This window comes from Stegostoma tigrinum, chromosome 36, assembly GCF_030684315.1.
Source record: "Stegostoma tigrinum isolate sSteTig4 chromosome 36, sSteTig4.hap1, whole genome shotgun sequence".
NCBI classification, from domain to species: Eukaryota; Metazoa; Chordata; class Chondrichthyes; order Orectolobiformes; family Stegostomatidae; genus Stegostoma; species Stegostoma tigrinum.
The window spans coordinates 13,301,352-13,445,530 of record NC_081389.1 but is presented as its reverse complement, the minus strand read 5'-3'; the positions used below and the strand labels follow the sequence as shown (position 1 = coordinate 13,445,530).

The window sequence follows — 144,179 nt, the reverse complement described above, 5'->3', positions numbered from 1 at the left end:
CACATAGTCCACACACATGTGCACACATACACAGACAAATGTACACACACAAGCAAATCCATGCACGCACACACACATACCAAAAATGCAAGCACACAGAAAAATGTATACATGCACACATATACGCACATGCACACTGGGATAAACATATCACACATATCACTCGTGCCTTTGTAGCCAGTTCTGAAACACAAATCAACATTTCCTGAGAAGTCTGTGCTAATTTAGCTGATTGCCTCAAAGTATATCATCCATATCGTTGAACATGTCAAGAGATTTCATAGTTTGCTATGATCAAAACTAATCATTCTCAAATAATTAAGATGGGACCACTCATTAAGCTAGTATTTTCAACACCAAACTGTTGCCTGCTATTGCCTTGAGATAGCGCCTGAGAAATAGGATTTTTTAAAAATTTGGCTGATCAGATGAACGGTCAATATTAATGTTCCCCACTTTGTAAGGAATGCAGTGAACTTTTGTGTTTATGTACTTTCCATTACGTAGTTACAGTGTCATTCTTTCAGCTCCAGGAGGCATTAAACCTTGGTTGACTGGTCACTGGAATGCCAGATTGGCTATCGACAGACTTGAAGACTGATGGAGTCATGGAAGGAATGCTGTTTTAGACACGCCACACTGGTAACTTGTGCAGAACCAAAGTACATGAAAATCTTTCACGTTAAAGTAAGAAGCACATTTTTCTGATTTTTCTTTTTCAAAGTCATCTTAGGGAGCACAAGCAAAATTAATTTATATCTACAGAAACAGCTCAAAGTGCTATGCAATTAAATTTAAGTGTAGTCACTGTAGCAATGTAAGAAAAGATGATACCCAATCTGCACATAGTATGGTCCTAAAACAGTAATCAGTCTTAATGGTATTGGTTGATACATAAAAATCATCCAGAATTTCACAGAGAAATTGTTTCAGAGATAGTACGAAGCACAGAGAAATTACCTGCTCTTCAAAATTGTTTCCTTGCTAAACCATGTTAAATCCATGTTAAACATCCAGCTGAGGCGTTGGATAGGGCCTTGTATTAATATTCCAATGAGAATCCACACACTTGACAGCGCTTCACCCCTTCATGTAGTGGCATGTTTTTGATGATAAATGTTATCCTGTAGACATGACAAATTGTTCGGAGATTGGACATTCATGATTGAACAACATGAATTTCAAAGTTATTTAATTGCAGAATAGCTGTGGCATCTGAAATTAAGAGTGTATAAGTGGATTTTGTTCTGGTTTTCAAACATAGTAATTTATTGGTGTGAAAATTCACATTTTGTCAAAGCTATTTGTTTTGAACTCATTAGGACATTTTGCAAGAATACTAATTCAAGGGCAAAACCAATACTCATGTTTCACAGAAGGAAGTCCTGATTGATTGTCAAGTGGACTTTTATTGGTGGACATGTTGCCATGGGGAATGCAATCACTAATGCTAGCCAACAGTTAACAGCCAGGCCTGTTCAATTTTAAACTGGATAGGTGTACTGGCACATTTCTAATCCAAGTTATTAAACTATATTGTGAATAATTGCAGCCTCAGCACTGGTCCTTGTGACACTCTACTAGTTACAGATTGCGATTATGAAAATACTACCTTTTTTTCACCTCTTGGTCTTCTATTAGTTAACCAATCCTCTATCCGTGCTAATATACCTCCTCCAACACAATTGGATCTTTGTCTATTAAGTAGCCTAATGTGTTGTGCCTTACGAAAGACTTCTGGAAATCCAAATATGTGACATCTTTTCCCCAATGTAGGGAGGGCCAAATTAGAGGGCATAGGTTTAAAGTGAAGGAGTAAAGACTTAAAAAGGGCAATGTTTTTGTGCAGAGGGTGGTGCGAGCATGGAATGAGCTGCCAGAAGAGGTGTTGGAGGCTGGCACAATTACAACATTTAAAAGACATCCGGATGGGTATGCTGTCTTCCATGCTGCCTGCAATGGAGACCAACCGGCAGCTCTCAGGGCAAAAGATGGCCTTGACATCACTGGGGTCCTTGATCGCAGAGATGGCCAGTGGCTGACCATCTAAATGCCTGAAAGTTACTCTATATGTGGGTCACTTCTAAAAGAACCGAGATTAAACTCCCTAGTCGTCTTACCAATTGATGAAATGCCAGTGACCGAGATTAAATTCTACTCCACAGTTCAGTGAAAAAAAAATTTCTAATTTTTGAATTTATCTGCTGGTTTAAATTTTCTTTGCATCTTTTCTTGGCTTTATAGAGGCTTATAAAATCATGAGGGGTATAGATAAGGTGAATGCCAGGTTTCTTTTCCCTAGGATGGGGATTTCAAGACTAGGAAGCATATTTTTAAGGTGAGAGGAGAAAGAGATTTAAAAAAGATATGAGGGTCAACTCTGTTACACAGAGAGTGGTTCGTATGTGGAATGAGCTTCCAGAGGAAGCGATGGATTCGGGTGCAATTACAACATTCAAAAGCCATTTGGATAGGTGCATGAATAGGAAAGGTTTGGAGGGATATGGGCCTAGTGCAGGCAAGTGGGACCCATTTAATTTGGGATTATGACATGGACAGGTTGGGCTGAAGCATCTGTTTCTGTGCTGATGTCTTTACAAATCTGTAAATACACATTTCTGGTATAGATACCTGAACTGGGCATGAGAGAAGACACATCTCTATGTGCAAAGGGACAAAGGGTTACATTAGGGGTTAAATAGGACTATTTTTAAGGCTATTCTTCCATAAAATATAGACTTTGCTGGCTAGGCAAGCATTTACTGTCCATTCCAGAAGAGATGTTGGAGGCTGGTACAATTATAACATTTAAAAGGCAGCTGGATGGGTATGCTGTCTTCCATGCTGCCAAAAGCATTTATTTTCCATCCCTAACAAAATCAGAAATTGCTGGAAAAAGTTAGCAGATCTGGCAGCATCTGTGGTGAGAAAGCAGAGTTAATGTTTTGGGTCAGAAAGGTCCCTGGACCTGAAATGTTAACTCTGCTTTCTCTGCACGGATGCTGCCTGACATGCTAAGTTCTTTCAGCAATTTCTGATTTTGCTTCTGATTTCCAGCATCCGCAGGTCTTTGTTTGTTTTGTTTTGCATCCGGAACATTGCTTGGGCATGGAGTCATATTTGATAGGTTAATTACCTTCGTGAAAGAGCATCGTGAACCAGACAAATTTTAAAAAGTTTAACAGTGATTACATCAAGCCAGCTGTTAATTCCAGACATTTTCCTCATTGAATTCAAATTTCATTCGTCATGATGAGATTCAAACCCTTAACCCTAAAATATTAGCCTGGAATTTGAATTGACAATGTCATTAAGCCAATTCTTTTTGTTATATACGTTAACAACTGATGAACTGAAGTGCAACAGGGCTGCCATAATTGTAAAATCAGTCCATTTCTGCTTTATTCAGATTTCCTCAGTCCATTCAGTAAGACTTTGGGTGGCCTTACATTCGCTGAAAGCAAAGTTCATCAGTAGATAAGACCCAACTCAAATGGTGAATTGATTTGAAGACAGGACACCGGAAGATGGCATGGGTAAGTGGGTAAGAAGAGTTCCTTTTTGTGATTGTAAAGGGCATTTCAAAAACTCACTTGCTTCTGTTTTGTGGGCTGGCCCAATCATATTTTTACGTTCGGATAGAGTATGGCCCATAAGAATGTATAATAAAAATAATTTGATGAGACAGACAAAATAGATTATCGATCAGAACAGCAGCCTACATGCCCTGGTGGAATTGTCTACAAAAACATGTACAACTGGGTCTGTCTCGACAGGCTCTGCCTTGCAAACTTGGGTGAAATCAACCCTTACACATCCAAAAGTAATTGCCAGACAAACAATTCATAATAAAGCCGTGAGGCATACCTTAATCTGCCTTGTATCGAGATACAGCTGAAAGAAAGTGAAAGCTTTCTCATGCCATTTTAATTTTAGACAATCATGTTTCCTTGCCTCATTGTATTTTTTTAAAAATTCATTTAGAGGATAGGGACATTCACTAGCATTGATGAAATCGTTGAAGATGGTCGGCCAAGGACACGATCCCGAAGGACTCCTGCAGGGATGTGCTGGAGCTGAGATGACTGACTTCCAACTGCAATCATCTTCCTTTGTGCCAGGTGTGACTCCAGTTCAATGTCACCATCCAAACAACTATATCGACAAGCTAGAAAGATATCGACAACAGGCACATGGGATCACCGCACTTGCACTGTACTAATTTAGGAAATATATTGTTCTTTCAATGTCACAAGGTCAAAACTGACATCCTTCATTAACATCTGGCTCAGAGGCAGAATCCACCATAACACCTACTCCATAGCACCTCTTTAGGGTGGCACAGTAGCTCAGTGGTTAAGCACTGCTGCCTCCCAGCACAAGGTACCTGGTTTCAATTTCAGCCTCGGGTGACTGGCTGTGTAGAGTTTGCACATTGTCGGGTTTCCTCTGGGTGCTCCAGATTCCTCCCACAGTCCAAAGATATGCAGGTTAGGTAGGTGGGCCATGCTAAATTGCCCCGTGGTGTTCAGGGTTGTGCAGAGGTTAGGTGGATTAGCCATCAAAAGATGCAGGGTTACAGTGTTGGGGCAGGGTGGGTCTGGATGACATGTGTGGACTTGATGGGATGAATGACCTGCTTTCACATTGTAGGGATTCTGTACCCATAGGCCGGACAATCAGGAAGCTCAGAGAAGTGGGCAACAATAGTTTAAGAAGGCAGATCACCACCACTTTATCAAGGGGAATCGGCAATAAGTGATGACCACTAGTTTGGTTATGTTTGGGTTGCTGACTGAAGATGGTCAACACCCATGTCAGTGAACACCAACAACCTTTCTGCATGACAATGATGTACAGGAGATAATTAGTGAGGATACCTCTGAACCCTGCACACTCAGGTTCCAATGCCATATGATCTTCCATCACCAATGACACGCCTCCTATGCAAATGTTCAGTCACAATTATTAGAGCGCAGGAAAAGTTAACCCATTACTTCCTAACAACATCCTTCTCACAGATTTCAAAAAAAGTCTCGGTGCTGAGAGAGCAGAATAAAAACAGGGAGAGTTATCTCTGTCTTTACTTTTACACTGATAAAAATTAAGAGCCCTAACTATAGTTAAAAGTTGCAGAAGATGTTGAATGATAAAATGATAGAAGAAAGACCTCGCGTGCCCAAGTTGCAGTTCCATTGTCTTCCAGTGAATCCAGTCAAATGTTAGACATCTTTTGACACAGCAGGGTGTTATAGTTTACAATGATCTGAGTAAGGCAATTTGCCTTTATGAAAGCGCGATAACACGATACATGAAATTCTTGAGTATAAGAGACTTCTATTTCACTCGTCGTATGTTCAGCCAGTTAGTTCATTAGTAAGAAACTAGCCAGCTTTTTAGTCAGGCAGTTAGCTAGTATGTAATTTAGTATAAGTGCTTTCATAAGATTTACAATTCTGATGGTGCAGTGGAAAGCTCCTGACCTCTAGACCAGAACATCTAAGTTCAAGTCCTGCTTACCCTATGGAGGAATATCACAACCAATCTGAACAAAGTGGATTAGAAATATTTACCTCTGCTACAAACCATTTGGGAAAGTGAGCTGACTCTTGGGCTGCAATAGACCCTGGTCACCACAAAAGTGAATGAGTTAAAGTTTGCAAAGTTCTCAAATTGCCAACCTGATAGAATGAGGTTATCAGAAATCACTGACCAGGTTCCCTGTACTTGACAACCATTGTTTTTAAACAAATAAGAACATTATAAACATAAGAAAACATATATAAACGATAAACATATGACTCTCCCTTTAAAACCATTGCAGCCATATAAAGGTGGTCAATGAGAAAGAAAAAAAAAATTGGTGTTATGGTTGGAGGAACAAAGCTGGGAAACACAGTTCAATTGCACCACTCCATAGAGTTCAATGAGATAATTCTTTCACTTCAAGACCTTGTTTTCTTTGATACATTTTTTCCACATTCCTTTACTTGTTCACAAGACACACAGGGTGATTGATATTTTGTTCCTGGTTAAGAGAAATGACTTACAATAAATTATGGGAGCAAATAACTGGCTTTCTTCAGGTTTCAGGCATTTTTTGCTGCAGACAGATAGAGATACAGAACCTACTCTTTCTGCACCTAAAAGGCTTCTTCTACTTGTTCACTTGCCCAAGAACCAATCAGGGAGTTTTCATCAGGATGGTGACCTCTGGCTTGCCCAACAGATCACAAATGTACAAATCAATCAGCATTTTGTTGCTGACCAATTCTCACTCTGCACTCTGGTGCCATAGAATCTTATCTCTCCTCTCTTGCAAAACAACAGTGTAAACATAACTCCCAGATGAGTTCTAGCGCCTTTCCTCCACCCCCCCAAAGTACAGCTACTCCTTCAAGTTTTTGATTTTAAAACAGTTTATTTCCCATTGTAGCCCACGATGAAATATATTTTAAAAATGTGGTTTTTACATAACCCAGACAGTATATGTACACCTCAGATGTTGTACTGGTATAGATATTTGGTTGTTAATAAACTTCCAGGTATGTGTCTCAATAAGAGATGGCTAAAATTCTGTGTCATGGATATGTTAGGTAGATTAACCTATAGTGAAGCACATCCTATCAGCAGGTAGTGACCCTGCCTATGAGTTGAAGCTCTGAGTTCAAGTCCAACTCCAGGTACTTGATAGCCAAGAAAGGTATCCATAATGACTAAACAAGTTAATTATCAATATGTAAATCTTTTCAATATGTGCTAGTTGGTGAGAGCGTGCAAGACTATTGTTTAACCATGTGGTAGAAAGAATATTGGAACCTCAACCATTATTGATAGCTTCAGACTGCACCATGTAGCTATAAAATGCATATCTCTGATAACCGAGTGAATTGTCGTAATCCACTGCCTGCTCACAAAGGCACAGCTGCTGGGTACAAATTAAAGTAAATCCGAAATAGTTTTCTTCCCTCTAAAGGATAAATTAAACAGATAGGCTTTTAAAACCACAGTTAATGTTGACTTCATAGTTTTCAATTCCAGATCTCTTAAGTAATTGACATGAAATTGCATCAGCTGCTGCCATGTGATTTGAACGCAAGCTACTAGAGCTTAGCTTGGATGTACTGTTTACTGGTTCAGTGACCATAAGACCATAAGACATAAGAGTGGAAGTAAGGCCATTCAGCCCATCAAGTCCACTCCGCCATTTAAATCATGGCTGATGGGCATTTCAACTCCACTTTCCTGCACTCTCCCCATAGCACTTGATTCCTTCTGAGATCAAGAATTTGTTGATTTGTTGGTCTCTGCCTTGAAGGCATCCAACGTCCCGAGTGACATTATCACTCTTCCACTGTCTGGAGGCTTCAAAGCAAAGTACAAGGGTGACCTGAGGGAATGGGACACATGAAGGAAGATGGGCGTGGAACTGAGGAGAAAGACAGAGAAGGACAAGTGCCAGACATTGGCACGCGATGGTGTTTATGTAGTGTTGGTAATAAGGTCAGCCAGGTGGACCTCATAGAAGATGAGTTCCCTGTTTGGAGCTGTTAAGCTGGTCCAATCAGGGAGGCCTGGCTGACTGATAAGAAGAGTAACGTCAGACTTGCTGTGCACTTTGAGATCTGGCTCTGAGGGAGCTGATCAGTGTTAAAGGCTCTCCATGCCTAAATATAGAGTGGCTCAGTGAAGGAATATCGGCCTCTGTGGTGTTATTTTCATTTACACTGAAGTGGAACAGGCAAAAGTAAACTGTGTAGGTGGCAGAATGAGAAGAATATTAATGTGTACTGGAGAAAAGAGCCAATGGAAACTGAAAGGAACGTGCATGCAATCAGGGAGCATGATTTGAATGCAGTGACATATCTTTAATTTACATTAAAAGGTGCTTTCAAAAGGTCAGCCTTTTATAAGTTGCTCAACTTTTTGCATCATCCCAGCTGTCCAACCCGTGTATATCATTATACCATAAGACATAGGAGCAGAATTATGTGTCCTCAGGTCCTAATCTCTCCTACCAGCCACTGAGAGTGTATGGAGGCCTAGAAGTAAGTAGCAGGCCTTAAGCCAGACCAGAGATTACGTTGGGTCAGTAGGATAGATTGAAATGGGGAAAGTGGAGAAAAAAATAACGCCGATTTCATTCCAAACAAATATTAGAAATCCAAAGGCTGTCTTGCAAAAATAGCCATAAAATAATTCTGGGAATGTATCTAGCGTTTATTGTCCATCCCCAGTTTTCTTAAATAGCACACTGGGCTATCTTTATTTATGTGTGATTAACTTACCAGGTTAATAGAACACAGTTAAAACTGAACAACATTGATTTGGTACTGCACTTATATTTTTGGTCAGACTGGCGAGGTTATCAATGAATCAATTCACTTTTTGCAACAATTCAAATGCCTTTTGATCACTTTTCCCGATCACCAGGCCTTTTTTCCTTTAATCTCCCAGTTGTTGAACCGACTTGGTTAAGGTTCTTAGAATTTGCAGGCACGTCTACTTTATTACAAATGTCAAGTCAGCTTCAGACTGTAATCCAGTAAGGTTCCTCTGGCACATTCTGTTGCCTGCAGCTGTTTTGTGTTTGCTCACTAATCACAACTAGTTAGGGCTGGCCGGGGCAAAAGGAGTTCTTTCTCCGTAACTTGAATCAGGGAAACCCACCAATGATTGCTGAAATATTATCCACACTGTTAGAGAAAGGGAGAGAGGAAACATAACAAGTGGCAAAGACAGAATTGTATCAACTGGTCAACACAGGAGCACCACTGGGGTATAAAGAATGTTAGAGGTCTCAGTGTCTCCCACTACAGCTAACCCCCATCCCATCAGAAGTAATGAAATATCAGTATGGGGGGTCTTAATTTTAGTTCCCTCATTGTCTGAAGTCTCTTCATCATTGCTAGCCGTTAAGATGTTAGTTTAGCTGGCTTTTAATGCAAATGATGCTGTTATGGGCAGCATGGTGGCTCAGTGGTTAGCACTGCTGGCTTCAGTACCAGGGACCAGAGTTCGATTCCAGATTAGGGCAATTGGCTGCATGGAGCTTGCATGTTCTCCCTGTGTCTGTGTGGGGTCCCTCCAAAGATGTGCAGATTGGATGGATTGGCCAAGTTAAAACAAAACATTATCACATAGTGTCCAGGCATCTGGGGGTAATCCAGGGTGAAAACTCCATGGGATGGGGCTAAGGCATGCGCTTTCAAGGGTTGGCACAGATGCAATGGGCCGACAGCCTTGGTGTGCACTGTGGGGATTCTGTGACAGCATGTATTTAATTCCAACAGCAGCGTTACCGTTAGGCCCCAGCTCCTCCAGCTTGCCTAATAAGTACTGACCCTCAGATTAAACTCACCATCAGTTGTCTCTCTCCAATGAGAGAGTGGGACTGTGGCAACTTGACCTTTTAGCACAAGTGTTATTTGCCAATACTTTTCAAAACTGTCATTTACCAGCCCATATAGTAATAACTATGAAGCTATTTGGCTTTAGAGAAGCATCACAGTTAACCCAAACCTCATCTGCACTGCATAAGTGTTTTTTCATTTATGGGATGAGGGCCTCACTGTCTGTACCATTTATTGCCAATCCCTAACTGCCGAGTGAACAGTTGAGAGTCAACTACTTTGCTGTGGGTCTGGAATCACAAATAGGCCAGACCTGATAAAGGACATTAGTGAACCAGATGGGTTATCCTCTACCCCCATCCCTGAGAATTGGCTGTAGCTTTGAGGTTATTACTAAACATTGAATTCAAATTTGCCATGGTGGGATTTGAACACAGATCTCCAGAGTGTACCTGGGTGTCTGGTTTAATAGTCTAGCGATAACACCACGAGGCCATTGCCTTCCATTAATGCAACTGATTCTTTCATATGTCTGTGGGAAGTAGCTCGGTATGGTTTTTTCAAATTTGAGGGTGCCACATAAGTATAAGCTCTTGACGATTTGATATTGTTATGTTGAGCAGAAGACGCTAGCATTGGCTTTTGGAAACATGGTTCCTACCTTGCTGATTAATCGAGTCATTTGAAAGGGGGTCCAATGTGGTGGATGCAATTTTGCACTTCAAAATAAAGCTTTTGACAATGTATCAGAAAATTCCAAATATTTGGAAAAAGGGATTCTTATAAAATCCCTGCAGTGTGGAAGCAGGCCATTCAGCTCATCAAGTCCACACTGACCCTATCTTTGTAACCCAGCATTTACCAAGGCTAACCTACCCAGCCTGCACATCCCTGGACATTATGGGCAATTTAGCACGGTCAATCCATCTAGCCTGCATATCTTTGGACCATGGGAGGAAACCCACACAAGCATCGGGAGAACGTACAAACTTTACACATTCAGTCGCTCAAGGCTAGAAATCAATCCCAGGTTCCTGGTGCCCATGAGGCAGCAGTGCTAACCACTGACCCACCATGCTGCCCCATAGGTCAGATAAGTTGGTTAAGATCATAAAATCAGAAGGCAATAATGTGAGTGAAGGTGGGTGACACCACACAGCATTTCACAGACCATAAAGTATTTTTCATGGCATTACTCACAGCAGACAATATTACATGACAACGATCCAATTATCTGTCTTACTGGCATTAGTTGAGGCATAAATATTGGCCAGGACGCCAGAAAGCTAACAAGAGAAGGTGATCATGCACTAATATTCCTTCAATTTTGCTTGAGATACCATCATTTTATCATAGCTGACCACAATTGTATTCTTTTTCCAACCAAGTATTTTCAGCTCTTTCCCCATATTTACTCTGCTGTGTATGATCGGTGGTGTACGACCAGAGGAAACAATTTTCAAACACCAGGAGGCTGAAGACCATAGTAAGTGGCAGGAAAATACCATTGAGTAAACGTTGGTGACAAATCTATTTCTGTTTGTGGGGAAACATTTGACCTCTACTTGGAACGTTCCTCCCTTCCTGATGAAACCAAGATATCAAACTTTTTTTAAAAGCACTGGCTGGGCCATCGTTTCTGCCTGTCTCTAATCGCCCTTGTGAGGTCAGGGCTGAGCTGCCTTTTTTTGTTCTGCATTTATTGGATGTTGGATGTGGATGTGACTCACTAGCCAGCGTTCATTGGGAATGATGATATATTTCTAAGTCAGGATAGTGACTGGCTTGGAGGGAACTTAAATGTGGTGGATTTCTCATTTCCCAATCCTTGGGGTGTTCACAGGACATATCAGGAAGGGAGTTCCAGGATATTGAACAGGCCACAGTGCAGAACAGCAACATATTTCTAAGTTAGGATGGTCTGTGGCTTGGAGGGAAACTTGCAGGAGGTGGCAGTCCCATGCATCTGATGCCCTTGTCCTTCTGGATGGTAGAGGTTGCAAGTTTGGAAGGTGCTGTTGAAGCAAGTAGATGATACACACTGCTTCCACTGAGCGTCAATGGTGAAGGGAGTGAATGTTGAAGGTGGTAGTCAGGTTGCTTTGTCCTGGATGATATCAACTTTGTGAAGTTGTTGGAGTTGCACTCATTTGGGATCACACTTCTGGTTTGTGCCTTGCAACTGTTGGACAGACTTTGGTGAAAAGGTAGGTTACTCACTGCATAATAATGCTTTGCCTCAGACCTGTTGAAACACTTCACCTGTCAAGTGAAGAATTGTAAATTTGAATTACTTTAATTAAACACCATTATCGACAATCCCTTGAGGATACTTTCTGAAAAACTGCAATTTCAGTCGCTACTAAATGGATGACCTCTTGGGGTTTTATTGCAGGAATATATTGGGATAAAGTTGCATTATTGATGGAGTGGATCGAATTGTGTATCCTTTGTGAATCTTAGTCTGAACAGTCATCCTATTTCATCTCAATTGTGCCATTATCCAAATTGGATTTGGTGCTAACATAGTGAAGGGAGCAAAGGGGATATCACTTTTGCCCATTTTCAGAAAATGTAAGTTCATGCTGGTTAAAACGTTCCATGAATTCACAGGAACACAACAGACCTCACGAGAGTTGGATCTGACGAGGCTCAGTTACTTCCAGTACAATACTCTTCGCTGCAAAACATAACTCCTGTGGAATATCTAGATGAGGCTGCCAATTATAAAATACAGTTGCGAAACATATGGAAGAAAATAGAAAATACCTTGGCAAAATCTGTCCTACAGTTTGTATTCCGGCTCTGATTGTTTTTCACCTGTGTTGACAAAAGATGTGTTCTGTTCTATTTGTTGGTTTTTTATTTCAGCTTTAGATGGTAATGTTTAATGTGCAGGGCATCCCCAATTTGCGAGTGTCTGACTTATGAATGCTGGTACTGATGATTGTGAGCCGATACAGGGGTGTAACTTTAAAGATCCAACGCATGAACATTTCCTGTACTTACAAATAGCTCCTTTATTTTGTCCTAAATTTGGTTCTGATTTGTAAACAACAAACAGAACCCAGAGATTGTTTGTAGGGAAGATTTTCCTTTCCTCTATTTTTAGTAGAGTCACAGAATCATTCAGCACGGAACAGACGTTTTGGTCCAACCAGTCAATACTGAACATAATCCCAACCTAAGCTATCACACCTGCTTATTCCTGGCCCATATCCCTCCAAACCTTTCTATTTTATGTACTTATCCAAATGTTGTAGCTGTGCCCACATCCAACACTTCCTCAAGACATTCATTCCACACATGAGCCATTCTTTGTGTATAAAAATCGCCACTCATCTCTCTTTTTATATTTATCAACTCTCACCTTAAAAATGTGACCCCTAATCTTGAAATTCCCCATCCCAGGGAAAGACACCTATATTAACACTATCTGTACCCTCTATGATTTAAAAGTGGGAACCACTGTGGATATAATGGTTGCAAATTCCCATTAAACAAGGGAAGATGATAGTTCCAATCTGTTAAAATTTAACAAATAATTTTGATCTGAATATTATCTTTATTACACTATTTCATGTAAAAGGCTGTGTGTCACTTGAGACACAGAGTAGCAGAGACAGGGCAATGTCATATAATGTCCTGATTTTCAATTTAAAAAATCATTCTGAGGATATGTGCATCAGCAGAAAAGCTGATTTTATTGCACATTCCTATTTACTTTCAAGGATCTTCTTGAATCACTGCAGTCTCTGTGATGACACCGCAGCCCAGTTAGGCAGGGAGTTCCAGAATTTTGATTAAGCAACTAAGGAACTGTAATATGTGGCCAGTGTCAGAATGCAGTGGGATACTTATCAGAGATTCTGTTTTTTCATGCTGTTCTAGAATGAAGTTAGGAAACTGTTGGTCACATAAACAATCAATGGATCAGATTGAAGCTCTGAAGTGGAAGCCAAGTCATTAAATATGTTCAAGGAAGAAATTGATACATGTTTATAATTAAAGACGTCAAGGGATTTGGGGATAACGAATGAATAAGTATTAAGGTAGAAGATCAGTCATGATAATACTGAATGGCAGAGCAAGATCAAAGGGCTGAATGACCCACACCTACTACTGGTTTTGATGTACATCTTGCCAATTTCAGAACTGAATGCCCAGATCATGAAATCAATAAAATAAAAATAATATTTGGAAAAGTTGTACTGGTCATACATGAGCTCCACTTTGATGTATTCAAAATGAGTCAGACCAACAGGTCATAGAGATTGGAAACAGACCCTTCAGTCCACCTCGTCCATGCCGACCAGATATCCTAAATTAATCTAGTCCCATTTGCCAGCAATTGGCCCATATCCCTCTCTTCCTATTCATGTACCCATCCAGAAGCCTACTAAATGTTGTAATTGTATCAGCCAATGCAAACTTGACTTTTTAAAAATCTTCTGAGTAGTTTCAGACAAAGAAACAACACACCAGAGGATGAGATTCCACAAACCAAAGATCCTCGGACAGCACCTTCCAAACACACAACCATTTCCACCTAGAAGGACAAGCGCAGCAGATACATGGGAACACCACCACCTCCTAGTTCCGCTCTAAATCACTCGCCATCCTGACTAAGAAATACATCGCCAATCCTTCACTATTGCTGGGTCAAAATCCTGGAATTCCCTCTGGGTCAACCCACAGCAGGAGGACTGCAGCAGTTCAAGAAGGCAGCTCAATACCACCTTCTCAAGGGCAACTAGGGATGGGCAATAAATTCTGGCCCAGCCGGCGATGCCCACATCCCACAAAATGAATAGAATAAAAAACATCCTCATCCCTAGTAACGGCAGAGCCCGGCACATCAGCGTAAAATGGCAAGATGGAAATCTTTTCATTCGTCTTCAGCCAGAAGTGTTGAGTGGGTGATACATCTTGGACTCCTTCTGTGTCCCCAGCATCTCAAATTCCAGCCTTCAGTTAATATGATTTCTCTCCATGTGATATCGAGAAATGGTAGACTGGAAATATAGAATCTGAGACTCAACAATATTCCAGCAATGGTACTGAAGACTTATGCTCCTTAACTACCTATGACCCTAATCAAGCTGTTCCAGTACAGTGACCACAGTGGCATCTATCCGACAACATGGAAAATTGCCCAGTATTCCAGATCCACAAAACGCAGGTTAAATATAGCCTGGCCAATTACTGCCCTATCAGTCTACTGTCCATCATCAGCAAAGTGATAGAAGGTATCATCAATAGTGATATCAAGCAGCACTTGCAAAGGGAATAAGCTGTTCATTGACACGCAGTCTGAGTACCCCCAAGGCCACTCATCTCCTGACCTCACTACAGCCTCAGTGCAACTGCAAGCAAAGAACTGAACTCAGAGGTGAGTTGAGAGTGACAGCCCTTGACTTCAAGGCCACATTTTGATTAATTGCTGAAGAGCTGCAAAATTGGAGGTAGGAGGAAAGCTCTCCACTAGTGACAGTCATACCTGAATCATGGGAAGATGGTAATAGAGTCATAGAGATGTACAGCATGGAAGCAGACCCTTCCGTCCAACTTGTCTATGCTGACCAGATACCCTGAATAAATCAAGTCCTATTTGCCAGCATTTGGCCAATATCCCTGTAAACCCTTCCTATTCATGTATCCATCCAGATGCCTTTAAATATTATAATTGTACCAGCTTCCGCCATTTCCTCTGGCAGCGCATGTTATACACATATCATCCTCTGTGAGAAAATATTGCTCCTTTGCTCTCTTTTAAATCTTTCCCCACTCACTTTAACCCTATGCCTTCTAGTTTTAAACTCCTCTACCCTGGGAAAAAAAAACACTGACTATTCAACCTGTTCACATCTCACATGGTTTTATAAACTTTTATAAGATCAACCCTCAGCCTCTGACATTCCACAGAAAATAGCCTCAGCCTATTCAGCCTCTCCTTATAACTCTAACCCTCCAACTCTGGCAGCATGTTTGGAAATCTTTTCTGAGCCCCTTCAAGTTTAATTACATCTGTCGTCTAGCAAAGGGACCAGAATTAAATTGTATTCCAATTCGGCCCAATCAATGTCCTGTACAACTGCAACATGACATCCCAATTCCTATACTCTGTGCACTGACCAACAAAGCCAAGTATATCAAATGTTTTCTTCACTATTCTGTCTCCCTGGGGCTCCACTTTCAAAGAACTGTAAACTTACACTCCAAGATCTCTTTGTTCAGCAACACTCCCCAGGACCTTATCATTAAGAGGATAAGTACTGCCCTGATTTGCCTTTCCAAAATGCAGCAACTCATATTTATCTAAACTAAACTCCATCTGCCACTCCTTGGCCCATTGGCGCATCTGATCAAGATCCCATTGTACTCTAAGGTCACCTTCTTTGCTGTCCACTACACCTCCAATTTTGGTGTCTTCTGCAAACTTACTAACCATGCATCCTATGTTCACATCCAAATCATTTATATAAATGATAAAAAGTGGTGGATCCAGCATCCATCCTTTTGGCACACTGCTGGTCAAAGGCCTTCAGTCTGAAAGGTAACCGTCCTCCACCACCCTGTCTTCTTCCTTGATTCCAGCTTGGTATCCAGTTGGCTAGTTCTGCATGTATTTCATGTGATCTGACCTTACTGCCCAGTCTCTCCCACGGAATCTTGTTGAACGTCTATCTAGACCATGTCCACCACTCTGCCTTCATCAATCCTTTTTGTTACTTGTTCAAAAAACTCAATCAACCTTGAGACACACGACTTCCTAATCACAAAGCCATGTTGACTATCCCTAATCAGCCCTTGCCTTCCCAAATACATGTAAATCCTGTCTGTGAGGATTCCTTCCAACAACTTGCCCATCACCGATGTCAGCCTCACTGAGTGGCACCACATTCTCCAACCTCCAGTCTTCCAGAACCCTGCTTGTGGCTATTGATGATACAAATGTCTCAGAAAATGGCCTAGCAATCACGTCACTAGCTTTCCACAGGGTTCTAGGGCACACTTGATCAGATCTTGGGGATTTATCCACCTTTATGCGCTTTAAGACATCCATGACGTCCTCCTTCATATGATGAACATTTTTCAAGATGTTGCTATTTATTTCCCCACATCCTCTATCTTCCATATCCTTCTCCACAATAAACACTGATGCTAAATGCTCATTTAGTATCTCCCCTATCTCCTGCAATTCCACACATAGCTGGTCCTTATGGAGATAACAAGGTGTGAAGCTGGATGAACACAGCAGGCCAAGCAGCATCTTAGGAGCACAAAAAATTGAGGAGCACAAAAAGCTGACGTTTCGGGCCGAGACCCTTCATCAAGGGTCTGCACTGAAACGTCGGCTTTTGCAATCCTAAGATGCTGCTTGGCCAGCTGTGTTCGTCTAGCTCTACACTTTCTTTTCTTGGGTTCGCCAGCATCTGCAGTTTCCATTATCTCTGATCTTTAAGGAGCCCTAGTTTCTCTCTAATTATCCTTTTGTCCTTAATGTATTTGTAGAATCCTTTTGGATTCTCCTTAACCCTATTTGCCATATCATCTCATATCCTCTGTTTGCCCTCCTGATTTCCGTCTTTAGTATACGCCTACTGCCTTCACACTCTTCTAGGGATTCACTTGACCTCTGCAGTCTATACCTGACATATGTTTCCTTCTTATTTTTGACAAAAACCTCAATTATTCTAGTCATCCAGCAGTCCCTACACTTACCAGCCGTACCCTTCTTCACACGAACAGGAACATACTGTCTCTGGACTCTCGTTATGTCATTTTTGAAGGCTTCTCATTTTCTAGTCGCTCCATTGCCTGGAAACATCCTCCCTCAATCAACTTGTGAAAGTTCTGGCCTAATGCTGTCAAAATTGGCCTTCCTCTCATTCAGATCTGGTTTATCCTTTTCCATCACTATTTTAAAGCTAAACAAATTATGGTCACCCGTGCCAAAGTTCTCCCACCCCCAACACCTCAGAAACCTACCCTGCTTTATTTCCCAATGGTAGGTCAAGTTTTGCAATTCTCTAGTAGGTAGATTCAAATACTGAATCAGAAAATTTTCTTGTACAGTCTTAACAAATTCCTCTCCATACAAGCCCTTAATGCTATGACAGTCCCAGTCTGTCTGGAAAATTAAAATCCTGTACCATAACCATTGTATTATTCTTAAAGATAACTGAAAGCTCCTTACAAATTTGTTCCTCAACTTCCTGCTGACTGTTGGGTTACAACAAATGGAACAATCACAATAAGGTAATCACCCCTTTCTTATTTCTCAGTTGCACGTTAACAGCTTCCCCGAAAGTATTCCCAGGAATATCCTCCCTCAGTATAGCTGTAATATTATTTCTAATCAAAATCACCACTCCTCTTTTTTTCTTGCTCCTGTTTCTTTCCTTCCTATAGCATCTATACCCTGGAACATTAAGCTGCCAGTCCTGTCCATCTCTGAGCCACATCTCTGTAGTTGCCATGATATCCTCTTTGTGATTGTGGGAATCATTTTGGTTCCAGAACATCTCTGCAGAAGTTTTTTAGGGTGGTTATCCTAGGCCCTAACATCTTCACTTGCTTCATCAATGACCTTCCCTTTATGAAGTCAGAAGATGGGATGTTCACTGATGATTACACAATGTTTAATACCATAGGTGACTCCTTGGATACTGAAGCAGTTCATGTCCATAGGCTGCAAGACTGGATAATATCTAGAGTCCAGCTTATGAATGGCAAGTAACATACATTGCACACCAATGTCAGGCAATGACAATCTCAAACAAGACAGAGAAATTGAATCATCACCTCCTTGGTGTTCAATTGCATTACTATTGCTGAATCCTTCACTATCAAGATCTTGGGAGTTACCATTGACCAGAACTAAACTGGACCAATGTCTCAATACAGTGGCGACAAGAGCAAGTCAGAAGCTTTTGTAAGTAACTCACCTTTTGTCTCAGCAGCACCTTCTACCATCTACAAGGTACAAATCAGGACTGTGATAGAATCTGGACAAATGTCATTAGACTCGAAACATTAACTCTACTTTCTTCCCACAGATGCTGAGTTTCTAATAGCAATTTCTGTTTATTTTTCAGATCTTCAGCATCCACAGTATGTTGTTTGTTTATGGACTAATATCCACCTGCCAAAACCTGGAAATGCCTTCTAAACAGCATGGTGATGTCCCAAAGTTGGGATCAGGCTCCTCCCTATCCACCATTTCATCTGACCCCCTCTGTCCCCTGAATCCTGCTCTCATAGGTCTTCATAACCCCCAGCCAGCTCTCACAGAACGGTGGTGACAATTTTCAAGCCTCAAAATGGAGTGACAGTGGGGAAAGGCTTTGGAAGCATTGCCCAACACCTCAAGAACTTTCATGGGTCAAGATAACAGATCACCACTACCTGCTCCTGGTCAATTAGAGATGTACTGATAAGATGTGGTGAGTTGTGAATTAAAGTTAAGATCATGGGACCCAAGTGGTGAAACTGGACACCAGAAACCTGCGCCTGATCATGTCGACATTGTTGAGATCACGATAAAATCTTGTCAACTACAGCCATTTCAGAACTGAAAGCAGGAAAACTAGATCAACCCATGATTGAGCAGATTGGGCCAATTCCAAATGCATAGTTGAATTACTGTTTCCATTTCTGGTCAATCTGTTATAGGAAGGGTAGTACTAAACTGTAGAAAGGTCAGAAAAGATTTCTCAGGGTGTTGCCAGGAATGGAAGGTTTGAGATATCAAAATAGGCGGGATAGGCTGGCACCTTCTTCACAGGAGTGTACGGGGTTGAGAGGTGACCTTACGGAGGTTTATCAAATCATGAGGAGTATCGATAAGGTGAATGGCAGGTGAGTTTTCTCACGGGTTGGGGATTTCAAGACTAGGGAGCACAATTTAAAGGTGAAAGGAGAATATTTTAAAAAGATTTGAGGGGCAATTTTGTTTTCCACAAAGAGTATTTTGTGTGTGGAATGGCCTCCAGAGGAAGTGATGGATGTGGGTACAGTTACAATGTTTAAAAGACATTTAGATAACTATATGAATAAGAAATATTTAGAGGCATATGGGGCAATTACAGGCAGGTAAGTGAGATTAGTTTAGTCTGGGATTATGGTCAGCATGACCCAAGGATTTGTTTTTCCATGTGGTGTGTCCCTATGACTCTATGATGTATCAACATTGAAGACCAATTTATAATTTACTGTGTTTGTTCGATTGACATAAAACAAAGAGTCACTGAGATACAGAACATAGAACAGTACGGCACAGGAGAGGCCCTTTGGCCCACGAAGTTGTGCCGACCTATTATTCTACTAAGATCAATCTTCCCTGCATTCCCTGCATTTTACTATCCTCCATGTGCCTATCCAAGAGTTGCTTAAAGTATCTGACTCCACTCCCACTGCCGGCAGCCCATTCCACACCCACCACTCTGTGTCAAGAACGTACTTCTGACATCTCCCCTATACCTTTCTCCAATCACTTTAAATTTATACCCTCTCGTAATAGTCATTTCCTGGGATTAGCCTAGCCATTAGCCTGGGAAAAGAAGTGTTTGACTATCCACTCTATCTATCCCTCTCATCATCTTGCAAACCTCTATCAAATCACCTCTCATCCTTCTTCGATGCAATAAAAGAAGCTCTGGATCCCTCAAACCTTCTTCATAAGATATGACCTCCAGTTCAGGCAGGATCCAGGTAAATTTCCTGTGCACCCACTCTAAAGCTTCCACGTCTTTCCTATAATAAGGTGAACAGAACTGAACACAATATTCCAAGTGTGGTCTAACCAGAGTTTTATGTAAGGGCACAAAATAAAGCTGTTCAGCCCAGTGAGTTCATTCAGCTTTTGTTTAGAATAATCTAGTCAGTCCCACTACCCTGGTCAATCCTTGTAACCCTGTTAATTTAATATTAAGTGCATTTTCTTCAAGTGCCCCTAGAATTTCCTTTTGCAATCATTGATTATAATGTAAAAGCTGTGGTAGCCAACTTACACACAGCAAGAGGAGAAGGTGACATTATTGCAATGTCACTGGATGAATAATCAGGACCTCAGCGTATCATTCTGGGCAACTTGAGTTCAAATCTCATACATGGCATATGGTGAAATGTGATTTCAATAAAGTCTATAGCCAAATGGCAACAATGCAACTACATTTGATTGTTATTAAAAATCTGTTTGGTTCTTGAGTGACCTTCAAGGAAGGAAGTCTGCCATCCTTATATAGTCTGATGTAAATGTGACTCCAGACCCAATACAATGTGATTGATTCTTAACTACCCTGTGAAATAGCTCAGCAAGACATTCAGTTCAATGCCAACTAGGCAGGGTAACAAATGCTAGCCTTGCCAGTGATGCCCACATCCCATGAAAGAAAAAAAACTCTTAAAAACTCTAATGACAAGGTAATTTGTTTTAGATGTCTTTTGAGTGTCAAATCACTTGGAAGAGCTTCCCTGTTCTTCCCTCAAAATGGTGCCATGGTACATCTCAAGATACCTGAGAGGGAAGGTGGGGCCTTGGTTTAATGACTGATCAAAAATATAGTTCGCCTGAAATTCCAGTGTAAAGCTTCATCAATTAAGGACAGGCTTAGAGCAACCCTTTAGGTTTAGGTCTAATTTCTAGGCGGCAGATTCCTATTTCCTCTTGCATGCCCTCTGTTTGCTAGTCAGCCATCTTTCCCTGTTCAGTAGTTTTACCGTGCGTTGCTGATGCTGTCTGCTGTCGGTGGCCTTGCTTACTTCCATTACATTGCAGTTCAAGCTCTTGTAGCACACTGAGAGAAAATGAAGAGCCAAACAGGGTACTCTACTGCTTTATCTTCAAATGTGATTCACACAGTACGATACCTCAGTGGTGGCAAGATTGAGATTACTCCTAATCACTGTCAGACACAAACTGGTGTCTTTCTTCAAGCTAAATTCATAAGCATTCAGGCGCAAGATCAACTCAGATGGATTGAATACTCTATTCATATGCCAACAGTCATCTCCAGCCCCCATCAAGTCCTGTTTGGCAAGACCCAAATGACTGACGTTTGGAGCATGGGTTGGTGGCTGGCAATTGGTGCAATTTGAATTCAATATAAAGCTAGGTCAACGGTGACTATATCAGCATTGTTGATTATCCGACGTCAGTGATGTCAGTTGTGGGTAAGTTGCCGGAGGCGATTCTGGGAGATAGGATTTATATGCTTTTGAAAAGACTAAGGCTGATTAGAGATAGCTAGTGTGGCTTTGCATGTGGGAAATCACGTCTCATGATTGAGTTTTTAGAAGAAATGGCCAAGAAGATAGATGAAGGCAGAATGGTAAATGTTAACTACATGGACTTTAGCAAGGTCTTTGATAAAGTTAGATTACATGGGATCCAGGGAGTGTTAGCAAATTGGATACAACATTGGCTTGATGGTAAGAGACAAAAGGTGGTGGTAGAGAGTTATTGTTCAGACTGGAGTCCTGTGACCAGCGGTGTTCCGCAATGATCAGTGCTTGTTCCATTGTTGCTCGTCATTTATATAAATAATTTGGATGAGAATACTAGAAGCATAGCTTGTAAGTTTGTGGATAACACCAAAATTGGTGGTATAGTGGACAGTGAAGAAGGTTATCTAACAGTACAACAGGATCTTGCTCAACTGGGCCAGTGGGCTGAGGAATGGCAGATGGAATTTAGATAGATGCAAGGTGTTGCATTTTGGTAAGACAAACCAGGACAGGACTTGTACAGTTTGTGGTAGATCCCAGGGAGTAATGAGACCGAGGAATGCAGGTACATACTTCCTTGAAAGTGGCATCATAGGTAGACAGGATGGTGAGGAAGGTTTTTGGCACACTTGCCTTCATTGGTCAGAGCAGTGAGTACAGGAGTAGGGATATCATGTTACAGCTGTACAAGGCATTGGTGAGGCCAGATTTGGAGTACTGCATTCAATGCTGTAGTCCTGCTACAGAAAGGATGTTATTAAATGGGGAAAGGGTGCAAATGAAATTTACAAAGATGTTACTGAGTCTGGAGAGATAAACTTATAAGGAGAGGCTGCAATGTGCTGGGGAGTTTTTCTCTGGAACATAGGAGGCCGAGAGGTGACCGTATAGAGGTTTATAAAATCATGATTGGCTTGCATAAAGTGAATAGCCAAGGCTTTTCTTCAGGGTAGGGGGGTTCAAAACTGGAGGGCATAAGTTTAAGGTGAGAGGGAAAGATTTAAAAGGGAATTAAAGGGACACCTTTTTCACACAAGAGAGTAGTGCATGTATAGAATGAGCTGCCACAGAAGGTGGTAGAGGCGGGTGCAATTACATTATTCAAAAGACATTTGGACAGGTGCATGGATAGGAAAGGTTTAAAGAGACATGGGCCAAATACAGGCAAATGGAACCAGTTAAGTTGAGAAAATCTTGTCGGCATGAACAAGTTGGGCCAAAGGGCCTGTTTCTGTGCTGTATGACTCGATGACTGTATCACAACAAACAATTTGGTTCCCTGATAACAAAGTGTGGAGCTGGATGAACACAGCAGGACAAGCAGCATCTCAGGAGCACAGAAGCTGACGTTTTGGGCCTAGACCCTTCATTAGAAAAGGGGGATGGGGGGAGGGAACTGGAATAAATAGGGACAGAGGGGGAGGCGGACCGAAGATGGATAGAGGAGAAGATAGGAGAGTATAGGTGGGGAGGTAGGGAGGGGATAGGTCAGTCCGGGGAGGGTGGACAGGTCAAGGAGGCAGGATGAGGTTAGTAGGTAGGGAATGGAGGTGCGGCTTGAGGTGGGAGTAGGGGATAGGTGAGAGGAAGAACAGGTTACGGAGGCGGGGACGAGCTGGGCTGGTTTTGGGATGCAGTGGGGGGAGGGGAGATTTTGAAGCTGGTGAAATCCACATTGATACCATTGGGCTGCAGGGTTCCCAAGTGGAATATGAGTTGAATGTCCTTCAGGGAAGGAAATTGCTATCCTTGCTGGTCTGCCCTGCAAATGACTCCAGACCCACAGCAATGTGGTTGACCCTCAAATGCCCTCTGGGAAATTACGGAGCAGCCAGAATGCTGGCCTAGCCAAGCAACACTCACCTTCTACGAACAAATACAACAAGAAACTTCTACAAAGACAGGCTGAAGCTGTCCTTGAGGTGCAGTTGCCTTGATGTTAATGAGTATAAGGAGCTTGCTATCAGTCATTTAAAATGCTGGCAACCTGTCCATCAAGCTGGGAGCACCAGACCCTGCAAGACCTCCTCCAAGCCACTCACCATCATGACTCTGAGATAACAAAGTGTGGGGCTGGATGAACACAGCAGGCCAAGCAGCATCTTAGGAGCACAAAAGCTGACTTTTCGGGCCTAGACACTTCATCAGAAAAGGGGGAGGGGGAGAGGGTTCTGAAATAAATAGGGAGAGAGGGGGAGGCAGACCGAAGATGGATAGAGGAGAAAATAGGTGGAGAGGAGACAGGCAAGTTAAAGGGGTGGGGATAGAGCCAGTAGATGTGAGTGTAGGTGGGGAGGTAGGGAGGGGATAGGTCAGTCCGGGGAGGACGGACAGGTCAAGGAGGTGGGAATGAGGTTAGTAGGTAGGGAATGGAGGTGTGACTTGAGGTGGGAGGAGGGAATAGGTGGGAGGAAGAACTGGTCAGGGAGGCGGGAACGAGCTGGGCTGGTTTTCGGAAGCAGTGGGGGACGGGGAGATTTTGAAGCTTGTGAAATGCACGAGTTGCTGTTCCTGCAACCTTCGGGTGGCATCATTGTGGCACTGCAGGAGGCCCATGATGGACATGTCATCTGAGGAATGGAAGGGGGAGTTGAAACGGTTCGTGACTGGGAGGTGCAGTTGTTTATTGCGAACGGAGCACATGCTTGTAACTTTATCACTATCCTTTTGGTGTCGTTGGGTCAAAATCCTGGCATTCCTTCCCTCAGGACACTTTGGAACTACCTACAACACATAAGAGTCATACAGCGCGGAAACAAACATTTTGGTTCAACCAGTCCATGCTGAGCATAATCCTAAACTAAACTATTCCCACCGACCTGCTTCTGGCCCATTTCCCTCCAAACCTTCCTATTCATGTATTTATCCAAATGTCTTTTAAATGTTGTAACTGTATGTATGTCCACCACTTCTTCAGGAAGTTCACTGCACCTGTGAAACACCCTGTGTGTAAAAAAATTGCCGCACATGTCTTTTTTAAATCTTTCTCCTCTTACCTTAAAAAATGTGTCCTCTCATCTCGAAATCCCCCATCCTAGGGAAAAGACACCTACTGTTAGCTTATGGACGTACATGGAATAGTGTAGGTTAGATGGGCTTGAGATCGGTATGACAGGTCGGCAAAACATCGAGGGCTGAAGGGCCTGTAGTGTGCTATAATGTTCTATGTTAACCCTTTCTATACCCCTCACGATTTTATGAACTTCTATAAAGTTACCGTTCAATGTCCTATGCTCCACATGAGCTACAACAATTCAAGAAAGCAGTTTACCACCACGTTCTCAAGGGTATGTTAGGGAAGACCAATAAATGCTGATCCAGCCAGTGACGCTCACATGCTACAAAAGAATCAAGGAAAAAGCTGTATCAACCTTTGAGTCCAAATACTGTAACAATGAATGAGAATTCAAATTAGGTTTTATTGTAATGTCTATTCAAGCACAGGGATGCAGGAGTACTGTGAAACATTTACAATGTCACTGTTCACCATCTTGGGTAAAAAATCTCAGATAAAAGTAGAAAAATAGAGAAATAAGTCAAACATTCAATAATACAGTTCTTGTCAGAATAGAGTAGGAATTAAGAAATAAAGTTAAAAGTTCCATACTGTATCAGTGTGATGGCAGAGAAGTAAGTTATTCGGTGTCCCATTACCTCGTGCTCAAAGATCTGTAAGTCATGAGTTCTTTCAATCATATGAAGGCTGACGACGGAAATCTGTGACCTGAGTAGATGTCACCCTCTCATCAAGGGGCAGATTATGCTGAATTACTGCTAATTAACTACTCCAGGGCTAGAGTGGAAAGCCACAGCTCAACTGGTAACGATTTCAAGTTGTAGGCTCAAGTGCCACTCTGGAAACTAGCGAGCAAAAATCAGGTTTGTGTTGCAGTGTCGATGGAATGCTGTGCTGTCTTGCAGATGAGGTGTTAAATTCAGAACCTATTGACCCTCCAAATTGGAAGTAAACAATCTGATGGCACAATGTTGTGGAACTGCAGGGGAGTTCTTCCTAATGTATTGGTTGAATTTATCCTCCAGTCAGTACTTGCTTAAGATACTTGTTCATCAACACATTGCGGGAGCTTGCTGTGTGCAAATTGAGTTCTTTTTTATTCATTCATGGGATGAGAGTATCACTTGCCAGGCAGCACTTATTGCCTAGAGGGCAGTTAAGAGTTAACCACATTGCTGTGGGTCTGGAGTCACATTTAGGCCAGACCAGGTAAGGATGGCAGTTTCCTTCCCTGAAGGATATCAGTGAATCATTCCTTACACTTACAACAAGACTGTACTTCAAAATGTACTCCAATGGTTGTGAAACACTTTGGGAGGTTGTGAGCTCTTGAAAGGTGCCATGCAAATACAACTTTAAAAAAAATTCTGAATGTGGTTTATCGCTGTTAACCAACAAAAACAAAAAAAATCTAAAACAGAACATGTTCTTCACGCTCCCTATGAATTGCCAAGTGGAAACTGATTTGTAATGACACTGGTCAGATGCTAAGGTCGACCCATCTGCCTCGCGGGGACAGCAATTCAGTTCGCACCCAGAGTGTATCGGTGTTCACTCTGCGAAGTCGCAATGGTCTCTGGAGAGCTAAACTTTCCGATAGGGCTTCCCAAAATGGACGGTCAGGACCCGAAACATAGGGGTCAAGGTCTCGGCGGCAGCAGTGTTGTCGGGTGGCTCTGTAACCCCCTGCTTTGTGCATTCACAGAGGGCTTGCACCAATTTTCGAGCCTCAAAATATGGTCACAGTTGTCGCAGTGGGGTGGCGGGGGGCAAGAGGAGCTTTTAGGTGTACTGTTCAATGACAGTTAAGGATCTAAGTGTATGGCTATGAGGAAGTCACACATTAATGGAGAAAGTATAGCAAGTTGAGAAACTTCCCCGATGCGGTAAGGACATGAAGCCGCTTGGGGACTAAAAAGCAAAATTAATAATATTGACATTTACTAAATGATAACAATAAAAAGCGTTAGTAAAACAGGTCAGTGGGGCATACTGATAGAAGTCATGGAGTCATAAAGCATGGAAACAGACCCTTCAGTCCAACTCGTCCATACCAGCCAGGTTTCCAAACGTAACGAGCCCCATTTGGTCCATATCCCTCTAAGCTTTTCCTATTCATGTACCTGTCCAAGGGTCTTTTGTGCATTTTGTAAATTTCAAAATAAACCCCCCCCCAAGTGAGTTCATAGGCAAGAATCTCCTTTTTGACGTTACTGTTTTTTTTCCCTTCTGATCCTCAAACTTCTTGCAACGACAGAAATGAAAGTTCTCTGTGTATTGGGCAGAGACTTTTCAGTTCCACTGCAGTTCGGGAATGTTAACTTCAAGCCTGGATTGGGGAGGGGCAAAGAACTCGGCTTGGGGCTGATCTGTTTGGTTGCCCGGGGAAAGAAAATTGCAGGGGAATCTCTTTTTTTGGTGTGTGGAAGTCCGCTGGCGGTCGAGATTTTCAGGGAATGCCTGAGAGAGAGAGGCAAACCTACAAGGGGGAACCGGTAGATCCCGCAGTGAACAGAGAGAGAGAGAGACAGGAACAGTAGCAAGAATTTTTTAAAAAAAAGGCGGTGCAAAGTGAGTTGATGCATTTTAAGTGTCACGGCAGAAACGTTGGGAATATTTGAAGGGAAGAGTTGATTTCTCTCTCCCTCTGTCTTTCACTATCACTGTGACCCAACATGTCCAGTCCGGGGCTGTGCGTAGAACAGTAACACCGGGAAATCTAGATTGGGGGGGAGAGAGAGAGAGTGTGTCTTTATGCAGAGAGGTGGCACATTTGCAAAGTTTTCCAGGCGAGCAGAGAGGATTGGTACACCGTACGAGATGCATGGGGCCAGAGAGAGGCGTCTTCTGCTGTGGCTCAGTTGCTGGTCAGTTTCTTCGTTAATTTCCTTGCGGTTCCAGCCGGGGTCGGCGCAGCGGTCAGCGGCCACAGAGGACAACTGGAGGCAGATGATTCGCTGGGAGAACAACGGCCGTGTCTACAGCCTGCTGCACAGCGGCTCTGAGTACCTCCCTGCCGGTCAGCACCCAGCCCGGAGCAGCCCCAGGGTATGGCTGGGAGGTGCCAGCGGCCGGGATCCCAACAGGAGGCAGCTCCAACGCCCCGGAGCCAATCACGGGCGTCGCCAGGCTCCAGCACAGACGGGCAGAGTGGCCTCGGAGACGGTGAGAGGTCAGACCAGGCACCCTTTCGGTTTCGGGCAGGTGCCCGACAACTGGAGGCAAGGCACTTTCGGGGACCCCAGCAACACCCACCGGTATGTGCCCCCCTCCACCAGGCAGGAAACCAGGTCCAGGCAACACCAGCCGGTCAGCTCCTTTGCGGATAGCCCTTATGCTCAGCCTCCTTACCAACGTTACCCATTGGCCCACCAACCATCCTATCCCAGCTCCTATGACTCCGGCTATGAGCACGGGTCACCCAGAGTCTTTGATGCTATGGATGAAAGTGTGCCCTATCGGAGAGTGCCCAGCGGTTTACCCCCTGAAGGTAGGGGGTATGCCTTAATGCCCAGGACAAGATATGATGAGTACAGAGAAAATGTCTACCCGTACAGGTCCCAGGGCCAATTCCCCAGCCAGGAGAGGTACCACCTTCCCCAGCAACCCCCGGCCTTGGACGGGCTCGATCGGAGATACATGCACAGCCTTTATGACGAGAGCAGGGGACAGAGTCTCCCAGCGGCCGAGTCTCCGTCCTCCCTTTCACCATCTGATGGAAACCCTAGCCTTCAATCGCCAGGCCCATCCTCAGAGGTTGGCCACTTGGGCCCAAGAGTCATCACCGACAGAGCCGGTGCCGGAAGCTACCCGTTCAACCGCAATGTGCCGGTGGACCCATACGCCTCGTCCCGGTATAGTGAGCCGAATGCCCCCTCCACCGGTTTGGACCAATACACACTGCGGCGAGTGGATCCCAATGGAGGGGCCGAGCAGCTGAGACGCCATGTTCCCCTACCGCGTATGGCCCTGGGGAGTGTGTATAGACCAGACCAAAGCAGCAGAGGTAATAGTGTTTAAAATGTGCAGTGGGTTGTCAAGTGGTGCTCGGTTTGGCTGTTGAAACAGAATCCAACACAAAATTACTATTTTCTCTAAGCATTGTTGAAATTCTTCAAATGCTTGCCTGTCACAACTGCATTATTGCCCTCTTCAAACTCTCTCCACCAGTGCACACATTAATGAGACATTTTATAAGACACGAATGTGCATTGCATGCTTCTTGAATGAATGTGCCCCAGTGGGTGAGCATTAAAGCATGTTATTCAGGTCTTCAGGCTTGTCGTATGCAAATCAATATTGGAAATTATTTCTTATAAGCACGGCTCACGTTTGACCAGTGATGTACATGTTGAACGTTGCAATGTTTTGGTCCCCACAGCCATTGGCTTTCTGTTCTCACTCTTGATTGGGAAAAGACGTGCAATTATTTGCAATTTTGATAGCCTCAGGACCAATGTTTTTCAGCTAATGCAACCACTGTCATAATATAGGAAACAAGGCAAGTAATCCGCACATAGAAAGCTTGCAGCAACCAGCGATTAATGACAAAATGTTCTGTTTTTGGTCATATTGGTATTTGGGAACTATGTTCAACAGGACTCAGGAGAACTTACCCGAGGGTGACACAGTGGTTAGCACTACCACTTCACCATGCCAGGGCCGATTCCAGCCTCAGGTGACTGTCTGTGTGGAGTTTGCACATTCTCCCCGTGTCTGTGTGGGTTTCCTCCTGGTGCTCCAGTTTCCTCCCACGGTCCAAAGATGTGCAGGATAGGTGGGTTGACCATGTTAATCACCCAAGGTGTCCAGGGAAGTGCAAGCTAGGTGGGTTAGCCATGGGAAATGCAGGGTTAAGGGATAGGGATGGCGGCTTGGGTCTGGGTGAGCTGCTGTTTGGAGGGTTGGCGTGGACTCACTGGGCCGCATAGCCTGTTTCCATGCTGCAGGGATTCTGTGAAGCCTTCTTTGTATTTTCATGAGGTGTGGGTTCCTTTGACATTTGTTGCCTATTCTTGAGTGGTTTGCTGGGCCATTTCAGAGGACAGTCAAGAGTTGGCCACATTGTTGTTTGCCTGGAGCCACAAGGAGGCCAGACCAAGTCAGGAACACATCTTTCCTTCCCTGAGAAACATTAGTTAGCCAGATGAGTTTTTACAACAACTGATGATAGTTTCAGAGTCACCATGACTGGGATTAGCTTTCAATTCCAAATTTATGAATTGAATTTAATTTCCAACAGCTGCCGTGCTGAGAACTGAGTCCACATTCCCAGAGTGTTATTCAGGGCTAAATATAAAATTCTGCGGATGTTGGAAATCTGAAACAAACAGAGAGAATGCTGAAGGAACTCAGCAGGTCTGGCAGCTGGACTGCAGAGAAACAGAGTTAGCAATTCAAGTCTGGTGTGACTCTTCAGAACTGGAATTCTTCTGCAGAGGAGTCATATTGAACCTGAAAGGTAAACTTTGTTTCTCTGTCCACAGATAATACCAGACCTGCTGCGTTTCTCCAGCAATCACTGTGTATTGATCTGTGATTGTGAGTCGTCTATTCCCACAATTCCCACCATCTTCCCCATATTGTCATGTTGTATTTTAAACCTAGGCAAGAAAGGCCATTCAAGATTTGTTTTAACATGAATAACTCTCAGTAAAGCATTGGACTATCAGTGTGTTTGAGTCTCTGGAGTAAGACTTGAACACAGCCTCTGAGCTCTTAAGACAAAGATGTTAGCCTTCAGTTCAGCTGCACTGTTGCAGTCAAAAAAAAAGTTTCCCAGTTATTATTAAAACTACTGCAAGGCATTTTCCTCAGCCTTTTCATGCAGTTTAATTTTCGTGATATGTTTGTTTTTTACATATTTCTAATTACTCATTATATATCTGTTTCTTTATGAAGTCAGAATGATCTAATTATGCAAGCATGCCATCCAAGATAAAGTTGACATTCTACAGAGTAACAAAAATCAGGAGGTTCAAAGACCTGAATCTATTTGCTCAGTGTTAAGAATGTTTATACAATGCAATTCTCCAGGGGTGGGCGTTAGGACCATTGCTTTTATTATACAAGAGTGACTTGGCTGGTGTGTATAAGGGAGTAAAAATCCCAAACTTGCAAATGATACACAATTTGGCAGTGTATGGTGAACACGAGAGTAGCAGAAAATGGGGATATAGACACAATTAATGTGCTACGTATGAAGTGGTGTAATTTCGATGGAACAACATGGAGAGGCAGTATAATCTAAATAGTTAGAATTTGAGGAGGGGGTGATGCAAAAAAGGAGGAATTGTGGAGAATGTGTTCACAGTTTTTTGTAACGGGATAGGCAAGTTGATAAGGGTGAGGAGCAAATTACTGCAGATGCTGGAATCTGAACTGAAAGCAAAAAGTGCTGCAGATTACAGTGGGTCAGGCAGTCTCCATGGATAGAAAGCAAGCTAATATTATGAGTCTAGATGACTCCTCATCCATCATATAAGATGCCTTGCTTTGTAATCAGAAATATTGAATAGCTAGAAAGAAGCTGTTCCCATTGTGGAAAGGATAGAGAACCAAAGGATTTAAGGTAATTGGCAACAAGGAACAATGGCGATATGCAGAAAGACATTTTTATACAGTGAGTGGTTAGGATCTGATGAAGGTTCTAGGCCCAAAACATCAGCTTTTATGGTCCTGAGATGCTGCTTGGCCTTCTGCGTTCATCCAGCTCCACACTTTGTTATCTAGGATCTGGAATGTGCTGCCTCAGACGCATATTGAGGCTGATTCAATTATGACATTCGGAATTGGATCATTATCTGTTAAGGAAAATCGTGCAGGGCCATTTTATAAAGGCAGGGTAGTGGAACTAAATGAATTGCTCTTACACAAAGCTGGCACAGACACAATGGCTTGAATGCCTTCTTCTGTGCTGAAAATTCTCTAAATTCAAAAACATAAAAGTCATGCCAAATCTTTACAATTTTTACCTGGCTCCTATCTACAGTCTTAGACTTTACTTTCTGTGACTATCAGTCAGTCAGAAGTTAAATGTTTTTGGTGCAGGGTATTTACGTCTAACTCTTCACACCCAGCTTAAAAGAAATCAGCCAGATCTTTAAAAATTATCTTTTTTTTCTTCAAGTCTGTGGTAGACATGGGCATATATTTCCTTCCTGTGCTAAGTTGTTGGTTACAATCAAGTGCCAACTTTTCCCATTGCAAATGTTTAAGCCTGGATCTCCAATCACTTTTTCCTATGTCAGCTTGTGTTGTCGCAGTGAAATAATTAAATCACTTAGTGATTTTATAATGTAATGCCAAATTTTTTCCAGGGAGATCTTTTAAGTTCAAAGTTTTAAATAAAATGCCTCAAAAATGTTGCAAATATGATTTAATGGATCAATCAAATTACTTCTGTGCCTTTGCATGCTTTTATTGGAGCCCAGACTTAAAGGCAGGAGTCTCCGCTAAGCTTCTGTGCTAGAACCTGTTTGAGCAAGATTTTAACTTGTTCAGAACCCTTCCACTTGCATTGAGATAAAATTAGCTCAATATAAGGTAGCATGGTGGCACAGTGGTTAGCACTGCTGCTTCACAGTGCAAGGCACCCGATTCCATCCTCAGGCGGCTGTCCGTGTGAAGTTTTCACATTCTTCCTTTGTCTGCGTGTGTTCCCTCCGGGTGCTCCGATTTCCTCCCACAGTCCGAAGATATAAGAACATAAGAACCAGGAGCAGAAGTAGGCCATCTGGCCCTTCGAGCCTGCCCTGCCATTTAATAAGATCATGGCTGATCGTTTTGATACTCAGCTCCACTTACCCGCCCACTCACCATAACCCTTAATTCCTTTAATGTTCAAAAATTTATCTTGCCTTGCCTTAAAAACATTCAGAAGTAGTTTCAATCACCTCACTGTGCAGGGAATTCCACAGATTCACAACCCTTTGGGTGAAGAAGTTCCTCCTGACCTCAGTACTGCATCCACTTCCCTTTATTTTGAGGCAATGCCCTCTATCCTAGTTCACCTGCTAGTGGAAACAACCTCCCTGCCTCCACCTTATCTATTCCCTTCCTAATCTTATATGTTTCTATAAGATCTCCCCTCATTCTTCTGAATTCCAAAGGGTATAATCCCAGTCTACTCTGTCTCTCCTCATAATCCAACCCTCTCAACTCTGGAGTCAACCAAGTGAATCACCTCTGCACCCCCTCCAGTGCTAGTGTATCTCTTTTCAAGTAAGGAGACCAAAACTGCACACAGTACTCCAGGTGTGGCCTCACCAGGACCCTATACAGCTGCAGCATAGCCTCCCGGTTTTTAAACTCCATCCCTTGAGCAATGGCAGACAAAATTCCATTTGCCTTTTTAATTACCTGCTGCACCTGCAATCCTACTTTTAGTGATTTATACACATGTGCACCCAGCTTGGGTGGATTGGCCATGCTAAATTGTCCATTCTTCCAGGCAAGTACAGGCTGGGTTGGTTAGCCATTGGAAATTCAGGGTTGGAATAGGAGGTGGGTCTGGGTGGGATGCTCTTTGGAGGGTCGGTGTGGACTCGTTGGGCTGAATGGCCTGCATCCACGTTGTGGGGGATTCTATGATTCCTTATCACACTCTTGTCACAGACTCGTAGAATTGTTACAGTGCAAATGGAGGCCTTCAGCCTGTTGTGCCCACTGGTTCTTCGTTTGAGCAATCCATCCAACTGATGTTGTAAGTCAGAGCATGTGTAGTGAGGGGGGTGTTTGTATTCTAGTCATCTGGATTGCGACTTGAAGCTGAAGCCTATTGAACCCTAAGGTAAAGATGCTAGCCTTCAGTCCAGCTGCAGTGGATCATTTAGAAAAAAATTTCTCAGAGATGATTGCAAGTCTCATGGGGATTTCTCCTGACAATTTACACAGTTTCATTTTCTGTGATGGAACTGCTTTTGTACATCTCCATTAGTTCACTAAATATCAATATCTTTATGAAGGCAGAATGATCTAAAACTGCAATTACGGTCTGCGAAACAACAATGAAACTAAAAATTCCAAGGACCCGAATTTAGCTGGTGTTCAGAATGTTTATCTAACTGGATGTAGTGGGGCTTCCCAGCAGTCGGTGTTAAGGCATACTGTATTTATTATGCATAATTGCGGGTATGACAGAATAGTAATTCCAAGAATAATTTCACCAGGTCGGCGAGTCAGTCAAATAGTTAGCTCAGTTTGCTGGTTTGCAGTGCAGAGTGACAACAACAGCGTGGGTTCAGTTCCTACACCAGCTTAGGTTACCATGAGTTAGAATTAGAATTAGGTTTATTGTCACATCTACTCAAGTTACAAAAGAACAGGAGTACAGAAATGTGTACAACGTCACCAACACATGACACCATCTTAAGTACAAAGTACCCAGGTACAACCCTTAGCTGCAAAAAAATAGAGAACATATAGAAGGACAGCCACACTACATTACGGATATACGTGGTATAAGTAAGGAAAATAAGAAATAAAGTTAAAAAGATAGACATGATAGTCGTTCTGTAAGAGCTTCCAAGTGGTCTGACTGGTCTCAACTGGTTACCAACCTGGGCTGCTGGCTGCTGTAGGACTCTCCTTAATCTCATGCCTTGCCTGAGGTGTAGTGACCTTCGGGTAAAACCCCACCAGTTGAATCTGTCATGCTCTGTTTAATGAGAGAGCCGCCTTGTATACTACATAGCCAGCTACCTTTCTCACATCCTCTGTTAAAATCAATGGACAGGCAGTCCCAGATTGTGAATGGCGCCTGTCCTCATGTCCATTTGCAAGTCGATTTATATGCAAGGCAACACAATGCAGGTCTCTGCAACATAGAGATTCAGGAAGTACAGGTAATTTTCATGTATAGGATCTTTGTATGTCCACCCGTGCATGGAATCCCGTTGGAGCATTCCTGAGTCAGATGTTCGTAGTTCAGAGACCCCAGTATTGGTTTCCCAAAATTATTTCAAGAAAAGTAAGAGACTATATTTAATTCAGAGACAGTAGGAACTGCAGATGCTGGAGAATCTGAGACAACAAGATGTGGAGCTGGATGAACACAGCAGGTCAAGCAGCATCTCAGGAGCAGGAAATCTGACGTTTCAGGCCTAGACCCTTCTTCAGAAATGGGGGAGAGGAAGGGGGTTCTGAAATAAATGGGGAGAGAGGGGGAGGCGGATAGAAGATGGATCCACCTCCCCCTCTCTCCCTAATTATTTCAGAACCTCCTTCCCCTCCCCCATTTCTGAAGAAGGGTCTAGGCCCGAAACATCAGCCTTCTTTCTCCTCTGATGCTGCTTGGCCTGCTGTGTTCATCCAGCTCTACGCCTTGTTATCTCAGACTATATTTAATTGTTTGTTTAATTCAGAGAATATTTATATTGACTTTTTTAAACAAGGCGATCCTGTGTTTGTCTGTCTGGAAGAGCAAATGAGTAAAACAAATACAACAAATTACTAATTACATACCTGGTGTAGATTTATTTGATACTCGGATTATTCTTTCTAACCATCAAATGGCATGTTAAGCTGAGGAAAAAAAAACTGAGGCCTTGTCATCCACAAAAGGAATAATTTTCTCCAAAAAATAACATGTAATTTTGAAAGCAACAGAAAATCTTTTAATTGTCACTTCAATACCATGTATGTGTCAATAATAAGATGTGTGGGGAGCCTCATGTAAATGACATAAGCTGTAAAATGAGTTTTCCTGTCAATTTGTGACAATGGTTGAGACTTTATAAGTTTTACACACTTTGCTTTCAAATGGATCCCAAGCAAGATGGTGGAATCTAAAACTGGACAAAAATCCTTTCCTTGATAGTAAGTTTACTTAAGAGTGTAGCATTATTATATGCGTGCCTTCTAACATTGGGTGTCCCAGAAATATTTCTTTATGCACTTGTAATAATTTAGAGAGGGTTGAACAAAGTTGAAAATTATGTGTCACTTTTAAAAGAGATGCTTTGATGTTACTACACCAGGAGGAACATGCAGGGTTACTGGGAGGATGGCGCTGGATATATTACTCACTCACAGGTTTGACGGGCCACTTTTGGAATACTGCATTCAGTTCTGGTCTCCCTGCTCTTGAATGTATGTTTTGAAACTTGAAAGGGTTTAGAAAATATTTACTACAATGTTGCCAGGTTTGGAGGGTTTGAGCTATAGGGAGAGGCTGAATAGGCTGGGGTTAATTTCCCTGGAGTGACGGAGGCTGAGGGGTGACCTTATAGAGATTGATAAAATCATGAGGGACATAGATAGGGTAAATAGCCAAAGGCTTTCCTCCAGGATAGGGGAGTCCAAAACCAGAGGGAATAGATTTAAAGTGAGAAGGGAGAGATTTAAAAGGAACCTAACGGGGCAACTTTTTCACACAGAGGGTAGTGCATGTATGGAATGAGCTAACAGAGGAAGTGGTCGAGGCTGATACAGTTACAACATTTAAAAGACATCTGGATGGGTTTATGAGCAGGAAGCATTTAGAGGGTTGTGGGCCAAATGCTGTCAAATGGGACTAGATTAATGTGGAATATCTGGTTGGCATGGATGAGTTGGACCAAAGGGTCTGTTTCTGTGTTGTATGACGCTATGACTCTGTATCACATTAAAGTAACATGCTGGATTGTGGAAGGCCTCAAATATGCTAGTGGAATTATTGTTCCTGAACATCTCAGTGTAACTGTGAAAAGAGATAGAGCCAGGATGAACGATCCCTCAAACAGGCTGCTAGCTGGACCTGTTTATAGTCATCTAATTAGACAGGTTCTGTTCTGCTTGATACTTGTCTCAGAAACTAAAGAAAACAAATTAATTAATTTAACGGAACATTAAAGGAGCACTGTAACAGAAAAGTTGAAACTTTGTAGGATGTTTAAAAACTTTAAAATATCATACTTGGCCTTTTGAGGGACTATGTTTCATTTTGGTGGTATAGACTCGATGGGCTGAAAGGCCTCTCCTATGCTGTATGATTCTGTGACTCTCCGAGTGGACTTAACCAGGCAGTCAGATCTATTGAACTCTTCCACAGCCCGCTATCTGAATCTCTCAGTGATCCTTTTGGCCAGAAGATCCCTTCTGAGCAAAATCAATAATCAAATTAACAAACAGAAAGCTTTCTCAAACAAAAACAGGAGTTGCTGGAGAAACTCAGCAGGTCTGGCAGCATCAGTGGAGAGAGAAGCAGAGTTAATGTTTCGGGTCTAGTGAGCCTTCAGATATTGCATGAATGCCCTTTGTTGGCATATCCTTAACCTTGCTAGTAATATTAATGTTACATCAGTATTTGCTGCCATATACAGTCATAAAGATGTATGGTATAGAATCAGACCCTTTGGTCCAACTCATTCATGCTGATCAGATATCCTGAATTATCCTCATCCCATCTGCCAGCATTAGGCCCAAATATCTCTAAACCCTTCCTATTCATCCATCCACCCTGATGGGTATACAATGTGATATTTGGCCAACATTTGCTTTGCCTTCATTTTTTTATTAGATTAGATTAGATTCCATACAGTGTGGAAACAGGCCCTTTGGCCCAACAAGTCCACACCACCCTTTGGAGCATCCCATCCAGGCCCACCCCCATCCCCCTATAACCCACACACCCCTGAACGCTACGGGCAATTTAGCATGACCAATCCACCTAGCCTGCGCATCTTTTGGACTGAAGCAAGGTTACTGTAATTTCATTGAATGTTGAATTCTAGTTCGTTGGTATTTTGTTAGTTGGTGTCTCTATTTACAGTGAGAGCACACATGATATCTGGTGGCTCATTGGACTGGCTTGCAAATAGGCACAATGTTTTGTTGTTTTCCCAGGAATACTGCCCTTGTTTAGACATTCAGGTTTTAACTGCAACAAGATCTGTTGCAATTTAAAAACCGTCTGTTGTGGTTTGATGATTATTAGCATCAGGCATGTGTTTTGTTTAAAATAAAGATGTGGGCTCTGTTTCTGTTTTTCTTCAAAAAAAAACATGTAGTTTGGATGGTGTGAAACAGGAACACAGTGAAGAGTACTACTGGCTGCTTTCTTGTTTGCTCAGTAAACAGTATAGGCATGTGTGAAGCTACAAAGAGCTCCAGCGTGGGGTCAGGCCCAAAGCATCTGATTCGTGAAATAATCAACAGGAAAGCAGCATATCCAGGAGGAAACCTGGGAGGAACTTCCTAGTGTAGAGTGTGGTTAGAATGTGAGCATGTGACCACTGGGAGATGGATGGCATTGATGCTTTCACGGGGAAGCCAGTTATGTGTGTGAGAGAAGAAGAAATAAAAGGATACACTGGTGGAGGTGGTTGAAGAAGTTTGTGTGGGGCATTAACCCCAGTACAGACTCTATGGGCCAAATGTACTCACAATTCTTGACAATCATATGACAGTTTTTGAGTTTTTCTTCTTGTCAGTCTTTCATGGGGTGGCAAGAAACAACTCCGCTTTAATGTCGATCTGGAGCCCCATGCAGGGTCAGACTGGGTAAGGAATTCTCCTCCTGCAGGACCTGAGTGAACTAGGTGAGTTTATATGGGCGGCATGGTGGCTCATGGGTGGCACAGTTGCCTTACAGTGCCAGGGACCCAGGTTTGATTCCACCTGCAGGTCACTGCCTGTGTGGAGTTTGCACATTCACCCTGTATCCGTGTGGGTTTCCTCCAGATATCCCGGTTTCCTCCCACAGTCCAGTGATGTTCAGGTTCGGAGGACTGGCCATGCTAAATTGCCCATAGTGTCCAGGGACGTGGAGGCTAAGTGGGTTAGCCATGCAGGGATAGGAAAGGGGTGTGGGTCTGGATGGGATGCTCTTCAGAGGGTCAGGTGTGGACTCGATGGACCAAATGCCCTCCTTCTGCTCTATAGGGATTGTAATACAAAGATACAAGACCTGTTGTAGCTGTCCTGGCCGTCATCACTGAAACTAGCTTTATTCAGTAAATTTGAATTCTGTCAGCTCTTTTGGTGGAGTTTGATCTCATGTCCCCAGGACGTTAGCCTGTTCCTTTTGATTAGTAGGCCAGCACACCATCCTCTCCCCCTAAAGGAGTGGCTTCAAGATGCTTTCAGTGAGATTAGTTCTCTATGTCCGGTAACTATCATAGAATCATTGAATCATATACTACAGAAAAGGCCCATTGCGTCTCTACCAACAGAAGCTACTTTAATTCTTCACTCGTCCTACTTTTCCACACTTGCCTTCCATCTTTCTAAGGTTCAATAATTAAAGTGCTCATCCAAAAACCTTTTAAATGTGGTGTTTCCCACTTTAACTACTCTCTGAGGCAATGTATTCTAGATTCCTAATGCCCTTCAGGTGAAAAATATTTTCCTCAGATCCCCTTTAAATCTCCGACCTTTTACTTTAAAATGATGGACCCTAGCTGTTGATCCTTCATCGAAGGGGAACAGCTGCTTTCTATCACCCTGTCCATGCCCCTCCAGTTCAATTGCATTCCCTAGTGTAGTGACCAAAACTGCAGACACTACTTCAGCTGTGGCCTAATGAAAGTTTTGTACTGCTCCGACAGACTTCCCTGCTGATGTAATCAATGTCTTGACTGATAAAAGCAAGTGTCCCGTTTGCCGCCTTAACTATCCTATTAACCTGTCCTGCCACCTTCAGGAATCTGTGGACAAGCAATCCCAAGATCTCTCCTGAACTTCCTAGTGTGAGCCATTTATTGAGTACTCGCTTGCCTTGTTACATTTTCCAAAGTGCATCACCTCGTACTTGTGATATTTCTACCACTGATCTGCTCATCTGATCAACCCTTCTGTATCCTCGTATACATAAAACTGTCTTCCTCACGGTTAGTAAAATGTGAGGCTGGATGAACACAGCAGGCCAAGTAGCATCTCAGGAGCACATTTAATGTCGTCCACAAACCTGCTACCTATCCTCTCCACGTTTTCTTCTATAACTATATTGTATATAAGGGACGGAGCGCTGACTCCTGTGGTATACCAGTGGACACTGGCCTCCAGTCATTCAAACAACATCTTATCATTGCCCTCTGTCTCCTAGCACTTAACCAATTTTGGATCCAATTTGCCAAGTTGCTCTGCATTCTCTGTGCTTTTACCTTCTTTACTGATCTCCTGTGTGGAACCTTGCTGAAAGCTTTGCTTAAATCTGTATAAACTAAGTCATTGACATTACCCTCAGCAACACATCTGGTCACCTCCTTGGAAAGTTCCACCAGATTTGTTAGGTGTGACCTCTGTCTGACAGAGCCATGCTGTGGACCGTTCCTGGTGAAACCTTGCCTTTCCAATTGGACAGTAATTCTCTCCTTCAGAATATTCTCCAATAATTTCTCTACCACTGATGTGAGATTCACTGGTCTATAATTCTCTGTTGTATCTCTACCACTTTTCTTCAAAAGTTGAACCATATTAGGTGTCATCCAGCACCTGCCCTGTGTGAACCTATCCTCATAGATAAGATGCCTGGTTCTGCCACTATTAACTTTTCCATCAGACCCCAGTTCTGTTTCTCCCGTTACGTTGCTGTTTGAACCTAGATAGATTTGGGAGGATCAGATGCCTGGAAAATGCCTTCTTTCATTTGTAACTAGATACTGCGAGACTCCAGCTCCACGAGAACCCCTATAGTTTCGAAAGAGCCCATTGAATCTACATTGACCTTCGAAGGAGCATCCCACCCAGAACCAACACCACCACCCCACTTTTTCATACCCCTGCATTTCCCATGGCTAACCCGTAAAGCCTGCACATCCATAGACAATATGGGGCAATTAAAAGTGGCCGGTCAATCTAACTGGTACACCTTCAGATCGTAAGAGGAAACCAGAGCCCCCAGTGGAAACCCGTGCAGACACGGTGAGTCACCCGAGGCTGGAGTCACATCAGGTCCTTGGAGTCGTGAGGACAAGTGCCACCCCCGTGCCACCATGCCACCCACTAGACCGGATTTGGCGTTGTTTAGATACCAGGTGTTGAACTTATGGTTGAGACTGAGGTGATGGATGGGTGAGTGAGTGAGACTATCATTAGCTGTGCTGAGGAATTTCAAGATTTTGAAGAACCTGAACTGGACCAATCATATTAACACTGCGGCTACAACAGTAGGTCAGAGGCTGGGAGCTCCACAGGAAATAACTCACTTCCTCCTCCCAGAACTATCCACAGTCTACAATTTTATTTCCTTTAACCATTCATGGGATGAGGGCATTGCTGGCCAGGCAGCATCTATGCCCATCCCTAATTGCCCAGAGGGTAGTTAAGAGTCAACCACATTGCTGTTGGTCTAGAGTCACATGTAGGCCAGACCAGGTAAGGATAGCAGTTTCTTTCCCTAAAGGACATTAGTGAACCAGATGGGTTTTCCCCTAACAATCGACAATGGATACACGGTCATCATTAGATCCTTAATTTCAGATATTTTATTGAATTCAAATTCCACCATCTGCCATGGTGGGATTTGAACCCAGATCATTATCTGGTCTCTGGATTAACAGTCCAGCAATAATCCACAAGACCATCACCTCCGGTGAGGTGATTGATAGTGTGGTGAACTTTTGCCTGGACGGGTGTGGCTCCAACAGCAACCAAGAAGCTTAATGATGAAACGGCCCCCTTGATCGGCAGTCTGGCCACTATATTCAATATTCCGCCACCATCTGTGCCCCCCTCCACTACTGACAAAGTGGCTGTGGTGTGAAACATTTACAAGATGCACTGCAGTACCTCATCAAGGCTTTTTAGAGAGCACCTTCCAAATGCATGACCTCTCCCATTGAGAAGGACAAGGCCAACAGATACATGGGGCCACCACCATCTACAAGTTCCCCTGTAAGACACTTGGCATCTGAATTTGGAAATATTACATTATTCTTTCACTTGTTACCACTAAAACCCTGGCAACTCCTTCCTATAACCGCTGTGGGTATGCCTGCACTGCATGAATTACAGTTGATCGCAAAGTTGACTCAAGATTTAAGGATAATTTGTGATGACAAACAAACACTGGCCTTGCCAATAATGGCCACATCATTGAGAAAAAAAGAATCAGGTGGATTGAATCGCTACTGTGTTTTCTTTCTTGTCAGTTGGAGTATGTGTTTACATTTCCTGCAGGGATAAACTAGGTTACAGCTGGTAAACAAGATTTAGAAACTAGAAGAGGGGCGTGGCTTCCCAATACTATGAACAGGTCAGTAGGGAATAGCACTGATACGTGGGAATGTTCAAAGGATATGCTCTCTCACACTCTAATCACATTGAAACTTCTAAAATAAAAAGTTATATAATTCTTAGAGGGCTTATAAGGATAGATAGTGAGAGGTTGGTTACTGTTCAGGATTAAAAAAAAATCACTTCTGGCATTGAAGTGAGAGATTTTTTCACTCAGTGGATTGTGAATCTTTAGCATTCAGAGAACTGTGCATGCTATGGTCCTTGAGCACAATCCAGACTGAGACTGATAACGTTGAAGTATCAAGGGGAACAACCTAGGCGAGGCGGGATTGAGGGAGATGGTGAGCCATGGTAGAAAAGGCTCAGAGTAACCTACAGTGAATCCCTGCTTCTAAGTTTTCATATTTCCTCAGTTGAACCAGTTGCAAAGTATGGGCGATGAGCAGAACCAGGTCAGATGGAGAACCTCAGCAATTACCAGCCACTGATTCCTATCCATTCACTGTAGAGAGCAGGATGTCCCAGTGTGTACAGAAAATTGAACAGTAACATTATGGTGTTCCTTTCAAACTGTTTTAAAGAACAGGCCCCATAAGTGTTTAGTGCTGTTTTTTCTAATCAAAGAACCGGATACTTGACAGTGGGGATCCTGCAGCCTTCTGGACTCAATATTGAGTCCAATAACTTGAACGCTCCCATGTCCTTACCCCAGTCCCCCACACATCAAGACTTGTTGTTGCATAATCTGCTATGACACACAACCCAATGTTAGCCACTAACAACCCTCATAGCCAGATCATTATCAATTCTTTCGTCTATCCGACTGCTATTCTGTCTGTTTTGGAGCTATCCCCACCTAACACTTAATCCTTATACCGTCCTGTCTTCTCCATATAAACTGACATTTTCCTAGTTGCCATCAGCTCTGAGGAAGGGCCACTAGATCCGAAACATTAACTCTGACTTCTCTTCATGGGTGCTGAGCTTTTCCAGCAATTTCTATTTTTGAACTTGACACTGGAGTTGAACTTCATCAAATGTTAATGCTTCTTTCCTTCAAACTTCTCCCACTCCTCGTAGCTGACAAATACAATCGCTTTGGAGAGGAAGCAGACTTGTTGGTTTCAACTCATTGAAGAGTGCCTCATAAACCTTTGGAAGATTTCTCAATGTCCCTTGCAGTCTCTGATGAGTACCTTCCACAGTTTACTTCTGGTGTTTTACCTTCCTTACCTGCTTCTCTCCTGAGATTGGCTATGTCCACCCTTCACTATTTCAAGCCTGTCTTCTGTCTGAATCATTGACTAGTTGCATCTCAGAAGGAGCCCATTTGATGTCTGTGCCAGCATAAGAGTGATTCAGTCTGTTCCATTCCCCCACCTATTCCCTGTAGCCCTGCAAATATTCCTGTTTCACACAGTTATCAAAGTCCCTTTCAAAGCCATGATGGGAACTGCCACTAACGCAGTGTGTTCAGATCCTTAAGCACTTATATCACTCTGATTCCTCTGTCAGTCACTTTCATTTCTCATCCTCTGTTTTCCAACCCTTTCACCAAATGCAACAGATTGGCTAGGACCACCCCCTCTCCCCTGTGGTTTTTGCAAGCCCCCACCCTTAACCTCACCCCCCCCCGTAGACTTTCTGAGGAGCTTTTGACCAATCTGTCGCCAACAAAAGGAAATCTCCTGAGAAAGCACCACCTTTGTTCTTTCAAATCTCCAATCTCAATGTTCTGCATGGACTTTCTCTGCACTATAGTCCTGATTCTGGTAAATTGAGACAACAGAAATCTTCCAAGAGTGAGAAATTTTCTTAAGATGTGCAAATGTTATAAATGCTTACTTCCATTACTCTTTCCAAGCACCCCAGAACCCCAACTCTTTACACATTGCACAACTGTGATTAGCTCTGTTGTTTTTAAACTTCATAAACCCATTCTATACAGCTTATAGCCTTACTTATGGGAGATTGGTTAGTTTAGTTGACGGGCAATTCGTTTGAGATATCATCTCATTTAGCAGTCCCTCTCTGATGAGGATGACTCTGTTCCACTCTCAGGGTGAGTCTGTAGGTGGCTGTACAGATCAATGCAGCTACCACAGGCTCTGTTACACCTGGGGCAGGAGGTGGACATTGCAAGCGGTGGTTGGGACATTGTTGTGACAGCGCACCCCTTTCATTGTTTTCGTCCGGCTTCTGCTTTTTCCCAACGGCCCGTCTCGAAGTGCTTGACACCTTCCTAGAGGCTCCTCCTCCTCCTCCTCCACTTTGAATGTTCTTGGGGCCAGTGATTCCCAGATGTCTGTGGGAATGCTGCACTCCGCCAGTGAGGCCTTGAGGGTATCATAAACCGCTTGCTCTGTCCACCTGGGACTTACCTGCTGTTTCGAAGCTGTGAGTAGAGCAGACTTGCGATGTAAATTGATGCTAAAACCATGCGTTCAGTCCCCACACTGGCTGAAGTTATCCCAAAGAACCTTCTCTCTCAACCTCTCCCCTCACCTGAAGCATCGTGACGCTCACATTAAATTGCCATGATTGTCTATCTCTAATGAGACAATAGGCCTGTAGCAACTTCACCTGTAATCTTGCTCAAGTTTATACTAAAAGACTTCAACGACTCTATTTGTACTTGCTGATGGAGCCATGTCTCCTTTTATTCATACTGCAGTACATAACTGGCACATTTTGGATCCTGGTTCATGGCTTGTAGATTGTATCTATCTAAATTAATGAAAAGCAATGAATTTTCCACACATGTTTTCAACTAAAAGATCTAACATGTAATTTTGTGACTGAACTCTAGTCCTTGAGGAGTTCCATTGTACTCAACGTTTTGTTTGGCCCTTCAGATTGTTAGTAAATAGGAAACCTGGTCAGGAGCACATGATCGGATAATTTGACTATTAATAGCATATTATTTCAAAAAGATAGGGGAGATGCTTATAACCCATAAATCTGACCAAACCTTTCAGATACTGTTCCTGTCTCCTCCCACCCTGAATGTGTCCTATTACTGAGACAGTGAGAAGCATTACTGTTATGTGTTTCACAAACTGACCTTTTAAAAAAAGGGAACTTATTTAGCTCAACACTTAATTTTGAAAAGGCAAGCCAGCCAAATGTTATGAATGCAAAAGAAGCAGTCTCCAAAATATTAAGAGGAACAAATGTACTAGATTCATAGACAGAGCACAGAAGGAGACCAATCAGCCCATCATGTCCATGCTGGCTACCATACACTTGGCTACATTGATCCCATTTCCATAGGTTGGTCTGTGGCCCTGAAGGTGATGACAGAGCAATAAAGACCGAAATTCTGCTTACATTTTCTGAGAGTTTCTGACTCAATCATCTTTTCAGGCAGTGAGTTTCAGGCTTGCTCTGCCCTCTGTGTGAAAAAATATTCTCCTCTACCCTCCTCTTAACCTTCTGTCTCTTAATTTAAATCAATGCCCTCTGGCTGTTGGCTCATTTACTAACTCAAGAAGTGGCTTCCAAGTCACTATTATCTGTACCTGATATAATTTTATACGCCTCTGTCAGGTCCGTTCTGTACATCTGCTGCTCCATGGAAAATGACCCTAGCCTATCCAGTCTTCCCTCACAGCTCAGATCCTCCAGTCCAGGCACCAATCTGGGAAATCTCCTGTGCATTCTCTCTCATGCAATTGCATCCTAAAGTGTGAAATCTAGGACTGCACACAGTCCTCCAATTGTGACTTATGCAGAGTTTCTTACAGCTCCAGTATCATCTCCCTGATCTAGTATTCTATGTGTTGAGCTAATAACGAAAGTACCCCAAATGCATTCTCAATCATCTTATCCACTTTGGTCCTGCTGCCTTCATAAAGCTGTGGGTATGCACACTCAGGAGCCTTTGATCTTCAGTTCTTTTGAAGGTCCTAGCATTTGTTATGTAATTCCTTGCATTGTTAGCCTTCCTAAGTGCGTAACCTCACACTTTTCGGAGAATCCCTACAGTGTGGGAACAGGCCCTTCAGTCTAACAAGTCCACACTGACCCTCAGCGCATCCCACCCGGACCCATCCCCCCCACAACCCACCTAATCTACACATCCCTGAACACTAGATGCAATTTAGCATGGCCAATCCACCTAACCTGCACATCTTTGGACTGTGGGAGGAAACCGGAGCACCTGGAGGAAACCCATACAGACACGGGGAGAATGTGCAAGCTCCACACAGACAGTCGCCTGAGAGTGGAACCGAACCTGGGTCCCTGACACTATGAGGCAGCAGTGCCAACCACTGGATTTTCTGGATTGAACTTCATTTGCCACTGCTCTGCCTAGCTGACTCAGTCCATTGATATTCTCCTGCAGTTTACAACTAACCTGCTCACTACTTACCACCCGTTTTCCGGTCACTGGTGAAATTCGTGATCGTACCCCTTACATTTCAATCCAGATCATGACCTAACACTGCAAACAGCAAAAGTCCCAGCACTAAGCGCAGTGGTGCCCCATCAGAAATAGGTTTCCAGTCACAGAAATAGCTGTCCACCATCATTCTCTGGTTCCTGCCTCTTGGCCAATTATAGGTTCAATGTACCATTTTACTTTGGATGCCATGGGCTCTTACTTTCTTCAATAATTTTCTATATCAAAAGCTTTGCTAAAGTCCAAGTTGACCAGATCAAATACACCAAACCCCTCCCTAGTTACCTCAACAAATTTGATCGAATTTGTCAAACACAACCTCACTTAACAAACCCATGCTTACTGTCCCTGAATAGCCCATGGCTCTCCAAGTGCAGTTTTATTGTGTCGCTTAACCTTCTGGGAGAAACTTGGTGAGCTAAAGTTGAGGGAGCATTGCCAGAGAATTAAAACCTAAATGTTTCAGGAGTGAAATTAAGAAATTCACACAAAGAATGGAACTGTTTTGATGTGACAAATCATGAATTGATTGTAGTTCCAATCTTACAATTAATAATCTCTTTTTTTGTCTAAGCTATTATGAAGTTTGTGACTAGGCTAGTCTATGAATTGGGATAAAGCCCTGAACAATCAAAGGCCACTATTCCCAGAATCATCACAAAATTTGAAAGTTTAATAAAAGTGAGTAAATTCCTCAATTTACCTGTCTTTTTGTACCCAAGTTGACAGAAATCACAGACCCTGCTCCACATCATCCTTATATTGAATTAATGTAGATTGCAAAATCTTCCATAGGACTAATGAAACTGTGGGAGTTCTTCTCTCTGCCCTATTGAGCTATATCTCACAGCCAGTATGACCATGTACATTTGAGAGACATGCTCATGATATCATCACTGCATTATAGTGTGAGATCTGAGGGTGGAAAGGTCTCGGACTCTCTCGTAACCTGGGTCACTTCAAGCATGACATTCTACTGGAAACATATCTCTGTTGGACTTTAAGAGCTTCACATTAGCTCAGATACTAATGTACCTGAGGAATGTAATATCACATAATAGTTAGTGTAATAGATGTCTGTTGGATTCTTCAATACCACAATTTCTACATCCAGTTTATTATGTTACGGGAGATAGTATAAAGATTACTAAATCAGACAAATCAAACTGTTGAAGGCCAACCTTGGTACTGATAATTTATTTTTTTCTTAATTTATTCTGATGCTGCTATGTCTGGTGTAGCCAAATCCTGCAAATTAGCCTTGGTGCTGCAGCTTGGTTGAAAATCATCTTTGCATGACTGCATGTGGAGAGAGAAATGGAGTTAATATTTCGAGTCCATCATGACTCTTATTTGAAGTTGTACAGGAAGCTCCTTTCTCAAAATTGTACATCTGACTCTAGTAGAAAGTAGATATTTGAGATTGTTTTGTTTCAGCCTTGCATTAGGTTGCCAAGCATCCAGGATTGCAGCAGAGTTTCCAGGAATTCTGAAACCAGGCTCCAAGAGACTGCTGTGAGAAACACAAGGCTAAAATCACTAGGGCAACCACATGTTGTACATCGGGTTTTGTTGAGAAAAGAGACATGCTAGTTTAAAATGTTCATCTTGTGCTCATCAGGACAGATGCAAGAATGCCAGATTTCAGAGGGAGCAGCAATTCACAATGCACCTTATAAAGGCGCAAAATAATTGACTAATTCAATCTGGGTGAATTCTGGTTGAGGGTGTTTCCACGGAGAATTGAACTATTGCCCTGAAGACTTCAGTTTAATTCAAACGCCTTTCAGCATTGAAGCCGACTTGAAAATAAATTGAATACCGGGGATATTCAGACACAGGATTCATTCAATATTTCTGAGCAATATTTAGGGCGGATGGTATTGACAATAGTGCCTCAATCTTTTATGGGCTGTGGAAGCTTTCTCGGTGGCCCTCGCTATAGAATGCGGTAATGTACCCTTTAGCACTTGTGGCCATAGTCATACAGCGTGGAAACAGGCCATTTGGTCCAACCAGTCCATAGCAAACATAATTCCAAACTAAGCTAGTCCCACCTGCCTACACCTGGCCCACATCCCTCTAAACTGTTCCTTTCCTTGTGCTTATCTAAGTGCCTTTGAAGCATTTTAACTACGCTTACATCCACCATTTATCCTACATGTGAACTACCATTTTTGAAAAAGTAATGCCACTCTTGCCTATTTTAAATCTCCCCTTTCTCATGTTAAAAACATGCCCCCAATGTTGAAATCCCCCATTATAGGTAAAAGACACCCATCATTAACAGTGGCTCAGTAATTAGCACTGCTGCCTCACAGCGACTGTCTGTGCGGAGTTTGCACATTCTTCCCATGTGTGCCTGGGTTTCCTCCTGGTGCTTCGGCTTCCTCCCACAGTCCAAAGATGTGCAGGCTAGCTGGATTGGCTATGCTAAATTGCCCGTAGTGTTCAGGGATGTGTCAGTAAGGTGAGTTATAGGGGATGGGTCTGGGTGGGATGCTCTGATGGTTGTCGTGGACTAGTTGGGCTGAAGAGTCTGTTTCCACACTGTAGGAATTCTATGTAAAATAATTTGACGTCTGCAAGTCAGAAATGTAGCCTTCCTGCCAAGGAACTACAGCGATCGATGTTCACTGTTGTTCCAATGTGTCTCCTGAGATCCGCTCATAGGTTAACAGCCTAGAGTGAGACAAAAGTAGTCTGTCGGACTTTTCTGCCCTGACTCAGGATGGAATGCTATCTGGGCAGTGGGCCTGGGTTTTCACAGGTCCCCAGCCAATGATATTCCCAAGGACACACAGAAAAGGCATGTGGTTACATGAAGTTTTCCTTCTGACCCCATGAGATGTTTCTGGGGGTTGAGAGCAGCGGTCAGAGTCCTCATAAGCTGATGAGCTCCAATGTGGTTGGAGGAGGAGTGGCCTTGCTGAAACCAGCTTCCAATTCTCCATTTGCCTCTCACCATTTTGAAGGTGAAGGTCCTCTTGCTGGGTTGAGACTATGCAGAGAATACAGTCATGAGCAATGGCTGATATTTCGAGTCAGATCTCAGACTGTTTCCCTGGTGCTCCATATCTGTTCCTACCTTTCACCAACGAAGCTGTTCGGAGGGTCAGTGTGGACGCGAAGGACCAAATGGACTGATTCTGCTCTGTTGGGATTCTATGAATGTTAACCCCTTCAGGAATCTGTACAACCGTCGTAGATTTTAAAAATTCATTTATGGAATGTGGGCGACGCTGGTTTATCCTTACTTGTCCTTGAGAAGGTGATGGTGAGCTAACTTCTTGGAATTCTGCAATCCATATGCTGTCGGTGGACCTCAGGGAGAGGATTCCAGGATTTTGACCCACAGACAGCAAGGCATCCGCTGTATATTTTCAATTGGATGTTGAGTGGCTTTGAGGGAACTTGTAGGTTATGGTGTTCCCATGTATCCGCTGCCCTTGACCTTCTTAACATATGAGGAATTTTTGAGCACTCTGGGCCTATACTGATCGGAGTTTAGAAGGAAGAGAGGGGATCTAATTGAAACTTACAGAATACTGAATAGCCTGGACAGAGTGGATGTTGGGAAGATGCTTCCATTGGTAGGAAAGATTAGGACCCGAGGGCACAGCCTTACAGTAAAGGGAAGACCTTTTAGAACGGAGATAAGTAGAAACTTCTTCAGCCAGAGGGTGGTGAATCACTGCCACAGAAGGCTGTAGGGGCCAGGTCATTGAGTACATTTAAGACTGGGATAGATAGGTTCTTAATTGGCAAGGGGATCAAGGGTTACAGGCAGAAAGCGGGAGAATGGGGTTGAAGAACTTACCAGCCATGCTTGAATGGCAGAGCAGACTCAATGGGCCGAATGGCCTAATTTCTGCTCCTATTTCTTATGGTCTTATGGTCTTCTAGATGGAGGTGGTTGTGGGCTTGGAAGGCGCTGCCTAAGGATCTTTGGTGAATTTATGGTGGTCATCTTGTAGATTGTATACACTGCTGCTACTGAGCATTAGTGATAGAGGGATTGGATGTTTGTGGATATGGTGCTTATTAAGTGGGCTGCTTTGTCCTGGATGTGGTCAAGGTTTTTGAGCGTTGTTGTTGTTGTAATATGGGTGAACTTTACAACCATTGTCTGACATAAAATCTGTTTGGTTTGCTAATTTCTTTTAGGGAAAGACATTTGCTGTCCTTATCTAGAGTCATAGGCCCACAGCGATATGGGTAACACTTTCCTGCCCTCTGAAATGCCTTAGCAAGCCACATTATTTGAAGGGCAGTTGTGGATAGCAACAAGTGCTGTCTTCACTTGTGATTGCCCACATCCCCATGAAAGAATAAAGCCCTGGCTCAGTGATATCAACCATGTTGTTTTCACAGTGTAGCGTGGTATTCTGGAATGTTCCCCAGCAGGAGACGTGGAGATATTTGCGGAAATCATACTGTACCACTCATTGCCTGAAGGTGTCTGGAGAGTGTTATGTTATTACCTCACAGTAGATCTGTTAAACATTTGTAGCTGCCAGAACGGAGATGTCACAGATCTGCACTTTCATTGACCTATGTGGCAGTGAAGAGCAGAGGCATTCTACCCCTTGTTCCATGTAACAACCTTTGTGTGTTAACTGCATTAAGGACCTTTCAGCTAGGTATTTGGAAAGGCCTTTTATCCATAAATCTCTCCTCACAGATCTAAACCCTTCCCATGAACCCTACCCAACACATCTAATCTTAAGTTCTGCAAATGTTTCTCCAGGACCCCTGACAGTAGTTGGGCAAAATGCCAGGATATCTTCTTAACCTTTCAACATCTTATTATCCCACACTAGCTGGTTGCTTTCCACAGATGGCATTTGCATTGTTATAGAAATATGAAGATTGTAACAGGCCCTGGAGTATTTAATCATCTGCCTGTATTTAACCAAGTAACCTTCAATTACATTTGCAATCAGATATTTATCCAGCTGTTTTTACAAGTTGTGGTAATCATCATGGCATTAACCTTTGCTGAAAGTCTAATCTTCTAATTCAGTCCCTGGTCTTGCAGTTCACAATTAAGTGTAAATATGGGGTAAATTGTGTTTGATCCCAAATAGAAAGCTTCCCGATAATGGGAGTGGACTTCAGAAATTTTGGATCAGAGGCATTGGTTTTGTGAGGTGCACCATCTCCCCTCTTTACAGAGCAAGTCAGCTCCAGCAGTGTGTTAGAATAGTTGCAAATGTTAAAGGTATTTTATCAATGCAGTTTGTTGTTGAGTACTGTCCCTCTAAATTAAAATTGCCGTCAAAGCTTAATTCCCAGAAAGTAGCTTTTAAACATCAAGATTCAAACGCCTTGGTTCAGTAACTGGGACAGAGCTGGGCTGCTGGAAGTATGTTTATCGTACTCATAGACCCTGGCATGAGATGATTTCAAAATATCCCGTGGTTTCATTTTGAGGAGAAGTTTTTCTTCCAGTATTCTGACCATCACTTATGGAATCTTAAAGTTGCACAGCATGGAAATAGACCCTTCTGGCCGATTAGTCCATGCTGACCATAATCCCAAACTAAACTAGCTCCACCTGCCTGCACTTGGCCCATTTCCCCACAAACATTTCTTATTCATGTACTTGTCCAAATGTCTTTTAAATGTTGATCACTTCCTCTGGAAGTTCATTCCATAGATGAACACTCCGTGTTTAAAAAAAACGCTTGCCCAGCATGTCCTTTTTAATTATTTTTTTCCACCTTAAGAATATGCCCCATAGTCTTGAAATCGTCCACCTCCCCCTCTCTCCCTATTTATTCCAGAACCCTCACCCCATCCCCCCTCTGCTGAAGGGTCTAGGCCCGAAACGTCAGCTTTTGTGCTCCTGAGATGCTGTTGGGCCTGCTGTGTTCATCCAGCCTCACATTTTATTATCTAATAACAGCTGCTGTTCACTTTATCCTCACTCCTCATTATTTTGTAAGCCTCTACAAGGTCCCCCTCCACCTCCAATGCTCCAGTTGAAAAGGTCCCAGCCAATGCAGCCTCTCTTTATAATTCAAACCTGCCATTTCTGACAACCTCCTGCTCAAAGCACATGATCTGGCCGTTTTTCCCTTGGTTATTTATGGGAAGCTTGCTGTACATCAGTTATTTTTATTTATTACATATGAAAATATACGTTGATGGTCAGGAGTAGGCTATTCGGCCCCCGAAGACTGCTCTGCCATTCTTTTGGCCCATGACTGATCTGACAGCGCCCTTCTATTTGGTTTCTCCAACAGGGCAGCACAGCCACTCAGTGGTTAGCACTGCTGCCTCACAATGCCAGTGACATGGGGTTCAATTCCAGCCTCAGGCGACTGTGTAAATTCTACACAGACATTCTCCCGTATCTGTGTGGGTTTCCTTCCACAGTCCAATGCAGGTTACATGGATTGGCAGGCAAGGATTAGCCATGGGGTACGGGGATTTCTGGGGGGACGGGTTGGGTGGGTCTTGTTGGGATTCTGTTCAGATGGTTGCTGCAGATCCATGAGAATTAGGAGGAGCAGCAGACCATTGAGCCTGCTCTGCCATTCAATAAGATCATGGCTAATCTTTTTGTGGACTCATCTCCAATTATCCATCTGCTCATCACTACCTTTTGTTCCTTTATTGTTCAAAAATCTATCTGTCTTTGCCTTAAGAACATTCAATGAGGAAGCCTCACCTGCTTCATTGGGCAGGGAATTCTACAGATTCATAACCCATTGGGTGAAGAACTTCTTCCTCAACTCAGTCCTAAATTTGCTGTCCCTCATTTTGAGGCTATGCCCCCAGTCTTAGTTTCTCCCACCAGTGGAAACAACCTCCCTGCTTCTATCTTATTTATTCCCTTTGTAATTTTATATATTTTAGTAAATCCTCTCATTCTTTTAAATTCCCGTGAGTACGTCCCAGTCTCCTCAATCTCCCCTTATAAACCAACCCTCCTAACTCTGGAATCAACCTAGTGAACCTCCTCTGCACCGCCTCCAGTGCCAGTACACCCTTTCTGAAGTAAGGAGACCAAAACTGTACATAATACTCCAGGTGTAGCCTCACCAGACCCTATACAGCTGTGGCATAACCACCCTATTTTTAGACTCCATCCCTCTAACAATGAAGGACAATATTCCATTTGCCTTCTTAATTACCTGCAAACCAACCTTCTGTGATTCATGCACAAGGCCACCCAGGTCCCTCTGCACAACAGCGTGCAACCATTTTTTACCTTTAAATAATGGCCCTTTTTGCTGTCATTCCTACCAAAATGGATGACGTCACATTTGCCAACATTGTACTCCAAGTGCCAGAACCTTGCCCACTCACTTAATTTATCTATATTCCTCTGCAGACTTACAGTGTCCACTGCACACTTTGCTCTACCACTCATCTTAGTATTATATCTGAACTTTGACACGTTATACTTGGTCCCAACTCTAAATCATCTGTGTAAATTGTGAACAGTTGCAGCCCCAATACTGATCCCTGAGGCACACCTCTGGCCGCTAATCAACAGTCAGAAAAGTACTTATTTATCCCCACTCTATGCTTTCTCTTAGTTAACTAATCTTCTTTCCATTCAAATGCATTACCCAGAATGCCATGCACCGTTACCTTATGCAGGAGACTTTTGAAACAGCACCTTGTCAAATTCCTTTTGGAAATGAATTGGATGGCCTCTTTCTGCCCTGTGGAGATTCTGTGATTCAATACTCTTTGACTTCCTTGCTCGTTAAGAAAGCTCCTTGCATAAGATGTGGGCAAAACAAGCATTTGTTGCCCATCCCTTGGTATTTGATTGAAATGCTAGGCCATTTCAGCAACTAGTTAAGAGTCAATCACAGAGCTGTAGATCAGGAGGCATATGTAGGCCAGACTAGGTAAGGATGGCAGATTTCCTTCCCTGTTAGTGAAGCAGATGGGTTTTTCTGGCAACCAACTATAGTTTTGCGGTAATTATTACTCAGATTAGCTTTCTGCTAATCACCATTATAGTGATTAGCTTGCAACTTGGCAAGCAATGCCAAAATTCACTATACACTATAATGGTCGCCTGTCCCCAGAGCATTATCCTGATCCTGCACCAGTTAACTTTACATTATAACAGTGAATTAAGTTGAAATTAATTTAACTGTGGGGTGCCACAGAAATGTAAGATCATTCTTTCAATTACAACTCAAGCTAAAAATAAGAATGAAGTTGCTTGGGACTTCCTCCACTGTTTGTTTGACAGTGAAACCCCTGCAGTATTTTCTGGATACCTTTCCATCAACATTTAGGAGAACCTTTAGGCAATGTATCTGAGTCTACATATCCCCTGTAATCTGAAAATCATTCTTTCAAATTCATGGTTAGAATGCAAACAAATCTCCTTCTGTTAAATCTTGCAACGGAACAGAGTTTGTTTGCAGTTTAATTTCCAGTAGGCTTGGAGGAATTTGCAACGATGGTAATTGTCTTGCTGATGGAACACATTATCCTGACCTGGCAACCAGCTTCAGCCAGATTAAGTATCCGACTCTTTGTATTCTTGGAATGTGGACAGTAGTGTTAAGGCTAGTTGTTGTGATCTGCTGTCTGGTGACTCTGAAGATATTAAGGATGAAGCATAGTTGCAGACAGGTGGATTATTAGAGCCCCGAAAGTGAAGGACATTAGTGAATCAGTTGTGCTTTTGTAATAATCTGGTAGTGTTCACAATTTTCAGGTATTCAGATTTATTCAGTGCAGTTTCATTACTTACCCTGGTTGGATTTGAATACATGCTAATGGTTCCTCTACCATAGTTAATGAGGCCTGTATTCTGAGTGTTATAGTGTTATGAATTGCTTGCCTCACCACTTTAGATACAACCTGGTAAAAGAAAACAGGAAGAGTGTAAAGAGGGCTTACTTTGCCATGGCACCAGTGGCTTCATGAATTTTTAGGCTCATCTTTCAGGAGAGAATTGGAGACAAGAAGAGACCTTGGGGTGAAGGTTCATAGTTCCTTGAAAGTGCACTCACAGGTAGACAAGTTAGTGAACAATTGGCGATTGGTACGCTTGCCTTTTTTGATCAATGCGTTGAGTTTAGAAGTTGGGATGTCATGTTGCGGCTGTACAGGCTATTGGTTAGGCCACTTTTGGAATATAACATTCAGTTCTGGTCTCCCTGCTATAGGAAGGATGCCATGAAACTTGAAAGGGTTCAGAGAAGATTTACAAGAATGTTGCCAGGGTTGGAGTGTTAAGCTGTAGGGGGAGGTTGAATAGACTGGGGCCTTAGGTAGCCTTATAGATGTTTAAAAAATTCATGGGTGACATGAATAGGGTGAGTAGCCACGGTCTTTTTCCCAGTATAGGGGAGTCTAAAGCTAGATAGTGTAGGTGTAACGTGAAAGGGGAAAGGTTTGAAAGTGGCCTAAGTGGCAACTTTTTCATCCAGACAGTGGTGCATGTATGGAATAAGCTGCCAGAGGAGGTGCTGGAGGCTGGTGCAATTACAATGTTTAAAAGACATCTGGATAGGTACATGTTAGGAAGGGTTTAGAGGGATAAGGGCCAAATGATGGCAAATGGAACTAGATTAATTTAGAATATCTGGTTGACATGAGCAGATTGGACTGAAGGGTCTGTTTCTGTACTGTACAGTTCATCATCGTCATCATCATCATAGAATCCCTACAGTGTGGAAACAGGCCCTTCAGCCCAACAAGTTCACACTGACCCTCCCTCCTCTCATTCCCATATCTCCTTTGAGGGCGTAGGACACAGGATGTACCACTGGCTGTGAGTGACTTCGGTTTGTGCTTTCTCTTGGTGTTCCAGCGTTTTGTTTTAATCCTCTTGTAGGATCTGGTGCCAGGTTTTTTTTGCCTCATCTTGAATTGCCCTTTAACTGAGTGGTTTTCACAGTTACTTCTGAAGGGAGGGAGTAGTCAACTGCTTTGCAGTGGGACTGGAGTCACATGTAAGCCAGACCAGGTAAGGTTGGCAGGTATCCTTCCTTGAAGGACATTAATGAGCCAGATGGTTTTTACAACGATCAATGATAAATTCATTATCACCATTACTGAGACTAGGTTTGTACTCCAGACTTATGAAACAAATTTAAATTCGACCTATTGCCAAGGTGGAATTTGAATCCATTAGCCTGTGACCGTAGATTACTAGTGCATTAAGGCTGAGATCTTGGTTATTGGTAAAAATGCAACAAAGTGAGAGGCAGTGGTAGTTTTTTTTTACCATTCATTCATTCATTGTAGTGTCACTTGTAATAAGCTGTTCCATGGAAAAGACCTTGTCATTCTTGCAGGTTAGTGAATGAACTCCCTCTGTAAAGTTTTCCTTTAAGTGTTTCGGCCATTTCAGAACTTGGAAACTATTTCATGGCCAAACTGTTTATTTAAGAAGGAAAAACACACAACTAGGGCCATGAAACACTAACAAAGTGACAGAAATTACATCCTCCTTGCTTGCTTTCTTTGTTGTAGTGTAAATACTTTGAAAGATATGCAAATATTTGGGCCATTCTTGTTTTTTACATCAATAGTTCTCAATTCCTGTTTGCATAAACACTGGGCATCCACTTCAATTTCTGAAAATATAAACCTGGTTTGAGTTCATTTGGGTGAGTATTCATGAAGGGTTGGACCAATCAAATTCTCGTTCCTTGGCCCATCTCTAATACCGGTGCTCGGAGAAATTACTGAATTTCACATAAATCCATTCTGGATTTTGAGCTCATAGCCCAAGTGAATAATCCAGGGTTCTGTTCAGCAGATGTCCTCTGAGATGTTAAAACCACTACTGTCCCAATGACTCGTTGTACTTCAAAGATCCCACGGTCACAATGCCTGATAGCATAGCCAGTCTTCCGCCCCCCGCAACGTTTGCACTCTGCTGTATGTGGAATCGTGCTGCATTGCATCACATTGAAAAGGACGTATGGCTCAGAAACAGGCCTTTTACCCAACGAGCACATCCTGGGGTTTATGAGCCACTTAGAGGCATGGAGATATGCAGTGTGGAAACAGATACTTTGGTCCAACTTGTCCATGCTGACCAGATACCCTAAATTAATCTAGTCCCATTTGCCAGCATTTGGCCCCTTCTTATTCATATATTCATCCAGATGTCTTTTAAATGTTGTCATTGTACCAGCCGCCACCTCTTCCCCTGGAAGCTAGTTCCAGATACGCAACACCCTCTGCATGAAAAAGCTTATTTTTCTTCTTTATTCATTCAGGGGATGATGACATTGTTGGCTGGGGAGCATTTATTGCCCACCCCTAATTGCCCAGAGGGCAGTTGAGAGTCAGCCACATTGCTGTGGGCCTAGACTCCCATGTAGGCCAGACCAGGTAAGGATGACAGTTTCCTTCCCTAAAGGACATTAGTGACCCTTAGGCCTCTTTTAAACCATCCACCTCTCACCTTAAACCTCTGCCCTCTTGTTTTAGGCTGCCTCCAATCTTTTCTCATCTAAATTTACCATTGCAACCCTTTACTCCCATCTCCATCCAACAATTGTTTAACATCGCCAATCTCCCTCGATCTCGGGAACCACTCCCTGTGGCAGCAAGCTGTATGTTCTCACCAGCCCTTGAGAGAAGAATTTTCCTCTGAATTCCTTGTGGTTTTCTCAATACTACCTTAAATTGATAGCAAATGTACTCGTGGTAATTTTCCAAAATTTGCTGGACTCTGGGGCAGTTCCAGCAGACTGGAAAATGACCAATGTGACGCCACTGTTCACAGAAGGAGGTTGACAAAAGATGGGGAATTATAGGCCGTTTAGCTTAACTTCAGAAGTGCGAAAAATGCTTGAATCTATTATCAAGGAAGAAATAGCAAGACATCGAGATAGAAATTGTCCCATTGGGCAGACGCAGCATGGGTTCATGAAAAGCAGGTTATACTTGACTAATTTGCTATGAAGCAAATGAATTCTATAGAGACATTACGAGCACGGTGGATAACGGGGACTCAGTAGATGTGGTGTATCTGAATTTCGAAAAGTCATTTGACAAGGTGCCACACAAAAGTCTGCTGTGTAAGATAAAGGTGCATGGTATTCTGAGTAATGTATTAGCATGGATAGAGGATTGGTTAACTAACAGGAAGCAAAGAGTGGGGATAAGTGAGTGATTTTCTGGTTAGTGATCAGTGACTAGTGGTATGTGTCTGGGATCAGTGTTGGGACTTCAATACTTTACATAGAATTTACTAGATGATTTGGAGTTGGGGACCACATGTAGGAGCAAAGTGTGCAGAGGACTCTGAAAATTTGCAGGGGTATAAAGATAGTTTAAGTGAGTGGGTGACGATCTGGCAGATGGCATTCAATGTAGATCTATGTGAAGTCATCCATTTTAGTAAGAATAACAGTAAAAAGGACTATTATTTGACTGGTTAAAAAATGGCAGCATGCTCCTGTGAAGAGGAACCTGGGTGTCCTTGTGCATGAATTGCAGAAGGTCCGTTTACAGATACAACAGGTAATTAAGAAGGCAAATAGAAAATTGTCCTTCAGTGTGAGAGGGATGGAGTTTAAAAACAGGGAGATTATGTGACCGGGATAGTAGGAACTGCAGATGCTGGAGAATCTGAGATAGCAAGTTGTAGAGCTGGATGAATACAGCAGGCCAAGCAGCATCAGAGGAGCAGGAAAGCTGATGTTTCAGGCCTTGAAGAAGAGCCTAGGCCCCGATTTTCTGCTCCTCTGATGCTGCTTGGCCTGCTGTGTTCATCCAGCTCTACACCTTGTTATCTCAGATTATGTTACAGCCACTTAGGGTGTTGGTGAGGCCACACCTGGAGCATTATGTACAGTCTTGGTCTCCTTACTTGAGAAAGAATGTACTGGCACTGGAGGGGGTGTAGAGGAGGTTCACTAGGTTGATTCCAGAGTTAAGACAGCTTATGAGGAGAGGTTAAAAGACCTGGATTATATTCATTGAAATTTAGAAAAATCTGAGGGATCTTGTAGAAATGTATAAAATTATGAAGGGAATAGATAAGATAGAAGCAGGGAGGTTGGTTCCACTGGTGGGAGAAACTGGGACTGGGGGCATAACCCCAAAATATGGGAGAGCAGATTTACGACTGAGTTTAGGAGGAAGTTCTTCACCCAAAGGGTTGTGAATCTGTGGAATTCTCTGCCCAGTGAAGCAGGTGAGGCTTCCTCATTGAATGTTCTTAAAGCAAAGATAGATCATTTTTTGAGCAGTAGAGGAATTCAGGATTATGGTGAGAAGGTGCATCAGTGGATCTGAGGCCATGAAAAGATTAGCCATGATCTGATTGAAAGGCAGAGTAGGCTCAAAGGGCCTACTCCTGCTCCTGGTTCTTATGTTTCCACATGTGAAAAAGACAGGCCAAGAGGGACATAAATAAAAATACAATCTCCAAAATATCCATAATAGAAGTCAGGAGAAACCCAGACAGTGGTTTGAATGAGAAACTCCCTACCATGTAGTTGAGGTGAATAGCATAGATTAAGGGGGAGCCAGATGAACACATGTATGGCACAGGAACATGCCAATCTTGTGAGATGAAGAAGAAAGGGAGGAAACTTGCTCGCAATATGAACAGTAGCATGGAATTATGGGCTGAATGGCTTGTTTCAACACTGTAATACTGCAACAAAGCAGGGAGGGCTAGTTCAGCCTTCGACTGGCCTACAAACCAAACGAGCGCCTGTCCATGAAGACACCAACCTACTCTGACAGAAAAAAAACAGAAGGAAGCTCAGCAGGGGCACTGTCTGTGTAGAGAGAAGCAGTAGGCTTTTTCTCACAACCTATTTTGACAGCTAAGGCAATACAGCTGACTTTTTTTTGATGTGTGTATTTTTTGTTTATTTGTTTGAGTGAATGCCCCTGACGCGGACGGTGTTTAGTGCCCATCCCTAGTTGCCCTGAACAGTTGGTAGTGAGCCACCAATCAAAGAGTGGCTTGCTTGGCTGTTCGAGGGCAGTTAAGAGTCAACCATATTGCGATGGATTTAGACTCAGAGACCAAATTGGGCAAAGGTTTCTGCCCGTGAGGTGAGACAGGTTTTTTTTTAAATTGATGGTTCTGTAATTATTTTATCAGACCAGTATTTTACATCAGAGCTCATTAATCAACGGAATTTAAATTTCCCCAAACTCTTACGATGGGAATTGAACCGGTAACTCCAACGTATTGATTGTAGCTTCTCGATTCTTTAGTTGATATTACATGATAGCGCTTAGAGTCATGGAGCCACACAGCATGGAAACAGATCCTTCGCTCCAACTCGCGCACGCTGACCAAGCTTCCCAAACTAAATTAGCCCCACTTACCTGTGCATTGAAAAGGCAGATATACTCAAATCAAAGCCAATTGATGAATTGAGTCCAGTTCCTACCTCGCTGCTGATGAAGATCATTGACACAGAAATGCAGGATTGTTATAGAACAACAGGAGACCATTCAGCCGATCATGTCTGTACTGGCTGCCTGAGCATTCTAACTTTTGCATCTCTCCTGCCTTTTCCCTCGTAACACTGAGCGTTGATTCTATTTAAATAACTAATTAAAACCCTCTCGAAAGCCTGAATTGAGCTTTCCTTCACACATTTCCAGGCAGTGCATGACATATTCTCTATCGCTCACTGCATGTAAAAGTGTTTTTGCTCTTTGCAGTTCCCTGTTTGCACCCTCTGGCTCTTGATCCTTTTCATAAGCGGGAACAGTTTCTCCCTAGCTACTCTATGCTGACCCAGGCATCACTAAATTGACTCGAGAAGACATTAAGAATTTGTTGGTGGTGTCTGTGATATCACATGAAGCAGGAGAAGGAAGAGGAGATGGTGGTTTTCGGAATGTACAGATGGCAGGATAAGGGAGTTTGAAGTGATGGGTGCTTGATGGATAACGGTAGTTATTTTGGGTTGAGATTTCCCAGCACCATTTTATAGAACTAGCCTTGTTTCAGTACTATCTCTCTCACTAGTTATAGGAATAAGCAGCGAGGAAATATTCATCAGCCATTTTTTTTATTTGGTACAGGTAGAGATTCACAGTATACACTTTGATGTATTTTGAGATACAGCCACTGCTCCCACCCCACTTTATTGGCATAATTATGGGCAAATGTTGGTGCATTCCTAAGACAGCCGTTGCCTATAATCAGCATATTCTAGACTTCCCCCTTCTCTGGTGTAGTTGCATTCCTGTGGACCCAGTTTGTTTATGTTAGCTCGCTCTTGAGAATTTGTTCCCTCCAGTGTGTTTTGGCACAGTCTCTGAGAATTGTCCTTGGTCATACTTTGGCAAGACCCTTGGACTCTGTAAATATTGGGGTGTTCTTTCGGACCTCCCTTTCCTGACATAGGAAAGCTTATATGAGCCACCTGAAAGGATAACTGTGCGATCAAATGTGGAGAAAACATTTATGAGGAGAAAAGAATAACGCGTTGATAAGACAAGGGAAGAACTGAAGAAGAGTTGCGTTGCCCTCAAAAAATATTAACTTCTGTTTCCTTATGGGTGACATGAGATCTGTTGAGTTTCTCAGCACTTTATATGTCTACATACACAGAAATTCCACTCCCTGTTGAAAATAGTTGTGCCCTAGGCCTCCAGTGTGCAAAGCCACATGTTGGCCACGAAGATTAACTTTGTTCAGTGATTCATAACAGGTTTTTTTTTCTCCTTCTTTTCCTTCCCCATTTTCCTTTAGGTTTGCCTGACTTGGTACCAGACCCATATTACGTCCAAGCATCCACATACGTGCAGAGGTCTCATTTGTATTCCCTACGGTGTGCAGCAGAAGAGAAGTGTTTGGCAAGGTATGCAGCTCTGTTTTGGACTTGCTTCACTCACCCACCAGACTTCTGTTCATTTATCAAAGTCAAAGAGCCTGAAGACGTTTCCAAAGCCAGTTTGTAAGGAGGACGTCTCTTTGCGGGGACTTGTCCCAACTCCTGGACTTAGATCAAACGTTTACACTGAGTCTGCAATGGGATAGAATTTTTCTTTGAGTTGTGATGTTTCTGCATTCCAATTGGCAACAGGACGAAAGGCAGTTATGACAATTATAAATCCAGTTTAGTTGATGCGAGCCTCTTCCTTCAAATAGTAAAATAATCCCTGCATTTTTAGAACACTTGTCATGACCAGTGATCATCTCAAAAGTGCTTAACAGCAAATGAAGTACCACCATTATTGTAATGAGCAATTGAGTCGATAGGCTGAGGAGTGGCATTTGAATATATGTGGGGTCTTGCATTTTGGTAAAATAAGCGATGATAGGACTTATACAATTAATGGTGTTGCTGTAGAACAGAGAGACGCAGGATTTCTAGTACAGAATTCTTTGAAATTTGTGTCATGCGTAGATACGGTGGTTAAGAAGATGTTTTGCCTTCATTGCTCAGACCTTTGAGAATAGGAGTTGGGATGTCATGCTGAGGTTGTACAGGACATAGATGAGGCCTCTTCTGGATTACTGTGTTACCCTATTATAGGAAGGATGTTATTGAACTGGAGAGGGTTCAGAAATGATATACCAGAATGTTGCCAGAAGTGGAGGGCTTGACATATTAACATAGACTGGAAAGACTGGAACTTCGTTTCACTGGAATGTAAGAGGTTAGGGGTGACCTTATAGAGGTTTATAAAATCATGAGAGGCATAGATAAGGTGAATGGCAGAGGTCTTTTCCCTAAGTTAGGGAAGTTCAAAACTAGAGGGCATATTTATATGGCGAGAGGAAAAAAATTTAAAATTTTAAATTTAAAGAACATGAGGGGTAATTTTCTTTTACATTGAGTGATTTGACAGTGAAATTAACTGTCAAAGGAAGTGGTGGATGGGAGTGCAGTTACAACATTTTAAAGAAACGTGGATAAGTACATGAATAAGAAAGGTTTGGAGGACTATCGGCCAGGAGGAGGCTGCTGGGACTAGGTTAGTTTGGGATTATGGGCGGCATGGACTGGTTGGACCGAAGGGTTTGTTTCTGTGCTGTACGACTCTATGGCAATAACCAAGTAATCTGTACTTGTGCCATTGATTGAGAGGTAGAGGTGGGCTAGGATATACCATGCGGTACAGGAGCAGAATTACACCATTTGGCCTGTGTCCCATCTGGTTTTCTCTGAAGTAGAGCAATAGGATCTTTAACACCTAGGTTCTGAGGGGCAGCATCTTAAACACTGCAGTACCTCACTCATTAATGCACTGAAATATCTGCCTTGCCTTTTGTTCTGAGTCGCTAGAATGGGATGTGAATGCAGGAAGATTATGACTCAGATGGGAATGCTACCAACTGGCTGGTACTGAACAATGCAAAGACATATTGTTAAATGTGCAACAAAACAACACCCTGAACTGTTCCCTCTTGCTTGTTGATCTTGTTTCCAAAGCAGGTTGGCAGATCAGTGGGTGCATGTCATTTCTGTTAGTCACGCTGATCATGTTTGAGAGCTGAATGCAGCATTTTTCTGAGGCATCCCTGTTAATGGTACATTCATTGTATCATCAAGGATGCACAGTTAAATGGCATTGATTAATGCCTTGAGCACATATAAAGAAAACTTGGGATATAACATGGTGTGTGTTGTCCACAGTATTCCAATGCGTTTGGAGAGTCTGATGGTTCACAGAATCTAACGCTGCTTGTGTTATCGACAGTGCAGGCAGTCCTTATTTAGTGGCTTTCTCAATATCACTTCTGCCCTCTTCCATGTTTAGACTGGGCTGCTGCTTAATTTCTGGCTGCACTTCAGCCCCATGCTAGTCATCTGCTTCTGGGGGTATGGGTGGGCAGTTTGGAGAACCTCCTAATGGGTCTGCTCCTTGATCTAACTGTAGACTGGATCGGCTAGGACGATGTGCGACATCGAGGGCCGAAGGGCCTGTTCTGTGCTGTATTGTTCTATGTTCTATATTCATTGGCGTTTAGAAGAATGAGGAAGGCGGGGTGGTGGTGTGGTGGGGGAGCTGGTGGCGTGTGCATGGATCTGATAGAAACCTACAAAATTCCAACAGGACTAAAGGGCGGGAAGGATATCCCCAGTAACGGAGAAGTCCAAAATCATATTGGTGCTTCCTTTGGAAACAGGACTGAAACAGCGGGTTGATAAATGGTAAATCTGAACAGGAATACTTTATTGACCATGCTCACATTTCCACGGCCAGTTCTAGACCTCTCCCAAGCTCCATCCCTCTGGGCCAGCTGACCAACTGTCTTAAAGTGGCAGCACCCCCCCACCACCCCCCGCAGCTGCATATATCACACACAGAATCATTGGTAACATCTAAGGGTACAGGGAAAGCTGAGATGTGAAATTTGTCATCTCTGCCTACTCCAGCAGCTGAGAGGAGACCTGATAGAGGTCTACAAAATTACAGGAGGCATAGATAGGCTGGATAGTCAGAGGCTTCTTCCCAGGGTTGAAGTTTCAATTACAAAGGGGCACTGGTTCAAGGTGAGAGGGCACAAGTTTAAGGGAGATGTGCAAGAGTGGTAGGAACCTGGAATGCACTGCCAGAGGAGGTGGTGGAAACGGGCACGTTGGCGACATTTAAGAGGCATCTCAATGCTTACATGAATGGGGAAGGAATAGAGAGATACGGACCAAATAAGGGCAGGTTTGTTTTTTTAGTTTAGTCTGGGCATGACGATCTGCATGGGCTGGAAGGGCCAAAGGGCCTGATCCTGTGCCATACTCTTCTTTTGCTATTTTGTTCTTCACCCAGGGAGTAGTGAGTGTGTGGAATTCTCTGCCACCGGAAACAGTCAAGCCACTGAAATAACTGGTATTCCGACACCAGGTCACACTTTACTTAACCGTGGAAAGACCTTAAAACTGCTACAGCTCCCTCAGAGCCAACTCTCAGTGTGAATAGAACCAGAATGACATTCCTATTTATATTTGTCAGCCAGGGCTCCCTGATTGGGGTGGCAAATGGGACTGGATTAGTTTAGGATGTCTGATCGGCAGGAATGAGTTGGTCTGACGTTGTGCTGTACATCTCTGTGACTCTACGACCAGGTTAACCACCCCAATTGGGTAACTCATAGTCTGTGAGATCCACCTGGCCGCTTTCATTACAGTCACTCCATCCCTCCCCCTCTGAATCCGAGGACATAGACTGGTTCTCTGTCGTAGTTCTTTCTGGGGTGTTTTAGCATTGGGTCAGATTCCTCTAACTCTGCCTTCGATACGGGTGGCACGTCACGCACAGTAGCTTGCCTCTTGTGTCCGGAGTGTCTTGGAAGAAATTCATTTAACTCTTCAGTGGTAAAGGCGTGGCAGCAATGGCACCCACCGTGTCCGTCTCAGATTCACCGACAGCCATGGGGATCAGATTCCTCGGTATTTTCAACGCTTGATGGAGAGAGAGAGAACCCTTGAGCTTTGGAGTAGTCAAAATGGCAGTCGAGGAGCCGGGCATGTTTTACCCCCACACCGTGTACAAGTTTGCAGCTTTCGTATGGTCCACTTGCTTGTTCAGGACTGTCACACCCACCCAAACTTTGTACATCCCTGAATCTGACATCACATTGACCATGCCTCTTATCCATGCAGTGAGTATTCGGCATGCGATTCCAGCCATTCAGCTTGTCGCCAGCATCTTTAACTTTTAACTTTTTGTGTTTATCTCTCTGCCTCACTTATTCAGATTATAGGTCAACTCTTCACTGGTGACTCAGCTGTTAATACTTTACTCACTGTCCAACACTCTTGGTCACCTGCAGAGACTTATCAGCTGACTCTCCTCACACACCAATTATATAATCTTTTGATCTCTCTTGTCTGTAAACTCTCTGGGTCTGTGTCTCTGTCACTTCACCTAATGAAGGGGTTGTGCTCTAAAGGCTTGTGTGATTTCTAATAAACCTGTTGGACTATAACCTGGCTAATGAAATGTGAGGCTGGATGAACACAGCAGGCCCAGCAGCATCTCAGGAGCGCAAAAGCTGAAGTTTCGGGCTTAGAACCTGGCGTTGTGTGACTTCTAGACTTTTTCCTCCCTAGTTCAACCAGGTTACTCTTAACTGCCCTCTGGGCGATTAGGATGGTCAATAAATGCTGCCTAGCCAGCGATGCCCTCATCCCATGAATGAATAAAGGAACACCGAAGCCTCCACATCATGGCTACCATCGACACCAAAAGCTGCTGGCTCAAAGTGGAGAGGGTCTCCAAGAAGATTGCGCATTTCGACACAGGTAGCAAGTTTCTGCAGAAATGCAAGAAAGCAGAGAAGATACAAAAGGGACTACAGATCATGAACCCACTCAACACAGACTATGCTGAGAGATTCTGCCATTGCACCTCTTGTACACTCCTCAATCATCTGATACGCCAACTCTACAGCAGGTGCTTCAACCTTGACATTGAGGTAGAGTCCATATTCTCAGTATGCACTCAAAATACAGCAGCACAGTTACAAGTCACTGCCAAGCAGACAAGGCAATGGAACCACACCACCTACATGCACACTAAGGACAGGAAACTGGAGAAACTTGGCATCACCGCCAGCAGTAGTCCCTCGTACCACGGTTGAAAATGGCATCACCATGGGGAAATCAGTCAACTTATCTGACCACACCCTTCAACCAGACGTGATTGAAGTTCCCAGCCGAGGGCTCAGTGTCTGCCCCACTACCAGAAGTGGTGATGATGACATTTGGCAGGTGATGGGGGTGGGGAACTGAGGCCTAGAACCTGAACCAGCATTGGGAATTTGTTGGGTTTATAACGATGAATAAAGATCAATGATGTTAGAGTGGAGGAGAATGAAAATTCCAATGATGATGATGATAAGATCTCGTGGCAGACACAGAGGAGTTCAACAGGTGAATGAGGCTCTGGGAATTCTTCCACAAACCCCAAGATGTCAGCAGCGAGCCCAGCGACACAACCGATGAACTGGAACAGCCGATGGAAGAAATCCGCAGTGCAGCAACCGAAGAAGGAGTCGAATTGGACCTCTTCGGAAGGCCGCTGCCCAAGACTCGACATGCATGCTCAAGCTGTCAGGAGTTGAGTTAACGACAGGTTTATCAGCCGTGCTCACAAAGTAGTGCAGAATGTCACTCAAGCACAACGCAGCGCCATCCATGCTCTCAAGACCATTCACAACATTGTCATCAAACCAGCAAAGGAGGAGCCTTCATCAGAAAGAATAGAATGGACTGCCAGAAGGAAGTATACAGACAACTGAACAACTAGGACCACTACAGGCAACTACCTGCTGATCCGACCAAAGAACAGACCTGTCAACTCAACAGACTAATCAAGACTTTTGATCGAGACCTTCAGAGTATCCTATGCACCCTCATCCGGCGTACTTCTCACATAGGAGACTTGTGATGTCTTCTGAAGATACTCAAAACCAACACACCTGGAGTCCCATTGTATCAGGCAATGTGTGACCCTGTATGAGAACCTCTCTGGCTGTCTTGAGGGCACTTTGAAACCCACTGTACAAGGAACCCCCAGCTTCTATCGCGATCGTACAGATTCCTTACAGAAACTCAGGACCCACAGACCACTCAAACCAGGAACATTGCTTATTGCAATGGAAGTTTCAGCACTCCACACCAGCAAACCCCGTGACAACGCCATGCTGCAACAGCCTCAGTACTTAATACCACCAGCTGCCAATTTCCAGTTGCCATCCTACAACTCATCTGCTTCAACCTCGATCACAACGTCTTCACCTTCGATAACCAGTTCTTCACCGACAGCCATGGGGATCAAATTTGCTCCCCAATATGCCAATGTTTTCATCATAAGTTTGAACAAGACTTCTTTGCTGTGCAGGGCCTCCAACCAGTGCAATACACCAGATACATTGATGACATTTTCTCCCTTTGGACTCATGGTGAGGAATGTCTGAAGCAACTACATAGTGATATAAACAAGTTTCATCCCACCGTCAGACTTACCATAGACTACTCTTCAGAATCTGTCTCATTCTTGGGCATGAGCATCTCGATTGAGGACAGGCACCTCAGTACCTCACTCTGCTGCAAGTCCACAGATAGCCTCATGATGCTGCACTTCATCCTGTATGGACAAGTCCTGCATGTACGCAGGATCTGCTCAGATGAGGAAGAATGCAACGGATACCTGAAGGTTTTGAAGGATATTCTCATAAGAATGCAATATGATGCACAACTCATCGATCGCCAGTTTTGATATGCCACTGCAAGAAACTGCAATGACCTTCTCAGAAGACAGACACAGGACATGACCAATACAGTACCCTTTGTCATCCAGTACTTCCTCGGAGTGGAGATACTATGCCATGTTCTTTGCAACCTTCAACATGTCATTGATGATGATGATGAGCATCACGCTCAGATCTTCCCCATGCATCCATGTCTCACCTTCAAACAATCCCCAAACCTTAAACAGACCATTGTTTGCAGAAAACTACCCAGCCTTAAGGACAACATCAACCACAACACTATACAACCCTGTGATGGCAGCCTCTGCAAGACGTCAGATCATCGACATGGACACTACCATCACACATGAGAACACTACCCACCACATACATGGCAGATACTCATAACTCAGCCAACATTGTCTATCCCATGTGCTGCAGGCAAGGATGCCTTGAAGCATGGTATATTGGCAAGACCATGCTGACGCTATGGCAATAGATGAATGGATACCACGCAACGATCGCCAGACAGGAATGCCCCAGTCGGGGAGCACTTCAGCGGCCAAGGACATTTGGCCTCCAATCTTTGGGTAAGTGTCCTCCAAGGTGGACTTCAAGATACACAACAACACAGAATCACTGAGCAGTGACTGATAGCCACGTTCCTTGCCCAAGAATATGACCTCAACAGTGATCTTGGGCTCATGTTGCGCTACAGGTGACCCCACTGCACTGTTCTGTATCTGCAAAACCTTCCTTACTGTCCTGTTTTGACACCATCACCTTGATAAATTGTTGTGATCTCGCTACCTTAATTAGTTTGTACAGTTTTGAATTTGGCACGCGTTTCCAATCATTTAGTTTGTCTCCAGCTCCACCTTATTTTTAATTTTTTGTGATTATCTCTCACTGCCTCACTTAATCACATTATAAGTCATCACATTACCTGTTATTCAGCTGTTGATACTTTACTTACCATTCAACACTCTTGGTCACCTGCAGAGACTTATCATTTCACACTCCACTCAGACCGGTTGTATGATCTTTTGATCTCTCTATCTTGACCTCTGTGTGCTCTGCTGTGTCGCTACACCTGATGAAGGGGTTACACTCCAAAAGCTTGTTTGATTTCAAATGAACCTGTCAGATAATATAATCACTGAGACAATAACTGGTGTTGTGTGACTTCTGACTTTGTCTTTCCCATGCAGGTCCATTCCCACAGTTCTTACACCAAGCTTCATCCCCTGAAGTTAAATATTTCTGTTGCTTGGTGGAGTCTTGTGTCCAGCAGTATTGTTCCTAATGCCATTTTACCACCCCCCCGGACCTCCGGTCCAGGAAGATCAGACTTAACCTGCTGCAGAGTTTTCTCCCCATTAGCAACTCTGCTGGAATGATCCCTGTTGCATGAGGGGTGGTCCTATAATCAGATAGGAACCAGGACAGTTTGGTATCTCATGAAGCTATAGGCAGTTTCTTTAAGTCTGCCTTTAAAGTTTGGACTGCTCTTTCTACCAGGCCAGTTGGTTGATGGATGGTATGGAGCTGTCTTTTTATGTTGAATACTGTTCAACTTCAGGAAATACTTGAATTCCCCACTGGTAAACTATTATCGGAGACCAACACTTTTACGAGCCCATTAATCACAAAAGATGCACGCAGATTTTCTATCGTTATCCCCATGTTTGATGAAAGAACTCTATCCTTGGGCTGGTGAACATAACCTGGCCTCCATTCTGACACCTTTGAAACAAGCTCTAAACTCTATGCACCCTCCTGGATACCTGCTAATGAGTTCTCTTACTTAATTCAGGTTGAGTAGGACTGTTTTGCTGCCCTGAATCTGCGAACCTGCAGAAACTACAATGGCTTGCTGGCCCGGATCCTGAAGATAATTTTATCTGTTTGGCCAAGGCTTGGCTTTGTTTTGGGGTTTTGCTGTGGGCTGACCTCGAGTCCCTCTGTTCAGGATATGTTCTGAGAGAGGCCATGCAATTGCCTTCACTCAGGTGGTGTTCCCAAGCTCTGTCAGACTAGCGAGGGTCTCCACTTCCATCAGAATACCCTGCAGCTCATATCCTCCACCTGCTGCATTTTCCAATGATAAAGCCAGTTGAAGTGTCTGTTAAAAGTTCATTTGGGCTTTAGCTTATAGCACATTTGCACTTCTTTAATCTCTCATAACAAACAATCTCTCAGCATTTCTTTGAGTCTTGAACCAAAGTCCCATTCCTCTGCCACTTATCTTAACCTTGTCAAAAATCTGATATAGATTCCCCAGCTCTTGAACTGCTGAGTAAAACCAATAGCGTTGCAGAGTTAGAGGAGGCTTGGTATCGTATTCCTCAGCTAATCTGTCAACTCTTGAAAGGCTTTAGTATTCTGGTGCCTCAGGAAAAGTTAAGCTCCTAATAACCGGAAAAGCTGAGGGTCCACAAGCTGCCAGGAGAATTACTCATTGTTTCTGATTTGCCTCAATGTCATTTGCCCAGAAAAAAATAACTCATTCTTTCCACATATTGGGCTGAGACTTTAATGCCCGATCAAGCTTCCCAAATAACAGTGTGGTGCCAGAAAAGTGCTTTTGCCAACTCAAAGACGACTGTTGTGAGTATTCTTTTCACTTGTCGGCACTGAAATAACTCCACCGAAGCCAGTCTCCCATCACCCAATCACCCTTTATTTATGTGTGCAGAGCCATCGACACTGACACAGCTTCCACAGACCCTGCTCTGAGTGAACAGAGGTTGCTGGCAGTCCTGTTCGTACATTTTTTTTCTCCTTTTTTTAATTATTATTTACCCCCACACTACTGTCATACAGTAGTACTGTCTATGATCCCCATCACCCGTGTGTGTGTGTGTGTGTTTGTGTGTGTGTGTGTGTGTGTGTGTGTGTGTGTGTGTGTGTGTAGGTGTGAGACAAAGTAAAAACACCAGCTGTGTAAATAACTTCATTAACAGTCCACTACCAGGACTCACACTCACATGACCAAAGAACCAGTAGAAAGCAGAGACCTCTGGGGACAATGCGCATGTGAACGAAAAGGTGAAGGGGTGGATGAGGATCAAATCCATGTCGAATTGGAGGGGGAAATAAAGCATTCCGTACCCCGCGGTGCCAGGTCCTGTTTATATCTGTCAGCCAAGGCTCCCTGATTGGACCAGATTAACAGCCCCACTAGGGAACTCATATTCTATGAGGTCCACCTGGCTGACCACATTATATTCACTACAGCCATAACATTGAATGTTTTCAAGAAGGAGATAGATTTAGCTCTTGGGATAAAGTGATCAAAGGCTTTGGGGTGAATGATCATATTGAATGGTGGAGCAGGTTTGAAGGACTGAATGGCCTACTCCTGTTCTATGTGCCTATGTATCTAGTCAGCGAACTGTGGAGAGGGTCATTATATTTGACAGCTTGGCTCCTTTCCATGTGTAAACTCACTCCCAATGCCCCTGGAGATGGGACATGCAATGTCCACGAGCAAGCCTGAGGCTGCCTGTGACCAATGAGCATTGGTAGGGGCAGGCTCGGGGGCAGGCAGGAAGGTGGGGGTGCTGGGGGAATGGTTAGAGGCAGTGGGTGGGGGTCCTGGGGGAATAGTGTGGAGTGCATCATTTCTGGTCACATTTTAAGTTAAATTTGCGTTGAATTTTTTTTGTGACAGTGCCTCTTGAAGGGGCTGGTAAGCTCTGATTTGATTTAACTCTCTTCATCCTAATGTTTATTTAGACTTTCAGAGCCTGGAGCATGTCAGCAGCCTGGGATCATAATTTTAATTTAATCTGTTAAATTTCCTTTGAAGATTGTCTCTTTAGGGGCAGGCCAATTAGTCAATTGATTTGTTTTATTCAAAGTAGGATGTAGAAAGATGTCTAGGAAACAGGGTTGGAGGCAGACATATGTAAAAGGACAGTGGATGCTAAGACACTAAATACATTTGAGGAGATAGACAGGTTTATAATTAGGAAAGGGTTATGGGAAGAGGGCAGGAAAGTGGAGTTGAGCATCAGTGAGATCATATTAAATGAGGTTCGAGTTGCTGAATTGCCTGCTTCTGGTCCTTGTTCTTACATTCTAACTGTCAACCACCTTTTTCCCTTCTCCCCAGCTTCTTGTTTCATTGCTATCTCATTACGCCTTGACAGATTTTGAGTTCTGCCTGATGTTTGTATTCACCATTGCCTGTCATCACGCAAGCTTGGAGGTGATGGAACTAACCCACTCTTCTTTCACCTTTCACAAACCTCTTGTTTTCAGACATAACTGTTTAAAGCGAATGAGACTTAAGACAGGGAACCGAAGCAGCATTATTCCCCCATCCTCCTGCATCGCACTGAATGCTGGGACACGCACCTATTTTGTTGTTCACCTCCTGTTGAATACAGGGGTGCTATGTTCGTGCATTGTAAGGAAGATGTGCACTGATATAGCGCCTTTCACAACCTCATTTGGCCACATTGCAAATAGCAATATGATCAGAGGACTTTTTTATATCATGTTGATTGTGGGTTTGCCCTGGACTGTGGGGAGAATCCGCCTGTGCCTTTTCAATGTTATGTATTGATTCAGGAGAGCAGTCCAGGTCTGATCTCCTGTCCATTGCCTCCAGCATTGCACCTGGAATGTGCAGCCTGTGTTCAAGTCACTAGGGTGGGACTTGAACTCACAACCTTCTGGTTAAGTACTTACACAGAACCACCTACATACACAAAACGTTCTCTTAAGGCTGGTGATCCTCGAGGCGAAGTCTGGCACGGTCTGGAACCAAGGTCTGGACTGGAGCTAAGGTGCCAGTGTGGATTGGGTTGGAAAGACCACTGTTCTGAACTTCTTATTTCCCTATTTTCTACAGTCTGCAAAGCTGGTCCTTTTCTTTCCCTATTTTCTAGCCTTTTTTTTCCTGAAGAACTTGCGCTGAAGGGGCTGTACCCAGGCACCTTTGTGCCTAAGATGGTACCATAAGTGGCAACTTGTAAACTTTTTACTGTACTCATGTGAGTACATGCGACAATAAAGCTAATTCAATGCTCACAGAAAGCCTGGATGAACCAGACCATTTATTACCTGGAATTACTTCGAAATCACGTTAATTCAGTGGTGGCAAGAATATGGCTGATTGATTTTGCTCTCAGCGGCTCACAATATTTCTGTGGAAAGCTGCACTCCATAGTGGCATATTGCGGAGGCTGTGTTTCAATTGTTTGTTTGCTTTATGCTTGTCCTTTTTTGCAGTCTCTCCATTCACCCAGCTCTTTGTTAACTAGACAGCACCAATTGGAATTTAAACAAAAAGAACACTTTTTGAGAAACACTTTAGACAGTCTCTTCGATTGTTTGCTACCAGGTGGTAGTGGGATTCAATTTGCACTGTCACGTCAGCTTTGCAAGGCTCTGTTGTGATGAGACATATATCTATTTCTAGGTCTGCAAACTGCTAAGGTTTGATAAATGTTTTTCAAGTAGGTAATGTGCCTTTGATCGCAGGAAATGGAATGAGAATCAAGCAGGTGGAAATTGTGGCACCATTGTTAGATTGCATCTGAAATCGTGTTCCATTCTGGGGCCTTCTTGGGAATGAACATAAACATAATGACACAAGAACTAAGAGCAGGAGTAGGCTATTCAGCCCTTCAAGCCTGGTCCTCCGTTTAAAAAGGTCAGAAGTCGCACAACACCAGGTTATAGTCCCAACAGGTTTGTTTGAAATCACAAGTTTTCAAAGTCACCTGATGAAGGAGCAGTGCTTTGAAAGCTTGTGATTTCAGATAAACCTGTTGGGCTATAACCTGTGGCTCCTGACTTTGTTCTTCCCCCTCACCCAGTCCGACACTACACCTCCACATCGTGGCTCTGTTTAGCGTGATCATGGTTGATCGTACCTCAGCCTCCGCTCCGTTTCCCTACTTTTTGACCCATTATGAATTAAAAATCTGTCTGCCTCCTCCTTAAATGTACTCAACGTCCCAGCAACCACCGTACTTAGAGGCAGTGAATTCCACAGGTTCACAACCTTTTGAGAGAGGTAATTTCTCCGTATATCTGTTTTAAATCTGCTAAAACTGATCTCTCATTCTAGATTGCCCCATATGTTCAAACATCCCTTCTGTATCTACTTTGTCAATCCTCTTTATACACCTCAATTAGATCACCTCTCATTCTTCTAAACTTCAGAGATAATAAACCTAAACAGCTTAATCTCCCTTTATAAAAACAAACCCTCTATTTGTGGAATCAATCTAGTGATCCCTCTCTGAACTACCTGCAATCCAACTCCATCCCTCTTCAGGTAAGAGGACCAAAACTGTATGCAGTACTCCAGATGTGGTCTCACTAGTGCCTTGTACACAGATTTGTTACTGGGAGTATTGGTATAAATTGTGGTATAAATCAGACTTGAGGTATCACTTACATAGAACATAGAACATAGAACATAGAACATAGAACAGTACAGCACAGAACAGGCCCTTCAGCCCACAATGTTGTGCCGACCATTGATCCTCATGTATGCACCCTCAAATTTCTGTGACCATATACATGTCCAGCAGTCTCTTAAATGACCCCAATGACCTTGCTTCCACAACTGCTGCTGGCAACGCATTCCATGCTCTCACAACTCTCTGCGTAAAGAACCTGCCTCTGACATCCCCTCGATACTTTCCACCAACCAGCTTAAAACTATGACCCCTCGTGCTAGCCATTTCTGCCATGGGAAATAGTCTCTGGCTATCAACTCTATCTATGCCTCTCATTATCTTGTATACCTCAATTAGGTCCCCTCTCCTCCTCCTTTTCTCCAATGAAAAGAGACCGAGCTCAGTCAACCTCTCTTCATAAGATAAGCCCTCCAGTCCAGGCAGCATCCTGGTAAACCTCCTCTGAACCCTCTCCAAAGCATCCACATCTTTCCTATAATAGGGCGCCCAGAACTGGACGCAGTATTCCAAGTGCGGTCTAACCAAAGTTTTATAGAGCTGCAACAAGATCTCACGACTCTTAAACTCAATCCCCCTGTTAATGAAAGCCAAAACACCATATGCTTTCTTAACAACCCTGTCCACTTGGGTGGCCATTTTAAGGGATCTATGTATCTGCACACCAAGATCCCTCTGTTCCTCCACGCTGCCAAGAATCCTATCCTTAATCCTGTACTCAGCTTTCAAATTCGACCTTCCAAAATGCATCACCTCGCATTTATCCAGGTTGAACTCCATCTGCCACCTCTCAGCCCATCTCTGCATCCTGTCAATGTCCCGCTGCAGCCTACAACAGCCCTCTACACTGTCAACGACACCTCCGACCTTTGTGTCGTCTGCAAACTTGCTGACCCATCCTTCAATTCCCTCGCCCAAGTCATTAATAAAAATTACAAACAGTAGAGGCCCAAGGACAGAGCCCTGTGGAACTCCACTCACCACTGACTTCCAGGCAGAATATTTTCCTTCTACTACCACTCGCTGTCTTCTGTTGGCCAGCCAATTCTGTATCCAAGCAGCTAAGTTCCCCTGTATCCCATTCCTCCTGACCTTCTGAATGAGCCTACCATGGGGAACCTTATCATGGTCTTCCAAACTTTGTTATCAGCTGACATCACCGACCCTATCTATGCATGTGTCAATGACCATTTTGGCATTCAAATGGTCACAACGGACATTTGAATTTGATATTTGGCAGGAATTTATGGCTGCCCTTCTCAGCTCGAGGAAACAGAAATCCTCTGGGTCTGTTGTGAAATATGCCCCTTACTAAAGCTTCGTTTCTACAAGTGAACCTGAGAGAATAGAGTATAACCAATGTCTGAACTATGGGACATTAGAGAGACAGCAACAAGTCTGAAAGGAGTCAGAGCCCATCAACATGAATGAGCCTGCCTTCTCTTAGATGCATGGATCTCCTTGTCTTTCCAATTGAATAATATTAGATCTGATCTATGGGAATTGTCTCCAGCCTAGCTGAGTTGTCTTCCAAATATGTCGGAAAGGTGGGATCGTCTTTTAATTGTTCTTTCATGGGATGTGAGCCTCGCTGGCAGGACCAGTATTTGTTACCGTTTCTAACTGAGGGACTTGCTAGACCCGTTTAAAAGGCAGTTAAGGGATAAGCACATCTCTGAGAGTCTGGAGTCTGATGTAGGCCAGGCTGGGTAAGGGTGGCAGATTTCCTTCCCGAAAGGACGTTAGTGAAGGTGTTTATTACCATCAACAGTAACTTAACGGTCAATTTTTTAAAAAAATTCCAGATTTATCAATTGAGTTTAAATAGAACGTTGACTGAGGTTTCAATTGGAGCTGAAAGAACAATGTGACATTTCCATACACATCATGGATATTCATTTGTCACTGGTAATCCTCTGGATTACCAATTCAATGACATTGTTTAACCTAGTTGGATAGATGTCTAGGTTATGACACAGAATGTCAACAATGTTAATGTCTCTTCCGCTGTGATAGTTCATTGTCTCTAACCTTGCACCAACTTGTAAGGTAACAAAGTCCGGCGCTGGATGAACACAGCAGGCCAAGCAGCATTTTAGGAGCACAAAAGCTGACATTTTGGGCCTAGACCCTTCATCAGAAAAAAAAGCTTGTAAGGTGATGCCTTTTAATCTACATATGATAAATTATGTTTGTCAAATGGAGAAAGTTGCCTGTGGCTCTTTGAGGAACACAGCGAATTACTCAATGTCTGTTTGCTCAAAAAAAAATTGTCTGTGCAAAGCCAATTGTGTATTCATTAGGTAATTCAAGTATTTAATTTTCTTCAGGACTGAGCTGTAGCTTGGAGGGCAGCACTCTTGCCTCTGTGTCACAAGTTTCTGGGTTCAAGTTCCCACTCCATGGTTGGCCACAAGAATCAAGATTGAAGCAGTAGTTAGTGCTGCACTGTCAGCGATGCTGTCTTTCAGATTTGATGTTAAAGCTGGTTACATGCCTCCCTGCTCCAGTGGTTGTAAGTAATCCTAGGACATTCCTATCAAGAAGAGGAGAGCTGTTCTCCCCGATGTCCTGACCAATATTTATCTCTCTGTCAACATCACAATTAGCTAGTTATTACCCCATTACAGTTTCTGGGCATTTGTGCTGTTGGCACTACATTGGGGCAGCACAATGGCTCAGTGATTAGCACCAGGGACTCAAGTTTGATTCTATCCTCGGGCTACTGGCTGTGTGGAGTTTGCACATTCTCCCTGTGTCTGTGCGAGGGTTTCTTCTGGGTACTCCATTTGCCTCCAAAGACATGCAGGTTAGTTGATAGGCCGTGTTAAATTGTTCCATAGTGTCCAGAGATAAATAGGCAAGGTGGATTTGCCATAGGTGATGCAGGGGTAGAGGAATGGGTAGGGTAGGGTGAGTCTGGGTGGGATACTCTTAGAGGATTAGTGTGTACTCAATGGGCCAAATTACCTGTTTCCACACTGTAGGGATTCTGTATACACCTCAAAAGTGTTTCATGGGCTGTTAAAGCCTTTTGAGACAGCCTGGGGTCAAAAAAAAGGAGCTGTGTTGACATAATATATTCACATTTGCAGGATGTTCCAAAGCATTTAATGGTCAATGAAGTGCTTTCCAAAGTCAGTCGTGTTCTAACGCAGGAAATTGTAAAGCCCTGCTATGGGAAGGATGTTTTTAAACTGGAAAGGGTGCAAAAATGATTTACAAAGATGTTACTGAGTCTAGAATGGTTGCGTTACAAGGAGAGGCTGGATAAGCTGGGATTTTCTTTCCTGAAGCATCAGAGGCTGAGGGGGTCCAGATAGATGTTTTTAAAGTCATGACGGACATAGATAAGATGAATAGCCAATGTCATTTCCCCAGGGTAGGGGAGTCCAAAACTAGAAGGCATAGGTTGTAGGTGAGTGGGGAAAGATTTAAAAGGAATCAGTAGGGTAACTTTTTCTTACAGTTTATGTAATGAGCTGCCAGAAGAATTGGTGGAGTTGGGTACAGTTGCAACACTTAAAAGACGTTTGGACAGGTAAATAGATAAGAAAAAGTTCCAAGGAATCTGGGCCAAATGCATGCAAATTGGACCAGTTTAGATTAGGAAAGTTGGTTGGAATGGGTGAATTGGGATGCGGGATCTGTTTCCATGCTGTATGGCTTTATGATTATGATTGGAACCAGGTGGATCTCATTGACTATGAGATCATTCATTGGCCCATGTTAACACCCCAATCAGGTATAAACAGAGAGAAACAGGGAATGTAGAGTCTCCTTTGTGGAAAGACTGTCTCTGTGCTGATTGGCCACAGTTAATATACTGTGTATATGTAAATACAGGGTGACTTGGTGATGGGATACCGGCTTGAATGCAGTTAACAGAATTGGCCCTTCCCTCAGCGCTGCCATCTCAGAGTGCTTGGGTGCATGAGTTTGGAATGACATCCTTTTGTTTGCAGCGTTCTGGCATATCCTCACTGGCTCAGACCAAGCTTTCTTTTGTCTCCCCCAGCTCTGCGTATGCTTCTGACGTCACGGATTACGACATCCGAGTTTTGCTGCGGTTTCCCCAGCGGGTCAAGAATCAGGGGATTGCTGACTTCCTTCCGAACAGACCTCGTCACTCCTGGGAGTGGCACAGCTGCCACCAGTAAGTTGGGGATAATGGGAACTGCAGATGCTGGAGATTCCAAGATAATAAAATGTGAGGCTGGATGAACACAGCAGGCCAAGCAGCATCTCAGGAGCACAAAAGCTGACGTTTCGGGCCTAGACCCTTCATCAGAGAGCTCTCTGATGAAGGGTCTAGGCCCGAAACGTCAGCTTTTGTGCTCCTGAGATGCTGCTTGGCCTGCTGTGTTCATCCAGCCTCACATTTTATTATCTTGCCACCAGTAAGTTCTCCAGTTGTGCATTTCAACAACCCTTTGGGTGCAAATTAGAATTTCCACTTGCCCAAAACCTATGTATACCCAATTGGCCTAGGGATTCAATTAAGATAAAATTATTCCTACATGCCAGTAATTATTTCTGTACAATGAAAATGACTTGAGAATTCTGTTTGAAAGATTACAGCTCATTTAAAATGTCAACTGAAAAGTTTAAGACAGTGACGACAAAATTGAATAAGTAATGGCAACTGATGTGTCTTTCATGTTTAAAAGCAGTCATTAATAATTATTGAGCTTTTTTATTTCTGATTCTGTTTGCTTCAGGTTCATCATCAGCTGGTTTCCTTTTTGGATTCCATTTATGTACAGTGGTTGAACATTATGCCCTAAATGCCCTTGAAATTGTATCTAGTTGGTTTTCTATCAAGTAATGAATTGATGCCAATCAATCAAAGCTGCCATATTTTGGGTAGATTGCCTTGCAGTAACTTAAAACTACAGAAAGTGTTCTGCCTGTTTCACTGTTTATGATTGAAATCAATGTTTACATCCACGTTTGCATGACAATCTATAATTCTTGATCCATGCATGGATCACGTGAGTTCTTGACTAGTTACAGAAAGGGCAAAGAAATTGTCAGTAAGAGAGTAGACAGAGAATATTGGAGAAACTCAGCAGGTCTGGCAGCATATGTGGAGAGAGAAGCAGACTTAACATTTTGAGTCCAGACATGACTTCTTCAGAACTCAGAACTGCTTGTGAGAGCGTTGAGTTGCATCAGCCAGTAAACAGAATGGTGCATCTGTCCAAATTTCACTTGTCCCATCATCTATGGAACTATCTTTTGTGTAAAGACATTAATGTTCAAATGCTGCATACTTTAGGGATGACCTCAATCAAAATGGCAGATAATTAATACTAAAACATCCTTTACAGTTTAAATACAAACTTTTATCTTAAGATCATACAACACGTCATGGTCTAACTACTACAAATTTTGCTTTTTATTTTGTAAATAATTGAGTAGCTCAGTATCCTACCGACCAATTAAAGTATTAGCAAAACCAGGTCTTGTTAGGAGATTAGCTACATTAAGTGGAGGTGATGGCCTAGTGGTATTATCATTGAACTGTTAATCAGAGACCCAGATAATGTTCTAGGGACCTGGCTTCAACTCCTGCTTTGTCAGATGATGGAATTTGAGATCAATAAATATCTTAATTTAAGAATCTAATGATGACCATGAATCCATTACCAATTGCTGGGAAACAGCCATTTGGTTCACTAATGTCCTTTTAGGGAAGGAAACTGCTGTTCTTACCTGATTTGGCCTACATGTGACTCCAGACCCACAGCAATGTGGTTGACTCTGAACTGCCCTCTGGGCGATTAGGAATGGGCAATCAATGCTGCCTATCCAGTGACACCCGCATCCTGTTAATGAATAAAGGAAAGGAATCAATATTAATTCTTTAATCATTAGATCTGTTGCCGGTCATTTAAACATTGATGAAATAATATCACCCAGCGATGTCTGTTGGTTTGCTTCAGTATTCCCCAGCACAGCACTAACTTGTACTTGTCATGTGCAAGGATCATGTAGAACCTGGTCTGTATAAAGCAAACTAAATCAAAGTTGCTGGAAAAAGTCAACAGGTCTGGCAGCATCTGTGAAGGAAAAGATAGGTCACGTTTTGGGACAGTGACACTTCTTCACAACAAAGCAAACCTTCTTTTCATTGTCTGGATGTTGAGCGGGCCATTATTTGGCCAACAGTGTGGTGGGATAGAAATTTACGAAGCTGAACATGTGCTGGGTTGGCTTGGCTGCTTGTTTGCACAACATGCTCAGTACTCCGTTGTACTTGATGTACTGGGACTAATTAAAAATGTGGAGGACCCATGATGACTGTGGGGATGATAAATGAGTTGTAGAGTCATACAGCACGGACACAGACTGTTCAGTTCAACCAGTCCATGCAAACGTAACCCCAAACTGAACTAGTCCCAGCTGCTAGCTCCTGGCCCATGTCCTTCCAAATCTTTCTGAATTGTGTACCTAGCCAAATGTTTTTTAAACGTTTGTAATTGTACCCATGTTCACCACTCAGGAAGTTCATTCCACACCTCTATCTTTTTTAAATCTCTCCCCCCTCATGTCTTTTCTAAAACCCTCTCCTCTCAACTTAAATTTGCCACCTTGTCTTAAAATCCCTCATCCTAGGGATATGACAACTACCGTCAACCCTGTCTAAACCCCTCATTGTATTGTAAACTTCTTTCTATAAGATCACATCTCCACCTCCTACACTCCAGTGAAAAAAGTTGCAGCCCATCTAGCCTCTCCGTACAATTCAAGCCTTCCATACGCAGCAACATCCTGGTAAATCTCTTCTGAATGCTCTCCAGTTCAATAATGTCAATCTTATAACAGGGCGACCAGAAGCGCGTACAGTATTCTGGAAGTGGCCTCACCAATATCCTGTACAACGTCAACATGATGTCCCAACTCCTATCCTCAAAGGTCTGAGCAATGAAGGCAAGTGTGCTAAATGCCTTCTTAACCATCCTATCTGCACTGTGATGCACTTTTCAGAGAATTATGTACCCGAAACTCTAGGTTCCTCTGTTCTTGTGTGAACATACACCCTCATTTGGATCCGATAGGGGGAAAAGACTGCTGTCACTCTTCTAGCCAAACCCAATCAGACATTTATTCCTCTGTATATTTTCCTCAAAATAGAGACTTTGCACACAATTGTTCCTTTTGCCTTTCAGATTGCATTAACAATCCTGGGAGTAAAGGCTCCATATGGAAACTTGGCCTCTGCTCACCCTCTTAAGACCAATTATTTCAGCAGTGAATTGCCAGAATACTAAAGTTTGAGGCGATTACATCATGGGGAGATCCAGGCCAACCTTGCTTTTGCCTCTAGGTTTTCAGATCTGGAGAGGCCAGTAACTTCATCAGGCCAGCATCTCAATTGCATCCAGATGCAGCGACTGACCTCCTGATGCTGTGAATGTTACATGGGATTTGATCCAACCTGTTTCCTCTTGACCTTGCTAAGTTAAACTTTCATGTTGGTGAGGTGAAAGATCCTGTGGATGAAGGGAGGGTGTAATTGTCCTGCTTTGCCCATACCTTTCACTGCTGGTGTTTGGATTGAAATGAAACACAGACTCAAGCTTCAATTCTCAATTCCAACATTGGGAAACATGCCAACTTGCCACCCCCATCTTGGGAGCTTCTCTCCTGATTGGTGAGATCTTTGCCTCTGAACAGGGATTGCCAAACATACTTGGAAGTAAGTGAGTTTTTGGCTCCTTTACCACAGGTATTGTTTATAAGTGGTAATAATACTCTCTTCCAACATCTTCCATCAGACAGAAGATAAAGAAGCTTAAACACAAGCACCAATAGATTCAAGAACAGCTTCTTCCCTGCTGTCATTAGGCTATCGAATGGACCTCTCTAATGGGGGAGACAATGGTCTAGTGGTATTATTAGCTGGACTGTTAATCCAAAGACCTGGATAACGATCTGAGGAGTTCAGTTTCAACCCTGCCAGGGCAGTTGGTGGAATTTGAATTCATAAAAATATCAGGAATTAAAAACCTAATGGTGATCGTAAATTCATTGTTGACTGTTGGAAAAACCCATCTAGTTCACTAACGCCCTTCAGGGGGTGAAACTGCTATCCTTACCTGGTCTGGCCTACACGTGACTCCAGACCCATGGCAATATGACTGACTCTAAACTGCTCTCTGGGAAATTAGGGATGGGCAATAAATGCTGCCCAACCAGTGACGCCCTTATCCCATGAACAATTAAAGAAAAACCAAATCTGATATCGACCTTGCTTTTGTGCACTTCCCAGCATACATAACCTTGTATGCCTCACTCTCTCTCCCCGTGCACCCTATGATCTGCATTGTCCTTGTTTGTTATGATCTGCCTGTACTGCATGTAAAACAAAACTTTTCACTCTATTTAGGTACATGTAACAACAATAAATCAAATCCAGTCAGCAGCCACTGAGTTCCAGGATGTGCTGTTTAAAAGGCCCATCGATATTTTAACTATGAGGAAAGGTTGGGGTTGTTTTTCCTTGGAACAGAGAGGACTGAGGGATGACCTGATTGAAGTGTACAAAAGTGAGGGGTAGAGATAGAGTAAAGTGTTTTCTTGGCAGAGAGTTCAAAAACCAGGTCTCATAGATTCAAGCTAAGTGGCAGTAAATTTAGAGGGGATGTGAGGAAGACCTTTGTATTCACACAGACAGTGCTGAGGGTCTGGACTTCGCTGCCTGAGTTGGTGGTGGAGGCAGAGACCCTATACTCTTCTTTCTTTTAAAAAAAGTCAAAATTAAAGTCAGAAATTGCTAGAAAAACTCAGCAGATCTGGCAGCATCTGTGGAGAGAAAGCAGAGTTAACATTTCAGGTCCTGTGACCTTTTAAAAAGATCGGATAAGCTTGTTCTTTTTTTTTAAGTGTCTGGGTCTGAACCTTGACTTCTGTAAGTTGCAAGGCTGTGGGCCATATGATGGAAGATAGGATTAGAAATAGCATCTGCGTGTCTTTGGGTCAGCATGGAAAATGTGGGCCAAATGGTTGCCTTCTCTGTTGTATCATTTCTGGAGTTTTTATGGGTAAATCTCTCACTTAACCTGAGGCAAATGTTTGACTGATATGGATGCATCATTCGTCATCACGTCTCCAAGGGGTTACCTCTGTCTAACAGCTTTTGGGAGGTCGTTCTCAGTAATTTACAACTGGTTATTGGTTGCATTTAAGTAGTGTAGAAAGCTGGAGATTGCAGGAAGATCAGGCCTTGTGGGCAGAAAAGGTGGAAATGCAATTCAATCCGTCAATGTGAAGTATCATGTTAGTGGTGGCCAAACGAGGCAAGGGATTATGAGTAGTGTAGAGGAACAAGTGAACTGGGGAGTACATGCCTGCAGATCACTGAAGGTTCAGAATCACAACAGTGTTGTGATAGCCAATGAGGCCATTCAGCCCATCGTGTCTGCCCTCGCTTGATAAGTGAACATCATTACCTAGTGCCAACCTCCTTTTCCCCCTCTACCCTTTAACATTATATTTCTTCTCCAACTAATCATTCAATCTCCTCTTGAATACCTCCATTGAATCTGCCTCCGCTACATTTGCAAGTGGTACATTTTAAACCCTCACTACTTGCTGAGTGAAAAGGATTTTCCTCAGTTTGCCCTGGCTTCTTCTGCAGACCACTTTAAATCTATGCCTTCTTATAGAGTCATACAACATGGAAATGGACCCTTAGGTGCAACCATTCCATGCCAAACATCATCCCAAACTGAACTAGTCCCACATCACCCCCCCCCCACCCCAAAACATTCCTTATTTGTGTACTTATCTAAATTTTGTTTTTAAATTCAATCATGAGATGATGGCGTCACTGGCCAGGCAACATTTACTGCCCATCCCTAATTGCCGAGAGAGGAGTTAGGAGACAACCACACTGCTGTGGGTCAGGAGTCACATGTAGGCCCAGACCAGGTAAGGATGGCAGCTTCCTTCCCTCGAGGACATGAGTGAATCAGATGGTGTTTTGCGCCCCCGATTATCAATAATGGATTCACAGTCATTGTTAGATTCTTAATTTCAGATATTTTTATTGAATTCAAATTCCACCATCTGCCATGGTGGATTTGAACTCCATCAAAAATACCACTAGCCCATCACCTCCTCTTGTCCACAACTTCCTCTGGCAGTTTATTCCACCTATGAGTAACACTCTGCATAAAAAAAAAACAAAACCCTCTTGTCTTTTAACACTGTTATTCCTATCACCTTAAAAATAGAGTTTGTTAGATTTAAGTGATAATTTACACAGCCACATATATTTCTTTTGATGTAGTGATGTTCTGTTACTTCCATCTTTTGCTATGAATACATATTTGGCATATATTTGGTTATCTTTAAACCTCACTGTGACCTCTGTTAGCTCAGCAGCAAGTCATAAAGTTGCACAAGATGGAAATAGACCCTGCAGTACAACCTGTCCATGCTGACCAGACATCCCAAATCAATTCAGACCTCTTGTTCTTGTTCCTTTTACGAACAGGAACAGTTTCTCCTTGATTAGTGTTGTGCAGCCCCTCATGATTTTGAAAACCTCGATCAGATCTAGATTTAGGGCGGCACGGTGGCTCAGTGGTTAGCACTGCAGCCTCACAGCGCCAGGGACCCGAGTTCAATTCCAGCCTCGGGCGACTGTCTGTGTGGAGTTTGCACATTCTCCCCGTGTCTACGTGGGTTTCCTCCCAGGTGCTCCAGTTTCATCCCACAGTCCAAAGATGTGCAGGCTAGGTGGATTGGCAATGCTAAATTGCCCGTAGTGTTTAGGGGGATGGGTCTGGGTGGGACGCTTCAAGGGGTGGTGTGGACTTGTTGGGCCGAAGGGCCTGTTTCCACACTGTAGGTAATCTAATCTGAAGATCTCTTCTCTGAGAACAGTCTGAATTTCTTGAATCTGTTTACAACTGAAGTTCCTCATCCCTGGGGGCTTGCTTGTAAATTGCTTTTGCACGGTTTCTAATGTATACCCTTCCTGTAATGTGGCACCCAGAACTGTACACAGTAGGTTGTAAGAAATGGTTCTGAAGGCATTTTGACTGAGTCTAATAGAATAAGAATGTGAGGATTATGGTAGGACTGTATAAATCAACATTAAGACCATGTACTGTGTATTGGTTTGCTCACTGTATTGAAGGAAGGATGTGATCACAATCAGGAGAGCGCAGAAGGGGATTTACGAGGATGTTGGCAAGAATGGAGAATTTAAGACGCAAGGAAAGAATGGATTAACTGGTGTTGTTTTCCTTGGAAGCTGAGACATAATTGAAGGGCGTGGATCAAGTGGTCATGAAGGATCTGTTTCTGGTAACAGGGAAATCAATAATTGGGATGGGCTATAGATTTAACATAATTGGCAGACAAACTACAATACTGTTGAAGATCAACTTTGTTCGCTTCTGTGGAGGTAGGGTGGGGATTTGGCGTTTACTACTTGAAAGGGTGGAAGAGGCAGAAACACTGATTTTTAAAAAAATTACGTGAATAGAGTCATGGAGTTGTACAGAAATAGACCCTTCGATCCAACTCGTCCATGCTGACCAGATATCCTAAATTAATCTAGTCCATTTGCTGGCATTTGGCCCATATCCCTCTAAACCATACGTATTTGACTTGCTGTATCCTAGAGTGTTTACTCCAAGCTACACAGATTCTTGACCATGCATCAGGCCAGAGCTCAACACACAGGGGACAAACAAGCTGAGTGAGTGGCTCCTTTAACATGTGCATATTTGCCACAAAACTCCCAAACAATCTTAAAGGGTCTGCGGATAGAAATAAGAGGCAACATTGGCTAAGCACCAAGTGATCTAAAGTGGGATTAGGCTTGTTAGGTGTTATTCTGTTAGTAAAGGGCTAAATCTGTGCCACATATTTTTCAATGTTATGTCCTGTTCCTTTTTTAGTTTCCGAAGAACTAGCTTCTTTCAGCTTTTAATCATATAAATGAGCTTTTTCCTTTTTGCTGGCAACTTGCCGACTGGCCATAATTGCACAACAGCAAGCTTGTAAACTATGTGAAATATTCCTAACAAACAAGTCCGAAGTTTGTGACTACAAAGGCCTGACTGTACCAGAGTGGATAAATGATCTTCAAGTTTGTGCAAGTCCGCTGCAATGCTTTTGCCTTCTGCTGTCAGCCAACAAAATAGCCATAGAAATTCCTGAATTGTTAGTTGTTGAAAGGAAGAGAATGAAATGGGGTCTATAACATAACAATTCAGATGTCAAAATAGGAGACCAGAACTTATATTAACCTGACACATCAAGTGCCAGAAATAGTGATGGGGTTTGGACCCTTTTCTGAATGCTGTTCCTTTAGATCACTATTTTACCCTAACAATCATTTTCTTGTTGAAATAATATTGGGTATAGTCTGTACCGATGCCCTATTCAATCCTATGGTTGCTTGATTTAGACCATAATTTGTAGTAGCAGAAGTAGGCCATTTGGCCCATTGAGTCTGTTCCGCCTTTCAGTGAGATCTTGACTGATCTGATAATCCTGATCTCCACTTTCCCACAAAAACAGGAATTGCTGGCAAAGCTCAACATGTCTGGCAACATCTGTGGAGAGAAATCAGTTAATGATTCGGGCCACAGGGATCTGAAGAAGGATCACCAGACCCGAAACGTTAACTGATTTTTTTTTTCTCCACAGATGCTGCCAGACCTGCTGAGCTTTTCCAGCATACTTCTGTTTGAGCTTCTGACTGAAGGCACCTGCAGTTTTTTTGGTTTTTGTTTTGTGATGTTGAGTCTGTGGTGCTCCCACATCGCTGCACTGGTGTGCTAGCCTTGGACTAATAACTCATGCCCAAAAATGGGCTATTTACTGTGATCTCATGATCCAAGGGTGAGGATATTTCAGCTGAGCCATCGCTGAAAATGGGTTTATCCAGGTGCAGTTTGAAACCCTTGGATAGTTGCTTCTACAATTTACAATTGATTTCCTAATCCTCGCAGGAGGAAAGAAAAGATATAACTGTTGTTTTTTGACTCAGTTACCCATAGAACTAACTTTTGAATCTTGACAAATGCATTACCTAAGCTTTGATTGGTATAGAACTGGCCAACAATGGCTGACATTTGGGCTTGAGTTTCATAGAATCGTGCAGCACAGAAAGAGACCCTTTGGCCCAACTTGACAATACTGAACTAGTTCCATTTGCCTCATATCCCTCTAACCCTTTCCTGGCAATGTACCTGTCCGAATGACTTTTAAATGTTCTAATTGTACTTGCCTATACCACTTCCTCTGGCAGCTCTTTCCATATACCTATTGCCTTCCTAGTGAATAAGTCTCCCCTCAGGTCCCTTATAAATCTTTACCCTCTCACCTTAAACCTGTGCCCTCTAGTTTTGTTGGAGATTCCAAAGACATCACTACAAATTCAACAGACTTCAAATATAATGCTGAAATTGTTCACCTCTCTCTATCTCTTTTGCTCTCTTTTTTTTCTCTCTCTGAAGAGCTGCGGATGCTGGAAATCAGAAACAAAAACAAATTGCTTGAAAAGCTTAGCACATCTGGCAACATCTGTGGAGAGAGAACAGAGTTAATGTTTCAGGTTGAGTGGCCCTTCCCCAGAACTTGTGACAGGTCACACAGATCTGATATGTACACTGTCAGCTTTGGAAACAGACATACTACCTCCTTGTCCTACATTGTTGAAGTGAGTTGGAAAATCATTTACAAAATGTCAAGATAATTGTAAAGTAGGGAGGGAAAACATAAATGATGCTCAATGAGATTGCAGAATGTAAAGCAAGGAACAGCAAAATGCTTGTATTTTTCTAGTGCTTTTTCAGACCACACCAGCTTTTTGAAATATTATAGTGTTGGAAAGTCATATTGAGGTTGTACACAACACTGGTGAGGCCTCTTCTGGAATACAGTCTCCAGTTCTGGTTGCGCAGTTACAGGAAGGATATTATCAAGCTGGAGAGGTTTCAGAAGAGATTTACCAGGATGTTGCCAGGTACGGAAGACTTGAGTTATAAGGAAAGGCTGAGACATTTTTCGCTGGAATGACCTTAAAGAAGTTTATAAAATAATGAGGGGGTGTACATAGAATTAATGTTAATTGTCTTTTCTGTAGGAATGGGGTTTTCAAGATTGGGGGCACATTTTTAGACTAGGAGAGAGATTTATAAAAGATGAGGGACAATTTTTTTACACAGAATCGTTTGCATATGGAATGAACTTCCAAAGGTGTTTGTGGGTATAATTACAACATTTAAAAGATATTTGGATAACTACATGGATGGGAAAGGTTTGGAAGGATATGGGCCAGGAGCAGACGGATGGGGCTTCTTTAGTTTGGGATTATGTTTGGCATAGACTAGTTGGACTGAAGGGTCTGTTTCCATGCTGTATGACTCTTTGACTCTATAATGTAGGAAATTAGGCAGGCAATTTACACAGAGCAAACTCCGCAACACAACAGTGTGGTCATGACCAGGTAATCTGTCTCTTATAAGGTTTGATAAAAGAAATAAAAGTTGGCCAAGATATCGGAGTATTCCATTGTGTCTTCGTTCATAATAATGCTATGTGATTTTTCACATCTGCCTGAGAAGATAGTGTAGCATTCCCACAGTACTGCACTTGGGGAGGTCAGTCCAGGTTCATGTTTGTGGAGCATGTCATCAATCCAGAAACTTCTGACTTGATTGCAAGAGTGGTACCAATTGAGCCATAACTGACACACACAAATTTAAATATGAAACAAAAATTAAACTACTGGATTCAATGTAAACTCTAATAGCGAAAGCTGAATAATGAAAGAGAGATGAAGAGAACATGGGAAGAGATGGAAAACATTACTTTTTAAATATTTCTGCCAATTATTAAAATGCTTAATATCCATTGAGATAATTGTTCAGGGCTACAGAGTGCATTGGAAGTAACTCATAGAATCTCTACAGTGTAGAAGCAGGCCATTTGACCTATTGAGTCCAAACTAACCCTCTGAAGAGCATCTCACCCAGACCTATCCTATCCATATAACCCTGGATTTCACTTAACCTACCTAGCCTGCACTGCCCTGGACACTGTGGGAAAGTTAGCATGGCCAATCTACCTAACCGATACATCTTTGGACATGTGGGAGGAAACCAGAGCACCCAGAGGAAACTCGTACAGATACAGAATGTGCAAACTCCTCACAGACAGTCACCTGAGGGTAGAATCGAACCTGGGCCTCTGGTGCTGTGAGGCTGCAGTGCTAACCACCGAGCAATTGTCCTCCCCTATGAATGAAGGCACATAATTTCATAAGAAATGCACCTACACCTAAATGCAACATTTCATAAATAATTCTAATGTGTTAACCTGATCCCTTCACATTTTTTTAGCCAGATGACTTGATTAGATACAATTGGAGTGAAGTTTTATGAAGGAGCAAGTCAAATCATGGCGACTTTCTGATTATGCACTAAAAAGAGTTGTTGTTGAAGATGGTGGATGTGGTGCCAGTCAAGGGTGCTGCTTTGTTCAGGATGTTTTTGAACTCCTTGTGTGTTATTGGAGCTGCACTCATCTGAGCAACTGGAGACTATTCTGTCACATTCCTGATTTGTAACTTTGTAGATGGTAGACTGGCTTTGGGGAGCCAGCAAATGAGTTAATCACCATAGAATTCCTAGTCTCTGACATACCCGTGTAGCCACAGCATTTACATAGATGATCCATTTTAGCTTCTGGTCAATGCCAATCCTTAGGACTTCAATTGTGGGAGATTCAAATATGGTGATGCTGTTAAGTGCCAAAGGGAAATGGTTAGAAATTCTCTTGTTAGACATTATTATGTTCTTGGCACTTGTGCACTGTGAATGTTACTTGCTTGTAATCAGCCAAAGTCTGAATACTGTCCTCATTTTGTTGCATACAGGCAGAAACTGCTTCTTTATCTGAGGAGTTGCAAATTGTAGTGAATTTATTGCAATCGTCAGTGAATAGCATCACTTCTGGTATCTTTAGTTGGTTAGAGTACCTACCTGGCAAGCAGGAGTTTGAGTTCATGTCCCAGTGCCTTATTGTTGTGTGGCACAGTGGCTCAGTGGTTAGCAATACTGCTTCACAGTGCTAGGGACTTGGGTTCAGTTCCACCTTTGGATGATTGACTGCATGGAATTTGTTTGTTCACCCTCTGTCAGGGTATCCTCTGGGAGCTCTGGTTTCCTCCCACAGTCCAAAGAGGTGCAGGTTAGGTGAATTGGCTGTGCTAAATTGCCTGTAGTGTTCAAGGAGCTGTAGATTAAGTGGGCTATAAGAGGATGGGTCTGGGAGGGCTGCTGCAAGTGTCGGTGTGGACTTGTTGGGCCAAAGGGCCTGTTTCCACACCGTAGGGATTCTATGTAACATTAGTTGGGTGGTCATAGAATGTTAATCCATTGGCGTTGCTGCCCTGCTACTGCCTTCTCCCTTAAATGTCTTCCTTTCTCTCAACAGCGGTCGGAAATGCTCTCCTCAAAAACGGTGTAACTTGCTAACTTTCGTCAACAGATCATCATGAGATCATCAGGAGGCGGAATAGTGTTGGCAGCCAGGCTTCAGTTCGCTTGCCAGCTCTATATGGAACTGGTACTGAGTCAGGCTCCTTGAGGAAAACATCTTGTGCATGATCAACTCCTTCATGAGTCATAGTGTTGCTGAAGTGGAAGAAAAGTTCCTTTCAGGATTTTAGTACTGTGCATGCCAAATAAGAATGTTTTCCAAGCTAAACATTTCGATCTGCATCCTCCATGTGTTTGTTATAACCAGGGTGCAAGTGGAGTGGATTATTAGCAGCTCTAGTCTTTTGATTGAGCTAAATCACCCCGCCCGTCACTTCCCGCTCTCCTCCCCTTGCTCTAGTATTATATACCTTGCGACAAACACAGTACTTTTTGCTACATTCCACACTTCTAGCTATCTGCAGTCAGCCAGAGTATGAACCAAATTTTCCTCACATTGACATTGCCATTTGTTATCCAGTCATCTCCATTCCTCCAACAACTTCAGTGACAATAAGAAAAGAGAATAATCACAAAGTAGTGAGAGATAATGGGGACTGCAGATGCTGGAGAATCCGAGATAACATGGTGTAGAGCTGGATGAACACAGCAGGCCAAGCAGCATCACAGGAGCACAAAAGCTGACCCTTCATCAGTAAAGGGGGATGGGGAGAGGGTTCTGAAATAAATAGGGAGAGGGGGAGGCGGATTGAAGATGGATAGCGGGGAAGATAGGTGGAGAGGAGACAGACAGGTTAGAGGGGCAAGGATGGAGCCTGTAGAGAAGAGTATGGGTGGGGAGATAGGGAGGGATAGGTCAGTCTGGGGAGGATGGACAGGTCAAGAGGGCAGGATGAGGTTAAAAGATAGGAAATGGAGGTGCAGCTTAGGTGGGAGGAGGGGATAGGTGAGAGGCAGAACAGGTTAGGGAGGTGGGGACGAGATGGGCTAGTTTTGGGATGCCGTGGGGGGAGGGTAGATTTTGAAGCTGGTGAAGTCCACATTGATATCATTGGGCTGCAGGGTTCCCAAGCGGAATATGAGTTGCTGTTCCTGAAACCTTTGGGTGGCATCGTTATGGCACTGCAGGAGGCCCAGGATGGCATGTCGTCGAAGGAATGGGAGGGGGAGTTGAAATGGCTCACAACTGGGAGGTGCAGTTGTTTATTGCGAACCAAGCGTAGATGTTCTGCAAAGTGGTCCCCAAGCCTCTGCTTGGTTTCCCCAATGTAGAGGAAGCCACCACAGGTACAGCGGATACCACATTGGCAGATGTGCAGGTGAACATCTGCTTGATGTGGAAAGTCGTCTTGGGGCCTGGGATGGGGGTGAGGGAGGAGGTGTGGGGACAAGTGTTGCACTTCCTGCGGTTGGACGGGAAAGTACTGGGTGTTGGTGGGGTTGGAGGGGAGTGTGGAGCGGATAAGGGAGTCATGGAGAGAGTGGCCTCTCTGGAAGGCAGACAAGGGTGGGGTGGGAAAAATGTCTTTGGTGGTAGGGGCGGATTGTAGATGGCGGAAGTGTCGAAGGATGATGCGTTGGATCCAGAGTTTGGTGGGGTGGTATGTGAGGACGAGGGGGATTCTCTTTTTTGATGGTTCTTGCAGGAATGGGGTGTGAGGTATGAGTTGCGGGAAATGCGGAAGACGTGGTCGAGGGTGTTCTCGACCACTGCGGGGGATCTGTTTGCGGTCCTTGAAGAATGAGGACATCTGAAAATTGCCTCATCCTGGGAGCAGATGCAGCGGCAGTGAAGGAATTGGGAATGGGGATGGAATTTTTGCAGATAGGTGGGTGGGAGGAGGTGTATTCTAGGTAGCTGTGGGAGTCGGTGGACTTGAAATGGATATCGGTTTCTAGGTGATTGCCTGAGATGGAGACAGAGGTCCAGGAAGGTGAGGGATGTGTTGGAGATGGTCCAGGTGAACTTGAGGTTGGGGTGGAAGGTGTTGAAGTGGATGAACTGTTCGCGTGCCTCTTGAGAGCACGAGGCGGTGCCAACACAGTCATCAATGTAACGGAGGAAGAGGTGGGGTTTGGGGCCAGTGTAGGTGCGGAAGAGGGACTGTTCCACATAACCTACAAGGAAGCAGGCATAGCTGGGGCCCATGCGGGTACCCATGGCCACCCCCTTTGTCTGTAGGAAGTGGGAGGAAATCAAAAGAGAAGTTTTGAGGGTGAGGATGAGTTCGGCTAGGTGGATGAGGGTGTCGGTGGAGGGGGACTGGTCGGGCCTGCAGGACAGGAAGAAGCGGAAGGCCTTTAGGACATCTGCATGAGGAATGCAGGTGTATCGGGACTGGACATCCATGGTGAAAATGAAGTGTTGGGGACCGGGGAATTGGAAGTTCTGGAGGGCGTGGGTGGTGTCACAGACGTAGGTAGGGAGTTCCTGGCCCAAAGGGGAGAAAATGGAGTCGAGATAGGTGGAGATATGTTTGGTGGGGCAGGAGCAGACAGACAGTGGGTTGACCAGGGCAGGCGGGTTTGTGGATTTTGGCAAGGAAATAGAAGCAGGCGGTGCGGGGTTAGGGAACAATGAGGTTGGAGGCTGTGGGTGGGAGGTCATCTGAGGTGATGCAAAGTAGCCTCTTGTTGGAATTTTTCTCTACTGTGTTGAACACCAAATATATCATACTTTGTCCTGGTCTATCTCAATGTTCTCATCTGTGGAATTCCACTCCACTTAGGGCGGCACGGTAGCTCAGTGGTTAACACTGCTGCCTCACAGCGCCAGGGACCAGGATTCAATTCTCACCCTTGGGCGACTGTCTGTGTGGAGCTTACACATTCTCCTTGTGTTGGCATGGTTTTCTTCCAGATGCTCTAGTTTCCCCTCACAGTCCAGGGACCTGCAGATTAGGTAGATTGGACATGCTAAATTATCCATAGTGTACAGGCTGGGTGTGTTAGCCATAGGATATGCAGGGCTATGGGGGGCTGGGGGGGAGCGCTGGGAGTGAGTCTGTGTGGGATGCTCTTTGGGAACCTGCTGTGACCTCAATGGGCCAAGTAGCTTGCTTCCACACCATAGGGCTTCCATAACTTCATCACTTTTGTGTTTCATAAGTGGGTATGAATTTTGAATTTCTATTGACACTGCCTTGCCAGGCAGTAGTAGAATGTGAATTGGGGCCCAACAACAAATTTTATCACAACAGGTTCCATTTACGAAGCAAGCAGAGTCTGTTTGTATTCACTTACCACAAAAAGTCATGACCAAAGTTCCCCACTAAAAGCAAGCTTATTTCTCCAAGAAAATCCAATGAATGGAAGATAGTGATTTATAATAAATCAATCCCAGTGAAGTACAATGTGATTGATGGGAATTACTCAATCAGTTTTGTTCAACCTGGGAGTATTAGCGTCACTATATGTGGATATCTTTTATTGGCTTTTGGATTTGGATATTTTCTTTAAGAACATGCGTTAATGTTTATTGTTCGTAGTTTTCAATGTGAGGGAGGCTGGAGGACAATTTTTTATTCATTCATGGGATGAGGGTGCTGCTGGCCAGGCAGCATTTATTGCCCATACCTAATCACCCTGAGGGCAGTTAAGAGTCAGCCACATTGCTGTGGGTTTGAAGTCACATGTAGGCCAGACCAGGTAAGGATGGCGGTTTCCTTCCCTCAGAGACATTAATGAACCAGATGCGTTTTTCCTGACAATTGGCAATTGATTCATGGTCATCATTTAATTCTTAATCCCAGACATTTATTGAATTCGAATTCCACTATTTGCTGCGGTGGGATTCGAACCTGGGTTTCTGGATTGACAGTCCAGGGATAATACCACTGGGCCACTGCCTTCCCCTAAAATATGTCCCACCTGTGAGACATTTCATCACTGGCTAGCCCACATTTATTGCCCATCCTTCGCTGCAACTTGAACTAAGTGGCCCTCTAGGCTATTTCAGAGGGCATTTTGAGAGTCAACCACATTGAGTCTGGAGTCAAATGAAGGCCAGACATGATAAAGATGGCAGATCTCTGTTCCTGCAGGACATCAATGAATGAGATGGGCTTTTCCTTAAAATTTCACTGTAGATTCTTAATTCCAGTTTTTTTTAAAGTTGAGTCCAAATTCCACTGTTTGCCACAGCAGGATTTCAAATCAGAGTCCCAGAACATTAGCTGAGTTTCTCGTTTGATAATCTTGCGATCACACCACTTGGCCATTGCCTCCCCAAATTGCCTTTACTTTTTCCACTGTATTTGCATCAGTAGTGAATATTATAATAATTGACCTCATCCACAGTAAACCCATGTTAGAATCCCAGAAACATGTTACATTGCAACTCGTCAGATACTGGAGTGGTTCTGTGTCTATGAGCTGCAAGACCTGGACCACAACCAGGTCTGGCTTCCTAAGTGATGGAATGTAACTTGTGTGCCAGATGGTTTAGATATCTCCTACTGGTCATTCGATGGCATTCTGTCACAGAATCCCCTTACTATCCACGTACTGGTGATTACCATTGTGATTACAAGGGCAGGCCAGAATTCTGTGGTGAGTAATTCACCTCCTAACACCCCAGATTTTGTCTACAGTCCATAAGGCATAAGTCAGGAATGTGGTAGAATACTCTGCACTTACCTGATGAGTTCAGAGGCAGCAAAACCTGACACTGTTGAAGACAATGTGGCTGCTTAACACTAACGCACAGTAACTGCACTTACATCTGCGTCATCTGCATTATGCACTGCAGTAACTCGCCAAGGCTCCTTTGGCATCTTCCAAGCCCATGAGATCTACTCAAAAAGCGCAAGGGCAGCAGATACCGCCACCTGCAAGTTCCCCTCTGAGCCTCACACTGTCTTTACTTGGGACTGCATCTCCATTCCTTCTCTGTTGCGGGGTCAAAGTCAAGGAACACCCTACCAAACAGTGCTGTGAGTGTATTTATACCGCAGCTCAAGAAGGTAGCTCACCAGCATCTTTTCAAGATTAAGACACTCCACTAAACCCATTTCCTTGGTAAAACTTTTGATATTCCTTCCAACATCTCCCCCTTTATTTTGGCATTGATTTTGTTTTGTGAAATTATGCTTCACTGTGCCTTGGAATATTCAAACCACTAGTTACTGTTGTTGTTCAGGGTGTAACGTAAAGCATTTATTTATATTGTGTGAAATGATCCAAGCTAATGTGCCGTAAAGCAATCTATGCATTTTGTTGATCTACTTTATAACTCCCTATGTGGTTTATCACGTATACAGAAACATAAAATTCTGGTTAGACCAAGGTTATTGATTTGACAGATGACACCAGTAGTAGAAGAGATAGTGATTTTAATTGTGTTACAATAGTACTCTGTGGATAACTAAAGGTATTTCAAATTGACTTTCATTTGGAAATGACTCTTGACTAAAGTACCTTAAGACATATCTGAAAGCAGGATTGAAATGAATGTGAGTTGGATCTGAATCCAGCAACAGTTACTCATCAAATTCTCCCCGTCCTCCTTGTTCGAGGTAAATTAAACAAATGTAACATTTTGCACTGGTGCTCATGTCCCAGGTTGTAAGCAGCAAGTTAATACTCGAGTTTCAGTTCTGCAGACAAAGGTTGTGGATATTTTGAGGTTAAATTGTTCCACTCGTTAAAATGATGGATTATTTTGCATTTCTGGCACCCAGTGGTAACACAAACATGCCCAGATCAAGTGTAATATGGTTGGATGCTGCTTTGAACAATATGTCTTCGGTTCTACCTTGGGATAGCAATATATATTGGGACTGCAGACATGGTGTGGGTCTCCCTCCTTAAGCTAATTAGTGCCAAGTTAAGGGCAGATTTGGGATGCCTTCCTATTTCAATTGAGAGCCCCTGATTTAAGCTCCTTCAAATTTACTCCATGTTCCATTGGAGTTAACTCCCATCAGTTATCTGTCAAACAGCCACACAGGGAACCAGAAGTGATTATACAATGTTAGTGCGATGTGCACTTGCCCCTGGTCTGAAAGCCCCAGGATTCAGACCGTTCATCCAAGCTATGATGTTTTTATTTCCAAATCAATCTCTTAAGTAGCCAATGTCTTTCATTGCCAGGCACTATCACAGTATGGATGAGTTCAGTCACTATGACCTACTGGATGCAGCTACTGGAAGGAAGGTGGCTGAGGGACACAAAGCCAGTTTCTGCTTGGAGGATACCACATGTGATTTTGGCCATCTGAAACGTTATGCCTGTACAGCGCACACTCAGGTACGAGGTACACCATGTTAATCTGTCAGCTATCAACTGAATCTATTCCTCTGATCCCACCTCCCAAAGCCTGTACCACCTAGAAGGACAATGGCAGTGAATGCATTACCTTCCCCTGGAAGTCAAGCACCATTAGCACTGCTGCCTCACAGCCCCAGGGACAAGTGTTCAATTCCACCCTTGGGCGACTGTGCAGAGTTTGCACATTCTCCCTGTCTGCGTGCGTCTCCTCCGGGCGCTCTGGTTTCCTCCCACAGCCCAAAGATGTGCAAGTTAGGTGGATTAGCAATGCTATATTGACCATAATTTTTAGGGTAGTTTAGGTTAGGTGAGTTATGGGGGTTGGGTCTGTGTGGGATGCCCTGAGAGTCAGCTTAGACTTGTTGGGCCGAAGGGCCTGTTTCCACAGTGTAGGGATTCTGTGTGCCACTGCTGATAGGCACAGAGTCAAAATCTTGGAGGTCGCTTCCTAACAGCAGGGTGGGTATACCCGCATCCCAAACATCGAGATTCAGGAAGGCAGCTCTCCAACTCCTTTGCTAGGGATGGTTGATTAATGCTGGCTTACCCAGCAGTGCCCACATACCCTTGAACAAAGCAAAAGAAAAAACTTTTCTCCAACATTTGTCGCAAAGGCCGTTTCTTCTGGGTTTTAGGAACAGTGTCTTAATTTTATGATAGAAATAAGGTGCAGAGTTCCCACCTCTTGTTCAAATCAGGATAGGGGTTCTGTTTGTTTGAATCATTCATTTGATTCAGGGAAGTCCTTTGCCCCCACCTAGAGCAAACTGCCCCCACCTAGATCAGCTTTCTGGTCCCAACTGCGCCTCAGGAAGTGACAGTCATTACAGAGCCTGTGGGGAGGCTCCGATGGAAGCAAGCAATGACCAAGCCTGGGCAAAGCTCGGGGTGGGTGAGGGTAGGGGGTGGTTTCACTGGAGATAGGCTGGCAGTCCCTCGAGATGGGAGGTGGGAGTCTGCAATGGTCAGGAATAGCAAGGTAAGAGAAGCGGGTGCAGATGCTTGGGGGGGGGGTTTGGAATGGCACTGATGGGCATGGTGATGGGAAAAATCCCTGAAGTTGCCATTAATTGGCCATGTTAAGAGGTTCACTATATCTACAAGCAAGCTGGCTGCTCCTCCTAACACAGCCTTTGCTGCTGGTAAAGTTGTATCAGGAGGTGGTGATGGTGGAGGGTGCGGCAGACATGTTGTTGAGGTGAGGGGGTTGTTGACAGGCCAGTGGGACCTTTTATCCCAAGAGGGGGCCAAAAGTAGCCAGAGTTGCACTTGTGTGCGATTGAAAAAGAGGTGAGATTGCATAGTGTTATTGGTCCATCCCTTTTTAAGGAAAGTTAGTCCAGGAGAAAAAGTGACTTCAAAGAAAATCGTCAGTCTTTTCAAATTCCTGGGCAAGTGCTTTCCCATTCAGGTCAGTGTTAGAGGAATTACTGTTCATATTTCTGCTATTGATTAACATACCTTCAGTCTGCAGGCAAAGCTGCTGAATGTGTTGACTCTATTTAATGTGATAATGATGAATATGATGCCTTGGGTGAAGGCACAAAGCTGTATTTAGCTTGCTTGAATTATTCCACATTAAATCAACCCAAATAAATTTAATTGAACCAGTTAACTCCTGGAATGCCAGAGCCATGGAGAAATAAGTCCCCATGTGGACTTGAATACGAAGAACAAAGAAAATTACAGCGCAGGAACAGGCCCTTCGGCCCTCCAAGCCTGCAACACTCCAATCTAGCAACACAGAACATATAATAACCATTGGATAATAAAAATAACTTCAGCATTATTGTAACATATACTGAGTTGTATTCAATTTAAAATCTCAATGAATTATGTTGCAGATAGTTTTTGCAATTTGTGCACGAGTTTAAGAACAGGTACAATGCTTCTATTTAAATCCAGTAGTGGTTTATGACCTCTTTGTTCTAAAGTATATTACTCTGCAGCAACCTATTTCTGTCCCTCTCCAGTGTTCTGGTTATGTCCAGAAATGATGTGCTAGCTGTGCAGACTGCGAGTCCTTCACAATTGTCCTCTCTTCCTCCTGAATGGATCAAGGTTGAGGCCATGAACCAGTGGATGCCTTCATTTCTCTCAAGTGAGAGCCTCTTTTAGCTAAGTTACTAAATCTCTCTGAATTTCTCTGAATCGGAGTTTGGTTCCTTTCATTCCTCAAAGCAAATTGCAGCCAGTTTCAATAGAAGAGTCCTTTCTGGCTTGAAACACTAACTCTTTTTCCAAATCTACAAATGGTATGTAATCTGCGGAATTTCTCCAATTTTTTTTGTCTTTGCTTCTAGCAATGTCTGACAACATTCAGACCTTGCTGAATTAAAAACAGTGACTCTTTATTTAAAGTGCTAGGCAATAATTGCAGATGTCCTGAACACCACTCACTACTAGTCACTAGATCCCTTCCTTTAGGTCTAACATCAATGTGTTTTGTGTCTTCCTAATCCCATTCAGACCCAGCTTGCTCGGTCTAACATCTGTTGACCAGTCTACTAGTTGTCCAGTGTTCAGTACTGGATGAGCTGAAATTTCTTCCTGTTCAATATTGGGAAGACCAAACCATTGTCTTTCGTTCCCTCTACGAGCTCTAATGTCAAATCTTGTTCCCTGCTAACTCCATCCCAGTCTTTATTTCAGACTATGCAACCTTGACTTCCTACTCGACCCTAGTTTCCAAGTCCGTCTCCATCACTGAGACCACCTGGAACCACCACGTCACAGAACCTAGAGCTCAGCTCAGTCGCTGAAACCCTTACCCATACCTTTGTTACCGCCAGATGTGACCATTCCAGTCCTGCTTATTATCCTTTGTAAGTGCGAGCTTATCAAAAATTCAGAAGCCTGCACCATTATTTGATGCACATTCCATTGAACAATCGTCCGCTGATTTACATTGGTTTTCATTCTAGCAACAACTCCAAATATTAAAATTCAAATGTTTCTGCTTGATCTTTCCATGCTTTTGACCCCCTTGTTATATTGTGTAAGCCTTGCCACAGTTGACTTGTAGTTAGTGTGGGACTCTAGTCAGGTATTATCTCTTGGTGTCCCTGATAGCTTTCATGTATAGGTCAGGGTCACACGACTTGGATGCCGCAGAGCTGGACTTCAGTAGGGAGTGGATCTTCCATTTCATCCATATTCCAGTCAGGGAACACACGGATTAACTTCTTTAGCATGCAGTCATCTATGCACTTACTGAGGGGGTCTCATTTAGATTGATCGCTGAGTTCTTGAGTATGGACTGGTTCACTGACTCCAAGCAATCATGTAGGAACTTGTCCATTCCCTCAGACCAGCACAGCAGGACTTTCTGTAATGGATCCTTATGCTTCAGTTTCTGCTTGTAAACCAGGAAAAGGAGCACAGCCCTATGGTCTGATTTACCAAAACGCGGGCGGGAAGGGCGTGGTGTGTGTATTTGTTTGTTATGCAGTAATGGTCCAGGGTGCTTGGGCATCAAGTGGGACAGGAGATGTATTGGTGGTATCTCCTTGAGGTTGGCCTGGATGAAGAAATGAATGAACCATGCCTCAGATGTTCTACCTCAAGGCTATGTGGAGCGGTGTATATTTCATCAAGTGTATTCTTCACTTCTACATGGTTTACGGTATAAACTGCTGTCAGGATTGCAGAAGTAAACTCCTGCAGCAGGTACGGCACTTCACCGTTAGGTATTCTGGTTTCAGGGGGCGGTAACTCGCTAGGGCCTTCATGACTGAGCATGTTGACCAGGAAGCAGACCTTGCCACCCTTTGCCTTGCCTGATGATGCTGTGCAGTCCATCCGCTGGATTGAGAAGCCCTCCGGTTGTAAGAATCACTCCGCTGAAGCAGGAGTGAGTCATCTCTGTAAATGTAGCACACATCAGCCTCTCAAGTCCCCTTGGTAGGCTCAGTGAGACTCCACATCAGCTCCAGCATCTACGTCTCGCCTTCCACTTAGGCACTTCACAGCCTTCTGGGCTCAACCTTGCCTTTAACAATTGCAGGTCGTGAACACTTCTCCACCACTTTGTTTCCTTTTCTTTGAGTTTGTTCTTTTAGCCAGCAGCTCACCTGCTCTATGTTTGGAAAAGTAAACTTTCAGGACCAAAGAGGCTCTCTTTGCAACAATGAGGTCTTGTCATGCCATTTTAAAAAAAACACACTTAATCATGAATGGTGTGTAACTTCAACAGTGCAGCTGTACCTCAGTATTGCGTTGGAATAGCAAGCTAAATCTTTGTGCTCAAGTCTCTGCTAGATTCTGCAACACTAATATGGGATGTTTTCTCTGAATTGACTTGGTTAACAGCTGCTTCTGCTTTTTGACTTTGTCAATATAGGACCTGAGAAACTACTTTTACTCTGTAAGTGCATCGCTTCGATTAGCTTGTACAAAACTGAGCCTGAAGTAACAAAACGACTGAAGGCTTTGTGTGTCAAATGAGAGAGTGACCCTTCAATGAGCCTCAAACCCAGAGGTAATTTTACTGGAGGACAATTCTAGTTCTAATCTTTTGCAAACAATTTTGGCAAGTTTAAGGGACTGTCTTATTCTCAATCTGTGAGGGCTTGATACATGGTTATTATCCACTGCATAGCACAGTTCAGTCCCTTCCTCTTACTTATTTAACCTGTTTTTTTTCTTCCTCAACTTCAGAATCATTTCTGTCCCCACAGGGATATGCTGAGAGCAAGCAAGTTGCACTCAGATCTCTTGCTACTCCCTGACTAAACACTCTCTCACTGTTGTGTGAGACACCTGAGTCTATGGTTGTCATTTTTCTTTTCACTTTCTTTCTCCCTCTGAGTAAACATCTGTTCATCACTTTGCTGTCATAGCCTGGGTCAAAACTGACCACTCGCCCTGCAGGGAACCACGAGTAATGAAGCCACAATTTCCAACCCCATCATATTGCGTTATATGTTGATCATTCTCATTATACAGGCATTCTGCATTGTAAGGGTTTGTTTATTCTATGAGGAGAGTCAGGCTTCCCAGGGAGCAGTCGTAGTGTCTCTACCTCTGGCCTTGGTTCAAGTCTGACCTGCTGCAGCTGTGTGGCAATGTATCTGAATAAGTCAATCAGAAAATACCTATTAGGAGTACGAGAGGTTCTGCCAAGCGTGTTGATAACCAGAGGAAACATGTTTGCAATAATTGGAGGGGGGAGAGAGAAGAGGAGAATCTTTTTATGCAACATGGCTTGAATGAGATTGTTAGTCTCACAAGGCATGTAGAAATAGATTGAAGTGCACCTTCTGACAGCTAACTGGATGTATAGTTGGAAAAAGTGGAGAGAGCAATACTACAGAACTATGAAGAAGGAGAAGCGAGCTTAGGGTAATTGGGTAGTGATTTTTTAGAGGGCCTACATTATGTATTGAGTTGCTTCCTTGGACACCTTTTGAGACATTTTGAATTGCTTTGGTAAAGTATACCATACAGTGAATTATAAACATGACTTTTATTTTTCCTCTAGGGTCTAAGTCCTGGTTGCTATGATACCTACAATGCGGATATAGATTGCCAATGGATTGATATCACAGATGTCCAGCCTGGGAAATTCATATTGAAGGTACAAACAAGCCTGTTCTTGCTGTTTGCAATTCTGACCTGTTATCAAATTACATTTATGTCCCTTAATTGTCTTTTTGTGTTGTAGCTTCAAGTGAACCCCAACTATCTTATACAAGAATCGGATTTCACAAACAATGTTATCAGATGCAACATTCACTACACGGGGCGTTACGTGGCCACTACAAATTGTAAAATAACACAGTAAGTACTTTCAGTCCTTTTCTGTGATTTAGGAGTTGTCATCAACATATCGTTCCAGTTTATACAAAGTTTGATTTGCTCTAAAGCGCTGAATGTTCTTTCTATCCCACACTCTATTCCAAACCTGTTACCTCTCCCACGTAGGAAAGGACAAAGGCAGCAAATACATTGGAATGCCATCACCTCCAAGTTTCCTCTTAGCTGCTCACCATCCTGACTCGAAATACAGCAAACTGTTTTAACTGGCACATTATGATCTGGCACTCTGGCAAAAATTATGTATACCTCAAATACCAGGAAGTTGGCTGTGTTATTCTATCCAATTTTTAAAAAAATTGATTTACACCAATGTAAGTCTACTTGTTTGTCCATTGAATGGCCACATGAAACAGCAGCAGTTGATTCAATTTCACGTCAATTTTCTTTTGTACTGTGTGGTCAGTTGAGGATGAAAATGAGAAGGCTCTCTACTGATTAGTTTTATTTCAGGTGCATTTGTATTATTATTGAAGTGATTTATGCTGTGAGTAAAGTATAACAGTGATGTGTATTTCACTGCATTGCCATTCTATTACTTACTGTATGGGTTTATATTGATTATGAGGACCTCTTGATCAGTTGGTCCATTGGCACACTCCCAGGCAAGGTAGCTCAGTGGTTAGCACTGCTGCCTCTCAGCGCAGGGGCTTGGGTTCGATTTCACCCTCAGGCAATTGTCTGTGTGGAGTTTGCACATTCTCCCCATGTATGCATGGGTTTACTCCAGGTGCATTGGCTTCCTCCCACAGTCCAAAGATGTGCAGGTGGATAGGCCATGCTAAATCTCCTATAACATTCAGGGATGTGTAGATTAGCAGAGATTGGGGAATTTGTCTGGGGTGATGCCCTGAGGGTCAGTGTGGACTTGTTGGTCCGAGGGGCCTGTTTCCACACTGTAGGGATTCTATGGATATAGTCCCACAGGCACTGGATAATGAAGAGCTTGCTGTATATCACTGTTCCTTCACTATCAGTGAGTCCAAATCCCGGAACCAGCCTAACAGCTCAAAGGGCGCTCCTGCACCCGGAGGACTGAAGTCATCTTACCTCTTTCAAAAGGGCATTTCAGTCCCTAAGTAAATAGTGACAAATGGTGGCCTGGCCAGTGCTGATATCCCATGAATAGATAGAAAGAAGCACTGAGTCCATTCCCTGGCATCTCCATTGACCCAAAAATCCTCATCCATGTTTGGGTGCCTTTCCAACACCTTGCTCAGTCTGTCCTTGCCCTCTGAGCTTACAGATGGGACTTCCTGCCCCCTGTATTCTAAGCTTGACCCCAACTTGTTAGCTGGCTTGAACCTAAGCTCTTGGCCTCCTGTCATTGCTGCTTCTCTCATGTTTGGGAGTCTCCTCAAAACCTCCTTTCAGCTCCGGTGACAGCACCCTTTATCCCTCCCTCAGAAGGTTTTGAGTTCAAATTTCACCCCAGAATTTGAGTATGAAATGAAACCTGGCTGACTCTCCAATGCTTTCGGCTGAGTACTGGCTGTCTTTCAGATTGGATGTTAAACAGGGGCTGGGCCCCAGTTGCCTGCTTCGGTAGGTGTTAGGGATTCCGTGGCTCTGCTTTGAGGTAGAATAGGGTGAGTTATCCTCTGTGTCCTGACCAATATTTATCCCTCGACTGACAACACAGAAACAGATTGTCTAGCCATTATCGCATTGTTTACAGGAGCTGGCTGTGTACTAATGGCCCTGTGTTTCCTACAGTCCATTTCAATTAAAGGGACTTCTTTGGCTCTAATGTGAGATGTCTAGCGGCTGAGAAATACTCGATCGATGCAAATCTTTCTTCCCAATGCACCTAGTGTAAGCTCACTCAACGTTTGCCCAACCGCAGATCAGCTGTTTCGTCTCTCCAAAGTCATTTGGTTCGGGGAGGGTCCTCTTCTACGTTTGAAGGTTCTCTCTAAGTATTAGTTGTTGTTAACAGGACGATAAGCAAGGGTGTATTACAGAAACTATAAGCAGCTCTTCGAGAAACACCTACTGTTTTTGCATATCACATGTGTTTTAAGTGCTAGGTTTCACATTCCCTCATAACTCATATCATTAAAATTCCTGGTTGAAATGCACAAACATTTGTTGGAAGGTTTCATTGCTGTGCCATGTTATACCATGCAACTCACTTGCAATTTCTGTCTTGATGTTAAGTGCCAATGTGAAACCAAGGGACATGTACACATGGACATGTGCGCCATCATGTGGTCGCTCATTGACTTAAGTCCCCAATATACCTTGGTGGGAGAGGAGGAGGAGAAGGGTGGTGGGGAAGACGAGGTATAAACATGACTGTTATTGACCGTAAATAGAACGGGATGAAACTCCCAGTTAGCCCCCCCCCCCCCCCCCCCAACCTCTTGCGCCTGTACTCTGAATCTCAGAGTTGGAGGTGGCAACTGACGATTATTCCACTTGTGTAATTGAAGACAGCTCGCTGATTAGTGCACCTCGTCCTGCTGCATGCCTTTGCAAGCTTGCTTGAACAGCCACTACTCAATTGTCCAGCTTTTAAGGCGGACTTGAGGAAGAATTTCTTCTCTCTGGAGGTTGAGAGTCTTTCAGCTCCTTGCCAAAGAGCTATGGGGTCAGAGTTCTTGTGTATATCTGAGGCTGAGTTCGATTGATTCTTGGCCAGTCGGGGAATTCAAGGGTTACAGGCAACGATCAGGATAGTGAATGTGAGGGGTATCGGATCAGCCATGATCCTATTGAACAGCCAAGTAGATTAGAGGGTATGAATGGCCAATCCCTTTGATTTGATTTAATTTATTATTGTCACATGTACCGAGATACAGTGAAAAATATTGTTTTGCATGCTAACTGGACAAATCATACCTTCAATAGATCAGGATAATAGCACAGAATGCAAGATATAATGTTACCACTATGCAGAAGGTGCAGAGAAAAATCAGCTCTAATATGAGAGGTCTGTTTGTAAGCCTGATAGTGGGGAAGGGGCTGTTCTTAAACTTGTTGATATGTGTTTTTAAACATTTCCATCTTCTGCCCGATGGAAGGGAGTGTAACTGGGATGGGGGGAGGTCCTTGATTGTGTTGGCTGCTTTGCCGAGGCAGTGAGGAATGTAGATGGAGTCAGTGGAAGGAAGAGATAATGGGAACTGCAGATGCTGGAGAATCCAAGATAACAAAGTGTGGGGCTCGATGAACACAGCAGGCCAAGCAGCATCCCAGGAGCACAAAAGCTGACGTTTTGGGCCTCGACCCTTTCTGATGAAGGGTCTAGGCCCAAAACATCAGCTTTTGTGCTCCTGAGAAGCTGTTTGGCCTGCTGGGTTCATCCAGCTTCACACTTTGTTATCAGTGGAAGGAAGGTTGGTTTTGCTGATGGACTGAGCTGCATTTACAACTGTAATTTCTTGTAGTCGTGGGAAGAGCAGTTGCCATACCAAGCTGTGATGCATCGGGATTGAATGCTGCTCATGGTGCATCTATTTAAAAAATTAGCCTATCTATATAAAATCTATATTTAAAAAAAGGCCGAATTTCCTCAGTCTTTCAAGGAAGTAGAGGCATAGGTCTGCTTTCTTGACTGTAGTGTCAATGTGGATAAACCAGGACAGATTATTGATGATATTTACTTGCAGGAACTTGAAACTCTTGACACATCCACCTCCAGGACTATTGATGCATACGGGGCATGTCCTTCACTCCATTTCCGGAAGTTGACGACCAGCTCCTTCATTTTGCTGACATTGAGAGAGAGAGAGATTGTGCCTTTACACCATGCCGCTAAGCTGGGAATAGTAGGAACTGCTGATAAGTGTGGAGCTGGGGAGACACAGCAGGCCAGGCTACATCAGAGGAGCAGGAAAGAAATGGTGCCCCATTTCTGAAGAAGGGTCTCAACCTGAAACGTCAACTTTCCAGCCTCTCTGATGCTGCCTGGCCTGCTGTGTTCCTCCAGCTCCACACTGTTATCTATGCCACTGAGCAGTTTCTCCCCTCCTGTACTCTGTCTTGTCACTGTTTGAGACCCAACCCACTACTATGGTGTCATCAACAAACTTGTAAATGGCATTGAGGTGAATTTAGCTGCACATCACAGGGCACTGGTGTTGACTATTAGTCTGGAGGAGGTGTTGCCTACCCTTACTGATATTGCAGTCTGTAGATCAGGAAATCGAGGATCCAGTTGCAGAGAGAGGGGAGCAAAGTCTCGGAGTTCGGCGATGGCTTATGTTGGAATTATGGTGGTAAAGGTGGAGCTAAAGCCAAAAATAGGAGTGTGATGTGGGTGCCCATGTTATCCAGATGTTCCACAGGTGAGTGTAGGACCAGGGAGATGGTGTCTGCCGTGGACCTGTTGCAGTGTTAGCAAATTGTAGCAGATTAAGATAGCCCAGGAGGCTGGTGTTGATGTGCCGTTACTAACCTCATGAAGCACTTCATAATGATGCACATCAGAGCCACCAGGCAACCGTTTCTAAGGCACGTTGCCAGGTTTTCCTGTGGTACAGCGATGATGGTGGCCTTCTTGAAGCAGGTGGGAACCTCGCATTGTAGTAAGGAGAGGTGAAAGATGTCTGTGAATCCTCCCACCAGCTGGTCTACGCTGGTGAGTGCGTGGCCGGAATCTCTGTCCGGGCCAGTCGCTTGCTTAGGGTTCACCATCAAGAAGGGCCAGTCTGACATCGCAGTGACTGTGAGGGTGACATCCTGCCCTGTTGATATCTTCTGTTGTCCCTGTTTCTTATGGTGTTGGTCTGCTGATCTGTCATCCATCAACTGTAGCTGCTAGGCCCCCAATTATGTTGTGCTACTTTCTTGTCTGAACTAAGGTATAGACGGTAAAATTCTTCCATCAAGCTAGGATTCCCTCCCCTCCCTCCCTCTCTCGTCATCAACTGTAAGTTTGTGGGCCTCCATGGGTTGTTGAGTCCCCTTCAGAGGTGTTAAGAATAACAGATTTAGAATAACATTTTGATGGTGACCCTGATGCAAGTTTCATTTAAAGACTTTCATTTACATAGCACCTTTCAACACCTCAGAATGTCCAGACCCAGTTGTGGCTGACTTGAGAAGGTTGGGATATAGTGGAATTTTTACTGGACTACTGATGTTGAAAGCAACGCTAATCTTCTGTTCTGATGAAGAAAGTCAGTGCACTCAAAATATCGATGTTACTTTCTTCCCACAGAAGACCTGCTGATTTTCTCCAGCAATTTCTGTTCTTGTTTTGGATCTCCAATGTCCGCGCTTCTTTGCTTTGTTTAATCCTCTGGGGGCATGTATTCAAAGCACATCATTGCTGGTGAGATTTAAAATGAACACATCTATCTGGAACCCAGAGCCAGCCTCAATAAATGGCAACTGCAGAGGTATCATCAAACACTGTTTAAAAGCCACCGGGCCCACTACTTTCCTTTAGAATTCCTACAGTGTGGGTGCCAGCCATTCAGCCCATTGTATCCACACTGACTCTCCAAAAAGCACCCCATCCAGACCCATCCCCACACCTTATCTCTGCACACCCCGGACACAATGAGCAAATAGAGCTAGTAGGAACTGCCGATGCTGGGATCTGAGATAACAAGGTGTGGAGCTGTAGGAACACAGCAGGCCAGGCAGCGTTAGAGAAGCAGGAAAGCTGACGTTTCGGGTCTGGACCTTTCTACAAAAATGAAGCAATTAGCATGGCTAATCCACTTAACCAGTACATCTTTGGGCTGTGGGAGGAAACCCACGCAGACACAGTGAGAATGTGCAACTGTCACACAGACAGTCACCTGAGGTTGGAATCAAACCCATGTCCCTGGCACTGTGAGGCAGCAGTGCTAACCACTGAGCCACTGTGCTACCCTATCTGTCCCTGAATCCCTGATGTTGTCTCTTTTTTTGTCACCAAAAGAAAGCTGCATGAATCTCTAAGTGAGGGCACTGACTTCCAAATCCCCTGTGTCCTCTTGTCTTGTGTGGATCATACATCTTCAAGACTATATAATCACCCAGTTAATATTCTGTAATGATTCCATTCAGGGAGAGCTCACTTCTGTCGCCGCTATTTATCCTGGAAAACAGTCACTTAACTGGCCGTTACTTATGTGTGAGAGAGAGGTAATGGGAACTGCAGATGCTGGAGAATCCGAGATAACAAAGTGTGGAGCTGGATGAACACAGCATGAGAGGAGCACAAAAGCTGACGTTTAGGGTCTAGACCCTTCATCAGCTTTCCTGCTCCTCTGATGCTGCTTGGCCTGCTGTGTTCATCCAGCTCCACACTTTTTTTGTTATCTTTTATTACTTGTGTGAACCTTGGAGATGAATTTGCACAGACTTACTAACTCATCTCTTTAACTGAGCTCCATTTCCACTCTGTCTACTTTGTCAATCCATTTTTGCATCTTATAAACTTTTAAACTATTCTCTCATTCACCTAAATCCCAGAGTTATAGGCCTGAACTAAAGAAGAACTGCATATACTTTAAATCAGGAACAAAAGCAGAAGTTGCTGGAAAAGCTCCGCTTTGCTGGCAGCATCTGTGAAGAGAAAAATCAAAGCTAACGTCTCGGATCCCGTGACCACTTCCTCCGAGGGTTAAGTCTAATTTTCTCTTCACAGGGACTGCCAGACCTGCTGAGCTTTTCCAGCAACTTCTGTTTTTATATAGGCTTGAATTGCTCACTCTCTCTTCGTAAGACAAGATAGAGCCTAGGGTATACCTCAGTTATTCATGGGTTAAACCTATTGATGCATTGGTGACAGTACAATACTGCCTTGGCCTTTTTGATTCATCATTTTAGCTTGAAATATCAAGCTTCTGAGATTGGAACAGCCAAGCTGGATAGGATTCTTGCATTTTTAAGCTATCTTGTCTGTGGATTTAACTTGAGCTGACTGGCCAGTCAAATCTGGGATTCCTTCTGAAATTTCACCCTTTTATTTTTTAACAGGTCGTGATCTACAAGGTTTCAATTTAAAAACACTACACTGTATACCCTGAGCAAACATCTGGTGCGTGTGGAACTTGATCGTACAAGCAGCTGTGATGTTTGGTAGCCATCATCAAGAATTAACAGGACTTCAGTCATAACCAAAGAATCTGCCTGTGGAGCTGCAGGATATTGAGCCAACAACTGCAAATAAACCTTGACACGGACTAGGCACCAGATTATTTCCAGTGAGGTTGTGCAGGGCGTCTGAGAAATGTTCTATTATAATTAGCAACTCTGGTATGAAGTGGGCTTGCCTTATTTGCAAAAGAATCACTTCAGTTACACTTTCAGGAGTCAACTACAAAACCGTTCCATTATTCAGTGAGATCATGACAGAACTTCTGCATCAACTCAGCATTCTCACCCTATCTCTTCTTTTCCTTAGTTTCTAAAAATCTGTCAAGGCCGATTTTGGTTATGCTCAATGACTGAGCATCCTCAGTCTTTCAGGTTAGAATATCCCAAAAAATCATAACCATCCGAGTGAAGACGTTTTTCCTCATCTTAGCCCTCAATGGCTGCCCTGTATGCTTTTTTTATTCATTCAGGATGTGGGCATCATTGGCAAGGCCAGCATTTGTTGCTCATGTCTAATTGCTCAAAGGGGAGTTAAGAGACTGGGGGTCTGGAGTCACATGTGTGCCAGACCAGGCAAGGATGGTAATTTCCTTCCCTAAAGGGCATTAGTGAACCAGATGGGTTTTTCCAGGCAATTGGCAATGGATTCATGGTCATCAGTCTCTTACTCAGATTCTTTATTGCATTCAAATTCCACCATCTGCCATGGCGAGATTTGAAACCAGCCCCCTAGACCATTTGCTGAGTTTGCAGATTAATTGTCTAGTGATAATACCACTCAGCCACTACCTCCCCCTTTATCATAAGAACGGGGAGAGAAGTGAGCAATTCAGCCCCTCAAGCCTGCACCATTCAATACAATCATACCTGTTGTCACCTTGGCTTCACCTCCACTTTTCTGCCCGCTCTCCTTATCCCTTCAACCTGTTTCTAATTAAAAAATCTATCTCCCCCTTAAATTCTGACTCCTGGTTCTAGACTCTCCAGCCCAAAGAGACAGTCTCTCCCCATCTGCACTCTCAAACCTTTGCAGGTTTTTATTTTACCTCTCAATAAGATCATCTCTCATTCATTCAGGGTCATTCTGTGCGGAGTTTTCACGTTCTCCCCTGTGTCTGCTCTGGTTTCCTCCCACAGTCCAAAGATGTGCAGGCCGGATGGATTGGCCATGCTAAGTTCGCATAGTATTCAGGGGTGTGTGGGTTATAGGGGGATGGGTCTGGGTGGGATGCTTCAAGGGGCAGTGTGGACTTACTGGGCCAAAGGGCCTGTTTCCACACTGTGGAGAATCTTAAAAAAAAACAAATATACCCCTACTTTTCATTCTTGGTCATCAGTCCATTGTAGGAGCACGCTTTGATACCCTTGATTGTGGAGAAAGCAAATTTCTCATTTGTAGGCAATAAATTAACCATGCTTAGTGAATGGATTATGTGTCCCATCTACTCGAACAGTCTCAAAGGCCTAATGTCCTACTCCTCTTCCTGTGTGCCCAGTGTTCTTCTACACTCTGAACATGGCCCCTGTCTTTTTACAGATGCAGACTGATGTCGATTCATAGTCGCACAGCACAGGAGCAGACTCTTTGGTCCAATTCATCCATGCCCACCAGGCATCCTGAATTTATCGAGCCCCAATGCCAGCATTTAGCCCATACCACTCTAAACCCTTGCTATTAAGATGCCCATCATTAAATGTTGTTGTTGCACCAGCCTCCACCACTTCCTCTGTCAGCTCTTTCTATTACAGAGGAAGTGGTGGAGTCTGGTGTAATTACAACATTTAAAACACATCTTATGGGAACATGAATGGAAGGCTTTGGAGGGATAGGGGCCAAATGCTGGCACATAGGACTAGACTAATTCAGGATACCTGGTCAGCATGGACGAGTGGGACTGAAGCGTCTGTTTCTGTGCTGTACCACTCCAAGACTGTGAGTCATTCAGCACCTGTGAAAAGGCAGGGACAGTGTTGAGAATGTAGAAGGATTCTGGACACAGGAGGAGGAGGCATTATTACAAATCTTTGTTCTTTTTACTTGTGTTCTGAATCAAAATAAGAAGCAAGAATAGAAGAACATGAGTGTTGATGAAAAAAGGCACTTTTGTTGAAGCTTTTCATCTTACATTCATCAAGATAGTTCACAGAAAATGGCAAAGGAAGGGGTAAACATCATTTATAATGTATGAGAAGAGTGTGCTGGAAATCTTAAAAGAAAACTCCCAAATTGCTTTACATGCTCAGAGAATTTAATGTTTATGATGTTTTGGATGTATAGCACTTCACCAGAATTGTAAATGTAACAGAATTGCATAAAATTTGGCCAGGAGAAAGATAAATGTATGTTACGGTGGATAGAAAACCAAGTGAGATATCCGTTGAGGACCTCCTCCCTGAATACTGTTGTTTTAAGCCTCCTTTTTGATGTTCCTTCTCAGTTGATTAAGTTTGTCTTTTCGCCTCCTTATCCTCCCTAGTTTTAAAAATCAGAATTCATCTCCTCACTCATTCAATGGATGTGGAAAGACTGGGAATCACCTCATACATAGTTAATTTTCTCCCATAAGATACACATTTGTAGTGACCTGATCGTTACCCCTTGACTCTCTCGCCTTTTACAAAGCCAACATGTGCCGCTATGGTGACCTCAATGGAGTTAATGTTCTGAAGTTCTTCATGAGAGCTCGTACCTGCACCAGCTGCCAGAACAGAGATATTGGGGAAGGTGATCAAAGAGGTAGGTGTTAAGCAGATGTTAACAGAGGAGCCAGGGAGGCTGTGTGATGCAGTGGGTATTGTCCTTACCTCAGACCCAGGAACTCATGTTTGCGACCCCAGTCCGGGGCTCGATGACCATGTAGGTTGATTATCAACCTGAAAATCATTTGGATGGGTGCTAATAGCTGGGAATTAAGATTGGGAGATGGTCTTGGTCAGACATGGGACGGAAAGAAAGCTGGAACCATCACTATCCATCTAGCTCCAGACTGCAAAGTAAGAAGTCACATGACCCCTTTCAGAGCACTGCTCCTTTGTCAAGTGACCTGATGAAGCAGCGCTCTGAAAGCTTGTCATCTCAGATAAACCTGTTGGACCATAACCTGGTGTCCTATGACTTCTGACTTTGCCCACCACAGTCCAATGCCAGCACCTCCACACCATGACTCCAGCCTGCAGGCTGTGGAAGTACAGTTATGGCAACTTAGATTCTCTGAGTGAACACATCCTCTAAGGGAGGAGAGAGAATTTTGTAGACCTGGGGCAGAAAGCTTAAAGTTATGGCCTGGACAGCTGCAAACACATTTTAAAATTACTTTTTAATGTATTCCTGACGATACGGTTTTTATCTTTACAAAACTATATAACTTAATCTTTCGAGCAACTTTGAATTCTCTCCTTTTATCTGTATCTTGGCTAAAGTTCCTCCAACACTTTTATTTCTCAACTAAAAAAGTCCAAATCTTCTGATTTATAGGATCAAAGTAAGTGAAGTACTTTTCAGCTGAACACTTTCAAGTTCAATATCATTGTTATGTAACCTGTGATTTAACCTTGTGGATTCAAACACTGTGTGTTATGTTTTTGAATAAGCCTCTGTAGAAATCATGTCAATATGTCCACACAGTGTTTCCTTTCCAATCCTACATCAACTTTGATGTGTGTTTTTTTGTCTTAAAATGAAGCCAATTTCATAGCAATCTGCCAAGGAAGAATTGTTTGTAAATCATTCCAGGATACTGTAACGATTGATTTATGAAACTAACCTTGAACTGATGAGGGGTCGAAAGGGGAATATATAACTTTGTATTTCTCCATTAAGATTTGAGGTGCAGCCCTCTTAGTACCCTCATTAATACAATTCATGGCTCAGATTAAAATCTATTTTATGTTTTCTACTGATTACTCAAACAATCCTAGTTCTCAGGCCTCTTGAGGTTTAGTTATACCACACTGCTTTTAAAGACAGCTAATTTACAAAGTATTCCTGATGATTTCCAAGTTTCTTTGCATTAGGAAGACGTCAATTGTCCACTGTTTTAAGGAACATTGAATGAAGAGGAAGTAAGAAGAAACAGCTAGCATTTATATCACACCTATTGTGGCCTCAGGATGTCCCAAAGTGCTTTACAGTCAATTCTGAAGTCTGCTGTTGTCACTTCAGGAGCCATTTGGGGCACAGCAAGACTCCACAAACAGAACAGCGATCATGATAGACTTTTTTTGGAAAATAAACGTGTGAAATGCTCAACAGGTCTGGTAATATTTGAGAGGAGAGAAACAGATGTTTTGTTTCTTGTGACTTCTCAGAATTGGGGAAATCAGGATTTGGAACAAGCAAAAGTTGTGGGGGGTGGGTTGGGAGAGCCAAAGAACAAAAGAGAGTCAGTAATAGAGGGCAGGAGAGATTAAGTTACAAAGGATTGATGAAGTGAATCCAAAGAGAGCAGTAGTAGGAGAAGTAAAGGAATAAGAGAAATCCAAAGGAAGTGTGAATAGTACACAGCATCTCGAGTGGCTGCTGTCTGAAAGCTAAGGAGATAGGAGATAAAAAAAACAGGAAGTCAACAAAAATTGGTGAAGCAGTTAAAAGGTAAAATTGTTGAAATTGATCTTGAGTCCAGAAGGCTATAAAATGCCCAATAGAAAGACAAAGTACTCTTTGTTGAGCTTGTGTTGATCTTCATTAGATTATCTATATTTGTAATGCGGTTTGAAGGATAAATATTGTACAGAAATCTAGGGAGAATAATCTACTCTTCTCCCACCAGTGCTCAGAGATTTTTACAACCGCTGGAGAGGACAAGCTTAGCTTTTGTTTAACATCTTGCCCAAAAGGAATTTGGCTGAGAGATAGAAAATATCCCCACTGTATAGCAGGAGAGAAGAAAGTCTACCTGTTATTCCTGGGCCTCAGAATAAGCGGGAAGACATCTTTATGTAATGATAAGACAATTTCATAACTTAAAGGTAAAGTTGCCATAGTACCGCTCGCGCTCTCATTAGAGAGAGAGGTGACTGAACGGTGATTTAAGCTGAGGGTCACCTCACCTCAGGCAAGGGATTGAAAAATTAGCACCTTCATGATAACCTCAGCTAGTGCAGGATTGAACACTCACTACTGGTATCACTGTACATTGTCAACTAGCTTCCCAGCCAACTGAGCTAATAAGACAGTAAACCATTTACAAACGTCCAAATTATAAATTATTAGAAGGCTTCTGGTTAGTCCTTAAAGGCAAAGTTAATTAGCCGTTGGTGATCCTAATGTGGCCCTTGACTCCTGTCTGTGTGAAAATCCAAGCATTTCTGCTAAATTCACAGGGGTGGTTGGCAGGCTACTGACTGTTAAGGGTGTTGAACATCTCTGGGGGAACTGCTGATTATATTTTAACCCTTAGCAATGAGGGCAGGAGGAACTGGTTCAAAAACTTCTTTCACATTCTTGCCTGCTCTTTGCATCAAAATTGATGCAGTAACTTTCTTGATTTTTGCTTTGAATGGAATCTTTGTTTTGTGTAAATAACTCACAACTGTAGTAAAAAGAAAATCTTTACTACTGACTAAAAGAAAATAATGATATACTGTGTACCAGAAGGAACTGAATGAAATACAAGTGATGGGGAGCAATCAAGCTATAGTTTTTACAAGGATAACAGCACAAAGCAATGAACTGGACACAACTGTACATGAATTGATTTGTGCTTTTATTCCAAACACTCAGGAACCAAAAACTGGAAAACCTGACAACAAACTTAACCCTACTGAATGACTTGCCTTTTAACTGAACCAAAGTGATTAAGAGAGATAACATTGCACTCAAAGGGTTTTGCCTGGTAACTATGCATAGACACCATATAAATATCAGAAATATTTCATAAGAAATAGATAATTTTTGCTCAACTTCTGTAGGTTGGATGTTTAGTTACAATATTAATGAGAATAAAGGGAAAAAAATCAATATAAGTTGTGGCTTCAGACCATCTCATTTAGCCTGTTTATATTGTGTGTCTTCTACTGTCTGACTACATTGGTATGTGATAACACTTTTAAATGTTTCAAATGAAGACTTTCCTGTGACAGAATATCAAATTGTGCAGCACACATTGGAGCATTTTCCTAAATTTATTTGATTAGTTGTAGTCACATGTACCTAAATACAGTGAAAAGCTTTGTTTTGCGAGCAGTACAGGCAGATTGTAGCAAGCAAGGACATTACAGATCATAGGATGCTTAGATAGCGAGGCATTCATGGTTACAACAGCACAGGAGGTGCACAAAGCAAGATCAACATTAGCAAGAAATCAACATTATTTGAAGTTAGACAATCCATTCACTGGTCTAATAACAGCAGGGAAGAAGTTGTTCTTGAACCTCTTGTATATCTTCTGCCAATGGAAGAGGTTGTTGGAGAGAATTACTGGGGTGGGAGGGGTCTTTGATGTTGGCAGCCTTTCTGTGGTATTGAGAAAAGTAAATACAATCCATGGATGGAAGGTTGGCTTCTGTGCTGGTCTGGACTGTGCACATAACCTTCTGTAGTTTCTTACGGCCCTGATCTGTGCATCTGTTTGGGTATGGCTGACTATTATAAATGCGGTATATGTGTTCTGCATGAGTTTGAACTTAGGACATAATGTTCATGCAAAATATACAAAGGATGGATGTTGGGCATGAGGCAGGAGCCTGTTTTGATGCCTGTTTGCTTCACAACCAGAAATGCTAGCAAACTTATTGACTTTAGCAAAGAAACAGAAGAAAGAAGAGCTGCCGTCTTAGAGGGAAGTTGAAGGTGGGAAATAAATGATGGTTGTGGTTACAAAACAAGCTCAGGGAATGGGAGATAACACGGTGTGAAGCTGAATGAACACAGCAGGACAAGCAGCAACAGCGGAGCAGGAAAGCTTGACGTTTTGGGGCGGGACCCTTCTTCTTTGCTCTCTATCCCAGACCTGCAAAGGACCTCTTCTGTTTTTTATCCTTCATAAGATCCACAACCTGAACTCTCAATTTTATTTGGCTTTATTAGATTGTAAAAACCTAAAGTACTTTAAACTCACTGGTGCTTGCCACCAAACCCAGAACCTTCCCCACCATTTGTCTGCCGCCATTAGCCACGTGGCCACCTTGGGAGCACCAATGGTTTTCAAGGATGACGCCACATCGGCTGTCACCGGGAACGCCACTTCCAGTACAATCAACGCATCATCCCCGCTATTAATGCCGCCGCTGCCTTTGTTTCCAATGCCGACACAGACATCGAGGACACCATTTCCACCGACATTCCCGATTTGCCAGTTGACATCGCTCCTCCCACCGGGACATCTGTACGCCCATCACCGAGGTCGCTCTGCCCACTGGCGATGTCTCTCTGCCCACCACTTTCACAGCCAGCATCTCAAGACAGAGCAATAATACAGCGCCCTGCCAAGTATTCACCATCCCGCACCCCCCCAGACCTCCTACTGAGGACCAACGGCCAGTCCTCAGTAAGGGGCTCACTTTTGTCCCCCTCCACCCACACATTGATGAATATAACTCTCGTCTAAATATTGAGCAGTTTTTCTGCTACCTCCACCTCCGTGCTTATTTCTTTTAATTATGAAACTAACCCTCCCTCTACTGACCCCTTCTCCTGCCTCCAATGCATCCCCTCCTCCTGGACACCGCCCCAAGGCCTCCTCCCCTCCCTCGACCTCTTCATTATTTCTGAAAAAGGGTCCCGACCTGAAATGTCAAGCTTTCCTGCTCCTCTGGCCAGCTGTGTTCATCTAGCTTCACACCGTGTTATCTCAGATTCTCCAGCATCGGCAGTTCCTATTGTCTCACAGAATGGGAATTCAGTAGTGAGTGGCTGCTCAGGCCAGCCCTCTATCTACAAGGCACAAGTCAGGAGTGTGATGGGATATTCTCAGTTTGCCTGGATGGGTGCAGCTTCAACAATACTCAAGAAGCTTGACACCATCCAGGTCAACTTGATTGGCACCACATCCACCACCTTTAACATTCATTCCACTCACCACCAATGCTCAGGAGTGGCAATGCATACCATCTCTAAAATGCATTACAGCAACTCACCAAAGCTCTTTAGACAGCACTTTACAAATCTGCATCCTCTACCTCCCAGAAAGACAAGGGTAGCAGATGCATGACAATACCACCATCTGCTAGTTCCCCTCCAACTCTCATACCATCCTGAACTGAAAATATAGCATCGTTCCTTCCCTGTTGCAAGGTTAAAATTCTAGACCTCCCAGTCAGCATTGACATTGTTTCTACATCACTTGGCAGCAAAGATTCGAAAAGGCAGCTCACCACCACTCTCTTCAAGCCAAATAGAGATGGACAATAAAGGCTGGCCTATCCTGCAAAGCCTACATGCTATGAATGAATATAACTGAATAGTTCTTTATGATGTTCCACACTGGAATGGGCCAGCTAACAAGTTGTAAATACTAAAGAGAAAGGCAATAATTCACACCAAATATTGGCCAAATTATGGTTATTCCAATTATAAAATAACTCAAATGTGATGAGGTCAAGGTATTTTTATGATTCAGTAAGATAGTCACCATTGGGATTTCTATTTGGTGTATAGTTATAACAGAATGGGCCAAAAACGTAATATGTAATACAATGGCAGTTTGGAAGGGAGTAGATGGAGATTTTCCAGAAAGCAATGATTAATAGATGTGAAACTTGTGTGTGCAAGAGAGAGAAAGAGGTTGGAGAGCAGGAATTTAAATCAAGACTACAACCAAAACTGAAAATGCGGTCAGGCAAGACTTCGAACCCTGACCCATTCTCCTGTGGTGGAGTCAATCATCTGTTCAGAGTCGGCTCCTAGCCACAGCTTGGTTGTGCAGAGGCAGTTCATCATTACCAAGAATGCAGAAGTGCTACCATGTTGGAGAACTCTGTAATGGATGGGATCAACAGTCCCTTATAATTGCATTAAATCTTGATTTGGCTCTGACTGAGATCAGTATCCACAGTACAAACATTTGGAGCCATAGGGAGTAACAGTCACTGTGTAACTTAGAATCCTAGAATTTATTACTTTTGAATATTAAATAAATCATAGAACTCAAAATAATGTGAATTTCGTCATCCATTGTTACATTTGAGGACTGGTGTGAAGTTTGTTCCAACATGAATTTGGCAATCAAATTTACTTTAGCAACTGTTTACAGGATAAGGCCAAAGTGACAAGGCCCAATTTAACACATCCCTAGGTCTCCTTTTATCATAGTGGCAGACCATTTCCTGGGAAGCACTGCAGAATGGGTAAGGGTGGGGGCAGGTGGTTACCAATAGCACACCTTAGAGATCCCAATGTAATGAAATAATGGCTGCTGTATTTGACCAAGTTGGAATTGTATTATCAATCGAGTTGATGGGTATATTGAACAAATCAACTCCCAGATTGAAGCCGGTCTTGATAGTTTTAATCTTTATGGTTACCATGGTGGTTAGTGACCGAACATTTTCATATGAGCCTGCCAATGTCCTTTAACAAGCCAACACAAGTTTGAAAGAAGAAAGTAAAACAAGAAAACAAAATTGAAATTATATAGCATGACAGTTTAGAAAGATGTTAACAGCCTTTTTCCAAGTGATATGCTTTACAGATACTTATTCCCATTCAGTGTCACTCCTACTTTAATTTCCTACTTAACTGATTATTTTAAGTTTTGATGAGCCAGAAACTTCTTTCTAGTTTTGACAACTTTTGTAAAAACTCCCTCAGCTTAGAGACTTCACAATCTAAAACTCTTCTGCAAGGGTGAAATCAATCTCCCAAACTGAACTCAAAGCAAAACTAGTAGCCCTGGTCTGTTTTCTCTGTATGTCTTAAAACGCTCATCAAGTTGAGTATTTATCATTAACACCACAGATAATCTTCTCAGCATTGAAGTCACATGCCACCTTGGAAATAACATAACTTGTGATCTCTTTTAAAAGGAATGTTATCTTCACAACATTGAAATCACAAATCTAGTTTGCATCTACTTTGAAATCCACATTCCCATATGGCGGTGACATATAGTTCACACATCAATATGATGTGGAGATGCTGGTGTTGGTCTGGGGTGGACAAAGTTGGAAGTCACATAACACCAGGTTATAGTGGACCTGACAAAGGAGTCATGATCCGAAAGCTAGTGATTTTAAATAAACCTGTTGGACTATCACCTGGTGTCATGTGACTTCTGACACATCAATCTGGTGCATGTTTCAGTGGGGAAGCTGGAGTTTATGGTGTAGCTATTAAATTACTGCTCTTGCCTTCTGTGGTGTTGGAGATCATAAAAAAAAATTTTGATTAACCAGAACTTGCCTTGTCTACTACATGAGGATTCCCAGTTTTTCGAAACTCACTTCCACAAGTCGCAATGGATGCTAGATCAGTTGTTTGGTTTAAATCTAAGACAGTAAATTTTTTTGTTAATTGAAGATATTCAAGGATAGCGACCAAAGGCAGATATGTGGAGTTAGGTCACAGATCAGCCATGAATGGTGAACAGGCTTGAAGGGTGGAATGGCATTCTCCTGCTCCTATTTTTCTAGTTTCATAGAAACTCACTGATGTGCCATTTGTGATTGAAGTAATGACAGGCCAGTAGCCTTGTGTAATGCAAGGGAGCTAATTATCTTCAGATATCAGATATAATTTCTGAAAGCATGCAGACATTTATTACAAAGTACATATCCACCTTGATACTACTCATTCATAAAATATTGATAAATAGGTACTTGACAGTGTTCCAAGGCATCCAGTATATAAATCCCTAAGCTAAAATTTCCAAGAATTTTTTTTAGCAGCCAATATTAAGTGACTTGTTAGCTGCCAGGAAATCAAACACCAGGCATGTTCACCTCTTTGCAGGTTCAAACCAGAACGCCAGACACCTCGATAGCGAAAGCTTCGAGCCAATTTTGACCATGGAGTTCTGTATATGACCAACAAGTCATCAAACATCTTCTGATGATAGTGAACCAGATGGTTAGCTTTTTTAAAAAAAAAGTGTAGGAGAAAGAATTCAGATTTTACCATGTACCCAGGTGGGATTTAATCTCATTCCCAGAACATTAATCCAGCATTCTGAATTACTCGTCTAGTGACATTACTGTACCACTACCTCCCCATTTGTGATGGCAAGCTATTGACCTGAACCATTCCTTGATTAATATTTATTCCTTTTCAGATCTAGTTGATAAGCACCTCGAAGAGACCAAGTGAAGGGAGTTCTTTCACCCGATAAAATCTGTTACTTTAGCCTGCCAATATTGAATCTTGTGTTTGGGTCACTGTCAATCACAACAGTCTCATAAATATTGCTCAAGCAATATTTTGCTTCTCAGAAAGAGTTTTCTTCTTCACTCCTTGAGGATGTAAACTTCAGCACCTCAGGTTAGAATAAACCGTGACTTACAAAACTAATCAGAGCAGAAATGTACCACCTAATAGGTTCTCCATATCTGAATGCAAGAAGGCAATTTAAAAATAATTGCTAAATTATTTTCAATTACTGAAATGCTGCACCATCTCAAAGCTCAGGAAGCAGATAACTACATGTGAGAACTTTTAAGTTAATATTTTCCTGTTGCAAAAACTTGTAATCAGATACATAGAAATGATGTTCGTACTGTATTTAAATTCTTACCTCATTTTGTCCCATTGGGAATTCTTACATTTTTAATTTTAAAAAGAGATTTCCAATGGAATAGTACCATTCACTTTACGGCCAATCGAGTAGTTTTTGAATTGTTAATTCACTGACATGATGTGGAAAACACAGTAGCCAATTTATACGCAGTAAGATCCCACAGCAACATTGTGATAATTGCCAGATACGCTGCTTTATGATGCAGATTGATGGATAAGCAATGACCACAAAACCAAGGGTAACCACCCTGCTCTTCTTCAAAACTTACCTAATGTTGATCTGAGAGGACAGAAGGGAATTTGTCCATGACGATGGCATGGACAGCAGAGTTTAAATCTAGATTTTTGCATTCAAGGCTGGAATGTGCAGTCACGACCCCCTGATTCATTGATAGGTGAACTGTATCTGATGCATTGTCTGTCACATTATAATAATAAGTCTCTAGTAACGATGCTACAACAATAGCTTAATGACAGGGTATGGGTGTCACATTATAGATGTGATGTTGCTTGAAAGGTGGGTTTAAGTATTGGCTAAAGCACCAGGAACACTTCCCTCCTCTTTCTTAAAACACTCGCTATAAAATATGAGAGGAAAGATGGAGTGTCTGAGAAGTCAGCAAGTCTTCTATTTGCAATGCAGTTTTCACAATTCCACCTGTCTCAAAGTTTTTTTTAAATATTCACTCACACAATGTTGATGTCACTGGCTAGGCCAGATTGACCCATCCCTAATTGTCCAGAGGGCAGTTACGAGTCAACCGCATTGTTATGGCTGTGGAATCACATGTAGGCCAGACCATGTAAGGATGACAGATTGCCTTCCCTCAAGGACATTACTGAACTAGATGGCAAAGTGTGGGGCTGGATGAACACAGCAGGCCAAGCAGCATCTTAGGAGCACAAAAGCTGATGTTTTGTGCCTAGACCCTTCATCAGAAAAGGGGGATGGGGAGAGGATTCTGAAATAAATAGGGAGAGGGGGGAGGCGGGCTGAAGATGTATAGAGGAGAAGATAGGTAGGAGAGGAGAGTATAGGTGGGGAGGTAGGGAGGGGATAGGTCAGTCCAGGGAGGGCGGACAGGTCAAGGAGGCGGGATGAGGTTAGTAGGTAGGAAATGGAGGTGCAGTTTGAGGTGGGAGGAGGGCATAGGTGAGAGGAAGAACAGGTTAGGCAGGCGGGGACGAGCTAGGCTGGTTTTGGGATGCAGTGGGGGGGAGGTGAGATTTTGAAGCTGGTGAAATCCACATTGGTACCATTGGGCTGCAGGGTCCCCTCCTCCCTAACCTTTTCTTCCTCTCACCTATTCCCTCCTCCCACCTAAGCTATATCTCCATTTCCTACCTACTAACCTCATCCCGCCCCCTTGACCTCTCCGCCCTCCCCGGACTGACAGATGAAGTCTTTGTTTAAGATGTCATCCAAAGCAAAAAGTAGCATCCTAAACGATCCCTCAGCAATGAAACATTCACCTTAATCTATGTATTGATGTCCTGGAGTGGGACTTGAAATTCAAGGTTCGTTATTGAGCTACGGTCAAAAGTTATGTATTTCACAGCCATAAAGTGATCAATTGGTAATCATCAGCTCTTTCTGAAATTGTTATGACTGTGTAGCACATGGCTAATGGTTCTCAGCTGACTGTTAGTTTAAGATCAATGTTATTTGACAGTAGAGAGGTGTTGCTATCAGAAAAGTAATAAATGTTGTTGGAGAAAGCCCTTAGGTAAATGGATTTTACACACCAGACATTGGTTTACAGATGGACCATTTGCTAGCTGGGAAGCAGTTCAATTTAATGAGGCGATACAAAACAGGATTTTAATTTTCATAGGTTTCAGGCCATTTCTAAGCTTGTTGTCAAATGGGGCATCAATGTTATGAATATAAATGCTGTGGTTATATCTTCTTCTTCAGCCTCCCTGCTGTGGGTTCCTGCCAGACCTCCTGTCCACAATGTTCCTTAGCTGCTCTTCTAGTGGAGGGCGTTTATGAATCAAGGGTCGCCCGTCTTCCGCCACAATAGGAGCTTGATGAGAGAGAAGTGAGCATATAGTGGACTAGTGCTGGGTTCTGAAGGCATGAGGGGTTTTTTTGTGTGTGTGTGTCGGGGGGGGGGTGGTGTCTGTGTGTGTGTGTGTGTGTGTGTGTGTGTGTGTGTGTGTGTGTGTGTGTGTGTGTGTGTGTGTGTGTGTGTGTGTGTGTGTGTGGATGTGGCTGGCCGGGAGCAGGGATTGAATAGAATAAGAGGGAAAGGGTGAGGGTTTGTAATTTCTGGGACGTGGCGATGACTGGGTTTCAACTCAGGTTAAGGTGTCTGAGGCTGCAACTCCCATCTCTTCCATTGCATGAGGGAGCCGATCCTCACGTTCTGATCACAGGTCAGTCCCACACTCATAGTCAATCACAAGTCACGACAATGGACAATCCAGTACTTTCTTCAGCCTGATTTTTTATGTAGATTAGGAGAATTTACAACTGACTGTCTACGATGGCCATAGTTCAGGTTTTCCACAATGGCTGGCACTGAAGAACAGCTCAATACTGTACATCATTTGATGGGCTCAGGTGCCTTTGAAGTTCTTGGTCTTCTTTTATAGTGTATTACTGCACAATGTCAGTTTCAAAAGGGGTCACTTCGTTCATCCTAAGGCAATTTCTTCCAAGCACAGAGATAATAGGAACTGCAGATGCTGGAGATAACAAGGTGTAGAGCTGGATGAACACAGCGGGCCAGGCAACACCAGAGGAGCAGGAAGGCTGACATTTTGGGTCTGGACCCTTCTTCAGAAATGGGGGAGGGCAAGGGAACTCTGAAATAAACAGAGAGATAGGAGGAGGCAGATGGAAGGTGGATAAAGGTGCAGATAGGTGGAGAGAAGATGGGCAGGTCAAGGAGGCGGGGATGAGGCTGGTAGGTAGGAAGTTGGGGTGGCGGTTGGTCAGTGAGTTGGGAGGAGCATCTACAGTGCTTTGCTTTTGTGAACTCAGCATAAAATAAAGGCAAGCAGGAATATAAAGTGGTAACTTTGTTGGGAGTGGTGTATTAGATGGTTTTGCTTTAGGCCCATATGTGTTGGCATGGACAGGTGCACGATGATGGCGTCTGCCAGATGCTCACATTCAGCTTTTGGTCTTCTGTAATGCAGCACAGAAATTCAGCTAAAACAATAGAGCCGAGCACCATTGACTCAGCAGTGCAGGAGGAGGTCAATTGTGTCTGTGCCAGTGTTTTGAAAGAGTTATCTAATTGGTCCTAATCCCCAAATCTTTGCCAAGAGTCAGACAAATATTTCCTTTTGCAATTCCCTTTTGAAAGTGTCTATAATACTTGCCTCCAAAATCCTTTCAAGTGGTACACTGCAGATCATAAATCACTGAGTGGGAAAAATACTCCTCATTTCCCTTCCAATTCTTCTGCCAACTAACTTCAATCTGTGTCCTCTGATTACCACGTCTCTTGTCAGTAGCATGTTTTCTATTTAAACCCCTCACAAATTTTGAACACCTCTATTAAGTTCCTTAATCTTCTCTGTTATGCTCTAAGGAGAATACATCTTAGCTTCTCCACATAATTGTCATCCTTTATGCATAGAATAAATCCAGTAAATCTCCTCTGCATCTACCATCAGGCTTTATATCCTGAGGTGTACAATGTAAAGGTAATCAGCATTACATGCAAGTGACAAGAAGTTATACTACGAGCTCAGCAAGAAGAAACAGTAACGGGTTGTTTGATTTGATTGATTTGGTTTGGGTTTCGACCCAAAATGTCAAGCTTTCCTGCTCCTCTGATGCTGCTTAGCCTGCTGTGTTCATCCAGCTTCACACCATGTTATCTCAATTTTGTTTTCATATGTACTTAAAGACAAAGGTACAGGGGGTGCAGTGATAAGTGTATGATGTCGCCACACAAGGTACAGGTGCCTAGGTACAGAATCTCAAGAGCAAGGTAGAAAAAAAAACAAAGATTAAGTTAAACATTGCCGTCATTACAGTATAATGCATAACTTACAAAATAAGCTTAAAAGTTAGACATTGCAGACAGCTTTAAGTAGAAAATAAAGAAATAAAGCCGAAAGTTCAAACATTACAGTCTTTCTTAAGTGCTTAGCGATGGTGGAACTGCACTTTGAGGAATCACCCTGAGACATGGTTTCCACCCTAAGACTGTGCCAGGTCACCATGCACTGCCGGAAGACCATCGTGTTGGGCTGAGAGATCACGTTGACAGGCGACTGAGAGATCACCACGCCAGCTTTGCTGTAACAACAAATGTTGGTATCAGAAGTCCTGAACCAAACTGTCGTATTGAACTCTGTTTTCTCCTTCACAGATGCTGCCAGACCTGCTGAGCTTTTCCAGCAACTTTATTTTTGTTCCTGATTTACAGCATCCGCAGTTCTTTTGGCATTTATGTTGAATTGCAAGCACAGGTGGCTGCAGATCATTTCCCACCTGTTATTTTATGAGGAATTAGAGAAAATCTGTTCCAAAATGTGACAATCCTAAAAATTCCCAGTTGGGACCACACACACTCCAACACAGTCACAGTTAAATATCCTTTATTCATTAATGGGATCAGGACATCACTGGCCAGGCAGCATTTATTGCCCATCCCTAATTGCCCAGAGGGAAGTTGGGAGTCAATCACATTGCTGTGGGTCTGGAGTCACATGCAGGACAGACCAGGTAAGGATGGCAGTTTCCTTCCCTAAAGGACATTAGTGAACCAGGTGGTTTTTTTTCCCCGACAGCCTATTCATGGTCATCTTTAGAATCTTAATTCTAGATTTTTTTAAATTCAAATTCCACAATCTGCCATGGCAGGATTCGAACCCAGGCCCCAGAATATTATCCGAGTTTCTGAATTAACAGTTCGCCAGTCGGCCATTGCCTCCCACACATGGTCATCCTGTAGATTAGAACTGCCTTATCAGTATAACTAGAGTTCATGTGGTGAAACAGTTAGTGCCCCTTCTCCTGAACCAGAACCTTGGGTTGAGTCCCATCCCAGAACTAGATGGCGAAGGAAGGTGCATCACAAAATGGCTAAATCTACCATGAAATCATTCTAACATGTGCTAACAACAGGCAGTAAGACCAAGAGAGATTTATCGTCGGCATCTGATGGAAAGGATTCAGGACCTATCCTAAATTATCGGACTAACCACTAGCAATCTTTATGGTTGGAGTACAATGCCACCCCCAGATCCTCTCTTCTGTGTTGACGGCCTGATTGCTTAATTGGTGGAGAATGAACTACTCATGAGTATTAACAAGAAGAAGCACACAGGTCTGATTTCACAAATACTCATGGTCTGGACTTTTTATGTGTTTCCTGGGATGTATTCTCTTCAGGAAGAAAAACAGAAGTTGCTGGAAGAACTCAGTGGGTCTGGCAGCATCTGTGAAGAAAGAATCAGCGTTAATTCTTCAGGTCAGGTGACCCAACCTCTTCAGACTGGGATGATAGATAACTCTTCAGTTTGATCTGTTCACATTGATTCTGATTCAATACAAATCATTTTCTAGTAGGGAATATTTTGCCTCCCATTGTTTACAGAAGATGCTGTTTTAGCTAGACATTGATAGTTCATCCATTACCTTATCTAACACGTGTCAATTCTCTTTAAGCGTCTATTGCTTGACAACCTCAACTGAGGTTGTAGCAACTCAATGCTTGAGCTACTTTAATTAAGATCAAGAAAAAGACAAAATCTATAAGAACATAAGAAATAGATGTAGGAGTTGACCATATGGTCTCTCATGTGAGGAATGAAATCACAGTACTGATGGACTTAAGGGAAAGGTTGAGGGAGTTTAGATATGTTTCTGAGAGAGAAGGCAATAGATGGATCTTGTAGCTTGAATTAGATGAGGGCTATTTTCTCTGGAGCATCAAAGGCTGAGGGGTGACCTTATAGAGGTTTATAAAATCATGGGGGGAGGCATGGGTAGAGTGAATAGCCCATGCTCTTTTTCCCCAAGGTAGGGGAGTCCAAAACTAGAGGACATAGGTTTAAGGTGAGAGGGGAAAGATTTAAAAGGGACCTAAGGGGCAACTTTTTCACGCAGAGGGTGGTGCAAGTATGGAATGAGCTGCCAGAGGAAGTGGTAGAAGCTGGGACAATTACAACATTTAAAAGGCATCTGGATGGGTATATGAATAGGAAGGGTTTAGAGGGATGCGGGCTTAATGCTGGCAAATGGGACTAGATTAATTCAGGATATCTAATGGGCATAGATGATTTGGACTGAAGTTCCTGTTTCTGTGCTGTACAACCCTGTGACTCTAAGTTAGCTATTACGTGGAGCATAAACACCAGTGTCAACCTATTGGGCCGAATATTGTATTTTTGAGCTACAAATGTTATGCACATAGCAGTCCACTTAGTTTATTGATTAATGAAAATCAAGCAGCATTATGGTTGCTCCAATAAAGCAAAGGAGTTTAGCAGATGCTAAGAAGTGTCTCTGATCCTGATGTGGAAATAATTACAAATTGGCAGCCTTCTGTCTCTCAAGACAATGGTTTGTGCTGTGTTCGTTAAATTTCTGTTCAGCATTGCCTGATGCATTTCTTAAACCCTTCTGTTCCATTGCATTCTCTGCTGCTTTGGAAGACAATGTGCCTCTAAAATTCTCTGGACCTTCTTCACAGCCAACGGATCATAGACTCTGTACAGTGTGTAAACGGGCCCTTCAGCCTAACAAGTCCACACTGACTCTCAGAGCATCCCACCCAGACCTATCCCCCTGGCCAATCCACCTACCCTGTACATCTTTGGATTGTGGGAGGAAATCAGAGCGCCCAGCGGAAAACCACACAGACACGGGGAGAATGTGCAAACTCCACACGGACAGTTCCCAAGGATAGAATTGAGCCTAGGTCCCTGGTGCTGTGAGGCATCAGTGCTAACAACTGAGCCACTGTGCCACCCATGCTTTGTTTCTGTTTGCCCTTTCTATTGTCTTCCCAGACAGTCTTGAGATGTCACTGCTGCCAGCAACTGCGAGAGTGAGATATAGTATTAGCACAACTCAATCGTTGTGGACTTGAACAAAGCCTTTTGTTTCATCATTTATCATTACTGAAATTGAGTGTCTTCAGAGAAACAGTTACTGCAGAAGTTAAGCTCAAGATAGGGAAAGGACTGCTTATGGCACTCTGCCTTCCCAGTGTGGAGTTTTAAGCTCTACCTCTGACCTGTGTTACCTCCAACCTGAGTGAAACAGTTGACCGGAAATTCAACGATGTTGTAAGGTTCTCTTTAATTTCAACTCATGTTTTGAGTCAAAAATTGTTGGATGCTTTCAGAGTTCAAGAAATGTCACACTACAGGTGAAGGCAAGGTTTAGCAGAAGGCTTGGGAGTTGAGGCGAGTTGCAACTTTGTGGTAACATGAAGTGGACCCATTCTGAACAGGACGGATGACGCTTTATTAAGTGGGATGGAACTTATGCTCAACCGTGTTGATTCTTTCGGTATGTTTTACCTGAAATTGTCACAGCCCACGCAAAGAATTGCAAAGTGTTAAGCCCCATTTACGACTGACACAAATCAAGATTTTGCAAATGTTGGCACTAGTTTACAGAATTTGTGCTCAAGGATAGGCCCTAGCCCCAATCTGGCCATACCCCAGAGTGTTATAATTGCTTTTGGGAGTTTCAAATATTTGTGCTGAGTTGCGACCCTGTGAGGAATATTCAAACATCTTTACAATTAAACACGATCTTAAAATTAATATAATGCAGAAGATCTTCCCTCGTGACAAAATATCAAAAACATTGCTGGTTTAGTGTGTACTCTTAAGTATAAAATAATTTATTTAAGCTAGTGTGAATGACCTTTCGGTTATAATCTACGCTATGTAGCAAGATGTTTTTAATAATTGTGATGTTTTTAGATGTTGCATTTTCCAAATGTTTTAGCACGATAGCATTGAGCTTTCTAATAAGAAAGAGCTGTTTGTAACTGTATAAAGACTTGTTGGATTTTCAGGTCACATTTACCGGACAATCTTTGTCTCAGTTTCAAACAGCTGATTCTTATTGTTGCAACCTCATGGATGCACATTGTTATGGAACAGGCCAGACTCCCTCAAAATATCTGAGCCTATACCCTCACTTTCTCTTATTTTAAAGGTGGATGTGAAGTGGGTGTTTCAGGTGTGATGCATCTGGTCAAACCATGTGGCTTTAAGCAAAACAATTTATTTAAACACAACAGTTAAAACACGAACAAAAGAAAGAGGGATTCAGAATAACTCAACTATTGGAAAACAACCAAATAACTTGATACAGTAACTTCACTAATTAACTGTTCCAATATAGTGACATCCCATAAATACACCCGTTGGCAAGAAAGGTAAATTCAAACACAGGTTTTATCAGGCAGGAGGGAACAATATCTAAACAGAGATTTCAGGGAAAGTCAGTTAGGAATCATTTGCTGAAGCTGGAAAACCCTTTGGTACTCAAAACATCTTGAGACTGCTACAGGTAAAAAAGACTAGAAAAAAATCTGAACTGGCAGAACTGGCCACAGGCCTTCCATTGTTAAACTGTAACTCCCTGGGCTCTTTGACACCACTGCCTTTACAACCTCACTTCAAAAAAAAACGAAGGACAATATAGAGATAATCAGAATTGCTGATGCAGGAGTCAGAGATAACGCAGCATGGAGCTGGAGGAACACAGCAGGCCAGGCAGCATCAGAGGAGCAGGAAAGCTGACATTCCATCATTATTAGGAGTATTGTCTCTCATATAAGATGCTAAAGTGCTGAAGAAACCATTTTGAAGAAAAACAGGGGAATGTTTCTCGGCTGATACTTACCCTTCAACCATTGTTTCACTAAAATCGATTATTTGCTGCTTGACAATCCTTGCAAAGTGCATATTGGCTATTCTGTTCCCTAGATTATGACAGTGACTGCACTTCTGAAGTGCTTATCTATAAAACACGCTGAGACATCCAGAGGTGACAAAATATGCTAAATAATTTGAACGCCAGGCCAGCATCAGAGGAGCAGGAAAGCTGATGTTTCAGGTCAGGACCCTTCTTCAGAAGCATTTCTGAAAGGTTACCCGAAACGTCAGCTTTCCTGCTCCTCTGATGCTGCTTGGACTGCTGTGTTCCTCCAGCTCCACACTGTGTTATCTCAGACTCCAGGATCGGCAGTTCCTATTATCTCTAAATAGTTTGAGATCTTTCTTTGTCTTTACTAATTGGCTCCTGCAGTGTTGTACTCCTAACTTGTCCTGCCACTGTCAATGATGTATATATGTAAACAACAACTGTTTAGTGTCTTTCATATAATAGAAGGCACTAAGGTTTTCATGAAAGCTAGATTTGACATCAAGCCACAACATCACTGAATATATTTAAGATGGAGATAAATAGGTTCTTGATTGTTAAGTGGATCATAGGCTATGGGAGAAAGTGGGAGAATAGGATTGAGAAACTTATCAGTCATGATTGAATGAGGTCAAAAAACGCATGACAACAATTTATAGTCCAATAGGTTTATTTGAAAACGCAAGCTGTTGGAGTCTCACTTGTGTTTCCAAATAAACCTGTTGGACTATAACCTGATGTTGTCTGATTTTTGACTTTGTCCGCCCCAGTCCAACACCAGCCCCTCAACATGGCGATTGAATGATGGAGCAGACTCGATGGGCCGAATGGACTAATTTCTGCTCCTATGTCTTGTGGTCTATAAGGCTTTTGACTGGGCTACTGGCAATGTGAGTGAAGTAGTTGACAGGAAATTCAATGATGTTACAAGGCTTTTCAATTGCAACCCATGTTTTGAGTGGGATATTGTTGGAGGATGTTTTCAAGGTTCAAGGAATGTCACACTACAGGGGAGGAGATGTTTGGTGGAATGCTAGGGATTTGAGGCATTTTGCGACTGAGTGGCAACATTGAGTGGATCCAGTCTGAGTGGGACAGATAGCAGATTGATTAACAGGGAAGGACCTTCACTCAGATGCATTGACTCTCTTGAAATGTTTCACCTGAAATTGTCACAGCGCACACAATTGGTTGCAGAATCATAAGCACCACTTGTGATTGGTGTGCATTTGACAAATATTGCCTCATAAATAGGCAGATGTTATGAAGCATCTTCAAAGTGGAAAGGATAAGGAGTAAATTCCTTATGGTCTTAAAGTTGGATAGACAGGTCAAAAATGGGGGAGTGTGGATATTTTGGAAGCTTGAAGGAAGTTGCAGACTTGCTGAGCAGCCAACTCTTGGAAACAAGGATGAAAATTTATAAATCAAGGCATCACCTAACCGAGGTAAGTCATAGAGTTGGACAGCACAGAAACAGATTTCTCAGTCCAGCCAGACCATGTGGACCAAAATCCTAAACTAAACTAGTCCCACCTGCCTCCGCTTGGTTCACATCCTTCCAAACATGTCTTATTCATGTACTTATCCAAATGCCTATGAAATGTTGTAGCTGTACCTGTATCCAACACTTTCACAAATAAACCACTCTCTGTGTAAAAAAAAATTGCCTCTCATGTCTTTTTAAAATCTTTCACCTCTCACCTTAAAAATATGTCCCCTAATCACAAAATCCCCCACTGTAGGGAAGAGACACCTGCTCTTCAATTTATCTAAGCCCCTCATGATTTTATAAACCACTACAAGGCCACCTCCTGTATTCCAGTGGAAAAAGGTCCCAGTCTATCTAACCTCTCCGAATGGCGATAATGAGTAAGGGTACTGATAGGAAAAGAGAGATATTGGGAACTGCAGATGCTGGAGAATCCAAGATAACAAAGTGTGGAGCTGGGATGAACACAGCAGGCCAAGCAGCATCTCAGGAGCACAAAAGCTGATGTTTCGGGCCTAGACCCTTCATCAGAAAAGGGGGATGGGGAGAGGATTCTGAAATAAATAGGGAGAGAGGGGGATGCAGACCAAAGATAGATAGAGGAGAAGATAGGTGCAGAGGAGAGTATGGGTGGGCAGGTAAGGAGGGGATAGGTCAGTCCGGGGAGGACGGACTGGTCAAGGGGGCGGGATGAGGTTAGCAGGTAGGAAATGGAAGTGCGTCTTGAGGTGAGAGGAGGGGATAGGTGAGAGGAAGAATGGGGTAGGGAGGCGGGGACGAGCTGGGCTGGTTTTGGGATGCAGTGGGGGGAGGGGAGATTTTGAAGCTGGTGAAATCCACATTGATACCATTAAGCTGCAGGGTTCCCAAGTGGAATATGAGTTGCTGTTCCTGCAACCTACGAGTGGCATCATTATGACACTGCAGGAGGCCCAGGATGGACATGTCATCTAAGGAATGGGAGGGAGAGTTGAAATGGTCCGCAAGCATAGGTGTTCTGCAAAGCGGTCCCCAAGCCTCCGCTTGGTTTCCCCAATGTAGCGGAAGCCACACTGTGTCCAGTGGATGCAGTATATCATATTGGCAGATGTGTAGGTGAACATCTGCTTGTTGTGGAAAGTCATCTTGGGGCCTGGGATGGGCGTGAATTAAGTGGTGTGGGGGCAGATGTAGCACTTCCTGCGGTTGCAGGGGAGTGTTAGAGTGGTCTCTCCAGAAGGCAGACAAGTGTGGGGTTGGAAAAATGTCTTTGGTGGTGGGGTCGGATCGCAGTAAACAACTGCACCTCCCAGTCGCGAACCATTTGAACTCTCCCTCCCATTCTTTAGATGACATGTCCATCCTGGGCCTCCTGCAGTGCCATAATGATGCCACCCGTAGGTTGCAGGAACAGCAACTCATATTCTGCTTGGGAACCCTGCAGCCCAATGGTATCAATGTGGATTTCACCAGCTTCAAAATCTCCCCTCCCTCCACTGCATCCCAAAACCAGCCCAGCTCCTCCCGCCTCCCTAACCTGTCCTTCCTCCCACCTATCCCGCCCTCCCACCTCAAGCCCCACTCCCTGCTCCTACCTACTAACCTCATCCTGCTCCTTGACCTGTCTGTCCTCCCCGGACTGACCTATCCCCTCCCTAACTCCCCACCCATACTCTCCTCTCCACCTATCTTCTCCTCTATCCATCTTCGGTCCGCCTCCCCCTCTCTTCCTATTTATTTCAGAATCCTCTCCCCACCCCCCTTTTCTGATGAAGGGTTTAGGCCCGAAACATCAACTTTTGTGCTCCTAAGATGCTGCTTGGCCTGCTGTGTTCATCCAGCTCCAAACTTTGTTATCAAGGGTACAGATAGTATAGTTTTGGATAACCTGAAGGTTGTGGAGAGTATAAGTTGGGAGACTGACCAGGAGTGCATTGGAATGGTAGGATCTGGAAATGACACTGGCTTGGATGAAGATTTCAGTGATAACTTATATCGCTGCCCCTTTAAATTTCACTGGTTCAGTAGCTTTTCCTATGTCATGTATGATTTTATGTATCAGGAGGAATGGTAAGCTACGAAATCCCTTGAGCCTTCTTTGACATTCAGTAAAAAAGACTGTAAGATATTGGAGCAGAATTAGGCCCATTTGGCCGTTGAGTCTGCTTCACCATTCAGTCTTCTTTGCTATGGTTTAAATCATGGCTTATCTGAATGTAGACTCAACTCCGTTTTACGGCAAACCTCCCCACAACCAATGGCTGCTTAATACAAATATGAACAGAAATTGCTGGAGCAATTCAGCAGATTTAGCTGCATCTGTGGAGCGAAAACAGAATCCATGTTTCAAGTTCAGTGACTCTTCATTGGAACTGAAAGCATCTGGAAGAAAGTGATAATTATCTTGATGACAAAGGGTTGATGGGATAAAGGAATGAGTTGACGGACGGAGATGGAGCCCAGACACAGAAGGACAAGCAACTGTTGGTATTAAGCCATGGAAGAAAAGTTAGACAAGTGCTACTGGGGACTATGAGTATGTGAAACTACAATGGCTGTGATAACATGACAGGATCTGGATTGTAAGGGAAGGACATAAGAGAAGGTGCGCAGGCTTAAAATTATTGAACTCGATACTGGGCCCTAACGGCTGCAAGGTTCTCAAGTTGAAAACATGATACTGTTCCTCCAGCTTACACTCAACCTCATTGGAGCACTGCAGCAGGCCTTAGAAGGATAATTTGGCCAGGGAACATGGTAGAGTGTTGAAGTGGTAGGCAACCAAAAGCTCAGGGTCATTTTTACAGACATGTTATGGTGTATTGATTAGTCAAGAATCAAGCTACCTCTAGCTTAAAATGATTCAATGATCCTGTTTACATCTCTAGTGAAGAAACACATGATGCTTTGACAGAAAAAAAGCCCTGTAATCTTCATGTCAGTTCTTTTTAAACTGTCTCCTTTTCTAGACCTGCTATAGGAAAGAGTTGTGAAGCTTGAAAGGGCTCAGACAAAATTTACAAGGATGTTGCCAGGTGGAGGGTTTGAGCTGGAGGGAGAAGCTGAATAGTTTGGGGCTATTTTCACTGGAGCATCAGAGACTGAGGGGTGACTTTATAGAGGTTTATAAAATCATGAAGGACACAGATATAGGGTGAATAGTCAAGGTCTTTTACCCAGGGTAGCAGAATCCAGAACTAGATGGCATAGGTTTAAGGTGAGAAGGGAAAGATTTAAAAGGGACCTGAGGGAAAAGTTTGTCACACAGAGGGTGGCGCGTGTTTGGCATGAGCGCCAGAGTAAGTGCTGGAGGCTGGTACAATTATAACATTTAGAAGGCATCTGTGTGGGCTCATGAATAGGAAGGGTTTAGAGGGATATGGGGACCAATTACTGGCAAATGGGACTAGATTAATTTATGATCTCTGGTTGCCATGGACAGGTTGGACAGCTATATGACTCTAGTACCTCAAGAGGAAACATTCTTTCAGCATTGTGTCAGGGTCGCATATGTTACATTAAGATCACTCTTGATACTTCCCACCTCCAAAGGACAGAGGCCCAACCTGCACAACTGTTCTTCCCAATTGACCTACACCAGCCCATGAAGCAGTCCGGTGAGAATCATCAGAAAGTAGTGATTGGCTTACAATGGTTATAGTCACGCCCTTTTACAGCTATTCCTCTGTATCTGTGACAGTTCCGTTCCTTACAACCCTGAATGATGAAATTTGTGTGTCGAGCTCACTAATAATAGGTTAAAATAGTTTAAGAAATCGCAGATACTCAACTTTCGCCCACACCTGTTGGTTTTTGTTGTCACTTTTTTTTAGTGCAGCTAGGCAAATTTGGGTTTTGTGATTTTGCAGATGCAGAGGATTTACTGTAGATGGTTTCTTTGCTTGATGTTGGAAGTGATGACGTTTGCACAAATATTTCTGCAGGAAGCACATTGAAAAATCACTCAGAAATGAGAGAATTAATTGAACTGAAAGTGCCTCGATATAATCTCTGCAAATGAATAATTGTTTTGCTTTGCACAATGGCAAAATAAGGAAGCTGTGGCCTGAGACTGAGGGAGGGACTTTCAAGAATCACGTTCTTGCATCAAATATGATCCTTAGGCTAAAAATAAAACTCAATGCTGCCAACTGTGGAAGTAATAACAAATTGCTGATATTAGAACAATATTGAAGGCACAGGCACTTAATCTTAGCTGCCATAGATAACTAACAACCCAATAATCCAATTACAACTTAATAATAAATGGACCATTCTTTGAGAAGCTTCTGCATTATTGCTATTCAGTGCTTTTACTGTATGGAATAAAATACTGCTGATGTGATGAGGCATTGCTGCGTTTTGAAAATGGAGGATGGAATACCTTCCTTCCCTTCAGAAACCAACAGTTTTGCCAGGTAAAGGTGACCTTTGCTGTGATTTGGAATTTACCGCACACGCAGGCCATTCAACCTAATTTGATATATCTCACTGCTTATGCTCCAACTGAACCTCTATTTTTCTCAATCACAAATGCACTTCATGTAAGGGATGATGGATAATTTGATTTGCGACATAATGGATAATGTTTGGAATGAGATCTGTTTGAAGTCAGCTTATAGTTGTCAGTTTAAGAGTATTAAAACAGGCTGAATTTTTGTTGATTGGCAGTGGTGAGGGGGAACTGATGTTATAATGGTGAGCAGTCAACATCAGAGCTAAAAACAAAAAGAAATCACCAGGAGAAACGATAAAGATATTAATCTGTATTTCCGAGGCCCTTGTTCAGTCATTTGCCTCCTTCTTCATCAAAGCATTTTTTTTAAAAGATGATAACAATCTGAATTCATCTTAAAACATCAGAAATGTGCATACAAGGCTTTGATGAGGGGTGCTTTCACTCTTTTTATATCCTTGCCAGTGAGTTAACAACCACATTCTAATTAAAGCTGAAGTAGGCATTATGCTTGGAGGTAATAAATCTTCAGAAAATAGCAAGAGGAAAATAGCAGGGATGCAGGGTGAATCAACGGAACATGCTGTTTATGTAAAAGATTAAGGACCTCAGAGCATAAGAATTTATTCTTGGATTTAAACTGATATTATAATTAATAATTCATAGAAACTCAGCAAAGAAGCCAGTTAACTAGCTTGGGGGTTTAGTTTAGTACTAACTACACAAGATTTAATATCCTTCCTGGCCGACATAGTCCTCCTAAGGAGTAAATATCTCCATCAACCTGTCTGGTCCATCCATGTCAATGCTACAGTCAGGAAAGCACAGCTCTATTTCCTCAGGAGGATAAGGAAATTCAGCATGTGCACAGTGACTCTTACCAATACTTATAGATGCACCACAGAAAACATCCTATCCTGATGCATCATAGCATGGCAGCTGCTCTGCCCAAGAGATTACAGAGAACTGTGAATGCAGTCTAGTCCATCATGAAAACTGGCCTTCCTTCCATTGACTCCATCTACACTTCCCACTGCCTTGGCAAAGCAGCCAATGTAATTAAAGAGATAAAGGGAACTGCAAATGCTGGAGAATCCAAGATAATAAAGTGTGAGGCTGGATGAACACAGCAGGCCAAGCAGCATCTCAGGAGCACAACAGCTGATGTTTCGGGCCTAGACCCTTCATCAGAGAGGGGGATGGGGAAAGGGAACTGGAATAAATAGGGAGAGAGGGGGAGGCAGACCGAAGATGGAGAGAAAAGAAGATAGGTGGAGAGAGTATAGGTGGGGAGGTAGGGAGGGGATAGGTCAGTCCAGGGAAGATGGACAGGTCAAGGAGGCAGGATGCGGTGGTAGGTAGGAAATGGAGGTGCAGCTTGAGGTGGGAGGAAGGGATGGGTGAGAGGAAGAATAGGTTAGGGAAGTGGAGACAGGCTGGGCTGGTTTTCGGATGCAGTGGGGGGAGGGGTCGAGCTGGGCTAGTTTTGAGATGCAGTGGGGGGAGGGGACGAACTGGGCTGGTTTTGGGATGCGGTGGGGGAAGGGGAGATTTTGAAGCTGGTGAAATCCACATTGATACCATTGGGCTGCAGGGTTCCCAAGCGGAATATGAGTTGCTGTTCCTGCAACCTTCGGGTGGCATCATTGTGGAAGTTCAGGAGGCCCATGATGGACATGTCATCTAAAGAATGGGAGGGGGAGTTGAAATGGTTCGCGACTGGGAGGTGCAGTTGTTTATTGCACACTGAGCGGAGGTGTTCTGCAAAGCGGTCCCCAAGCCTCCGCTTGGTTTCCCCAATGTAGAGGAGGCCACACCGGGTACAATGGATGCAGTATACCACATTGGCAGATATGCAGGTGAACCTCTGCTTAATATGGAAAGTCATCTTGGGGCCTGGGATGGGGATGAGGGAGGAGGTGTGGGGTCAAGTGTAGCACTTCCTGTGGTGGCAGGGGAAGGTGCCGGGTGTGGTGGGGTTGGAGGGCAGTGTGGAGCGAACAAGGGAGTCACAGAGAGAGTGGTCTCTCCGGAAAGCAGACAAGCTTGGGGATGGTAAAATGTCTTGGGTGGTGGGGTCGGATTGTAGATGGCGGAAGTGTCAGAGGATGATGCGTTGTATCCGGACGTTGGTGGGGTGGTGTGTGGGAACGAGGGGGATCCTCTTTGGGCGGTTGTGGCGGGGGCGGGGTGTGAGGTATGTGTTGTGGGAAATGCAGGAGGCGCGGTCAAGGGCGTTCTTGACCAATGTGGGGTGAAAGTTGCGGTCCTTGAAGAACGTGGACATCTGGGATGTGCGGGAGTGAAATGCCTCATCCTGGGAGCAGATGTGGCGGAGGCGGAGGAATTGGGAATAGGGGATGGAATTTTTGCAGGAGGGTGGGTGGGAGGAGGTGTATTCTAGGTAGCTGTGGGAGTCGGTGGGCTTGAAATGGACATCGGTTACAAGCTGGTTGCCTGAGATGAAGACTGAGAGGTCCAGGAAGGTGAGGGATGTGTTGTAGATGGCCCAGGTGAACTTGAGGTTGGGGTGGAAGGTGTTGGTGAAGTGGATGAACTATTCGAGCTCCTCTGGGGAACAAGAGGCGGCGCTGATACAGTTGATACATGTAACCGAGGAAGAGGTGGGGTTTGGGGCCTGTGTAGGTGCGGAAGAGGGACTGTTCCACGTAACCTACAAAGAGGCAGGCATAGCTGGGGCCCATGCGGGTGCCCATGGCCACCCCCTTTGTCTGTAGGAAGTGGGAGGAATCGAAAGAGAAGTTGTTGAGGGTGAGGACGAGTTCAGCTAGGCGGATGAGGGTGTCGGTGGAGGGGACTGGTTGGGCCTGCGGGACAGGAAGAAGCGGAGGGCTTTGAGGCCATCTGCATGCGGAATACAGGTGTATAGGGACTGGACATCCATGGTGAAAATGAGGTGTTGGGGGCCAGGGAATTGGAAGTTCTGGAGGAGGTGGACGGCGTGGGTGGTGCCACGGACGTAGGTAGGGAGTTCCTGGACCAAAGGGGAGAAAATGGAGTCTAGATAGATGGAGATGAATTCGGTGGGGCAGGAACAGACTGAGACAATGGGTCGACCAGGGCAGGCAGGTTTGTGGATTTTGGGAAGGAGATAGAAATTGGCCGTGTGGGGTTGGGGATTAATAAGGTTGGAGGCTGTGGGTGGGAGGTCCCCTGAGGTGATGAGGTTATGAATGGTGTTGGAGATGATGGTTTGGTGCTCTGGGGTGGGGTCATGATCAAGGGGGTGGTAGGAGGAGGTGTTGGAAAGTTGGCGTTTGGCCTCGGCGATGAAGAGGTCAGTGCGCCATACTACCACTGCGCCACCCTTGTCTGCGGGTTTGCTGGTGAGGTTGGGGTTGGAGCGGAGGAAGAGGAGGGCAGCTCGTTCTGCAGGGGAGAGGTTGGAGTGGGTGAGAGGGATGGAGAGGTTGAGGAGGTTAATGTCTCGACGGCAGTTGGAGACGAAGAGGTTGAGGGAGGGTAGGAGGCCTGGGGGTGGTGTCCAGGAGGAGGACTTGTGTTGGAAGCGGGTGAAGGGGTCAGTGGAGGGAGGGTTAGGTTCCCAGTTGAAGAAGTAAGTATGGAGGCGAAGGCAGTGGAAAAACTGCTCTATGTCCAAACGTGACTGGTATTCGTTGATGTGTGGTTATAGGGGGCCAAAGGTGAGCCCCTTGCTTAGGACTGACTGTTCGTCCTCAGTCAGTGTAATTGTAATTAAAGACTCTTCCCACTCTGGTTATACTCTCTTCTACCTTCTTCTGCTGAGCAAAAGTTTGAAAACATGTCCCAACAGATTTTAAGAACAGTTTCTTCCCTCTGTTATCAGGCTTATGACAGACCTCTCACATATTCGAGTTGATCTTTTTCTGCACCTCCTCTATAGCTGTAACAATATATTCTGCATTCTGTTCTATTACCCTGATTTACATGCATGAAGTATGATTTGTCTGGTTAGCACCAAAACAATACTTTTCACTGTATCTTGGTAAATAGGGCAATAATAAATAAAATCAAAATAAATCAAATCAAACCAAATCAGACTCAGCACCTTCTTCTAAAACCAAAATACTGTAGATGTTGGAAACCTGAAATAAAAACAATAATTGCTGAAGGGAACTCAGTAGGTCTGGCAGTATCATCAGAGACAGAGAGAGGAACAGAGTTAAGGGCTATCAATAGAATTAAAAATAAATCAGTTTCCAACCCCTTTCAGTTCTGAAGAAGATTCAAATTAGACTTGAAATGTTAGCTCTGTTTCCCTCACTACTGATGCTGCCTGACCTGCTGAGCTTCTCCATCATCCTCTGTTTTTATTTCAACACTAACTTCCTTCAGTTACATGTAGTTGGGCACTTTTTTGTGCTTAAGCAAATAATTGTCAAGGAACTGCCTCCTAAAACATCCGAATACTGAAGAAGAGGAGATTTGACCTGTTTATGTGACTGCCCCCCTGTCAATCTTGTAGAGTAAAAGGTTAATTATACCTTTACCTAAAGAATAGGTTTTGATTTTGATGGTATAAAGATTCTTCTTTAATGCCAAAATTACTCAGACATGTGGGGAATGTGCCTTATAGGTGGTAGATAGGTTGGGAGATAATCCACTTCCCACAGAATTTCCAGCTGTGAATATGTTTTTGTGCGCACAGTACAACTGATCCAGTTCAGTTTCTAGTTAATAATAAGCTCCAGGACTATGATAGTGGGAGATTCAAAATTTGCAATGCCATTAAATTTCAAGGTGTGATGCTTAGATTCTCCTTTATTAGGTGTGATCATTGGCTGACACTTATGTGGCCCAAATGTTACGTATCACTTATCAGCTCAAGTCTGGATTATGTCTAGGTGCTTCTGCATTTGGATACCTCAGTATCAGAGGATTCATAGATGTTCCTGAACATTTTGCAATCAAAGGCAAACATCCCCACTTCTGACCTAATGATGGAGGGAAGATCATCGATAAAGTATGTGAAGATGATTAGACCCAAGACCCTTCCCGGGGTGCTCTTGTGGTGCAGTGGTACTGTCCTACCTCTGAACGAGAAAGCCTTGATTCTCGTCCCACTTGCTCTAGAGGTATGCAATAACATCTCTGAACAGGTTGATGACGAAAGTATCTAACCTGAGGAACTTCTGCAGTGATGTTCTGAGGCTGAGATGAGTGCCTCCAATTGCCCCAAACATTCTTCTTTGTCTTTGACTGACCAAAAGAGAGTTTCCCATTGACTCCCATTGATGCTAATTGATTGGATCAATGATTAGGAGCATAGATTTAAGGTAAAGGGTTGGAAGTTTAGAAGAGTTGTGAGGGAAAAAAATGAGGGTGGTGGGAATCTGGAACTCACTGCTGTAAGAGGCATAGATTTAAGAACTATTTAGACGCACACTTGCGATGCCAAAGCATACAAGTCATAGAATCTTAGAGATGGACAGCATGGAAACAAACCCTTTGGTCCAATTATTTATGAAACCAGATATCCTAAATGAGGCTGGTCCCATTTAACAGCATTTACCCCATATTTCTCCAAGCGCTTCCTATTCATACACTTATCCAGACACCTCTTAAATTTTCTAAGTGTTTCCAACACTTCCTCAGTCAATTCATTCCCTACCACACACCACCTTCTGAGTGAAAGAGTTCTCCCTTAGGTCCCTTTTCAATCTCCTCCCTCTCACCTTAGATGTAAGCTCTCTATCCTTAGACTCCCCTTATGCTATGGAAAAGAGCTTGACTATTCATCCTGTCCATGTCCCTCATGGTTTTATACACCTTTATAAGGTCACCTCTCAGTCTCCGACATTTTAGTGAGAATAGCCCAAGCCTATTTAGCCTCTTCCTACAGCAGGAAGACCAGAATTGAATGCAGCATTCCAGAAGTGGTCTCACCAAAGTCCTGTACAGCCATAATATGATCTCTTAACTCTATATTCAATGGACTGACCAATAAAGGCAAGCATACCAAATGTCTTCTTCACTATCCTGTCTACCTGATATTCTACTTTCAAGGAAGTGTGAACCTGCAGTCCGAGGTCTCTTTGCTTGGCAACACTCTCCATGTCCTTATCAATAAGTGTATAAGTCTTCCCTGGTTTGCTCTACCAGGATGTACCACCTCACATTTATCTAGATTAATCTCCTTCTGCCACTCATCAGCCCATCAGTCAATCTGATCAAGCTCCTTTGTAACCTGAGGCAACCTTCTTCACTATCCACTATACCACCAACTTTCACGTAGCCTGCAAATTTACAAACTTTACCTCCAATATTCACATTCAAGTCATTTATATGAATGACAAAAAGCAGTGGACCCAGCACCAAATCCTGTGGCACACCACTGTAACAGGCCTCCAGTCTGAAAAACGACCCTCCACCACCACCCTACCTTCAAACCAATTTTGAATCCACGTCTATGGGCCAAGTGCTGGACAATAGGCTTATAATAATTAGATGCTTTTGACTGGCATAGCCTCAATGGACAGAATAGCACTTTTTCATAATGGAGACCTCTATAACTCAATTATTCCAGTTTCTTTAAGTGTCCTTGTTGCCACACTTGATCAAATGCTGCATTGGTGTCGACAGCAATCATTAAGGCTCAACTTTTCAAGATCATTTTTATTCTCCATATGCTAGCTAAGGCTGTAATGAGGTCAGAAGGTGCGCGGAGCTGCTGCCGTCCAAGCTGAGCATTAGTGAGCAGTTTACATCTCTCCATCTGCCACTTAATTGCACTACCCTTCCATCACTTTGCTTATGTTGCGAGCAGATTGATGGGACGGTAAACAGCTGTTTCATATTTGCCCTACCTTTTGTGAGAAAGACATACCCGAGCATTCTTTCACATTGTCGGGTAGATGTCAGTTCTATGGCTGTACTGGAACAGCCCGGCTAAGGGTGCAGCTAATTCTGGAGTACAGGTCATAAATACAATTGCTGAAATGTTGTCAGGCCTCATAGATTTCACGATATCCAGTGCCTTTAACTTATCTTTGATATAACAAGGAATGAATCAAATTGTCTGAAGACTGACATCAGTGATTCTGGGAAATGTAGGAGGAAGAGGCTAAGATCAATCATTCACTTGGCACTTATCCATTATCCAAAATCCATTATCCAATTTCAACACAATAAACATTTTTAACACCACCAAACGTGAAGAACAGAATTATCACTTATTCAGGAATGTCATTAATTCATTTTCAAACATCTCTAACCAGTAGGTGCTTGTTGTTTGCCAACAAGATTTTAAGATTATTCGCTTTCTCAATCTAAGTTCTGAAGGGGTTAAATACTTCTTGCGGTCACACCTCTAACTTTGGACGAGAAGTCCCAAGTTTAAGTTCCACCTGCTCCAAAGGTGTGTCTGACCGG

At 43.3% G+C, this 144,179-nt stretch overlaps 1 protein-coding gene across 1 annotated transcript; it reads left to right on the top strand.

Annotated features, from left to right (window-relative positions):
• The first annotated feature begins 26,912 nt into the window (after positions 1 to 26,912).
• LOC125446816 (lysyl oxidase homolog 1) lies at positions 26,913 to 116,290 on the top strand. The gene is made up of 7 exons (XM_048520688.2): positions 26,913 to 28,606; positions 61,851 to 61,959; positions 78,759 to 78,896; positions 97,312 to 97,468; positions 102,972 to 103,067; positions 103,155 to 103,270; positions 110,228 to 116,290. Exons 1-7 carry the CDS (start codon positions 27,355 to 27,357, stop codon positions 110,232 to 110,234), a joined length of 1,875 nt encoding a protein of 624 aa, XP_048376645.1. The 5' UTR covers positions 26,913 to 27,354; the 3' UTR covers positions 110,235 to 116,290.
• The last annotated feature ends 27,889 nt before the right edge of the window (positions 116,291 to 144,179 follow it).

Coding starts and splice junctions, on each gene's coding strand:
- LOC125446816 (XM_048520688.2), top strand. CDS start 27,355: ATGCAGAGAGGTGGCACATTTGCAAAGTTTTCCAGGCGAGCAGAGAGG. Junction 78,897..97,311: donor GAGTGGCACAGCTGCCACCA/GTAAGTTGGGGA, acceptor TTTCATTGCCAG/GCACTATCACAGTATGGATG. Junction 103,068..103,154: donor CTGGGAAATTCATATTGAAG/GTACAAACAAGC, acceptor TTTGTGTTGTAG/CTTCAAGTGAACCCCAACTA.